We start from the raw sequence: 128541 nt of genomic DNA, 5'->3' as shown, positions 1-128541 counted from the left end.
TCTGCAATTTTTTCGTCTGATTCCTCAGGCAGTCATACTGCATGCGGTCACTGCAGCACGTGCAGTAATACCCTGTCCATTTCCTGCTGGTGCCACCCCAAGACCCATCGTAATTACCAATTGAGACAACATACTACTTGTGAGTCCTGTTGGGTCGTGTATGTCATCATTTGTCCCTGTGAACTCATTTATGTGGGCCGCACCAGCAGGAAAATTAGGACAAGATTAATTGAACATAAGAGCAGGATCCATACTGCAACAAGATCTGCTCCTCTTGTTCCTCACTGCCTTGAAAAGGGCCATGATTTTTTCGACCTGTCATGGTTTGTGCTGGAGCAGTTACCGCATGATTTTAGAGGGGATAAGATGTCTCATCTCACCCTCCGAGAACAGTCCTGGATTTTCCATCTACAGACAGTGCAACCATACGGATTAAATGACAGTATGGAGTGGCATACCATAGTATGACAGTTCCCGCCTCTCTCTTGCTGATTGGTGGGTTGTGCATGACGTTTCTGTTCTCGTCTTTTTAGCACCGGTGCGTTCCCCTCTGTTAGCTCCGCCCTCCCCCAGCTGGCTCGATGATCTGTAGCGATTTATGCTTCAACTATGGGTTCCTGAAGAAGGGGATTTTGGTTTCCCGAAACCAGGCTTGGTTGGACCTGGTATCTAGCAGTCCCTCATTGTGGGCAGCCGCTTCCGTGACAACTGTTTAAGAACATCTTCAGTTAAGTCGACTTTTTGATTTTGGGAGTTGTTTGGGAGAGGTTCTCTGAGTGGCTCCTTTATTGACCTCATCTGTGTTCACTGGTCTGGTGATTTATTTTTTCACTTTAAATTTTGATTTATTGCACACAAGGAGGTACTCTATGATGGTGTGGGGGCAGGGACTTGTTGGTCTCTGTCTCATATTGTAAAGCGCTGGAGAATTTCTCCCCTCGCTGCTCTGTCACACTGAGGGTACCCCAACACTAAATTTTATTATATCTTAAATTATTCACGCTATTTAGCGTGTGTGCACAGCTGGTTTGGTCATTAAGTTGCCACTCTTTGAACTGTGTGATCCATCTGCCTCTTGGTTGGTTTCTTTCTAATGCACATAAGGTGCATGCAATGGTGACTTTTATTGAGGACATCTCTAAAGTAGCCACCTGGTCCTCAGTTCCTACATTCACAATCCACTATTGTTCAGAAAATCTTTCCAGACAACGTTCTCCAAAATTTAATCTTCGATTATAAGTCAATTGCCTTCCAACCCTCATTCTTAGTTGGAGAGTCCCCACATGTGAGAATATGCTGTCTACTTGTCCTGGGATAAAACACAGTTACTTACCTGTTACAGGTGTTGTCCAGGGACAGCAGACAGATATTCTCACAACCCGCCCACCTCCCCTTCTTGGCTTCTTAGTTTTGTTACTGAACTGATGGTCCCATGAGCTGGCAGCGGGCAGGAAGGCGCCTGCGCGATACGGGCAGTCTCTTGATTGCTTAAAGTGACAGTTCACTTTAGACGGTCCATGCTGGGTTCTTTGCATGATGTCATCCACATGTGAGAATAGCTGCCTGCTGTCCCTGGATAACACCTGTTACAGGTAAGTAACTATATTTTATATGTGTCCTGTATATAACCTTTTCATAATCTGCTTTGGACCCTAGATTAGATTTTTACCTGAAGAATTGGAAGGTTAAGTGACTTGCCCAAGGCTACAAAGAACAGTAATAGGATTTGAAGCAGCCTTTTTGAGCTCTAACCATTCGGCTACTCCTCCTTGCCTGCTTTATATTCTGCTGCTTGTTTGTTTTGCAATTCAGGGGCAGGGGCAGAGCATAGTAGTGTCTTTGATTTTAACTCCGTTTACTGTAATAAATATATTTCCTCATTCCTATTACTGTTCAAGTGGCTGTAAGCTTTCCAGAGCAGGAGCTCTCTCTTACATAAGTCTGCTATGTCCAGGGGGTGGGTTGTTTTGCATGAGATTGGTTAAAAAAGTGCTAGGGCTACTTGCTTACAGCCGTTGGGTACAGGAGACCTGCCTCTCCCTTGGGATCTAATCCTTTAGGCTGGCTCAAGGAGACCTGTCTTCTGCTAAACTGCAGGGGTAGGGAACTCCGATCCTCGAGAGTCATATTCCAGTCAGGTTTTCAGGATTTCCCCCAATGAATATGCATTCACTGCTTTCAATGCATATTCATTGGGGAAATCCTGAAAACCCGACTGGAATACGGCTCTTGAGGACCGGAGTTCCCTACCCCTGTGCTAAAGCTATAATGCTACACCTGCATGAAGGAGACCTGCCTCTTTCTTGAGCAGTGAAGTGAGACTTGCTTTCTTCTCAGCCCATATTCCAACATCATTTGACAAATGCAATAAAACTGGCTCGGAGGAGGTTGTGCTTTCCCTTCCACTCCTGCTGCAACCCTGTTCCTAAATTCCCTAATTCTATATATGGGGGTTCATAATTGTGCACCCAATTTGTGTGTGCAATTGGATTTGCTTAATAAAACCAATTAGCATTGATAATTGGGTGCTAACAATCCATTTTTGGCACTAACTGAAATGTACACATGCATCTTTAGAGTTGCTGTTCTACAAAAGATGCGCGCATAAAGTTTTCCATGCAGATTTGAAAAGGGGTGTGGCCATGGGAGGGGTGGGGGGCGGGGCATTCCTGGATTTGCATGCAGTGTTACAAAATAAGGTCGATCTGTACCAGTTTTCACTTGGTGTAAATCCTCGTGCCTAAAATTTGGCATGGATCCCGCTGCCACATGCTATTCTATAAACGGTGCTCAACTTGGAGCACCCTTTATAGAACAGTTGCCATATACAGAATCTAGCCCAAAATGCAAAAGAAGTAATCTCCTGATGAAGGCACAGTGGAGACAAATCCAGATGGCATACAAAGAAGTCACTCCCACCTCTTGCCTACAGTCACTTGAAAGAAGAAATAGTGAATGCGTGCGTGTGTGCATGCCTTCAAGTTGACCGCCGACCCATGGCTGCATGCACAGTGAGGAATCTTCCCTGTGATGTGATTTGCCATTGTCTTCTCCCACACAGTGTGTGGCCCCCATCGGTTCATAGACAACGGCGCGAAAGACAAAGGCGCGCCCGGACAATTGAGCACAGCACGGAGGCGCGCGCTGCTCAAAATTACTGTTTTTAGGGGCTCCGACGGGGGTTTTTGTTGGGGAACCCCTCCACTTTACTTAATAGACATCGCGCCGGTGTTATGGGGGATTTGGGGGGTTGTAACCCTCCACATTTTACTGTAAACTTGACTTTTTCCCTAAAAACAGGGAAAAAGTGAAGTTTTCAGTACAATGTGGGGGGTTACAACCCCCCAAACTCCCCACAACGCCCCCACAACGCGGCGTGATGTCTAATAAGTAAAGTGGGGGGGTTCCCCCCCACACACCCCCGTCGGAGCCCTAAAAACAGTAATTTTGAGTGGCGCGCGCCTCCGCGCTGTGCTCAATTGTCTGGGCGCACCTTTGTCCCGGCGCGCTTTTGACCTGACACCCTGCCCATCATAGGACCCTGCACCACCTGATATTCCCTAGTGGTCCCCCATCTATGTACTAGCTAGGCCTGACCCGGCTTAGCTTCTGATAGCAAGAGCAGGCCTACCCAGGGCAGCCAGGCCATAGGTGAAACAGTGAATAAGAACATAAGAATAGCCTTACTGGGTCAGACCAATAGTCCATTAAGCCCAGTAGCCCAATCCAGGTCACTAGTACCTGGCCAAAACCCAAACAGTAGCATAGTAACATAGTAGATGACGGCAGATAAAGACCCGAACAGTCCATCCAGTCTGCCCAACCTGATTCAATTTATATTTTTCTAATTTTTCCTCTTAGCTATTTCTGGACAATAATCCAAAGCTCTACCCGGTACTGTGCCTGGGTTCCAACTGCCGAAATCTCCGTTAAAACCTACTCCAGCCCATTTACACCCTCCCAGCCATTGAAGCCCTCCCCAGCCCATCCTCCCCCAAACAGCCATATACAGACACAGACCATGCAAGTCTGCCCAGTACTGGCCTTAGTTCAATTTTTAATATTATTTTCTGATTCTAGATCCTCTGTGTTCATCCCACGCTTCTTTGAACTCAGTCACAGTTTTATTCTCCACCACCTCTCTCGGGAGCGCATTCCAGGCATCCACCACCCTCTCCGTAAAGTAGAATTTCCTAATATTGCCTTTGAATCTACCACCCCTCAACCTCAATTTATGTCCTCTGGTTTTACCATTTTCCTTTTGTCCTCTGGTTTTACCATTTTCCTTTCTCTGGAATATTCCATGCTACCGATCTAGGGCAGGCAGTGGCTTCCCCCCTGTCTTTCTCAATAACAGACTACGGACTTTTCCTCCAGGAACTTGTCCAAACCTTCCTTAAAACCAGCTACGCTATCCGCTCTTACCACAACCTCTGGCAATGCGTTCCAGAGCTTAACTATTCTCTGACTGAAAAAAACCTGTAGGTATTTTGCTTATGGAAGAAAGCACTGATGTGTCCTTATCAAAAAGGAGAAAAATAAAGCCAAATTAAATCAGTAGATATTAGAAGCTGGGAATATTGCTTTAAGATGTGGGGAAACTACAAGTCCCAGACGGCAGTGAAGCATTATTCTGTATATACTGGTGATTGTATTAATATCGACTTCATCCAGTGTATTACTGACCCCTGAGGCAGACGTATTTAACGCCGAAACACGATGCCGTGTCGGGTCGACAGTCTTGTGGATCCATATAATAATCTTTATGTGATTATAGATCCTTTTTTGGCTCTTCTTTATTTTGGAAAGACCTTTGTCCAATCCCACTTTTTCCGGATTTCTGTGGTTTGTTTTGTGGGATTTTGTCCTGTTGGACTTTTTTGGTTTCCATGGAGATAGGACTGACATTTATGAGGTCCAATTTATACGGTGACCTTGGCTGATTAAGTGCTGAATGTTGGCACTTAAGTGACAACTCTGTCCCTGGAACGTCCCCAAAATAGCTGGTTTTGCTTTAGGCGCTAACTGGTCATTTTCAGCAGCATTAACCAGTTAAGTACCACACAAAATGACTGGTTAGCCCTGAAAAAGCGATTTAACTGGCCAGGAGCTATTTCTGTCTGGTAACTTTGGTTTGGGTATTGACCCCCTATATGTAGAAGACTCTGAATAGAAGTTGTACGTTTTTTTTCCACATCCAAGTCAAATGGTTCTATAGGGGCCCTCATATGGCCACAGACCCTTTTCAAATCTACGCCTTAGAATTTTTGTGCACCACTTTATAAAATATGTTTAAAAAGTTGTGCGCACAAATTCTAATTGGTGCCGATTATTGCCAATAACCATTTGTTAGGGCTCCTTTAATCAAGCTGTGGTAGGCGGTTAACGCGCGGAATACCGCGCGTTCAACCGCCTGCCACGCTAGCCGCTAACCCCTCCATTGACGAGGCATTAGTTTTTTGGTGTGCCGCGGGGGGTTAGCGCGTGACGAAATGTCCTTGATAAAAGGAGCCCTTAGTGTCTAATTGCTGATTGCCTCATTAAACAAGTTGCGCACATTTGACCACATGGCCAAATCTGTGCATGCAACTTTAGTCGTCATATATAGACTCTGAGGGATAATGCTATACGTATACTGAATATATCTACAATGCCACTTTTTTAAACACTTAAATGTATAGCATGGCACCAAACATATGGTAATTACCTTTTGAATATTGACCTGGAATATGTATGATTGTAAGTGGATATAGCATTATTTATACATAGTAAGGGGGCAGGGGGATGGACCACCACAGGCATAAGAACATAAGAATCGCCACTGCTGAGTCAGACCAGTGGTCCATCATGCCCAGCAGTCCGCTCACGCGGCGGCCCTCTGGTCTAACACCAGCACCCTAACTGAGACTAGCCCTACCAGCACACGTTCTTGTTCAACAGAAACTTGTCTAACTTTGTCTTGAATCCTTGGAGGGTGTTTTCCCCTATAACAGCCTCTGGAAGGGCGTACCAGCTTTCTACCACTCTCTGGGTGAAGAAGAACTTTCTTACGTTTGTACGGAATCTATCCCCTTTCAACTTTAGAGAGTGCCCTCTTGTTCTCCCTACCTTGGAGAGGGTGAACAACCTGTCCTTATCTACTAAGTCTATCCCCTTCAGTACCTTGAATGTTTCGATCATGTCCCCTCTCAATCTCCTCTATTCGAGAGAGAAGAGGCCCAGTTTTGCTGTACGGCAGCTCCTCCAGCCCCTTAACCATCTTAGTTGCTCTTCTCTGGACCCTTTCAAGTAGTACCGCATCATCTTGGTGGGGACGCCAGCACCTCTTTGCACCCCCCCCTCGCCACGCTCACGCCCTCCCTTTCCTGCCCCCCTTACCTCTTTAAAATCTTTGCCAGCGCAGCTACTCTAGCCTGTTGCTTGTGCAGGCCTGGCTCCCTCTGAAATCACTTCCGGGTCGTGGGGCCAGGAGGTGATGTCAGAGGGAAAGCCAACACCAGTGCAAGCAGCAGGTCGGCGAAGCTGCTCACACGGGCAATGATTTAAAGAAGTACAGAGGTGAGAAGGGAGGACGTGAGTGTGGCGTGGTGCTCGGAAGGAGTGGGGGAGGGGCAGAGAGAAGGGGGGCAGTGGCTTAGTAAAGGGGGGGCAAGGGGGCAGTCCGCCCCAGACACCGTCTTCCTAAGGGTGCAGCACCCCTCCTCCACTCCTTGCCACACATGCGCCCCTTGCCTTCCCCCCCCCATGCATTTTTTAAAATTTCCCTGGCTCGAGGTTGCTGCCCGCGTCAGCACTGGCGCTCTCTCTCTAACATCCCTTCCAGGATCTGCACCTAGGCAGTGACATCAAATGGCGAGCCGACACCGAAGTGGGCATGCTGCTCACATCGAAGAAGTTAAAAAGGTATGGCAGGGGGCTGAGGGGTGCCGCTGACCCTTACTACACCACTGCGGTGGGGTTTGGGGGGGGGGGGGCTTTTGAGCAATGCTAGTATCCCGGAGGAAGCCTGAGATAGTGTAAGGTTCTTGTTCCAGAGCTTCAAGCCTCACACCTGCCAGTGCAAGATCCCGAAGTTGGCCCTCCCCCACTGCTAGCAGAAAGAGGAGATTTTCATCTGGGAACTGCAAGACTATAAAAATAAAGTACCTCGCTATTGTGTTTTCTCCAGGGGGTGGACTGAGGAAGGAGGTGGGGGGGGGGATCTCTGCAGTAAATGCTCATTTGCCTTTTTAGATCTTTTGTGCTGATCTGAGAGGGAGAAATGATGAGAGGTTGCATGCATGAGGTGGGAGGGCGAGAGAGCAAAGCGGATGAAGATCTATCTGCAGGGGAGAGAGGACGGAAAGCGGCTCTCGACAGACTCACAGGCAGGGGGGAGAGGGGATATACACAAGTGAAAGAGAGGGAGAGAAGATAGGAGGCGGACTGAGGCAGACAGGAAAACGTGGAGGGAGGGGCTGAAGTTCTTCCTGCTTTGGGAAGTGTGGGATGTCATCGGTGTCCTGTCCCTCATAGAAGGAGGCTCGACTTGGGACAAGAAGGATCATCCTTATGATTTCCTAGAGTAAGTCCTGCCTGGGAGGATGCGAGGTGAGCAAAAATGATCCACCCCCCCCCCCCCCATGTGTGTGTGTGGTTTTTTGTGTGGGGTTTTTTTTTTTTTTTTTTAAATTCCCGGATCTGCTTATTTTTGTGTATGAGAGTTCCATCACCCTGAAAGTAGGACAACATTAATCTGCAAAAGCAAGATAAAAAGTGAGAGAAGTGGCAAGAGGCAGCAAGCAGGCTGCAGTTCTTATCCAGCTGTGATACATTACTCAAGAATTCCGATGCTTGCTTTGCTTCTCATCTTATGTTTCCATTTTTAAATACGCCTTGCCTTTGACTTTGCAGTCTCTGTAACCTTTCTGTAGCCTCTGTCCCCTCCCCCCCCCTTTCCCAGTGCAAGTTTTACTGCCCCCCCCCTTAATCGTCATAGGTACAGCATACAGAGTACTAGTGCAAAATCCACTTGTTCATTAGTTATCCTAGGAAACCTGAAGGATGCACTCCTGCCCGCTCTGTTATACAGTGTTTTATTTTCTGACATGGTTTTTTTAGTTGAAAAGATCTCATTTCATCCAGTGGAGCTTTAAAGGTTAGGGATCAAAGGCATCAGAGAACCAGAACTAGGCTCTTAGAAATGGGACTTGAAAGGCTAGAGTGGGGGCAGGAACAAACCAAATGAAGGCGATGACTATCAAGAATGGTGCTGATGACCAAGGAAGGTGGTTTTTTTTTTTTTTTTTTTTTTTAAACTCTACCCAAAAATCCAGGTTCCAATCCCGTCTATGATGCCTGTTCTCATTGTCTGATCTTATGGGCAAAGGCTCAGAGCTGTGATAGCTTTGCTCAAAATTCAGTCCACACCAACTCTGTCCTAATAGGCAGGAACTGGTGTGCAAAGCTTACATTTTGGACACTTGTGTATAATGGCCCTGCTCTCTAGGCTTGCAATCAGATGAGATGGAGGGTTGGAGGGAGGGGCCTCAGCAGAAGGCAGAACTTCTGAAAGTAATAGCAGAACGGAAATACAGAGGCTCAGGTTATGTTTTGTTATTGACTTTTGTCAGAGGCATTTTAAGAAACATAAACCACAGAGTAAGGAAGAAAATAAGGCTTTGGGTGTGTTGTCAAATTCGGTCTTGGGAAATGTATAGTAATATACTGGGCTTTTTATTTTCTGTGCAGTTGGTGATTGTTGCTCAATTAGCTGTCCAGAATGTTGGTCATAGTGAGCCAGCAGGAAGAATTCACTGCTACTGTTATGTCTTGTCTGTATGCACAATGCCACAAGAGATGCTGATGTATCATGTTTCCCACTGTAAAGACTATAAGAGATGTGTCTAGGGTCAGAGAGCTCAAGATCCACTTAAGAGTTGGTGGCAGGAGTGGGATTAGAACCAGGTCTATGGTGTCAATGGTGTCTACTCTGCCCACAAAGCCCCACTAGTGAGAATTAATAATACCACTTCTGTGTTCTTGCCACAAAAAGCAGTGTCAGGGTGGTGGTGGTGATGGGACTGGAAGCTGAGTGCTATCCCCTACACTTCCAAGCATCAATGACCAGCAGAAACAGTAAGGCATGACCTGAGATGTGTGAAAGATGGCAAATGGAAGACAACAAATATGAAGGGGAAAAATAATGGAGAAAGGCAAGTGCAACACAGGGAGATGGAGGGGAAGAAAGAATGGGGGAAAAGAAGAAGGAAAGGAATGTGAGGGGAAAAGATCAAAGTGTCATCACTAACGACACATTGAAACCCTCTGCTCAGTGTGCAGTGACGGCTAAAAAGCAAATAGAATATTAGGAATGGAAAATAAAAATGAGAATGTTATAATGCCTTTGTATTGCTCCATGATAATGGAATTAGAAAAGGTACAGAGAAGGGCAACTAAGATAATAAAGGGGATGGGATGACTTCGCTAAAGGCTAAAGTTTGGAGAAGAAATGGCTCAGGGAAGATGATGGAGGTATATAAAATACTTAGTGGAGTGGAATGGGTAGTCGTGAATTGCTTGTTTACTTTTTCCAAAAATACTAGGTCTAGGGGGCATGCAATTAAATTACTAAATAGTAGATTTAAAAGAAACTGGAAAAATATTTCTTCACTCGTGTGTAATTTAAATTCTGGAATTGATTACCAGAGAATGTGGTGAAAGCAATTAACTTAGCGAGGTTTAAAAAAAGATTTGGATCATTTCCTAAATGAAAAGTCTTATGAGTCATTATTACTCTAAGATAGACTTGGGAAAATCCACTGCTTATTTCTAGGATAAGTACATAAAATCTGTTTTACTCTTGGGATCTTGCCAGGTACTTGTGATCTGGGTTGGCCATTGTTGGAAACAGGATACTGGGCTTCAGTCTGTCCCAGTATGGCAACTTATATATTCTTAAAGGGGACAACTTATATATTCTTAAATGGTTGAGAAATGAATAGACCATTTCTTCTCTTATTTTATTTATTTATTTAAAAGATTTCTCAACTGCCTATTCCTAGGCGGTTTTACAAAGAAAACTTACATAAAATTAAAAACATACAAAAAACAAACTTTATACAAACAAACATTTCAAATAGTTCAAAAAGAACACTTTTTTACAGCGTTCAATTGTATACCTATACAGAAACCATTATAATCTGGAATCATCATTCATCAAAATGCTTCCACAAAGAGTGTAGTCTTAAGCATTTTCTTAAACTTCTGAAGGTAGACAGAAGCCCCATCCACTATTTCCTTGGACACCCTAATGCAATTCTGCTATGCTTCTACCCAGAACCAGTGTTAGGGGTTGGCAAACAGGGCTTTGCCCTGGCGCCCATGTCATAGGGGGCCCCAAGCCTGCCTCTGGCTGAAGAAGTCATAGCCTGTAGGTAAGCATTGGAACTCCCTCCTCACTTGCTGCCTTGGGCCCTTGAAAGTTTATCATCAGCCCTGCTTTCTGCCTACCCCAACTAGAGACCTGTTTTTTTCCTGATGTTGACAGCAGAATCTGGGGGTAGGGGACAGAGAAGGGCTGGGCTGTCGTTAGCCATTTCCTGTGTGGTTTTCTCTCTGACTGCTTAGCATGGGGTGGGGTTATTATGAAAGTCAGTAGCTTGTGGCACCTCTTCCTCTCAACCTTGTGCATTTCACTGCTGACACGCTACATGCTTCCCTTTCACATACCACCTGCTGCTCTTCCCTTCACGTCGATTCAGAAGTTCCAACTGGTTTATCAGTGGGCTTTGCGGTTTAGTGCAGTGTTCAAAGCGCCCGCCTCCCTTTCCAGAGTACGGTAACGTGACAGATACAGGTGTGTCATTTTACAAGCTTGTATGATTTGTCAAAATGCATCCCAGGGTACGTTCGGCTCCTGTCTAACCTGTGTTTTGTTGCTGCTTCTGGCATGTTCATATCTTGCACTTGGTGTCTCTGCTGGAGTTTCCTCCAGTGTTTTCAGCTCTTGTGCTCTGAGCCAGACTAGAGACCTGCAGGGTTAATAACTCTTGAGCTGCACTTTTGTTCTGCTTTTCTTTGACTGTCTTTCCATAGCTGAGCTGCCATGGGGAGTGCCAGCGGGCATTCTCTGAGTGACAGGAGAGGGAGTGCATAAATAATTAAGATAATGAGAGAGAGAGAGAGCGAGAGAGACCAGGAAAAAGCACTCGGACTTTCCCTTCTATGGATATTTCCCATCTAAATCTGCCCTGAAGTAAACATGAACTCTGAGTAGCTGTATGTGCTGGATTTTAGTGTGTGTACCACTGTGTGTAGTAGGACTATCTGCATGATATTATTTATGTGTCCATATAGTGCGTTTCAGTAGTCAGTGAGGGCCAGATTCTGTAAAGGACAGTTAAAGTAGGCATCCAAAGTAATTATTTTCACTAGGCGAATAAATTCAATTGTGAGTTTTAACAAGCTCATAATTGAAAAATGGACACCTATCTTATTCTCTAAAACGTGGACGTCTAGGGCAGGATGCCTAACGGCGCCTAAGTGGGTGTGCTTATGAGTGGAACGAGAATCAGGCATTCTTGGGCGCGATTCACAACTGAACTTAGACGTCCGCAAAGTAGGCCAGTAAAACCTTGGCCTACTTTGTGGACGTCTTAAGTTTTTCTTAGGCGTCCTTAGCTGGGATTCTCTAAATGACATCTAAGTGTGATTGGCATATGAACGGCGCCATTTTTGTAGGTGGCTGCCGATTTAGGTGCCATTTACAGAATCCGGCTCTGAATGTAGTGTTTCTAAGATTATTGGTGGCAGCAGTGGGATCCCCACTGAGAAGCCAGTTGATAAAATACATTGGCATGCCTAGTGTTCTGCAGAGCCTGGAACATTTAAGAGGTGAGTTTAACATGTCCAGAGCAGAGGAAAGCTGAGTTACAGCCAGATGGAGCCAGCCCTTTATTCATGCCTAGAGGAAGACTCTGGGCTAACTGAAATAGTGTCCAGCACACTTAAGCATGGCAGTGTATGCCTAAATATCAGCCCGCTAAAGCTCCTCTGTGCTGCTATTCTATAACAGGCACCTCTATAGATTTGCCATCTTAGGGCCTGATATTCAGAAAATGCTGAGCTCATAAATTTGTGCTCCCTGACCGCCCCCCTCCCCACAGCAGGAGAGATGCCCACTCTCTCCTGCTGCACTATACTGTCTGCCGCGACCCGACCTGACCGCTCCTCCGCAGCGGGAGAGATGCCCACTCTCCCCCGCTTTGACGTGACCCCCCACTCCCTCATCTCCACTGCCCTCCTATGGGAGGGGCCTTAAACAACTTGGGCCAATCAGAGCTTCAAGCCCCTTTTGCATTAGGAAGGGTCCTTAAGCTCTGATTGGCCCAGACACCCCAAAAGAGAGGCCTTAGTCGTCCGGGCCAATCAGAGCCTTAGGACCCTTCCCGGTGCATCCGGGAAGGGGCTTGAGGCTCTGATTGGACCAGGTTGTATAAAGCCCCTCCCATGGGAGGGGCCTTAAACAATTTGGTCAAGTTAGAGCCTCAGGCCCCTCCCCGGTGCATCCCAAGAAGCACCGAGGAGGGGAAGGCCCATTTTAGATGATGCAACTGGGAGGAGGGTGTCCACGTCCCTCCGTATCTATTTCTGAGGTAAGGGGGAGGGGGGGTGGAGATGGGGGAGGGGGGTCACTTCAAAGTGGGGGAGAATGGATATCTCTCCCACTTTGGGGGTGGTGCGGTCGGGTCGTGGGGGGAGTTTAATGCAGCAGATGGGAGTGAGCATCTCTCCTGCTGCGGGGGAGGGGAGGGGGAGGTCACTGCTGGGATTTTAGGGCAGCAGGAGAGTGTGGGCATCTCTCCCGCTGTTGTGTTTTTGTTTTTTTGTTGATACCTTTTTTTCGCGCATGTGCACATTGCTATCGCCAGCAAATCTTTACTACTGTCTGCCGACCTCATGCGAATGTGTGATTTTTGGAGAATGTCTTTTTTTTTTTTTTAGATTCGCTATCAAAACGGCTGCGTTAGCAGACTGTCGCTTTTTAATGCGGGCTTTTAAAATCCTGCTCTAAGACTTCTGCCTGACAAATCTCCATAGTAAACAGTCTGCAAAATTTGAAAGAGGAACTTGGTTTAGTAAAGCAATGTTTGGAAATTTATGAAAATGTGTATAAAAACACTTTTGAAAATGTCAGAGCTTTACAGAAGCAGAAAGATTTAATTTGAGGGATCCCCTCGACCCTGCCTTTGTTGTCCTTCAAGGACAGGGCTGATGATTTACTCAGAGCGGCCAAAATAGGCTGATCTGGCCCTGGTTGTAACCATCTCAGAGCAAGCATTTCCCAGAAGAAAATAGAAACTATACGCCCATGTAAGCAATTTGTGAGGCAAAGCTGGGGCCAGAGAGCCAGTCTTGGGATGACAAAGACTCTCTCACGTTTGGTAAGTATCAGAACTGCTGCTCATATTATAACAACTCAATTCTAGTCACACTATTTCATTTCACAGCAATATTTTCTTTATCTTTAATGCAATATCGATGGGAGACTTTCAATATAACTACTTTCCTTAAAACAGATTTTATATTTCTCATGTCATTCTTTTTTCTGTTTTTGTTATTTGGATCTTCAGATGGCTGACAGGGTGTATGACTCCTGTTCTTCCAGCCTTTACCCTCATTGATCCATTTATCTTATTTTCTTATCATCTGCTAACATTTACTTTCTTTTTAACTGTTAATTAGTTTACTTATTGAAGCGACTTATCTTCACTCCTCCCACTCAGTCTTTCTTCAGAGTTGAGGTGAATTCCTTAAAGATTCACTGTTCCCAGCTTGAGACAGCCGCAGTGGAAATGAAATAGTGTGACTGGATTTGAGGTGTTTTGGGATTTCAGGATGGCCCTAATGCATATGCACGAGAAAGATCTGCATATAATGGAGGTGCCAGGCATGCAAATCTGCACCATGCATATTCATTAGGGCTCTCCTGAAAACCTGACTGGCCTGGGGGTCCTCCAGGACAGGGTTGGGAGCCACTGCAACAGTGGGATGGTAGAGGACTGTCTGGGTGTCCGGATGTCTTTCTAACCTGTGAGGAGTTTGTCCGGGTTTTCAGCTTGGGGCTGTGTCTGGGAGGGCCTCCGAGCATGGGCGGATGTGAGGTGATGACATCACGTGCATGCGTGTGACATCATTGCGTCACATCTGCATATGCTCAAAGTCCTTCCCAGACACAGCTGTGAGTTTAAGAGGAGGTTTGTGTGGGGGCGGGGCTGAGGTGGAATGGGGCGTTGCTGGGGGCGGGGCCCCGTGTCCAGGTTTTTACTTTGAGAAATCTGGTAACCCTAGTATTTTAACAAAACGTAAAGGTAGAATGAAAGTCCTGTGAAGGCTTGAAGAAGAGCAATACAGATCAAACCCGGACAGGCTGGTGATGTGGAGTTTTCTCCCTTGCCCTGGAAGGTTTTCCCTGTGACTAACGAGAAGTGCCATCTCTGTGCCCAGACTGAGCCGCCGTTTCCACAGAGCGACGCAGGTGAGAAGTGCCAGGAAGAGGCAAGGAGGAGGTGAAATGATGGGTCTATCAAAGTTGGAGAAAGGATGCACGGTGGATGAGCTTCTTGGGATGTGCCTGGAGGAGTTCGGTAAGGAGAGGCGAACGGGGCAACTCTGAGAGTGAGGGCAAAGGGTCATGTTGAATTAGGTCCAAGAAGGGGATGGGCGTGTCAAATGTGGGTCCGAGGACAAGGGCATGTGCTGGATGTGGGTGTGAAGCTGAGGAAGGTAGACTGAAAGTGGGTCTGAGCAGGCAGTGTGCTAACCAAATGTAAGTCTGAGTGATGGTCTGAGGTGGGGATAGGTAACTTGAATGTGGGTGTGAGGTGGTGGGGGGATGTGCTGAATGTGAGTGAAGTAGGGAGGGGTGTACCGTGGATCTGAGATAGGGAGGGGTACATTTAGTGTGGTCTTCAGGTTGGGGAAGGATTTGATAAACATGGTTCTGAGGTGAAGGCAGATGCATTTGAGATGAGGAATTGGGGTATAAAATAGGGACGGATAGGCTGAATATGACTTGATGTGGATTACGATGGCTAAGATGGGACAGGGCTTAGTTTGTAATACAGAGAGATGAGGGGGATGGGGACTGCTTGATTCTCTATTGTGCCTCGACTTCTTTATTGGTCCTAGATATGAAAGGGAAGGCGAAGGACCCTCAGCTGGTTCGGATGTTCCTGATGATGCACCCCTGGTACATACCGTCTTCCCAGCTGGCTGCCAAACTCCTCACCATATATCCTTTTGGGACATGGTCCTAGGGGAGGGAGAAGCAGATGGATGGGTGTCTTGAGGGAGTGCAGACAGCAGAAGCTGTATCTGCTTGTAGGTGAGTATTAGTTTGCTAGGAAAATCTTGCAAAAGAAATAGTTTGTGCTTGAACTCATTCTTTATGCGCAGGTAGCCATAAAAGGGCAAATTCTATAAGAAGCGCCCAAAAGTTAGGCGCCGACGTAGGCACTGTTCAGTGCGATTCAAGCAAAATTGGGCGCTGTTTAGTGAATCACGCTGAGCGGCCCCTATTTTGGAGTCGCCCAATATATAGGCCAGCTCTAGGCACAACTAAAAGTTAGGCACCTTTCTGAGCGCGTAAGAACACTTAAGAGCAGCGATTCTGCAATAAGGCGCCTAACACGTAGCCACGCCCACGCCTAACGTGCATAGCGCCTATTTTTTTGAAGGCCGCCTAAATTTTTAGAGGCACCTTGTTGCAGAATCGCTCTTTCTTGATAGGCGCTTAAGTTTCAATTAGTGCTGATTAGAAAGCTTAATTGAGCTTGTTAATCAATTTAGAGAGGCGCCTATCTAATTGGGCGTCTCCGAAATAGAAGCCTAACATTAGACGCCGATTACAGAATTTGGGCCACAGTGTTTGCTGGATGATTTAAATCAGTGGTCTCAAACTCAAACCCTTTGCAGGGCCACATTTTGGATTTGTAGGTACTTGGAGGGCCTCAGAAAAAATAGTTAATGTCTTATTAAAGAAATGACAATTTTGCATGACATAAAACTCTTTATAGTTTATAAATCTTTCCTTTTGGCTAAGTCTTCATAATAATATTGTCATTTATAGCTAAAGAGTCATATGATCAAGAACCTGCTTTATTTTACTTTTGTGATTATGATAAACATACCAAGGGCCTCAAAATAGTACCTGGTGGGCCGCATGTGGCCCCCGGGCTGCGTGTTTGAGACCATTGATTTAAATAGTGTGGCCCAGATTCTCTATACGACGCCGATTTCAGTTGCGGCCTAAAAAGCTTAAAAGCGTTCACCTCCGGGAAAGAGAGGCACCAGAAATGTAGGCCAGGGCTTTCCAGGCCTAGATTTCCGGCACCTTTCTTTGTTGTGAGCCACACTTACATAGGCGCATTTAGGCTGCCTAACGCCACTTCTGGTATCAGCCACGCCCACGGTGGTATTAGGCGTCCTAAAGCGCCTACGGAGGCACAATTCCAGCGCCTTGAAACTCGGTTAAAAATATTGTTTCAATGACATTTATTTATTTATTTTACTGAGTTTGGGCATCTTCTGGCACCTAAAAAACTTGCGCCGTTTAGAGAATTTGGGCCTGTGTCTAAAGTTTCAAGCTTATTTAGGTTTTGATATGCTGCTCATTATAGAATAATTTGGGGAAAAAAGAAGATAAATTATATAAAAAGCAGGAAAACATACATTATAATAATACTAGTCTTTAAGCCCGTTACATTAACGGGTGCTAGAATAGATGTGTGTCTTTCTTTCTTTCTCTCTCTCTCCTTGGCTGCTTTCTGTCTGTCTGTCTTTTTTTTTTTTTTTTGCTGTCTCTCTCCTTTGCCGCTGTCTGTCTGTCTTTTTTTCTGTGTGTCTCTGTCTCCTTATCCGCTGTCTGTTTTTGTGTTTTTCTTTCAATCTCTCTCCCTGGCCCCCTGTCCTTCAGTGTGTGTCTTTCACTCCCTCTTACCTGTCTTTCAGTGTGCGTGTCTCTATTTCTGTCAGTCTGTCAATGTCCTGTCTGGTTGGGGTTTTTTTTTTTCCTTTCAATCTCTCTCCCTGTCAATTATTGTGCCCCGTCCTACCTTTTTTTTTATCACGCGTTGTGTTGGGAAGGGTAACCGGCTGCTGGATTAGGTTAAACCGCCACTCGAAGTAAATCGTCATGCGCGCATGCGCCGAACGCACATGCGCCGCACGCTTTACAATTTCTCTACCGACCACGCGTGCTAAGGATATTATTATATGGGATACGTAAATACATAATAAAATTAGACATAAAAATATATTAGGATAAGTAAGCAATAGGAGCAGGGGATCTTGATAGGAAAGAAAGAAAGGGAATGTCACAAAAGGGAAGAAGGTGAGGGAATTATTTAAATTGATCTTGGATATATATATTTTATAGAGCTGTACCAAATAGCACATTGTCCAAATACGAATAATGGGCATTGAGCTTTAACATAACAAATATTAATAAAAGAAGCAACATGAAATCAGAGATCAAGTGATTATTTCAGTAGGATTTAGCACAATAGAGCCCCGAATTATTTGTATATTAAATTTAAGTCACTATTAGGTCGATACAAATAATGTATTCAGGGCTGGATCGAATCAAATACAAATATTCGGTACAGCCCTAGTTTCTTGTTAAGAAGGGTATTGTTTTGTTGTGAGAAAGTGCGAGAATTGTTTTCTATAGGGCAGTTTTGATTTTTCCACAAATATTAAAAACCCAAAAAAATAAAGAAGGAGGGGGTCAGTTTCGCATACCAATTGATTATAAAGACCTGCTCCTAGTTCTTTATATTCTTTCTTTGCACATGAAAACCTACTCATAGAATAAAGTTTAGTTAAATTTAAATTTAAATATACGGCCTGTTTTACAAAGCTGCGCGGCAACGGCCCTGAAGCCCTTTAAATCTCTATGGGCTTCGGGGCCATTAGAGCAGCGCAGCCGCTAGAGCAGCTTTGTAAAAGAGGCCGATAGTTTAAACAGGATGACTAATCAGTTCATGGGAACTTCCTTGTAATTTTGTAAGGAGTTCACCTGGGTATAGACCCAGTTAGTGAGCACAAGAGCGGCCTACAGGATTTTACCCACAAACATAGAATACAATAGTAAAGTGTCATGTGCAAATTCAGAATGAAAGATATCATCAGTGTTCAATAAAAATCGTTATGATGCAACAGTTCTTGTTAGTAGCACTTTCCTCTACTGTTTAAAATATAAAGGAAAACTTAGGACTCCTTTTACTAAACTGCGTTAGCGTTTTTAGCGCAAGCAGCATTTTAGCGCACGCTAAACTGGCGCTACGCGGCTAGAACTAACTCCAGCTCAATGCTGGCGTTAAAGTCTAGTGTGCGCCATTCCGCACGTTGAAGCCCTAACATGGCTTAGTAAAAGGAGGCCTTAGCTTTCATATATCCGCATGGAGTCCAAACCCTTTCTTTACGGGGTGCCTCCCACACGCCTGACATCCGCACAGTCACTTCCAAATTGTAAACCATCATAATCTCACTCAAAACATGTCTCCAACGTGCTCCCTCATGATTTAGATCAGGGGTAGGGAACTCCGGTCCTCGAGAGCCGTATTCCAGTCGGGTTTTCAGGATTTTCCCAATGAATATGCATGAGATCTATTTGCATGCACTGCTTTCAATGCATTTTCATTGGGGAAATCCTGAAAACCCGACTGGAATACGGCTCTCGAGGACCGGAGTTTCCTACCCCTGATTTAGATGAACTAAAAACGTCCCAAATATGAGTTTCTTGAGTCAATTAGAGATTTACGCTAACCCATCCTTCACAAGAGATTAATTGTAGCCCTATTGCAAGTCTTTAGCAAAGTAACATAAAATAAAATTAAGGCATTTAAGGGACTTTAAATTGAATTCAGAATACCCACTCTTTAAATAACTTTAACAACTCAACAACATTAACATGCAGAAAGCAGTCCGATGGCAGGATGGGGACAATCCAGTCTTTTGCACATGACAATGATATTGTGAAATAGTGTTATTATTTGTGGTGTTTTGTTTAACTTATTGGTGTTTACTGTACACCACCTCGACATTTGTGTTTGACAGTACAGTATATAAGTATTTTAAATAAAATAAAAATCTGCTGTTAGTGAGAGGTTGTTTATATGTAGAGAATGACACGGGGAAAAAAATTTATGTCTGTCCCTGCCCCATCCCCGCAAGCTCAGTCCCCGTCCCTGCCCTGCAAACTGTCATATCCCATCCACACAAGCCTCGAATAGTTATGATTTTATACTGAACTTATTTTATTAAAGTATAAAAAGAGACAATATTCTGTACAATTGTCATTTTATAAACACAAATAATACAGAGCAAGGATCAACAAAACCCCTGTCTCCCCTCCCTTTCACAAAAATCTCCACTCCACTATTGTGAAAACTTAAAACCAAATTACTACAGAATGCTACATAGAAAAATCAAGCTAACAGAATACTTCAGTCACACATGGCAGGAATAGTGTTAGGGGAGTGCAACTAGGGCAACTGCCCCCTGGTCAGATAGAGAGCCCTAAGCCTGATGGAAGCTAAAGAAGCACAGCCTGGGCTTTGCGGTCCCCAGTTATGTCTAATACCAGCTCTAGCAGGATACATATTTCAAATCTGAAATATTCTAATTACAAAATATAAAATAAATTAATTTTTTTCTACCTTTTGTTGTCTGGTAATTTTATTCTTCAAATCATATTGGTCTCAGGCTTTGGTTTTGGGTTCCTTCTGAATTCATCGTGGCATGGCTGGCTCCTGAAGGTAAAATAGGCCCAAGAGGAGCTGGGGAGGAGATGCCGAGTTTGACATGGGCAAAATTTTTTTTACCACAGGAGCAAGACTTTTCACCGCTCCCATGTGGCGGTGAAAGGTCTTGTCCCCATTCCTATGGTAAACCAGTTGCAAATTTCTCCATTCCTGCGGATTTGCTGCAGTGACCACAGTTTACCGCGGTAAATGGTCCCCGTGTCACTCTCTATTTGTATGTACATAGTACAAGGAGCTCTTTGCTTTCAGAGAATGAGTCTGATTGGGAGGCTAGAGTGGCAGAGCTAGAAGAACAGAGGCAGAGAGAGAGAGGTGCAGAGGAGAATTTTAGGGAAAAAGTAGAGTTACCTCATGTTTAGTCTGTCAGCCCCTATGATTTTTTTTGGGAAAAGCAAGGTTACCTGGAAGGAGAGTATCTCTTTTTGGTAGGAAGTGATTCTAGAGCTTGGCCATCAAATATATCTCTAGGAATGTGTGCCCAAGAGGGAACAGTTAGAACTGTTGTTATAATTAGAAACATAGAAACATGACAGCAGATAAAGGCCGAATGGCCCATCCAGAATGTCCCTCCACAGCATCCGCTATCTCCTCCTCTCCCTAAGAGATTCCACATGCCTATCCCATGCTATCTTGAATTCAGTTACAGTCTTTATCTCCACCAGGAGACTATTCCACGCATCTACCACCCTTTCTGTAAAGAAGTATTTTCTTACATTACTCCTAAGCTTACACCTCTTAACTAGAGGTCTGCACAGGAACGGGGATCGCTGGAATTCTGCGGGTCCCGCAGGAGTCCCGCAGGAATCCCCCCTAATCCACGGGACTCCCACGGGGACCCCCCCTCTAGCCAACGGGACTCCCACGGGGATGGAAGGCTTTGGAAGCAGGGTTCGTCCATATAATATAATGGGCACGTCAGCCTTAGTAAAAGAGGAGGTTTATAAGTTAATTACCTGAACAGAAAACAAAAAAAGGGTTCCACCAAAGAGATTCCACAAGGAAAACAGCAGCGCAAACACAAAAGAAACTGTGGAATTGATGATCCTGTCAGAAGTAATTGCTGCTTTTTATGGGGACGGGCGGGGATGGAGGTAATTCCTTGCGGGGATGGGTGGGGACGGAGAGGATCCTGGCGGGGACGGGTGGGGACGGAGAGGATCCTGATGGGGATGGGTGGGATGGGTGGGATTTCTGTCCCCACGCAACTCTCTACTCTTAATTTCATTCTCTGCCCTCTCCTTCCGGAATTTTCCTTCATTTGAAAAAGACTCATCTGCTATACATTAACGCCATGGGGATTTTTAAACATCTCTATCTTATCCCCTCGCTCCCATCTTGCTTCCAGAGTATACATAATAAGTTCTCTAAGTCTGTCCCCATATGATTAATTGGCAATTTGATTAAGAAAGTGGCTAGCTCTGTTTATTGTGGGCGTAAAGACCTCTTGGTAACTTGTCTGTTTGATGCAAAGGTGCCATAGTGGCATAGTAAGGGGGAGGGGGGCAACTCGCTCCAAGCGCTGTCTTGGTAGGGGCGCTGGTACCTGTCCTCCCTTCTCTCCGCCCCCACTGCTCTTTCCCTGCCCCATGCCTCCCTCCCTCCCATATCGCTAACTCTTTGCTGGCACGAGTAGAACCTCCAACCTGCTGCTTGCGCTGTTCTTGGCTCTCCTTCTGCAGTCACTTCCTGGACCAGGAAGTGATGTCGGAAGGAGAGCCGAGGCTCGTGCGGGCAGCAGGTTGGTGATGCTGCTTGCGCCAGCGAAGTTAGGGGCATGTGGGGGGGAGGGGGGAGAAGGGGTGCACATGTGTGGCGGTGGATGGGGAAGGAGCAGGGGCAGAGAAGAGGGCAGGGGGTGCCACCACCTCAGGCACCACCCACCTTCGCTACGCCATTGACCTTATCCATCACTTATATAGGTAAGTTTATAGAAAGTGCTGAGGAAGGAGTCAGCTGTTGTGGTAGGTGTGGATATTGGTGACAAGAAAAAGGTGTAGGAGGAAGATTTGAAAAACCAAATTTAGGATTTTAAAGGGAAATTGAAATCTAGAATAGAGAATGGCATGGAGATGAAATTTTCCCCGTGGGAACTCATTGTCCCATCCTGTCCCTGCGAGTTCTTTTCCTGTCCTTGCCCCATTCCTGCAAGTTCCATCTGACAATCGGCATTTTGAGATAAGTGAATTCTTTTGAATTTTTCTAAGTTATAGAAGCTAAAAGGTAAACATAAGTAAATAAAAGAATGAAATAGTTATGGTTAACTTGAAGCCGATAAGGAAGCTTGCAGCTATACGAGAAAGTTTATCGGGTGAATTTGTCCCATAAGAGAGCCGCTTCTGAGTGCTTCTCAGTATTGTAATATGGTAATGAATGAACTACAAGAGAGCAAGCCAGATGCATATGTTTTATGGAATAAGATATGTATAAGCTGAATTAGGTTTGGCATTATTGATAAGGATGCTATAGACACAATAGGCATCTTGAGACCTTGTGGAAGAAGATAATTAATGACAGATTGGGATACCATGGTACAAATTATTCTTTCCTTTTACAAAACTGTAGCGAGGTTTTTAGTGCTGGCCGCAGCAGTAAAAGCTCCAACACTCACAGAATCCTATGAGTGTCAACGCTGTTACCGCTGCAGCCAGCTCTCAAAACGCTAGCGCGGTTTTGTAGAAAAAAGGGGAGGGGGTTATATCAGAATGACAGAACAGTTGAAATGATCTAATAGGCTGCACTATCGTGTTAAGGATGAAACAGTGTCAAGCAGGATAACAGCCTTCAAGAAATAAAGGCCCATATTCTATAAACGGTGTCTTAACTTGGGCGCCTAAGTTAAGAGGGAAACGCTGTTTAAATCTAATCTAATCTAATCTAAACCTTAAGTTTATATACCGCATCATCTCCATGAGAATGGAGCTCGACACGGTTTACAAGAACTTAAAATAGTGGGTAGAGAAGAAGAAAAAGGATTACATGAATTTATGTGTAGAAGGGGGGAGAGAAAGGGGGGAAGGATAGAGCTACAATTTGCTGAAAAGCCAGGTTTTCAGTTGTTTGCGGAATAACTGAAGGGAGTTCAGGTTCCGCAGAGGGGTGGTGAGGTCGTTCTAAAGACCTGTGATTTTGAAGAGAAGGGATTTTCCCAGTTTGCCTGAATAATGGATGCCGCGTGGAGAGGGGAAGGCTAGTTTAAGCCTTTGGGCAGTTCTGGAGGAGTCGGGACTGGAGGAGTTGAAAGACAGTGGGATAAGAGGAGGCAGGATTCCGTGAATGATCTTGAAAGCCAGGCAGGAACATTTGAAATGGATTCTGGAGATTATTGGGAGCCAATGAAGTTTGGCAAGGAGTGGGGAGGCATGGTCAGACTTGCGTTTTGAGAAGATCAGTTTGGCTGCAGTATTCTGGATTAGCTGGAGTCTTAGAATACATTTTTTTTGATAGATTTAAGTAGATGTCAAGGCACCTAAAACAATGGCACCATAATGGCGCCTCTGGAAGTGCCTACTGGTGCCTAACATCGCTGTAGGCGTGGCTAACACCAGAAGCGGTGCCAGTAGACGCCTCCAGAGGCGCGATTCATTTTAAAGGTAGACGCCGGAAATGTAAGCCTTGAAAAACCTGGCTTACATTTCCGGTGCCTTGCTTTGCCAGAGGTGTGATCTCTAAACAATGCCGTCATGTAACGGTCACGCGATCGACAACGGCGCCATTTAGAAAATCCGGGCCAACATGCATTGTGGAATCTTTATGGATAAAATTTCCATGTATGAAGAAGACGAGTCCAGTACTCCCCCGATATTCGCAGGCGAATCTCGAAAAACCGCGAATACGGTTTTTCATTGGGGAGCCTGAAGAGGGCAGCAGGAAAGCAGCCGGAGCACTGCGAGTGCAGGAAATCACTCGTTCCGACCACCTCTTCCTGCACTAAGTCGGGCCTTATCCAATCAGGCTGAAACTTGTCACACTATTTATTTAATTTTCTATACTGTTCTCCCAAGTAGAGAATGACACGGGGACAAAATTTTCCCCATCCCTGTGGGAACTCATTTTCCCATCCTGTCCCTATAGGTTCTTTTCCTGTCCCTGCCCCATTCCTGCAAGCTCTGTCCTCATCTGCACAGATCTCAAACATTTTAAAATCAATAGTGTTTGAGGCTTGTGCTTTTAAGGCAGAGCTGGCAGGAATGGAGCAGGGATAAGGACAGTGACAAAACTCACGGGGAAATTGAGTTCCTGCGTGGATGTGGAAAAATTTGTCCCCGTGTCATTCTCTAGTTTTAATTGCCTTCCTGAAATTCAGTAGACCTTCTAATGAACTTATGTGGGTAGGTAGTTTGTTCCAGAGGCGCAATAAGTAGTGTGAGTGAGATCTTTTTTGAACGTTCTCAAGGTGGAGGATGCATCCTGAGGACGCGCATAATCACTTTTCAGAAGATATTTCACAGTTCCTAATGACATATTCCCCAGGAAATTAAAATGCCATAGAATAAAGAATAGTGCAAGCCAATAAAGAATAGTGCAAGCCAAACAACTGCATATGCTGTCACTTAATCACATGACTAAATCCAACCAACAGCATTATGTTTAAATGATTTTTATTATTCCAGCAGTAAGAAGCAAATACAAACAGTAGTACCATTCAGGAAATAACATTTTCAACAATATAATCAGTTCCCCTCCCATCCCCCCTCCCCTCCCCTCCCCAAGAATCCATGGCCAGTCCAACAGCTGAGAGTGGGAATAAAATCTTGAAGATTCAAAAGTCTACTGCGAGCACGCGGTGTGAGGTCCTGCCCGAAGTGCTCCCACACCTGACAAAAGTTGCGACCCGGGCCAAGAGTCAAGTCTCCCACCATGCGTCTCTCCAGTGTTGCGTGCACTATCATTAGGGAGCTCCATTGTGCATATGACGGGGGATCACGGGAGAGCCAGTTGGTGAGGATGGCTTTTTTTCCCATCAAAAGGGCTCTGGAGATAAATGCTGACATTCCTCAGGGTTTGGGCGAGGCTATATTATAAAATCCAAATAAGGCCCTTGGTTGCGGAAGCCATCGCCTTCCCCAAAGCGATGTATATAGGCCAAGATGTCTCCAAAACTGTTGGATTGCGGGGCAGGCCCAAAACATGTGACTCAAATATGCGTGAGCCTGATTGCATTTCGGGCAAGAATGCGACGCAGTAATCCCCATCCGAGCTGCACGTTTCGGTGGAATGTAAAGTCTAAGAACAATTTTCAATTGCATTTCCCAGTGAGTAATATTGGGTGACACCTTCTGCAACCAACAGCATTAAACTTATTTTCAAAACTATTTTTTTATTTTAAAAAAGTCTTCAGTGCATGCCAAGCCACCAGCCTAATTTCTACAGCTTGTTCAATGTATTGGCTTGTTTTTCTTCATCAGACCTTTTTTTTGTATTTAAAGTGCTCTGTGTAATTCATATACATATGGAACCATTTGCTAAAATTTATAAATACTTCAACAAGTGGGAGGGGGGGAGGGCTTGGGGGTTGGGTTGGTGGGGTGGGTTTGCTAGATTTTGTGTGAAACCTAGAGCTGCTTTGTTGTTCTTTGTACTTGTTTCTGATTGTTGTTTTTCTTGGTGCTCAATAAAATATATTTGACGATAAATACTTCAACACTTCATATATCTTCTTAGTTTAAATAAAAAAACATTAATTTGCAGTTAGCTTCGGCAGTAGGTTTATCCTGCTTTCAGCATCAATCTTTTAAATGTTGGATGGGACTTGTCAGCTCGATATATTTCGCCCAAAGAGGCTTTTTCAAGAATGAGTCCCCCCTTTTATTCTGCTCCGCAGCATCCCAACAGAATATCTTTTGACTAAAGATATTCTGTCGGGATATTTGGTTGGTGGTTTGACATGCACTGAAGACTTTTTTAAATATAAAAAATAGTTTTGAAAATACACTGGGGGTGGAAATGGGCCTGGAGTTTGTCAGCAGAATTTCCCAGACCATCTCTTCCTCTCAACACATTGACACTCTGCCACCACCACTAGGAACACCTCACTGGATAGGCCAGCAATGCTTATAAACTTTATAAAACACATTATTATATTTTCTTATACAGCACATATTTTAACTGAACTCTCTGACATCCTCAGCTTTGCCATTCACAAAAACAGAAGGAAGAAAAGTTCCCATTTCCTGCTGTCTCATGTCCCTGGCCTATACAATATTTTTCTTCTGCAGACCCTTCAAAAGTCTGACCAAATCCTCGTTTGACTTGCATTATAAAGTACTGAGGATGTTATCTCTCCCCATTCCCAGGTCCTAAAGTCTAAGACGGTAGCACAAACTAGTGCTGCCCGATTCAGCCTATGGAATTGGTTTTTCGATTCGATTTTCCTGCCCAATTGAGTGTTTTTTTCAAACATCCTGGTGGGTTTATTTTATAGCTTTTTCACCCCCTTTGGCTTCTTCTAACCACACTGGCGCTGTGGTATAAACAAAATAAAGAAACAAAAAGGACTTTTCTTCTCTGTTAAATCCTAGCTCACGTTTGCGGTCTAACACCAGCTCTGGCAGGATACACTTTTCAAATCTGACATATTGTCATCACAAAACAGAAAATAAAATTAGTTTTTCTACCTTTTGTTGTCTGGTCAATATTCAAATCTTGTTGGTCCCAGGCTCTGGTTGTCTTGCTTGCCAGGGTTGTTTTGCTTGCTGTTGGTTGGATTTAGTCATAGAATAAAAAATGTCTTGCGTATGTATGACTGAATGGTCTGTTCTCTCATTGGAAAAGAGGTAAAAAGTGGAATGCCTCAGGGGTCTGTAATAGACCCGATTGTGTTTTAACAGATTCATAAATGATTTGGAAAAGGGAACAATGAGTGAACTGATCAAATTTGCAGATGACCTAAAAATATTCAGGGTGGCAAGATACCAGCAGGAACTGGGGGACTGGTCTTCTAAGTGGCAGATGAAATCTACCCTCCCACCCCCTTTTTTACAAAAGCGCAGAAGAAGTTTTTAGCACCAGCCGGCACGCTGAATGCTTTGCGCTGCTCCGATGCTCATAGGAACTCTACGTCCATCAGAGCAGCTCAGAGCATTCAACGCACTGACAAGCGCTAAAAACCTTTTCTGCGCTCTTGTAAAAGGGGGGTGGGGTTAGGGTGGACAAGTGTAAAGTGATACAGATAGGGAGAATAGGCCAAAATGAAAGATTAAAATAAAACAGTAGATCAGAATAGAGGTCTAAAATAAAATCATTAAGTACATAGAAACATAGAAAAAAGCAGCAGAAAAGGGCTATAGCCCACCAAGTCTGCCCATTCCAAGTATCCCCTCCCCTGAATTTACTCCCTTAAAGATCTCACGTGAGTATCCCATTTTCTCTTAAAATCCGTCACGCTGCTGGCCTTTATCACCTGGAGTGGGAGTCTGTTCCAATGATCCACTACTCTTTCGGTGAAGAAGTACTTCCTGGAGTCGCCATGAAACTTCCCCCCCATAGATTTATGCCTAGTGTTTGTATAGGTACTTTTGCTTTGACAACTTGCACAGGTTCCCTTGGAAATTCAAAACTATGCATGTATGTGATGGTCAGTTTTCAAAAGCCCCATTTCTGTGCATGAAAATGCCTTTCTAATTGGTCTTTGTAGGGTACCTGGAAGTGGGGGGAGGGAATTGTTAGAGGTGCTGTCCCGTTGTCTCCTTAACTTCTCTCTGGCACTTCGCAAGAATCTACGGGTACAGATGCGAAAAGTCTGAGGATGAAGACGTGCCATCTGGTCAGGTAAGAGTCCTGCTCTGTTTTACAGCAGGGACGTTACAGGAATTTTATGGATGTTTAGGAGCCATTGGCTAAATTTCGTAAGGAATGATAGCTGATTTTATTTCATTGACCTGTAAACATACACATCCAGGGTGGGTGGGGGGTAGGGAGAAGGGAATTGCATTGGAATTTGATTCAGGGAATTTATGGATAGTTTCTTGAAGGTTTTATTTTATTTGAATATTAGGTAGGCGGGTGGGGGAAAATATAATTGTACATTAATGTCTGACAGTTTATTGTGCTTATCTTGTAATATTTTATGTACATGAATTACCGTATTTTCACGCAAATAACGCGCACCCGTATAAAACGCGCACACGGGTATAGCGCGCAGAAATCACGATGATATGCACAAAAACTTTGGTATACCGCGCTCACGGGTATACCGCACATGCTGCCCGACGCTCCTTTCGCCCGCCCTGACTTTCCGACTCTCCGTTCACCCCCCCTGACTTCCGTGCACTGTCCCCCCTTGAAGGTCTGTCCCCATCCTGAAAGCCTGATGCCCCCCCCGACGTCCGATACATCCCTCCCCCCGAAGGACCGCCGACTCCCCAACAATATCGGGCCAGGAGGGAGCCCAAATCCTCCTGGCCACGGCGACCCCCTAACCCCACCCCGCACTACATTACGGGCAGGAGGGATCCCAGGCCCTCCTGCCCTCGACGCAAACCCCCCTCCCCCCAACGACTGCCCCCCCCAAGAACCTCCGACCGCCCCCCCAGCCGACCCGCGACCTCCCCTGGCGACCCCCACGACCCCCCCACCCCCCTTCCCCGTACCTTTGGTAGTTGGGCCAGAAGGGAGCCCAAACCCTCCTGGCCACGGCGACCCCCTAACCCCCCCCCGCACTACATTACGGGCAGGAAGGATCCCAGGCCCTCCTGCCCTCGACGCAAACCCCCCTCCCCCCCAACGACCGCCCCCCCCCAAGAACCTCCGACCGCTCCCCCAGCCGACCCGCGACCCCCCTGGCGACCCCCACGACCCCCCCACCCCCCTTCCCCGTACCTTTGGTAGTTGGCCGGACAGACGGGAGCCAAACCCGCCTGTCCGGCAGGCAGCCAACGAAGGAATGAGGCCGGATTGGCCCATCCATCCTAAAGCTCCGCCTACTGGTGGGGCCTAAGGCGCGTGGGCCAATCAGAATAGGCCCTGGAGCCTTAGGTCCCACCTGGGGGCGCGGCCTGAGGCACATGGTCGGGTTGGGCCCATGTGCCTCAGGCCGCGCCCCCAGGTGGGACCTAAGGCTCCAGGGCCTATTCTGATTGGCCCACGCGCCTTAGGCCCCACCAGTAGGCGGAGCTTTAGGATGGATGGGCCAATCCGGCCTCATTCCTTCGTTGGCTGCCTGCCGGACAGGCGGGTTTGGCTCCCGTCTGTCCGGCCAACTACCAAAGGTACGGGGAAGGGGGGTGGGGGGTCGTGGGGGTCGCCAGGGGGATCGCGGGTCGGCTGGGGGGCGGTCGGAGGTTCTTGGGGGGGGGGCGGGCGTTGGGGGGGAGGGGGGGTTGCGTCGAGGGCAGGAGGGCCTGGGATCCCTCCTGCCCGTAATGTAGTGCGGGGTGGGGTTAGGGGGTCGCCGTGGCCAGGAGGGTTTGGGCTCCCTTCTGGCCCGATATTGTCGGGAAGTCGGCGGTCCTTCGGGGTGGGGGTGCGAGTGGTCCTGCCGGGGGGGGGGATGTATCGGACGTCGGGGAGTCGGCCGGGCAAGAGGGCTTGGGCTCCCTCTTGCTCCGATCGTGGATGCGAGTGCGGGTGGGAGCGCGTGCGAGCGGTCGTTCGGGGTGGGGGTGCGAGTGGTCCTGCAGGGGGGGGGATGTATCGGACGTCGGGGAGTCGGCCGGGCAAGAGGGCTTGGGCTCCCTCTTGCTCCGATCGTGGGTGCGGGTGCGGGTGGGAGCGCGTGCGAGCGGTCGTTCGGGGTGGGGGTGCGAGTGGTCCTGCCGGGGGGGGGGGATGTATCGGACGTCGGGGAGTCGGCCGGGCAAGAGGGCTTGGGCTCCCTCTTGCTCCGATCGTGGGTGCGGGTGGGAGCGCGTGCGAGCGGTCGTTCGGGGTGGGGGTGCGAGCGGTCCTGCTGGGGGGGGTGAATCGGGCGTCGGGCGGGGTGGGAACTATGTTTTAAAACTTTTGTATACCGCGCTCACGCATATAACGCGCGAGGGGTATGCGCGGTAGGTAAAAACGCGTATAATGCGCGCGTTATATGCGTGAAAATACGGTACTTGTTGCACAATTGTAGTTTGAAAATTCAATAAAGATATACAAAAAAAAAAAAAAAGAAGCTCATCTCCATCACCTCAGCTGAGTAGAAGGGGGGAAAATTGTCTAGAAAGTAGCCCCAGCCCTGTTTTTTAACATACCATGGCTAATACAGTGAACTCCCTCCTCCTTCTCTGACGCTTCCCCCAGGTACTGGATCTCACAGTTTCCAGCGGAGTTTGATCTGAATCCTGAACTTGCTGAGCAAATCAAGGAGTTGAAGGGCCTTCTGGACCGAGAAGGGAGCCGGCGACAAAGCAGCCTGATTGATATCGAGAGTGTGTATGTAACGGGGAATGGTGAACGGGAAAGGGAGGGGGTTTGAGATAAAGGGAAGGGAATATATGGAAGCAGACTATAAAGTATTACAGGGATGAGTACATATAGTTTATAGTTCATTATTTCTTTTTAATATGTATATAATATTTGTAATCTGCTTTGGATAAAAGCAGAATAGAAATAATAAAGTATAAACTATATCCTTGAACATGCATCTGTACACATGCAGCTCCTGTTCACTTCATATTCAGTGTGATCTCGGGTGTTGATCAGGGCCAGGTTGGCACTGCTATACAAAAGGTACCTGGCTCTGTGTCCTGAGGCTGGGTGTTGCTGTGAAGGCAGTGTTTGCAGCCCTGGCGTGAGGTGAGGCGGATATGAATTCAGGGTTTGATTCTAAAAATCCTGATTGTAGGTGGCAGTAGGCATCCTATCGCCGTCTAACGGACCAATCAAGATACACGTTAAAAAAAAAAAAAAAAATTGATGGGGCGAACGACGCCTACAATGTAGGCATTGTTCACGCGTGTACAGAAATGCCTAAGGCTGGCATAGGTGTGGTTTATGCCAGGAGTGGTCTTAGGCATCCATAGGCGTGCCTAAGTGCTTCTTGCAGGTTCGAGGCAGATGCCTTAAATGTAGGCCTGTAAAATGCTGGCCTAAGTTTAAGGTGTCTGTAGAAGAAAATAGACGTGATTCTGGAAACGGCGCCTACCGACAATTGGCACACAGTAGACACCTGTTTTGCAGATGCCTGCCGCAGCAGGTGCCGTTTCCAGAATCAGGCCTTCAGAGCCCATGGTAGTAGGGATTGGGTGGGATCTCGAGTGCATGACCTCATCCCAGGGTGGTCGCTGCAGTGATGCGGCACAGGGAACGCCCCGGCAGGAGAAGGCCGCGAAGCAGCCTGTTTAGAGTGTTGCTGACGCTGCTGTTTGGAGGGAGGTATGTCAGTCTTGCAGTGGGAGGGTCAGCAGGGTTCTGCTGCCCGGGGGAATATAGGAGTGAGGGAGATATAGAAAGATGCTGCGCAAGGGTTCTGCTGCATGGGGGTGGGAGGGAGGGATAGAAAGATGCTGCAGAGAGAAGGCACAAGGTGATGGGTGAGAGGGGAGGAAAGATACTGCACATGTGGGGGAGAGAAAGGAAAGAGGGCGAATTGGGGTGGAGGAGAGGATGCGAAAGTTGATCATTATACATGAAAAAATAAGACAGCCATGAAAATAAGCCCTAGTGCGATTTTTGGACCCAAAATTAATATAAGACACTGTCTTATTTTCAGGGAAACACGGTACCAGTGCATAAACATGTATCATGATTATATTTTATTTTATTTTTGTACACCATTCAGATCATGTCCAACATTGAACAGTGAATAAAAATAAATAACATACAGTACATACTTCTCCCTTTTATCCAATTCTAACCCAACATGGTATTGTGGGTCCCTTTGCCCCATTATCCAGTACTGATCCAAGGTTCCAGTAGAGTGCTATGGAATACTCTTCCTCCAGAGCCAGTGCTGAGCCGCTGAGCAAGTGTCGAACATGGTACTGGGGCCACTTTTCCTTCTCATCTCATACTAGCCTAGTTTGCTAGGTCCTCTAGTTATGCTGGTTTTCCTTTCTTGGTATTTCTTTTTATTTACCACAAAAACCTTTTGGTTCTAAACGGTTTACAAAAGAGGTAAGATTGACCACAGTCGGCGAACTACAGTATAAATTGGCGGGCAAAGAATTTACAATATGATAATAAGCAGCTCTATACAAAGAGGTAGAGATGACCAATGTCATTGAGCTACAATATTTTTTATTTTTATTTTATTTCGTTAAAATATTTTTATCCTGCGTATCCGACAATATTAAGCGGGTTCCAATCTTGCATACATAATAAAATAAAAACATACAATAAACACTGACATACCATAAAAAACCCACAACATTCAAGACCATAAAAAATATAAAATAACATAGGAATCTAAAATAACATATGTATAAAAGAAAAAATAAATCACACTGCCTTCTAAAATGAGGGAATTCAACAGCCCCCTTCACATTCAATTACATCACCTAATAAATCGCCGTTCAAATAAAGCTGTTTACAAACCCTTCCTGAACTGAATCAATGTAGGGGCCTGTCTCAATTCCACAGGGAGAGCGTTCCAGCAAACTGGACCCTGAACAGAGAACATAGGGCCTGTTTTACAAAGCCGTGCTAGTGGCTGCCGCACAGCAACAGCTCCGAAGCCCTTTAAATCTCTATGGGATTCGGGGCCATTACTGCGCTGCAGCCACTAGTGCGGCTTTGTAAAACAGGCCCATAGTTTTGCGAGGTACTGATAACTTCACAAAGCTCAGAGGTGGCACCATCAAACACATCCTGTCCATAGAATTCAATGTGCATGATGGTTGATAGGATTGTAAACTTCAAAAAATTGGTATTAATAGTGATGATCTGTCCTTAAATAACACTGGAGATGATATAGGAAAATGTGCTTCCCGAAATAAGAAAAAATTAGTAAAAACAAAATGAATGAAAGGACCAATCAGTACGGGCCCAGTGCCCTCGTAACAACCGTTGGCCCCGGGCAGGTGTTTATGGAGTGACAAGCACTTAGAAATAAATCTAAATAAACCCTGCCCCGTACATCATCTTATCCTTGTATGTGTGTGATTATAGAAAAAATATATATACATAATAAATAATCGGGAGCACAAACATCCCCAGATTAAAGCAAAAGGAGAGAAAATCACCCCAAAAGAGTTCTCCCTGAAACCTGGGGATGTTTGTGCTCCCGATTATTTATTATGTATATATATTTTTTCTATAATCACACACATACAAGGATAAGATGATGTACGGGGCAGGGTTTATTTAGATTTATTTCTAAGTGCTTGTCACTCCATAAACACCTGCCCGGGGCCAACGGTTGTTACGAGGGCACTGGGCCCATACTGATTGGTCCTTTCATTCATTTTGTTTTTCCTAATTTTTTCTTATTTCGGGAAGCACATTTTCCTATATCATCTCCAGTGTTATTTAAGGACAGATCATCACTATTAATACCAATTTTTTTAAGTTTGGATTATCGTTGTTATTGGTATTTATATTTTGGTTTCTTTTTGGCCATTTTTGATAGGATTGTAAGCCAGAAGGCAAAACAGTCGGACAGTTTCCTTGCTGCAGCCTAATAATTGTGCATAGAACCTTATAAATTGGAAGGAGCGATAATAATGGACATCATATCCTAGGAGTCCTAGGAGGGATTGCCGAATTTAGAGAAGAGGTGTGTTTTTAGGAGCCTTCTAAAGTGCATGTACGAGGTTGATGCTCTGACCAGTTGGTTTCATTTTGGATCTCTGGAAGCGGCTTGGTATGATAGGAGTCAGTTGCTGAATCTTTTCTGAGGGCAGCCTATGACTGAAGGGAAGGTGAAGAATGATTGATGGCGTGTGGATCGTCCAGGTCCGGCGAATAGGAACTGATTAGTAAGGTAGTTCGGCTTGTCATTCAGTGGAAGGGGCATGCTTTCCCTTTTAATTGGGGTGTCGTTAGGAGGGTACAGCCAGGGCAGTTGTCCTGGACCTCAAGCCTGCTGAAAGCTGAAGAAAACACAGACTTCTGGGGTGCTTTTGGATCCTTTCCCAAATGTCTGCCCTCATCCCCAGCAAGTTCAACGCTGGCCCAGCATATGATTCGTACCTATCTTTCCTCTCTCACTTTCCTGTTTCATGCTGCTGTGGCCCAAGGGCTTACATCTGTTTCCTGTGTTCAGAGTATTTAATTAGGGATATATTTGGACTATGTGTGTTTGTTTTTTTTCTGGTTTTTCTCTCTTTATACATGCATAAATACACACACATACATATATACTTCTCCTCTCTCTCTCATATAAAGATTATATACCGGTACATACATAAATATACATATACACACACACATATATATATATACTGTATGTGTATACGTATATTTATGTATGTTTATAATCTTTATACATGAAAAGAAAAAGGATCTCTACATTAATATTCATGTTTTTGCAATATCATGAATACAGTAATTCACATACACTCAGAATTGTGTAATCTGGCCAAGAGCCGAAGCTCCTATAGCCAGACCCACCGCCCAATCACTGTGTTTGGAATGGTGACAAACAATAAAGAGTATCTACAACAGGGCTGCCCAAGTCCGGTCCTCGAGATCTACTGGCAGGCCAGGTTTTCAGGATACCCACAATGAACATGCATGAGAGAGATTTGCCTACACTGCCTTCCTGGTATGCAAATCTCTCTCATGCATGTTCATTGTGGATATCCTGAAAACCTGGCCTGCCAGTAGATCTCGAGGACCGGACTTGGGCAGCCCTGATCTACAGTATATGGTAACTATTCAAAAATTATTATTTGTATCATTCAGAAAGTACGTGTAACTTAGCTTTTGGGGTGTGAACGGGTCCCTTTCATGGGCCACGTTTCGCAAATCTTTTTCAAGGAACCCAAAAGTGAAGGCAAGTTGCACAACATCTTATTGAACAGCTTCCCTACCCTTATTTTGTGACTTAGGGCTCCTTTTACTAAGGTGCGCTAGCGTTTTTAGCGCACGCACAAAATTACCGCACGCTAAACTGCGCAGTACGCTTCTAGAATAATGCCAACTCAATGCTGGCGTTAAGGTCTAGTGCGCGCTATTCCGCGCATTAAGGCCCTAACGCACCTTTGTAAAAGTAGCCCAATCTTTATAAATACATAAATATATTATATACATATACATATTACATATATACATAAATATACATACACACACACACATGCACACACACATATATATATATATCTAATATAATAAAGAGCTAGCCGCGCATGCGCACTCCTATTTGCGTGTTCTGTGCGCTATACTCATATACATGTGTGTATGTATATTTATGTATATATATAATCTTTATATGAGAGAGAGAGGAGAAGTATGTGATCCAGAAAAAACAGAGAAACAATTGCTTGTATTTTTCTCTCACTACCACAGTAGCAGCTGTTGACAGTAGATAAGGACTAAAGAGGGAAGTTATCAATGTGGACTACTGAAATACTTGGAATATTGCATTCAGTTTTGGAGGCCCTATCTGACTAAGGATATAAGAAGACATGAAGTGGTCCAGAGGAAGGTGACAAAAATAGTAGAGGGTTTGTGCCAAAAGATGTACGAGAAGAGACTGGAAGACCTGGATATGTATACTCGAGAGGAGTGGAGGGATAGGGGTGATATGATACAGATGTTTATATACTTCAAAGATATTAATAGAAAACCAAATCTTTTCCAGAGATGGGAAAAATGGTAAAACTAGAGGGCATAAATTGAGGTTGCAGGGTGGTAGACTTAGGAGTAATGTTAGGAAATTCTATTTTCATGGAGAGGGTGGTTGATGCCTGGAATACCCTTCTGAGAGGTGGTGGGGATGAAAACGGTATTGGAATTCGAAAAAGTGTAGGATGAACACAGAGGATATCTGATTAGAAAATGATTCTGTAGCAAGGACATAGGAGTCTGTATTCTAAGTGAATTACCTCTTGTGAGCTGCTTGCAGAAAGATTTCAATCACATCTTTCAGCTCCTCTTTTACCAGTGGAGTATGGTGCCCTCCTGAGTTTTCCTTCTGCACGCGAGCTGAGATGATGTGTTCTAATCTGCTTTTTTTGGTTGTATTGTTTTTGGGTATTTTTTATCCTTTTTGTGAGGCTTTAGTGCCTAGAGGATCCCTATTTGGGACAACTCTGCCTGGGAAAGGACACAGATTCTATAAGGGTGGTCTACAGCTCACAGGGCAACCCCCAGGTGTACCTGTTGAGCCTGCCTGCTTTGTGCATGTTGGAAGTTCAGGGACCATTCCCCTGGAAGCTAGCTGTGTTTTTAGCTCCCCCATCCCGAGGCGAGAATCTGTGGAGGTTGAGCTTACAGTTGATGCCAGAATGACTGGTACCCAAAGATCTCCACTTTGGATCACATCTGACAGGAATTGAGGCAGAAAGTCTTCTCTATACAGTCAGGCTGTAAAAAAAGTTGGCACAGGCAGGGGAAAATTGGGAGTGGGGGGGGAGGGGGGTCTGAAAATTTGGTTTTTAAAGATTTCTGGGGTCGGAGATAGGGTCTCCCACATCCAAACCCCTTTCCCTGAATTTTTTGAGCTTCAGGGAAGCCCCCATGGACTGTCTTTGGTGCGAATTTGCTGGCGGTAGCTATCTTGGATTTTAAATGATCTTTTTTTCTAAAGCTTCCATCTTCCTCAGAACTCCTCGATTTGGCTCAAAATCAATTGAGATGGACTCCTCAGGCTGTTCTACCATGCCAGTTTTATGCTGGATGTTTGGCTGAGGAACGTCTGTGTACCATGTACCATGGGGCATACAAGGAAGGAGCTACAGCCTCGGGCTTAGCGACCTCTGAGTCCTCTAGGGCTGGAGAACCACAGGGGTGGTAGGGAAGAAATCCCTCTTGGACACCCCATACAGTGAATACACGAAACGCAAGTGCGTGGAAGTGGCAGAGCCCAAGAGTAGCCATTAAAAGGTCGTGCAGGGGCCTATGGAGCCTCCTGTTCAGGGGTTTACCTTGGACTTTGTTAATCTCCTGTGGAAAGCTTCTTTGACAGGTCCAGGATGTTTTGTGCAGACTGTGGGTGCATCAGCATTGGACCAGGGAGAGATTACTCTCCAGCAGACCTCCTTGCCACTAAGGAATCTGGCTCCCAACCTGAGTAGCCAAGCGGACCAGAGCTGGGGGAATTGGAGATCGGTCTCCATACCTTTGCTGGGTATAGTTTCTTGCTGGGAGGCCTGTCCATCATTGCTACCTGGATGTCTAACTGCCATCTAAAATTGAATATGGCTAAAACAGAGCTGCTCATCTTCCTGCCTAAACCTCGTCCCTCGTTCTCCATCTCTATGGACAACACTCTCATCCTTCCTGTTTTGTCTGCTCGTAATCTCAGGGTCATCTTTGACTCCTCTCTCCTTCACCGCCCAGATACAACATATCGCTAAAACCTGCCGCTTCTTCCTCTATAATATTGCCAAAGTCTGACCCTTCCTCTCTGAGCACACTACCAAAACACTTATCCACGCCCTCACCTTGTACTTAGACTACTGAACTCGCTACTCTCGGGCTTTCTACTTAGCCATCTTGCTCCCCTCCAATCCGTCCAGAACTCCAAGGTGAAGAGAACGAGAGGGCACTCGCTAAAGTTAGAAGGGAAAAGATTCCATACAAATGTAAGGAAGTTCTTCTTCACCCAGAGAGTGGTAGAAATCTGGAATGCTCTTCCAGAGACTGTTATAGGGGAAAGCACCCTTCAGGGATTCAAGAAAAGGTTGGATAAGTTCCTACTGGAACAGAACATATGCAAGTAAGGCTAGACTCAAATAGGGCACTGGTCTTTTACCTAAGGGTCACCGCGTGAGCGGACTGCTGGGCACGATGGACCACTGGTCTGACCCAGCAGCGGCAATTCTTATGTTCCGTGAGAGCTGCTTTACTCATGTTACCCCTTTCCTAAAGTCACTTCATTGGCTTCCCATCCATTTCCAAATACAATTCAAACTCCTCTTACTGACATACAAATGCACTCAGCTGTCCCGCACTATCTCTCCACACTTATCTCTCCCTATAATTCCCCCCCATGAGCTCTGCTCAGCTTGTAAGTCCCTCCTTTCTGTGCCCTTTACTTTGGCTGCCAACTCCAGATTCCGTCCCTTCTGCCTTGCGCCATATGCTTGGAACAAGCTGTCCTAATCCCTTCGCCACGCCCTGTTTCTGGCAGTGTTCAAGGCCAGGTTAAAAGCCCACCTCTTTGAGAGTGCTTTTGTCTCTGAACTCCTCTCACCTTGGGTTCAGCATCCCCAACCCTATATGTCATGCTTGAGAAGAGGCCATCATGGTGCAGGCACAATGAGCAAATACTTTGTCAAAGCATGTGCTTGTTCTAACATACTCAGACACAAGAAGCAGTTGAAATCTGAAACAGTACTTTGGTAGTCATGACTTTTTCTTTTACAACTTGAGACAGAGTGAGTTGCATTTTCTCAGGAAAGGATTAGTAAGCTCAGGAACTGAAACAACATTCAATCCTTAACCCCTAAAATAGAACATTGCCATCTGGTGGTCTTATTTTAGAGCGCATCTTTAATATAGTAGGCTTTACCAGATGGCTGTTGTAGATCTCAGCACTCCCCACCCTTTGGCTCCTCTTCTCCCTTGCGGGCAGGAGAAGCAGCTGCAGAGAGGTAGTGTATATCATGGAGCCTATCTCCCTGCTGCTATCCTGCTGTTACCATTACCAGTCTGTTTGCCAGGGAGAAAGGAAAGCCAGACTTTTAATTATGGTGGTGCTGTTATGGCTTATATTAAAGGGATGTCCAATTTTCTGGAAATGCATTAATGGTCACCCTGTCCTTCTTTGCCCTTTACTTCATGGAGGTGTTTCATCTGTGTTGCAGGCCTTCCTATGAGTGGAAGCGGCAGGTCACCCAGAGGAACCCTGTGGCCCAGAAGAAACGGAAAATGTCACTGCTTTTTGACCATTTACAGTCATCTGAGCTGGCTGAACATCTCACCTATCTAGAGTACCGCTCATTCAACAAAATTCTAGTAGGTGGTCTCAGAGGAAGTGAGAATGGCTTAACCTATTCTTATTGATCTGGAATCATGTTGGGATGTCATGTAATAAAGCATGTACAGGATTGCTTTAACCTCTTCTTGGTGGTCTGGAGCCCTTGCAACAAGGCAGTAACCACAATATTAGCTCAGCCTGCCTTGGTGGTTTCCTCCAGTGATAGCTCACTCTGATAGAAAGTCTCAAGTAAAGTGGAGAATGAATGAGCGTTTGGGCATAATGTGGGTGCTTTCACTTAGGTGCTCCAGGGAGTGTGGATAGGGTTACCAGATGCCCGTGAAAACCTGGACATGGCTAATTTATCAAGGACTGTCTGGGTGCCCAGATGGTTTTTGAAAAATGGGGGAGTATGTCCAGATTTAGCTGACTCTCCTGACTCCCCCACCTGTTTCTCCAGTCCCCTACCCTCCCTCTGCCGACCTCCGATTCTGCTTCCCCTTACAATCTCCCAACTCCTTCTCCTACCTTCTCCCAGGCCAGCCACTGTAATTTAATCTTTGGGCAGCCTGCGGCAGCAGCAACAAGGTGAGCCTTCTACCGCCAGCCTACCCTTGAAGCCACCTCTCTGTAAGTCCCACCTATGCGGGAACAGGAACTCACTGCAGAGAGGCAGTTTCCGGAACAGGCTGGCGGTAGCAGGTTTACCTTGTTGTTGCTGCTGCCTGAATATTAAATTACAACGGCCAGCCTGGGAGGAAGTAGGTGAGGGAATCGGAAGATAGAGAGAATATGAGAGGAAGCAGCATCAGAGGTAAGAGGAGAGAGGGTAGGGGACTGGAGAAACAGGAGGAAGGGGGCTGTAGAAACAGCACGGAGGGAGGGAGGATGGAGAAACAGCATAGAGGAAGGGAGGGAGGGGGCTGGAGAAACAGCATGGATGGAGGGGAGCTGAGGAAACAGCATAGAGGGAGTGAAGGAGAGGGGCTGGAGAAACAGCATGGTGGGAGGGATGTCTGGAGAAGCATTATGGAAAGGAGAAAGTATAGAAAAGAGCATGGAATAGGGTAGTGCTGGATGGGAGAGGAGAAACAGAAACAGCAGGAAAGGAGGTTGGAAGGAGAGAGAGGTGTTGATGTTGGGGGGGAGGGTTGAAGGTTGGAAGGAGAGAAAGAAAGAAAGTACACACAGGAGAGGGGGGTTGGAAGGAGAGAAAGAGAGAGAGAGAAAGAAAGAAAGAAGCACCCTGTGGGGGGGGGGGGGGAAGGGTTGGAGCAAGGGAAAGAGAGAGAGAGAGAAGCACTAAAAGGGTAGAGAACATGGGAAGAAGGATCAAGGAAATGGGTGGAGTGTGGGCAGGGTCATGTGTCCTCTTTTTTTGTGTGTGTTCACGAATATGGCAACCCTGCGTGTGGAGAGAACCAATTTCATAATGGCATCTGAGCCAGCCATAGATCTGTTATAACTACAGTCGCATAAATGTGTCCGGGTTGTGCATAACCCACAGTATTCTGTAAGATATGCATATAAGTGGGAGACACGCCTGTGTCCCAGCAATGCTCCGTCCACATGTACACCCCTTGTGCTTGCATGCTGTGCCGCTTATCTGCACCCTTACAGAACAGTGCTTAGTTGCTTTCCTGCCACTAATGCGCGTAAGTATACACTTATCTGTGAAAGTGCTAGTAATCTGTAAATATACACTTGCAAGCAGGGCAGGATTAATTTGTCAAGGGTCCCTAGGTACACAAGTACACTGGGCCCCCTGCCCTGCCCCACCCCACCATGCGCCCAGCTGGAAACAGGAAGCTGCGTCAGAGGGAAGCTTTGGGCAAGCAGCACAGTTCCCATTGTCTTTCTTATCCGCGTTGCTTGCTTGTCTTACTTTCCGTCGATGGGAGGGGGCCGAGTTCCTGATCGGGGGGGGGGGGGGCCCGCATTGCCGATTGATGCTGGAGAGGCCCATCGCCGTTTGGAAAAAACAATGTTGATGCCGTCCTTCATCGGGTACCCCTGACTATTTCGGGCCCTAAGCACCTGCCTACTTGGCCTATTGGTTAATCCTGCCCTGCTTGCAAGGGGCATGTACACAGCGGTGTCAAGTTATGGAATTGTCCTGTTTGTGCCAGTGTGGTACTGATGGAGGGAGGGGACACTAGGGACCTAACACAGACCTCACAGTGCTGGTCTCCAGTTTCAGGACTATCACAGCTTCGTGATGCACGGCTGCACTGTGGATAACCCCATCCTGGAGCGCTTCATCACCCTCTTCAACAGCGTCTCGCAGTGGATTCAGCTCATGGTGCTCAGCAAACCCACCGCTCAACAGCGGGCCCAAGTCATCACTCAGTTCGTCAAAGTGGCGCAAGTGAGAGATCTCATCCCCCCCCCATCCCTTCTGGATTCTTTTTCCTTTGTCTGGCTTCTTGCCCCACTCTCTGGCGTTCTCTCTTCCTATTTCTTGGGTTGTTGATTGGTCTCTTTCTGTAGCTTCTGTCTATCTCTTTGCCTGTGTGTCTCAGTTTCTGTGGTCTGTCTTTTATCTCTTGCCTTAATGTATTACTGCCATTTTTTTCTCCCTTACTAACACTTTCTCATTCTTTCCACGGCATACTGTTGCATGCTGTGTTTTTAGATTATGTTATTAGATACGGCCTATAACCACTTTGGTTTTATTGGCTATGTATTCCATTTCCCATCTTAGAACACCAATCAGTCAAACCAGCCACATCGAGTATCATTTTTATTGTTTTCAACAAAATAACAATTAACATCAAAGAAAACACAATAAACCAATAATAAAATAAGGCAAGAAACCTCATCAAATTGGGACAGAATTAAATTGTGAATTGAACTGGACAAATGTACTGCGGTACTTCAGATATGCCTCTGTCCAGCAATCTGTTTAGATCCTACAGGATCATGAATTAAATATGCTGTTGCAAAGTATTGAGTCTTTAGACTAGATTTAGATTTCTTATGCTAGATTTCCAATTGCAGGTCCTGAAGTACAGTCCGTTCTCATTATTCGCACATTCCTGATGCATGATTCTGCATATCTGCGGTTGCATCCATTTTGATTGCTATTCGCCATTCACACCATGTGTTTGCGTATTTGTGAACTTGCTCTTCCATAATCAGCTTTCTTTGCTTTTGCTTTCACTTTGTGGTCTGCTGTTTGCTTCCAGATATGGCTCCCAAGCCTCCAGAGTGTGAATTACAGGCATCTACTGATACTCCAAGTGCTGTCCAATGCAGGAATCTAAACTTATTTCCCCAATAGGTTCCTTTATTCACTTACTGCGATTTTGAGATGCAATGTGTACAGCTGGAATCTAACCTTTATTTTGCGGATTGCAAACATTTTCATGAACCATACTACCACGAATAACGAGAACGGACTGTAGTCTATTCCTTAAGCAACTACTGCAAAGGCTGAGTGCCTATTCAATCAAAGTTCATCATCTCATATGAGGGGATCACAACGAGATTTGTTGTGACTACTTGAATGCACGTGCTGGGACATAAGAGATTGACAAACCAGCAAGAAAAAGAAAGGGAGACCAGTGTAAGAAACTTGTTGAGTTAAGATGATTTTAAAACAAATTCTAAGTGATATAGGGAGACAGGGTTTGGCTTTAAGTAAAGGAGTTATATGACCATATTACTTGGATCCAGAAATAAGCGTAATAGCAAAACACAAGTGTACTGCATATCTAACTCAGTCAGTTTCTCTATTTTTCTATGGCCTGTGTACATGACTGCTTGTTTTATGGCTTATGCGCCATCTCTCTCCCATTTTGACTGTCTCCCTTCTCTCCCAGAAACTTCTGCATCTGCAGAACTTCAACACGCTTATGGCTGTGGTGGGGGGTTTGAGTCACAGCTCTATTTCTCGCCTAAAGGAAACACAGAGTTTTGTAAGCCCAGAGACCACTAAGGTAGGTTGAACCTTAATCTCTCTTATTCTCCCTCTGTCTCTGCCTTTTCAATGTCTGCTCTTCTGACACAGTCTCTCTCTTTTCAACCATGAGAGATCTTCGAAGGCCTGACAGAGCTGGTGACCTCCTGTGGGAACTATAGCCAGTATCGTAAACGCTTCTCTGAGTGTACCAGCTTCCGCTTCCCTATCTTGGGTGTGCATTTGAAGGACCTGATTGCCGTTCACGTGGCATTACCGGACTGGCTGGATAAGGCCAAGACCCAGGTCAATGGAGTGAAGATGCAGCAGTTATACACTATCCTAAATGAACTGGTGTTCATTCAGACCCTCAAACCTCCTTTTGAAGCCAACATGGACCTTATCAACCTTCTGACGGTATGATAGAGGGGTGGAAAGGCAGAGAGAACTAGACCTCAACTGATCACCCAATATAGGTTGGGATTAGAACCTCTTTCTCTGCCCTCATTAACCCTAATAATGCATCCTCTCCCACCAGGTCTCTCTTGACCAATACCGGTCTGAGGAAGAAATCTACCAGCTTTCTCTACAGCGGGAACCACGGAATAAATCTATGGTAAGAAAGAGCACAACCTGCCATATTTAACTCAGAGGCCCATCTGGACCAGGGGTTCTCAACCCAGTTCTCGAGACACACCAAGCCAGTTTGATTTTCAAGATATCCACAATGAAAATGCATGAGATAAATTTGCATGCACTGGCTCCACTATATGCAAATCTATCTCATACATGTTCATTCATTCATTTATTTAACAATTTATATCCCGCCTATCCCTAGGCTGGTTTCAAAATAAGCATACATACATTGTGGGTATCCTGAAAACCTGATTGGCTAGGTATGTCCCAGGGATTAGGTTGAGAACCCCTGGTCTAGATTGTCTACTAAATGTTGCAGTTGAGCATTGGTGTGTGGATTATTGCAAAGCATTTGTTTTCAGATGTGGGGTTGCCCTTTTCAGTTCCTTTAAGCTCTTTGCCCCCTGGCTGACCTCAGTTGATAGTAATTCATTGGCATTCTGTGAGACTTTTTCTTATCACAAATGCTGATAACACTGTTGTAGCAACAGATTCTCTGAGCCCTGGCAGCCATTAGACTGTCTGTTGAAGGATCCAGGATTGCTTCTTTTTTCAGGCTGCTGGGTTTGGTTTGCAGTTGTTCCTCTTTTTCAATTTTTATCAGTGTGAGGAGTCTGCCACCATCATCGACTATTTCATGATTTTTAACTGGTCCTCCAATTATTTCTTGGTAGATCATTGAAGGTCCTGAGGCCAAGACCCATGCATAGGGCTTTTTCTGAAACTTTACTGAATATCAGGGGCTATCAATTCAGCCACTGGTATCACTGCTAGCAGTGGCGTGCAGACAGGGCCTTCAGGGGATTCACCCCACCCTCTACGGGTCCTGAGGGCACTGCCCTGAATTTGATTGGTTGAGCAGGCAACAGGCAGGTGCTGCTCAACCAGTCAAATTCAGATCAGTAAACCCAGGGATACTTTTAAAGAAACTTTTGAAGACACAGTTATTTATCAATGTATTTATGTGAACGAAATGCGCATGTCCGTAGGGGAGAATGTAGGAGAGTCTATGAGTGTATGTTGTATTGTTATTTATTTTGTATGTTGTTTTGTAAATTGCCTAGCTTTTAGGCGGTATATACATTTTTAAAAATAAATAAATAATAAATAATACTGTCAGGCCCTTCAGGGGGTTTGGAGAATCTCCAGCCCAGAGCCCTTCTTGTTTTTTTTTTTTAATTTTGTTTACTTTTATGTTTGATGCAGTTTGATTGGTTGAGCATGCTGCCTACTTAACAAATCAAACTGCATCAAGCAAAAAGTAAACAAAAACAAAAAAAAGAAGAAAAAAAACAATGTGGTAGAGCTGGGGATTCACTGAATCCCCTGAAAACCCTCACCACATGCCACTGACTGCCAGTGAAGGACCTAATCCCCTCTTAATTGCATTGAACAATTTCCTTGTAACATCTTCAGCTCCAGCTGTGCCAGGTCCTGACTTGGGGATTAAACCAGAAACCTTTGTTCAGATGGGGGTTTACGTCAAGGAATTGTTTTCTGCGTGGGAACGTCTGGAAGGAGTGGAAATGTGGTAGGCAAAACTGAAAAGAGCGACTGTAAGGGCGACAAACCTTTTTGTGAGGCAAATAAGTAAAAGTAAGAGGAAAAGAAGGCCGCTTTGGTTCTCAAAAGTAGTAGCTGAGAAGGTAAGGAATAAGAAGTTAGCTTTCATAAACTACAAAAGATAGCAGAAAGAGGAAGACAGGCAAAAATATCTGGGAAAGTTAAGAGAGGCTGATCATGTAGGAAAGCAAAGATGCAAATGGAAGAAAAAATAGTTGACATGGTAAAACGAGGAGACATTTTTTAGATATATTAGTGATAGGAAGAAGTATAAAAGTGGCATTGGGCATTGGGCAAAGGTGAAGGGGAGGAATATGTAGAAGCTGATAAAGAAAAGGCCGAATTGCTTAACAAATATTTCTGTTCTGTGTTCACGGCTGAAGCACCGGGAGCGGGACCGCAGAAGACAAATGTGAATAAGGATGGAGGAGTAATAGACCCTGATCGATTTTCAGAGGGTTGTGTTCGTGAGGAGCTACCTAAAATAAAGGTAGACAAAGCGATGGGGCCAGATGGTGTACATTCGGGGGTGCTGAAGGAACATAGGGAAGTTTTGGTAGCTCCTCTGACTGACCTTTTCAACGAGTCTCTAGAGTCGAGAGTGGTACCGGAGGACTGGAGAAGGATGGATGTGGTCTCTCTCCACAAAAGTGGAAGTAAGGAAGAAGTAGGGAATTACAGGCCGGCAAGTCTGACTTCTGTGGTAAGTAAATTAATGGAAACGCTTTTAAAACAGAGAATGGTCAAGTTTCTGGAATCCTATGGATTACAAGACCAGAGGCAACATGGATTCACTAGAGGTAGGGATTGTCAGACAAATCTGATCAATTTCTTTGACTGGGTGACCAGAGAATTAGATAGAGGGAGTGTGCTAGATGTGGTATATTTAGATTTTAGCAAAGTCTTTGACAGTGTTCCACACAGACGTCTAATAAATAAGCTGAGTGCCCTTGGGATGAGTCCCAAAGTGACGGGCTGGGTCAAGAACTGGTTAAGTGGAAGGCGACAGAGGGTAGTGATCAATGGAGATCGCTCTGAGGAAAGGGATGTTACCAGTGGTGTGCTTCAAGTTCTTGGGCCTGTTCTTTTTAATATTTTTATAAATGGTATTGCTGAAGGGTTGGGTAAGATTTGCCTCTTTGTGGATGATCCCAAAATCTGCAGTAGAGTAGACATGCTAGATGGTGTGAATAACATGAAGAAAGACCTGGTGAAACTTGAAGAATGGTCTGAAATTTGGCAGCTAAAATTTAATGCTAAGAAATGCAAGATCATGCATTTGGGCTGCAAAAACCCAAGGGAACCGTACAGTTTAGGGGGTGAAGAACTTATGTGCATGACAGAAGAGTGGGAATTGGGTGTGATTGTATGTGATGATCTTAAGGTGGCCAAACAAGTTGAAAAGGTGACGGCGAAAGCTAGGGAGAGGTATGGCCAGTAGGAAAAAGGAGGTGTTGATGCCCCTGTTTAAGACTCTGGTGAGACCTCATTTAGAATATTGTTTACAATTCTGGAGGCCGCACCTTCAAAAAGATATAAAAAGGATGGAGTCAGTCCAAAGGAAGGCTACTAAAATGGTGCTTGGTCTTCGTGATAAGGCGTATGGGGACAGATTTAAAGATATCAATCTGTATACTTTGGAGGAAAGGCAGGAGAGGGGAGATATGATAGAGGCGTTTAAATACGTACATAATGAGTCGAGTCTCTCATTTGAAAGGAAACTCTGCAATGTGAGGGCATAGGATGAAGTTAAGAAGTGATAGGCTCCGGAGTAATCTGAGGAAATACTTTTTTACAGAAATGGTGGTAGATGAGTGGAACAGTCTCCTGGAAGAGGTGGTGGAAATGGAGACTGTGTCTGAATTCAAGAGGGCCTGGGATAGGCACGTGGGATCTCTGAGAGAGAGAAAGAGATAATGGTTACTGCGGATGGGCAGCTAGATGGGCCATTTGGCCTTTATCGGCCATCATGTTTCTATGTATTGCGTAGTAATTATTTTATTTATTTGTAAAAATGTTTAGCCTATACTATTTGCCATTCCAGGCTGGTAAAAATAAACTAAACCAAAGATTCATCACAGAGTACAACAACAAGAAAGTGACATCATTCAAATCTTATCCCATTAAAAAAAAAAAAAAAAAAAAAATCATTCATGTCTTCAAAAGAAACATTAAAAACTCCTGTAGCAGGAAAATAACAAGAACAAACATCAGGAAAAATCAGCAGCAATGAAGCAGAAAATATTAAACAAAAGGCTGCCATTGGTTCATTCAGGATGGTCTGAGCTGGGATGGGGGGGCTTCTTTATAACCAAAATTGATTATTGTTGGATTCTGTTTATATGGCTTTTGTTTTGTTTCTCTTTTGTCATTGTTCCACAATAAAAATAGCTTTGAACATAAATAAAAGGCTGCCATTGAGCTATCAGACTGGCCCAATGCATATCTGTTATTCTCACCCGCCCCCCAGCAACAATTTTCTACCTCTTCTTGGCTTACAGGTCTCCAGTCCCACCTCTCCCACACCTCCTGCTCTTATTGACGAGTGGGCCTCAGCTGTGAAACCAAAGCCAGATCAGGCCATTATCATTAAGCACATTGAGAAGATGGTGGAGGTAAGCAGGGGCCCATTTTGAAACTCTTGTCTAAAACCCATTTGGTGCTTGATGCGCATTTTCTCACCTCCTATTCTCTGCCCATTTCCGCTTTCCGTTACGTAGTCTGTATTTCGGAATTTTGATGTGGACGGTGATGGACACATTTCCCAGGAGGAGTTCAAGAGCATCCGGAACAATTTCCCTTACCTGTGCAGTTTTGGGGATCTCGATGAAAACCAGTGAGTATTTCCAGAGCCCTCACATAGGCCCAAAATGGTCCTGCCCTTTCTCATTACTGATTTGAGCTTTAAGGCCCTGATTCAATAAACTGTGGCTAGGCGTTGCTAGGCATGGCTGTCAATCAACCTTTTGGTGTCGTTTATAAAATTGCATCTATCAACGCCTAACTCAACGTAGGCGTCATAATGTTAGATGCCAGTATATTAGGCCAGGGTTTTCTTGGTCTAATTTACTGGCGCCTAAGGCAAACCACACCCAAACTCTGCTCCTAACCATACCTACTTTTTAGGTAGGTGCAGGTAGGAGCTGGTAGGCTCCTCGGTGTAGATGCCTACCCAAAAATTATTCTTTTAATTATTTTCTAAATTATTTTTTAATGGCTCTGTACAATTAACAGTACTAATTGATCCAATTACAAATATTAATTTAGTCGCCTATGTAAGTAGGTGTCCCAATTGAGGTGCCTATCAGTAGTCACCATTTATAGAATCAGGGCCTAAATCCCTTACTCCGGAGATAGGCTGGAACCAAGTCCTGGAGCAGAGTCTTAGGGGTCCTTTCCTGCACCCATAAAGCAGTGATATGAATGCGCTGGGCTTCCTAGAAATCATGGGATAACCCAGAGATAGCTTGCGAGGGGTGCAGAGACTCATTGTGGGGACTCATTTACATAAGTCAGTAGGGGCTGAAACTTAGGAACATGTGTGAAAAACACAGTTGCCCCTTGGTAGAACATCCATAGAATGTACCAAACAGCACTGGTATAAGGCTTGTTGTAGTTTTCCGGGTCTTGCGGCGTCTGGTCAGGTTGACATTTCAGCCATCATGCTGTGGCTTTCTTCAGAGTATGCTGTGAGGTCTACAGTTTGTCTTTATATGTAGTGGGTCCTCAAACCCAATTGGTTGAGGTTGAAGACAGGAAAGTCCGTTGGTCACCAATTGGAACTTTGGGTGGGAAAATCAGTTGGACTCTTTTCCTGTAGAATGAAAAATTCTCTGGTGAGTTTAAACGTCAAATTGGTGACCAACAGACTTAACTCCTCATTCACATCAAGCCCCACCCAGTCAAGTTTGAGGACCCACTATATTTAAAGACAAAATGTAGTCCTCACAGGCAGGGCAGGATTAATTCTTTGTACACTGGGCCCCCTAGCCCTGCCCCACCCATGCCCTGCCCCAACCCCGCCCCATTAATTTACCTGTTTTCTTATTTACTTCTTTATTTCCACCTGTATTTCTTTTTTTCTAAAATTCAAAACAAACAACAAAGATTACCATACTAGTGCTAGTGTAGTTTTAGTTCTATGCAAGCCACAAACATATCTGAACAAATCCCCCTTTCCTTCTCTTCCCTTGCTCAATACTTTAACTGAACCCTTTCCATACATATATAAAAGTGTTCATGTTCATTGTACAGCAGTAATACTATCCGAAACATAAGTCTATATTAACAAAGTTTGCAACTCCTCTCAACTGCCTATGTCGTTCAACTGTAACCCATATGTATGTATAAAGAACCAAATCTGTAACTCCTCTAGTACATTCTACTCCATGTATGTTAATTTGCAACAAAACAACAAGTGGTTAATACCCCTAGAGATCTTGAGCTGCTTTACCACAGAGAAGGGAGGTTCACTGGAGCCAACATGAGGTAGAAACAGGAAAAAGAAAAGGACGAAAACTTAGCACCGATCCAAGCAATACACACCTATGATGTGGATTGCAAAACTCCTAGCCCATCGAGGGAGAGCTGAGCCGCGATGCTACTGGTCAGACTTTACGGTAGATATCCTGCAAACAATGGGATGGTTGGATAGGCTGGAGTGAGTTTGGATGCCAACTTCAGCAACTGAAACCTAGGACAATACCAGACTTTACAGTCTACGGCCCAGAAATATCAAAGAAGAGACAAGTTAATCTAATCATGTATTTTTTAATTGGTGTAACTTATGGGCAGACTGGATGGACCGTTCAGGTCTTTATCTGCCGTCATTTACTATGCCGGACACCTCCCCCCAACAGGTCAGCTGATGCCCTATAAATCCGGGCCTTCTGCGGCGCACGCCGCAGAGGCGCGCGCATAAGGAGCAGGACCTGCTCCTTTGTGCACTCCTTTGTGCGCAAAAAGAGGGCGCGATAAATAATAGACAGTACTCTCCTTACAATAAGGCTATTACATACCAAAAATTTGAGCTCCTAATTTTATTATTGCTTAGGAACTCTATTTTCCAACTTGGCCCATCTACCTCAGCTCAATATGATAAGTAAAACACCTGCGAATAATATCCCAGTTTTTTGGGTTCATCGCCCCATAAACTACAAAGAAATTACTTCACATCACTCTTCTTTAATAAAAGTCCCCACTTCTACCCACTTGTGTAATAACATTAGAAGCAACAATACTCATCGTCTGAGAATTGGACTCATTAACGCCAGATCCATTAAGAATAAATATCACCTCATTAAGGATGACATCATCCACAATAACTTACATGCTCTATTTATTACAGAAACCTGGCTCACTGAAGGCGATGAAGCCTATTTATCATATTGCTGTCCCCCCAATTATGACTATTTATTTAATCATCGCCATAACCGAAAAGGTGGAGGATTAGCAATCATATATAAACACAATTCCTTTATTTTACTAGACTCTTCGCCGAAGGCTTCTACTATCGAATACCTCCACCTTAAATGCACCTTAAATAACCAACTTAACTTCCTATTACTTTATGTTCCCCCCCCCCCCCTATTGGACAAAATAAACTTTCGCTCCTTCAAGAGATTATATTCGATTTCTGTTCCAGAACAACTACGGTACTCCAATTATTTTAGGAGACTTCAATATACACTTTGATGACTCTTCCAGTCCACACACCATAGATTTATTAAATACTTTGAAACCTCTCGACATTCATCCAAAAATAGCTGAACTCACGCACATAGCAAACCATACATTAGACATGATTTTTGTCCCATCATCTCATCATCTTATTTTCACTGGCTTGTCAGTACTTCCAGTCCCCTGTTCAGATCACTATTTTATATCTTTTTCACTTGATTTGTATAAGCATAGCAAACCACAACTCTTACCAAAAACTAAAACTATTATTGCTCGAGACTATAATAAATTGGATGACACTGATATAAATTCTTTTCTAGATCGAACAATCCTAACATCTTTTACAGATTCAATCGAAAATCAATTATCGGCTTGGAATACATCTCTTCTGTCTCTTCTAGATAATAAATCTCCACTAATAACTAAAACTGTCCCTATCCGTAAAATTGCAAACCCTTGGTACACGGCTGAACTCCGCTTAATAAAACAACAATTGCATTCCTTAGAACAAAAATGGTGAAAAAAAAAACAATAACTAACCTTCAACGTCATATTATACAAAACAAAAATTAATCAAGCAAAAACAATATATTACTCGAAAAAAATAGATAAAGCTAAAAATCCTTCCACATTATATAATACCTTAAAAACAATAGATTCAAAAAATAATATAAACAACACTGCCCAAAAATCTACATTAAAAGCCCAAGAATTAGCAGATGCTTTTAATCAAAAGATCATTAAAATTCGTAATTCTTTTGTCTCCACTATAACAAATAACTCTTTATGTTCTGATCAGGCCAAATCCATATCAACAGCACGTTGTTCCAACTTTAAAATACCGACAATTCATGATATAGAGTCACTCTTTAAACAAGTTAATTTAAAAGGCTCACGTTCCGATAACATCCCTCCTTTCTATCTAAAAAAATTTTTTTCACATTTCGGACCTTTTATTCACTCTCTCATTCAGACTAGCTTAAATACAGCTACAGTCCCATCACAATGGAAGACTGCAATTATTACCCCAATTCTTAAAAACCACAAAATTAGTATCAACGAACTAACTAATTATCGTCCAATAGCTAATTTACCATTTTTAGCCAAATTAACAGAAAAATTAGTTTTCAATCAATTGTCTGATTTTACGGAAAACACGAATGCTCTACATCCTAACCAAACAGGGTTCCGTAAATTCCACAGCACTGAGTATTCTTTGATAGGCCTAACATCTAACATTCAATATTTTCTAGACCATCAAAAATCCGTCATTCTTTTCTCCTTAGATATTTCTGCTGCCTTTGACACAATAGATCATAATCTGCTCTTAAACAGGTTAGAAGAAATTGGCATAAAAGAAAATGTACTTTCATGGTTTACTTCATACCTTGCAAACTGTAATTCTTTGATAAGGTTCAATGACGAATCCACGATTTACTCTTCCTCTTTCGGAATCCCTCAAGGTTCCATATTATCTCCTTTACTGTTTAACATCTTTCTCTCTCCCCTACCAATCTATAGGTTTTATTCCTTTTTCGTATGCAGATGATATACAACTCATTCATCCCTTGGATCCAGGAAATACCTCAGAAATTGCATCCATAAATCACAAACTGGAAATAGTACAAACCTGGCTTAACACAAATAAACTAGCGTTAAACATAAATAAAACAAAAACATTGTTATTTGCCTGGAAAAATAGTCTGACTCTGTCAAACCCTTTCACTCTTAATAATACCCCTCTTAACTTAGTTTCCTCAGTCAAAATTCTTGGAGTAACAATTGATGACAAAATGATTTACCACGAGCATATTTCCCTTATAGTAAAAAACTGTTTCTACAAATTACGACTAATCCGTTCGATTGCAAAGTTTCTTAGCCAGACTTCAATTAAGATTCTTATACATTCTTTAGTAATTTCTAAACTCGATTACTGTAACGCTCTGCTTCTCAATATCACCCAAAAAGGATAAAGGAGATTACAATTAATACAAAATACGGCCATTAAACTGATATATAACGCAAAAAATACGATCACGTTACACCTTTACTAATAGATGCACATTGGCTACCAATTAGTCATAGAATCTCTTTTAAAATAATTCTACTCATTTTTAAAACATTAACATCAGGCGAACCATCTTTCATATTTAGATACTTAACCCCATATAATACTCAACGTTCACTCCGTTCTTCCGGACAAAATCTCCTATCGGTACCCTCTTTAAAAATTATTGGAACTCGAAGATCAGATATGTTTACAGTCATGGGGCCTCAATGGTGGAATGCCCTACCACAATACATTAGAACAGAAAAAGACATTATTAAATTAAAAAAACTTTTGAAGTCATACTTATTTGATGATGCGTTCAATACTTGAAATCCTTAGATCTCTGAGAAATTTACTGCTTTATACTTGAAATTTTCTATTTTTCGGTGATGCTCATAATAATGTTATGGCTTTTATAACCCTTTTCCTTTTGTTTTTACCTCTGTTTTTCTACCAACAACTTAAAATGTAACTTTATCCTTTTTCCCTCTCAAGTCATGTTTGTAAATATGTATCAATTTTGTTAAATGTTAGCCTGCTTTTATTAATTGTATTAGATTATGTACATCGCTTAGTAATTTTAATAGGCGATCAATCAAATGCACTAATAAACTTGTAAACTTGTTAAACACAACGTCCCCGTCCACCACCCCCCTCTGCAGCCATCGTTCCTCAGACAGGAGGAGCACCTACCTGCCTGCAGCTCCCGCCCTCCCCGGATCCTGTGACACGATCCCCGGGCAGAGTCTCGTTTACCTACAGCTCGCCTTGATCTCCGGGCTGTAACCAGCCAAAGGCACTACTGCGGGATTCACTTTATAATCTAGTCCTCCCCAGAGCAGCCCATGGAACTGCGCCCTGTGCCACTTCCAGCCACCGCCTCCTTCTCCTTCTCCTGCCCCGCACGGCAGCCACTGCCACAGCCCCCCTTCTCGCTGCTGCCGCTCAATGGTATTACTATTTATTATTTTTAATTAGTAGCACAGAGCGAGAGAAGGGAGACGCTGATGTCACAAGTCATTTTTTTTTCCAAGGGAAAAAGCAAAACCCCAGCACAGTGGTGTACCTAGCATATGTGACACCCGGGGCCCATAATTTTTTGACACCCCCCTCATCTATATGATTTTTAGTAACAATCCACATATCACACAAGAGTGTACTTAGGAAAAGGCAGCATCTTACATACTGCAGTGAGCAGTACAACATCAATACACCCATTGTAAAACTAAACAAGCCAGACTAGTACAGATCAATCCTGCACAGTCTATCTTAACAAAAAACCATGTCTTTCAAACACACAGAACACAGAAAACACCGTCGCCTAGAATGGAATATGTAATCACAAACTAACCCCTCCCCCTTTTACAAAACTGTAGTGCGGTTTTTAGCCACGGTGGTAACAGCTCAGACGCTGATAGAATTCTGAGCACCAGAGCTGTTACTACCACAGCGTTTGAAAAAATACTCTACAGTTTTGTAAAAGGGGAGATAAAATAGAAATATGTAGACAAATGTTAAACTGAACCACCAAGAAGCTGGACTCTGCATACAATGCAACACCAAAGAAATAGTGATGCATGTCCCCTAAAGAAAAAAAAATATAATTTTTTTTTTCTACTTTTGTCTTCTCTGGTTTCTGCTTTCCTCATCTTCTTGTCACTCTCTTCCTTTCATCCACTGTCTGCCCTTTCTATATGGCATCTTCTTTCCTTCTGTGCCACTTCCAGAAACTGTATGCCTCCAGAGGAAGGCTACTAAAATGGTGCATGGTCTTCATCATAAGGGGACAGATTTAAAGATCTCAATCTGTATACTTTGGAGGAGAGGGTAGATATGATAAGACATTTAAATACCTACTTGGTGTAAATGCGCATGAGTCAAGTCTCATTTGAAAGGATGCTCTGGAATGAGAGAGCATAGGATGAAGTTAAGAGGTGATAGAATTAGGAGTAATCTAAGGAAATACTTTTTTTTACAGAAGTTTGGTAGATGTGCGGAACAGTCTCCTGGAAGAGGTGGTGGAGATAGAGACTGTGTCTGAATTCAAGAAAGCGTAGGATAGGCACGTGGGTTCTCTTGGAGAGAGGAAGAGATAATGGTTACTGCGGATGGGCAGACTGGATAGGCCATTTGACCTTTATCTACCACCATGTTTCTGTACTCTGAAAAAGCCACAGCATGATGGCTGAAACGTTGTTTCTACCTGACCAGATGCGGCAAGACCCAGAAAATTGCAACAAGCAAAACGCCAGCCACAGAAGCCTAAGAGAGCATAGCGCTGATATAATTTTGAGAGTTTGGGTGAGGGTCATGGGGAAGGGAGAGATGATGTCAGGTTCCATATGAAAGTTTGTGTTTGCATATATTTTTTAAAAATGTTTTTATTTATATACCAATTATATCCTAAGTGGTTTTACATTCAGGTACTTTATCATATTTTCCTATCTGTCCCAAAGGGCTCAAACTCTATCTAGTGTACCTGGGGTAATGGGGGGATTAAGTGACTTGCCAAGGGTCACAAGGAGCAGTGAGGGATTTGAACCCACAACCTCAGGGTGCTGAGGCTGTAGCTCTAACCACTGCGCCACACATTCAAGAGGGACAAATTCTTGCTGAACAAACTGGATGGGTGATTCCTGCTACCATTTTCGACCTTACCAAATAACGCTGTTTGAACATAGAGGGCTCATTTCCTCTTATGCCCTGGTCAATTAGTGCTTTGAGAGAGACCTGGACGCTGTCATGCTTCCAGGACAGGGACAGAGCTGGTACAGCAAGGAGCATGGGAGATCTGTCACTGCAGTGACTGACATTCCTCCCAGAGGCCTCTGTCTCCTTAGTCTGAAGAGGTGATGGCTTTGGCTACAGTGATGTTTTTGGTTTTTATTTTCTCACAGGGACGGGAGGATCAGCAAAGAAGAGATGATTTCATATTTCATGAAAGCTAGCTCTGTGTTCAACTGCAAGATGGGCTTCATCCACAACTTCTATGAGACAACCTACTTGCGTCCAACTTCCTGTGAACACTGCAGGAATTTTGTAAGTGCCATACGAAGAGGGAAAGGGGATATCCCTCATCTCTTTAATACCCCCCTGCAACCCTGCAAAGCATTTTACCTTTAACCTTTCATCTTGCACACCCAATCAGCAGTTGGAACTCTTGAGCTGGCCTTGTGGCAAGCACTGCACACCGCTATGTGGAGGACTTGGTTTTAATTATCAGATCAGGATTTTGCTGCCTGGGACACTCAGGGCTGGATATTTTGTACAATTAGCATGCATGGTCCCTGGGAAACGGGGAGAGCGTCTTGGTTGTCATTTGTGTGCACATTCCTAGAGAGATCCACTGCCAGAATTTAACCCCCCCCAACCTAATCCTTCATCTCCGCATCCAAAACGGGGCTGGTGTTAGACAAAAAGGTGCCCAGGATAGAAAATATACTTCTCCCTCCGTATTCGCGGTTTCAGCTCTCGCGGTTTCGCTTATTTGTGATTTGTCATGCTGACTCCGCCCCCCCAAATGACATCATGATTAAAGTTCTTTTTCTTTTACTGACTGATAAAAAAAGTGTAGCTTACCAACATTCACTCTAAAAATCGCTGCTTCCATGCTTTCTCCCACAAAATCGATGATTCAAATCTTTCACCCTGAAAATCGCTGCGTCCCAACTTCCCAGTGTGCACAGAGAAAAACATTGCTTCCCAGCATCCATAGAGAGAAACGCTGCTTCCAAGCATGCATGGAGAAAATCGCTAGGGATCTTTGGGATTCGCCTGCTAAAAGCCCTAACAGCTTTGTGAATCGCTGCTTGCCTGCCATAAGCCCTAACAGCTTTGTGAATCGTGTTTTCAATATTAAAAATGCTGGCTGTTTCCTAAAACCGTGAATAACATATAAAAAGTTATTCACGGTTTTTCCATATTTGCGGCTATGTTCCGCCCGCATCCACCGCAAATACAGAGGGAGAAGTGTAGGCTTTGGGTTAGCAAAGGGGCTAGGTTGCAACTCCCCCTAAGCACAGACACTAGTGAGTACTTAAGTGTTGGAAGTTAAAGCCCTAATTAGCACTGGCAGCCAGTCCTATTTGTACAATTTGACCTAGCTGCATAGGGAGGGAGAGAGAATTGTTGGACATGGTGGTGGGAGAGGAGTGAGGCAGAGACACATGGGGAAGAGTGAGATGAAAGGGAGAAATGTTGGATGTGGTGGAGGAAGGGAGGGAGCGAGAGATGGGGCATGGGGCTGGAGAAGAGAAATGTTGGGCATGGGACTGGTGGAGAGGGGGCAAAAAATGCTCACGTGGTAGGGGGAGGGAGAAACATTGGATGTAGCAGTAGAGGGGTGAAAGAACAAGATGGAAATTTGTTAGGAAGCTGAAAAGTGAAAATGAGAAGGGAGAAAGGTGGTGAAATCTGAGTGGACCGAGGTAGAAAACAAAAAAAGAGAGGAACAAGCTAGATGGAAAGGTTAATATGTCAGAGGACTGTTTAGATTGTAAGCTCTTTGGGCAGGGACTGTTTTCTTGTGACTTTGTGCAGCACTGCGTGCGTCTGGTAGCGCTATAGAAATAATTAATTGTAGTAGTAGTAGAGGCAGTTGTAGTGAGGGAGTGGAACAAGTCCAAAGAGCGAAGAGACCAATGGACAGCAACTGCTTTGAAGAAGAATTTGCAGAAGAAAAAAAAGAAACGGGAACCAACTTGTCTTGTCTTAGAATCTTCATCCTAACCCTTAATGCTGAGTCCTCAACCTTAACTCTTTCTTTGTAATACTCAACCCTCAAGCCCTCCATAGCTCAGAGATTGCGCCTTCACAGCTCCTTCCTCATCAGCACTGGAGAAATAAAAATAGAAATGCATTTCCTTTTCTGCTGAACACAATACAACCGAGCAAAAAAAGGAGTACAGAATTACTTTTAATAAATATGCTCTTAAAAATTTGATTATCAAAACACCAGCCTAAATCTTCAAATATTCAATAGTGTCCACAAATATAACATTAAAAGAAATTTTAAATTATAGTGTGAAAAGTGCTCAGCGTCCTTTGTCTCCTGCACAGACGGTGCCGCTAAGAGAACAAGTTTGGGACCATCATAACACTCTTCCGTCCCAATACAAACAAGTTATTACAACGGCTACTTATGGAGATGGAAAAGGTAGTACCTTCTATAATCACAGTTACTCTTTATAAGTATAATTATATATTGTTATATATTGTGGAAATCTCAGACCCAAAAACCCGTGAATGGTGATATCACCATAATGAGGTTCAATTAGGGGACCATCATAGATTTTCACCGTCCCCACAACCATCCAAGTAAGAAATATGTGAAAAACAGAATAAACAAACAAATTAAACAAAACTTATCTGTGGATAGCATGGTATGATATCGATATTGAGCCTCATCGGTGATTGAATGATTCTAGTGCTTGTGACATGTTAAAAACAATCGTTGCAATTCCTTCATACTCCCCTTGGGAGGGACAAGCATATAGTATGAAGGAATTGCAACGATTGTTTTTAACATGTCACAAGCACTAGAATCATTCAATCACCGATGAGGCTCAATATCGATATCATACCATGCTATCCACAGATAAGTTTTGTTTAATTTGTTTGTTTATTCTGTTTTTCACATATTTCTTACTTGGATGGTTGTGGGGACGGTGAAAATCTATGATGGTCCCCTAATTGAACCTCATTATGGTGATATCACCATTCACGGGTTTTTGGGTCTGAGATTTCCACAATATATAACAATATATAATTATACTTATAAAGAGTAACTGTGATTATAGAAGGTATTGTCCAAACACATTATCACAGGATATTTTATAGATTACTCTCCATATTAAAAGTGTCGATGGAAAAGGTAGCACTTATCTTATATTGGAGGTAACTGATCTTGCTCCTTCATCATAACCAAACAGTGGCCCGGCAGGAATTTTTCTTTGTTATTGTGCTTTAAAGTGACTGGTGCATGCTCATAAAGTTGTCCATAAAATGACTGCAAAGAAAACTTCCTGCCGAGCCGCTATTTGGTTATGATGAAGGAGCAAGATCAGTTACCTCCAATATAAGATAAGTGCTACCTTTTCCATCTCCATAAGTAGCCGTTGTAATAACTTGTTTGCATTGGGACGGAAGAGTGTTATGATGGTCCCAAACTTGTTCTCTTAGCGGCACCGTCTTAGCAGGAGACAAAGGACGCTGAGCACTTTTCACATTATAATTAAAAAAATTTTTAAATGTTATATTTATGGACACTATTGAATATGTGAAGATATGTGCTGGTATTTTTGAACACAATAGAGCAACATATACTAGAAACATTTCCCAAAACTAACGTATTTCAGTCAATAAATTGTATTTATTTATTTTAGTATTTATACACCGCTTATAGCTTAAGCGGTTTATATTCAAGTACGCAAGTAATTCCTTTTTTTTTTTTTTTGAGATTCATTTTCCCCTCAAGTTGGTTCCCGTTTCTTTTTTCTCTTCTGCAAATTCTTCTTCAAAGTAGTTGCTGTCCATTGGTCTCTTCTCTCTTTGGACTTGTTCCATTCCCTCACTACAACTGCCTCTACTACTACTACAATTAATTATAGCGCTACCAGACGCACACAGTGCTGTACAAAGTCACAAGAAAACAGTCCCTGCCCAAAAGAGCTTACAATCTAAACAGTCCTCTGACATATTAACCTTTCCATTTAGCTCTTTCCTCTCTTTTTTCTTTCTACCTCGGTCCACTCAGATTTCACCCCCTTTTTCCCTTCTCATTTTCACTTTACAGCTTCCTAACAAATTTCCATCTTGTTCTTTCACCCCTCTACTGCCACATCCAATGTTTCTCCCTCCCCTACCAAGTGCAACATCTTTTGCCCCTCTCCACCAGTCCCATGCCCAATATTTCTCCTATCACCCCTCTCCAGCCCCATGCCCCATCTCTCGCTCCCTCCCCTCCTCCACCTCATCCAACATTTCTCCCTTTCATCTCACTCTTCTCCATGTGTCTCTGCCTCACTCCTCTCCCATCACCATGTCCAACAATTCTCTCTCCCTCCCTATGTAACTAGGTCAAAATGTACAAGTAGGACTGGCTGCCAGTGCTAATTAGGGCTTTAACTTTCAATACTAAAGTACTCACTAGTGTCTTTGCTTAAATCCTTTTCTAAAGTCTGACTGAAATTTATGTGATACATCCTGCATTTAAAGATATTCTGTCACGTATTTAGCAATCATGCCCTCCATTAACTTTACAAAGAATGGGAGAGAGGTTACTGGGAAATAGTTTGAAATCAAAGATAACTTTCCTTGTGGATTTTTTGGGATAGGGGTGAGCACTGTGGGCTCCTTTTACGAAGATACGCTAGGGCCCTAACCCACGGACTAGCGTGCGTTAAATTTCTCCGCGCGTTAGCCACTACCGCCTCCTTTTGAGCAGGCGGTAGATTTTCGGCTAGCACGCACTAATCCGGTTGCGTACGCTAAAACCGCTAGCGCACCTTCTTAAAAGGAGCCCTGTGTGTCCTAAATACTGTGGGAGCAGATCCAAGGAGAAATTTAACTCCAGTCCCTTCATTAAGCACAAGCAGCAAAAATCAACCATTCCATCTCCAATCTTATGACAATATCAGACAACTTCAAAACATTCAGAAAAGAAATCAAAACCCTGCTTTTCAAAAAATTCATCCAAATATCTTAACCCCTCCTCTTTTACCTCCAGAAGATTCACCTACCTTCAGATAACCTTCCCCCAAATTACCCACCTTAACCCTTTCAGGACCAAGGGACATATTTGTCCCATAACTTTAAAATCCTATAAATTTTGATTGGGATAGTCTACAGTTCTAAATTTGATATGTACGGATTCCATATGATACTGCCTTTATGTAAACAAACTGGTTCCGACATTCATTCATTAGCGTCGTTGCTAGATTGACGAGAAGATTCACTTGCCACACTGTCCATAAGCCAGAAGTGTGATTTTTTTAAATAAAAATAATGATATTTCACAAAAATAATCAATTTTTTGGCATCTGCAAGCCCTTTTTACCATAAAAATGTCATCAAAACCACAAAAATTGGCCTACGATCCTTATGGTCCTGAAAGGGTTAACACCTTCCAATTAAACAAATACCATAAATAGATTGTAACCTACCCTCTCTAACTGCATTCCATATGTATTTTTCATACAGTTCTTCACTGTCAGTTTAATTTCCATCCTATAAATTCACATAGAATTTTTCTTTTTTCAACCATCTTTATTTTCTCTTCTTTATTAATTTCCAGGTACTTTAGTTAGATTGTGAGCCTTCGGGTCAGTAAGGGAATTTTTTAAGTACCTTCTTACTTCTCATTTATAATCTTAATGTATATTTTCTTCAAACCGCTTAGAACCTAACGGATGTAGCGGTATATAAGAAATAAATTACATTACATTACATTACATTAACCGACTGCTTTGTCACCTCTTTGTCTCCAACTACCACTGAAATGCTTTCTTCTTTCCCTTAAATATACTGATTTTGCCAGCATTTGCTTCTTTCTGACTTGAGGAAAAAGGGGTTACCTTCGAAAGCTAATCATAAACTACACTAAATTAGTCCAATTAAAAAGGTATTATGTGGCACAGTGGTTAAAGCTACAGCCTCAGCACCCTGAGGTTGTGGGTTCAAACCCACGCTGCTCCTTCTGACCCCGGGCAAGTCACTTAATCCCCCCACTGCCTCAGGTGCTTTAGATAGATTATGAGCCCACTAGGACAGACGGGAAAATGCTTGCGTATCTGAATAAATTAGTGTAAAACCAAAGGAAAATGGTAAAACCAGAGGACATAATTTGAGGTTGAGGGGTGGTAGATTCAGGGGCAATGTTAGGAAATTCTACTTTACGGAGAGGGTGGTGGATGCCTGGAATGTGCTCCCGAGAGAGGTGGTGGAGAGTAAAACTGTGACTGAGTTCAAAGAAGCGTGGGATGAACACAGAAGATCTAGAATCAGAAAATAATATTAAAAATTGAACTAGGCCAGTTACTGGGCAGACTTGTATGGTCTGTGTCTGTGAATGGCCGTTTGGAGGAGGATGGGCAGGGGAGGGCTTCAATGGCTGGGAGGGTGTAGATGGGCTGGAGTAGGTTTTAACGGAGATTTTGGCAGTTGGAACCCAAGCACAGTACCGGGTAAAGCTTTGGATACTCGCCCAGAAATAGCTATGAAGAAAAAAAAAAAAATAATAATAATTTAAATTGAATCGGATTGGGCAGACTGGATGGACCATTCGGGTCTTTATCTGCCGTCATCTACTATGTTACTATGGTATAGAAAATTGAATAAGTAAATAAATAAGATGTTAATCAACATAAAAATTCCATTAGGAGGGTTTATTTTACATGTGTGCAGTGAGATGTAAAATATAATTTTTTTAAATAATTAAGGCCCTCTTTTCTGAAGCCACGGCTGGATTAGCTCTTACGCTCATAGAATTCCTATGAGCGTCAGAGCTAATACCGCCTTGGCCAGTGATAAAAAAAAAAGCTTAACACGGCTTCGTAAAAGAGGGTGGTAAATTTTTATTGAAAAGTTTTTACATTTTTCCAAAACACCTAAAACAATGCAGGAAGCAAAACTTCAACAAACAGCTAAAGAAATACCCTCCCCTACCTACCAATGGAGATGTAGAATATTTAACCATATCTACAAGCTCATCTAGCTTAATCCTTGGAAAAAAACACTCCATATCCTGCCTGCAGGAACACAACCCACAGATCATTTGTCTGAATTAGCCAGTTAGATGTTGCAATAGATGACCTATGTTTTTCAATTTTCCTTTCAAAAATAATGTTAACTCTTGAGCATTTGGTCTAATATCATCACTAGATAGTATTAACCCTGTAGGCTGAAGGAAATTGTTTCTGATTCCAAAAAGGATTCTTTGATTAATGTCTGCTTTACTAATCAAGGCTGAGTAATAGCTCTTTTTCATTCTGTGTATTCAGGTATAGTCCCTTTACCAGGGGTGGGCAACTCCGTCCCTCGAGGCCCAGAATCCAGTCAGGTTTTTAGGATTTCCCCAATGACTATGCATGAGATCTATTTGTATGCACTGCTTTCAATGCATAGTCATTGGGGAAATCCTGAAAACCCGACTGGATTTCGGCCCTCGAGGACTGGAGTTGCCCACCCCTACCCTATACAGTATATTTCCTCCAAACTAATATGTTCACATTTAATCTATCCTTCTGCCAAACTTGCTGCAGGCATCTAAAGTCATTTCTGCTGGAAAAAGATTTTATTAAACCAAGGAAGAAATCCTACTACTTTTATTTTTTTAAGTTTGGAAGGGGGGCTGTGTCCCAACATGCCCCCTCCCTCCATTCTGACTGTGTCTCAAGTTTGTGCCCCCTTCCCTCCCTTCCATTTTCTTCTGACTGGCTCTAAGATATCCAAGAAGGCCTCTTCCTTCCTTCCAGCTGGACTTGCTTCTTCACAAAGCTGTGGGCAACATGTAGGAACCACTGCCCGTGGCTTTGTGAAGAAAAACTTGCGGCTGGAAGAAAGGAGGTGGAGGCCTACTTGGACATCTGAGCCAGAAGCCAGGTACACCGCGGAAGCCCTGCAAGAAGTGCTTCCATTCCTCAGGGATTCCTGTGGACCTTGGGGGGAACTTTCTGGGATTCCTGTCGGCCCCGTTCCCGTGCAGCTCTCTAGTATGGAGCCACCGGTAACTGTGCGTGTGTTGTGGACCTTTATGTCAGTGCACACAACATGCACACAACAACTGCGCCCTTTTTAGGGAACCCCCCCCACCAAGCCCATAGCTGAGCCGGCAGTCCCTGCTCTCCCTCTACAGGCTCAGCTGATTGCTGTTCCGGAGCCACGATCAGCTGAACCAGCAAGGGAAGCAGCAATCAGCTGAGCAAGTTCTTGGAGGAAAAGTCATGGGGGAAGCCACTGCTTGCCCTGGATCGGTTGGATGGAATGCTGCTACTATTTGGATTTTTGCCAGGTGCTTGTGACTTGGATTGGCCTCCTTGAAGATGGGATACTGGTCTGATCCAGTAAGGCTATTCTTATGCCTTATGTGCCTTTCTCTCCTTTGCATTTTCTCGTTCTCTCCCCTCTTTTTCTAGTTCTTTTCCTCTTTGCTTCTTGCATTTTTCTTTTTCTTTTGCTCTCTCCCTTTCTGAACTTCCCTTCTTCTGCTTTCTGTCCCCACTTTCCCGCCTCTTTCTCAAACAACTTCCTTTTTTTCTTCCCAACAGATCCTTGGAATCTACAAGAAGGGGCTCAAATGCCGTGGTAAGTCACCTCTTTCCTTCTTGCCCATTGTGACCACTTGAGTCTAATTTCAATCCTGCACTGGCCTGGGAGGGGCTTAGTTGTAATGTTTTAATCCTCTCTGCCTGGTCCCAGGTTGTGGAATCCAAGCAAAAATTTTGTTCAGCTAGATCAGACCATGCAAGCAGCAGGGGCTCAGAAAGAGAGCTCATGCTGAGTTGTCCATACCTTTGTTACGTTCTTCCAGTACTGTGGAGTCATAATTTAGGGATGCCCTAAGCCCGAGGTAATCTCCCATATTGTTCTGTTAAATAATCTGCCCTTGATCAGTCTTCTGCTGTGGCATAGCTAGACCTGCCATTTTGGATGGACCCACAAGATGGGTGGGCCTTCCAAACTGCCTCCCCCACTTTGTTCTGCACCTCTAATCCTCTCCTCTGTCACTGGATTTGGCAGTTGACCCTGTCTGTGGCCCAGCAATTCCCACCTCCCAGGTTTACCTCAGCACCTTTGCTGACAGCAGCAGTGACACTGAGTTTTCGTTCACTGAGTTAGCCTCACAGGCTTTCCTCTGCCTTGTCCCACCAGAGAGGAAACAGAAAGTGACGTGCCTCACCCTTGCTGATGACAGAGGGAAACCTGTGCCAACAATGATTGTGTGTTGCTACTCCCACCCGCAAAAGTGTGAGGTATGGGAGGAGGGGGATTCAAAGGGGGAGGGAATTGCCAGGCCATGGGAGGGGTGTGTGCAAATGCTGGATCCAGGGGTAGAAGAGAGGGAGCAAAGTGGCCACTGCTGAACTGTTTTGTTTTGGGTTTTTTTTTGGGAGGGGCATTAAGCATCTGAGCCAATCAGGGCCTCAGTGTGAGGAGGCAGCAAAGGGAGACAAGGCTCCAACGCTTAACAGAGTCAGGTGAGGGTAATATACCTACACCCGCACACCATCATAGGGCACCCGAAGTGTGCAATAAATCAAAAGTGCTAAACCACAACTCAATATGTAATGAAACCAATTAAAGTGTATATCAAGTGAAAAACCACTGAGCGACCACTCGCTGAACCCCCCAGCCAACTCCCCAACAGCAATGAAAAGCAGACTTAACTGAAGGATAGAAACTAGTTTACAAGGCATTTTAATATTAATTAGCTTATTTGCATGGTCAGATCGGGGAATGAGTGATCATGCATAAAACCAGGTGGTGAGCCGCTTTCTGCATCAGGTTGGCAAATGCGATTGTCGCTAAAGCTGTTAAAACAGGTTTAGTGACGATCGCTGACTTTAGTGCATCTGGGCCTGTGTCTCTATTCAGTTCCTAGATTGCTATTAACACTGGAATCCTGGGGAGGGGATGGAAGGGCAAAGATTAATGGGTTACAGGAGATTGCCCCCTCACTCTATAACTTACTGCCATCTTTCTTTTTGCAGCCTGTGGAATCACCTGTCATAAGCAGTGCAAAGACCTCCTCTCAGTAGAGTGCCGGAAACGAGCCCGCAGCTTCTGTGCAGAGAGTCCCTCTTCTCACCAGACACGCTCTTTCAGCTTCTCCATTCCTAGTCCAGTCCAGAAGTCTGTGCAGCACACAGGTACCACATAATATACTGGCAAGGGGAGAGAGTAGTGACAGTAAAGCCAGATAATCCATTTTGACATGAAATTCTGACCTCAATGCTGACTTTTCAAACTCCCATGTTTGGAGAAAGGGCAACTTGTTTAAGAGCAGGGAAGAGATGGAAGGACTGTAGGATCCCAGAATGCTCTGCAAAATAAGACTATCTGGCCAACAGCTGTGAATGCTCAACTGTCATCAACTGAATCCAGGTCATATCAGGGACAAGCTAAACCATTCCTGGTTTTATTCCATTGCATACATGAATGTAGTTCAAGTTTTACTTAATAATAATAATAATAATAATATAATAATATATATATATTAATAATAATAATAATAATAATATATATATATTACTACAAGATCCAGCATGCAATGGGGTAAAAATGCAAGCTAGGATTAATGGGACAGTGGGAAAGGAGAGGCACTGGATCCATCTTCTTTTAATAAAGAATCTGCTCACACTGTTCTGGCTCATCCTATAGCAGCGATGGCGAACCTATGGCATGCGTGCCAACTGTGGCACGCGAAGGCCTTGCAGCTGGCACGCGCAGGGCCGCCATCAGGGCAGTACTACCAGGGGGTGCACAGGAGAGAGAGCTGAACGGGGACGATGGGGGACCCGCGGGGTTAAATATAACTCGAGCCGCAAGGCTCGTCTTCTACTCCGACTGCCCTGCGCTCACACAGCCGATCGGAAATCTTCCCCGACGTCAGCGCTGACGTCGGAGGGAGGGCTTAAGCAAAGCCCGCCCTCCGACGTCAGCGCTGAAGTCGGGGAAGATTTCCGATCGGCTATGTGTGCGCGGCGGGACAGGCAGGAAATAGAAGACAAGCCTACGCGGCTCGAGCTACATTTTGCTGAGAAAGTTGCTAAGATGGGCTGGGAGGCAAACGGGGAACACAAAAGGGGGAGGGAGTGCGTTTTGGACACAAGGCATGAACTTGGGAGAAAGGAAGGGAGGGAAAGAGATGCTGAGGTGGGGGAGGGAATGGGTTTTTGGACACAGAAGGCATGAACTTGGGAGAGAGGAAGGGAGGGAAAGAGATGCTGAGGTGGGGGATGGAATGGGTTTTTGGACACAAGGCATGAACTTGGGAGAGAGGAAGGGAGGGAAAGAGATGCTGAGGTGGGGGAGGGAATGGGTTTTTGGACACAGAAGGCATGAACTTGGGAGAGAGGAAGGGAGGGAAAGAGATGCTGAGGTGGGGTATGGAATGGGTTTTTGGACACAAGGCATGAACTTGGGAGAGAGGAAGGGAGGGAAAGATGCTGAGGTGGGGGAGGGAATGGGTTTTTGGACACAAGGCATGGACTTGGGAGAGAGGAAGGGAGGGAAATAGATGCTGAGGTGGGGGAGGGAATGTGTTTTTGGACACAGAAGGCATGGACTTGGGAGAGAGGAAGGGAGGGAAAGAGATGCTGAGGTGGGGGATGGAATGGGTTTTTGGACACAAGGCGTGAATTTGGGAGAGAGGAAGGGAGGGAAAGAGATGCTGAGGTGGGGGAGGGAATGGGTTTTTGGACACAAGGCATGGACTTGGGAGAGAGGAAGGGAGGGAAATAGATGCTGAGGTGGGGGAGGGAATGTGTTTTTGGACACAGAAGGCATGGACTTGGGAGAGAGGAAGGGAGGGAAAGAGATGCTGAGGTGGGGGAGGGAATGTGTTTTTGGACACAGAAGGCAAGGACTTGGGAGAGAGGTAGGGAGGGAAAGAGATGGTTGTGTACACGGGGAATAGAAGAAAGGAGAATTTTTGGTCATAGGGAGGGAGTGAGGAACAGACAGTGGCATAACAAGGTGGGGGTGGGGGCGGTCTGCCCCGGTTTTACGCCCCAAGGGGGTGCACAGCTGGCCACCCTCCAGTGTTCTCCCTAGGCTGGCAAACTGCGTCTCTTTAGCCACTTGAGTGCCACCGCCGCCATTGGGAACAGGCCGGTGCCAAGTTCTCCCTGCTTTTCCCTGTGGGGCCGACCAACTCTCGCCACCCGCGTCAATTCTGATGTCGGAGAGAACGTTCTGGGCCAGCCAATCGCTGCCTGGCTGGCCCAGAACGTCCTCTCCGATGTTAGAATTGGCGTCGAGTGGCGAGAGTTGGTTGGCCCCGTGGGGAAGAGAAGCAGGGCGAACTCGGCGCCGGCCTGTTCCCGATAGCGGCAGTGGCAGCCTATTCCCCAGTGGCGGTGGCAGCATTTTCCCAATGGTGGTGGCATAGGGGAGGGCAAGGAGAAAGAAAGAAAGGGGGGGACAGGGAGCCAAAAAAAAAAAAAGAAAGAGGGCTGGGTGAAACAAAGAAAAATGGGGCACGGAGAGAGAGAAAGACAGACATACAGAATGAAAGGGGGTATGGAGAGAGAGAAAAAGAAAGAAGGGGGCAGGGTGAAACAAAGAAAAAGTTTGGGGAGGGAATGAGGTCTGGAGGAGAGAAAGCATACAGGAGGCTGAAAAAAGGGAAGAAATATTGGATGCACAGTCAGAAGAATAAAGTGCAACCAGAGACTGATGAAATTACCAAAGGTAGGAAAATGATTTTATTTTCAATTTAGTGATCAAAATGTGTCCGTTTTGAGAATTTATATATGCTGTCTATATTTTGCACTATGGCCCCCTTTTACTAAATCGCAATAGCGTTTTTTAGCGCAGGGAGCCTATGAGCTTCAAGAGCAGCGTGGGGCATTCAGCGCAGGTCCCTGCGCTAAAAACCACTATCGCGGTTTAGTAAAAAGGGAGGGGGAATATTTGTCTATTTTTGTATAGTTGTTACTGAGGAGACATTGCATAAAGTCATCTGCCTTGACCTCTTTGAAAACCCGCGGAATATAAATGATAATTAACATTTTCTCTGCGTACAGCGTGCTTTGTGTTTTTAAAATTTAATTGTTGGTAGATCATTTTGACTTGGCCACAAAGGTAAGGGGGAGGGAGGGGAGCTGCTGAAAGAGTCTACCTTGACGTGGTTGCAGGCTTACAAATCTTTTGGTCAAAGAGTGCGGCGACAGAGAAAAGTATGTGTGTATTCGGCCCATGAATGAAATCATTAAAACATTATAAATTGCCAATAAATTGAAATGAAAACCAAAGGATTGTGAATCAAATTGATTCTCTGACAATACAAAGATTCCAACCTTTAAAAATGATGTTACATAGTTCAGGCAACTTTATAAAGAGCTTTTAGATACTAAAATCTTGTTATTAAGGTTTAATTGACGTGCTGGCACTTTGAGGAAATTCTTTGGTTTTGTGCGGCAGTTTGGGCACTCGGGCTCAAAAAGGTTAGCCATCACTGTCCTATAGGTTCCACAGGGACTTGAGACATCTACACCATCCTCCTTACCTGTACGCCTGCCTTCTTCCCAGATACAATACACCACAGGTACTTATAATCCACAATAGTCCAGAATACTGTTCAGTGCGGATTACAATACAGAAGGCTAGACATTACTAGGAATGATATAAAACATCTAAAGCACAAAATATCATAATTGCATTTTTAAAAATTTCTGTAATTAAAAATATTTCATATTTTGGGGAAATGTAAATACTGCAAAAGTGGAATTCATTTCTCCAAACTTTTTTTTTTGGCTTTTCCCTCCAATGCCCCTTTTCCTGGAGTATGTCTGCCTGCCTATTCATCTCACTGTACCCGTAGGAGTGCATTTTTGAAGCCTTCTCATGCCCCCTCCCTATGTCCCTTTTCTTGTTTGTGCGGTACAGACAAAGAGCAGGGCTTCCACCCTCTCTTCCGCCTGCTCCTTAATCTTGCTTCCTGCCCTCACCCCTGGTAGCTGTATCCAGCTACAACAGATAGCCCAGGCGGTTTCCTGTTTGTGTAAGAATGAACCAGGGAGGGGGAGAGGAGAGAGGGATGGAGAAAGGAAAAATGCTGGCAGGAAGAGTAGAGAGAGGGCAACAAGGGGACAAAGGGGAGAGGGTAGAAGATGAGACTAAGGACAAATTTATGATTATCCCAGGACAAGCAGGCAGCATATTCTCACATGTGGGTGACGTCATCTACGGAGCCCCAGTGCGGACAGCTTTTCAAGCAAACTTGATTGAAGTTTCAAGCTTGCTATGCTGCACCACGCATGTGCATGCCTTCTCCCTCCACTAAAGGGCGCATCCCTACCTCGTGGTCCTCAGTTCTGTTTCTTCCGCGGAGCCAGAAGCCCTGTTCGTTTTGTGCTCCGTGCCTTTTTGCCTTCTGCCACCGCGGCTGCTTGATTTTTCTCGGTCGCTGTGCTTTGTTTGTTATTTTCTTAGTTCGCGTGTTTGATATTCGTTATCCGCAGAAATCTACGCCGGCGTTCTCCAGGCCTCCCTCCCGGCGTCCGCCTCAGCAGGCCAGGGCGCAGCACCAGAAGCCTCCAGCGCAAGGGGCGTCTAAGCCGGCGCCGTCTTTTTGACGTGATGAGCGGATGGGGGCATCTCAGTGCTATTGCTGCTTTCCATCGGCATCTCGAGGGTCGGTCTCTCTCTCTTCATCCTCTGGTTACTCGTTTCATGAGGGGTCTTTTGAATGTGCATCCTCCTCTGAAACTTCCTCCGGTAGTTTGGGATCTTAATGTGGTTTTGGCTCAGCTGATGAAGCCTCCTTTTGAGCCTATTGACAAATCTCATCTTAAGTTTCTCACTTGGAAAGTGATCTTTTTGCTTGCGCTCACGTCCGCTCGTCGGATTAGTGAGCTGCAGGCTTTGGTTGCGAACCCGCCTTTTACTGTGTTCCATCATGACAAGGTGGTTCTTCGCACTCATCCTAAATTTTTACCTAAAGTTGTGTCTGATTTCCACCTCAATCAGTCCATTGTTCTTCTGGTGTTTTTTCCGAAGCCCCACTCTCATCCTGGCGAGGTGGCGCTTCACATGCTTGACTGTAAGAGGGCGTTGGCGTTTTATCTTCAACGCACTAAGTCTCATCGGAGGGTTCCTCAATTATTTTTGTCCTTCGACCCTAATCGGTTGGGACGTCCTGTTTCCAAGCGCACCTTGTCCAACTGGTTGGCTGCTTGTATTTCTTTTTGCTACGCTCAGGCTGGTCTCACGCTCCATGGTCGAGTCACGGGGCATAAGGTTCGAGCTATGGCAGCTTTGGTTGCTTTCCTCCGGTCTACTCCGGTGGAGGACATCTGCAAGGCTGCCACTTGGTCTTCGGTTCATACTTTCACCTCCCATTATTGTCTGGATACGTTGTCCAGAAGCGACGGCCGGTTTGGCCAGTCAGTTTTGCGTAACCTGTTTTCCTAAATTGCCATCCTCCCACCTGCCCTTTTTTGGTTGGCTTGGAGGTCACCCACATGTGAGAATATGCTGCCTGCTTGTCCTGGGATAAAGCACAGTTACTTACTGTAACAGGTGTTATCCAGGGACAGCAGGCAGATATTCTGACAACCCGCCCTCCTCCCCAGGGATGGCTTCTTTGCTGGCTATGGAACTGAGGACCACGAGGTGGGGATGCGCCCTCTAGTGGAGGGAGAAGGCATGCACATGCGTGGTGCAGCATAGCAAGCTTGAAACTTCATAAGTTTGCTTGAAAAGCTGTCCGCGCTGGGGCTCCGTAGATGACATCATCCACATGTGAGAATATCTGCCTGCTGTCCCTGGATAACACCTGTTACGGTAAGTACCTGTGCTTTTCAGGGCTCATAGATGGAACTGGAAGGTAAGGCCAGGGATCCTTTCTTGAAGCATAGACAGAGATGGGAAATGGGAAAACAGGGCTGGGGGTGTTGGGCCTCCACTGAAGGAGTGGAAGAGTAGCCTGATGATTAATTCAGAGGACTAAGAACCTGGGGAACCGAGTTCATTTCCTTCCACTCTTCTCTCTGAGGGGGGGGGGGGGGGTGCTGTTTCACTATCACATTTTCGATAGTAAGGGACAGACAATCTCTACAAGACTCCTGGGAACCTGCCTGTCCCAAACTATTGAAAACAGTATTGAAGCACTACCTCCCACTGGTAGAAATGTATTGGAGGTCTCCCACTCATCTTAAAGGGAACAGTAATTCACACTGTATAGTTCTTGTGACCTTGGACAAGTCACTTAACCCTCCATTGACTGTGAGATCATTGGGACAAAGAAACTACCTGCATATAATGTATGTAAACCACTTTGGTTGTACCATAGAAAAGTGGTACACTTCCCCCTCAAATCATGACCCTTACCTTTAAGTTGGAATCAGACTCCTTTTTGGCTAGATTATGGGCACCTTCAGCATTTGGCTCTCTAGGCAGTTGCCTATGTTGCTTATGCTAAAACCTGAGCCTGGATAAGACTGGAGGGAAGAGGACAGGGCACAGGAGAAGGGAGAGGTGGGAGGACATAGAAGGAAAAGAAGAGACAGGGTTAGGAGGGTGGGAGGTGGGAGATGGGAGAGAAGGAAAAATGTGAAAAATAGGGGCGAGAGACTAGAAAGGGTTAAGGGGGGTGACAGATGGACGTCGAGGGTGTGTGGAAGAAGAGGGAAAGGAGTATTTGTCAGCATGACATTGTTCTGTTCAGGGCCTAACCTGAAAATTAGCCTAACTGAGGATTGAGGGCCTACCCAAAAAGCTAGCCAAAGGCCTTTGGGAGATACATAGAATGAACTCTGATCCCCTGGTGATGTCAGTGTAGGTAGACAGGATGTCTTCCTACTTGACTGGAGTAGTTGGCCTGATGGGATTTAGAAACCAGACAGGCTATTTCTGAGAAGTGGGCCTTTAAAGGAATACATAATTCCTTGTCAATCAGGAGACATCAGATCAAACAAAACCAAATTATGACACAGGAAGGTGCTGGCAAAGGTACATAAACGCAGACAAGACAGACTTTCTCTTTTAGATGAACAGACAGACCTGAAGATGTAATGTTTGTTTTTGTCTTGTTCGAAGTGGTTTTGGGTCCACTTCTCAGAGGCAGTGGGGTTACAGCACAATAAAAGAACAGGTGTGTGTGGTGCAGAAAAAGGTAATTTATATAGAAATAGGCTTATTTCAAATGTACCATACTTAGAACAGAAAGTTGTTACAAGGCTGCTTCTGTGTGTGAATGTCCCGTGTGTCTTAATGGTATGTGCAGTGACGTAGTAAGAGAGGGGGTGGGGGTGGGGGCAGTCTGCCCCTGGCGCGGTCTTGCTATGGGCGCAAGCACCCATCCTTCTCTTCTGACCCTCGCTCCTTCCCAGCAACCCCTGCTGCACGCGTTCGCCCCTTTCCTCCCCTCCCCTCGTACCTCTTTAATTTTTCCTGTGCGAGCAGCATCATAAACTTGCTGCCTGTGTCGGTGTCGCCTCTCTCTGATGTCATTTCCGGGCCCTGCACCTAGGAAGTGATGTCAGAAGGATAGCCGACACGACGCGGGCAGCAGTTTGTGATGTTACTCACGCCTGGAAAATTAAAAAGGTACGGGGGCAGGGAAGGGGGGCACCACCCACCCTCACTACGCCACTGGTTGTGTGTGTGTGTGTGTGTGTGTGTGTGGTGGTGGTGGTGGTGGTGGGGGGGGGGGTTCTCAAAAGAGAGTCCAAGAAAGTGAGTGAAATAGTATGTGTGTGTTTATATACCTGATTTATCGTTTTCAGCACTTTCCTGTGTCATAATTTGGTTTGTTTGATTTGATGTCTCCTGATTTGAAGGCCCAATTCTCAGAGATAGCCTCTCTGGTTTCTAATCCCATCAGGCCAACTAATCCAGTCAGCTAGGAAGACATCCTATCCACCTACACTGACATTACCAGGGATCAGAGCTCTTCTGTGTATCTCCCAGAGGCCTTTGGCTAACTCTCTGTGTAGGCCCTGAAACCTCAGCTAGGTTAACTTTAGGCCCTGAACAGAACAATGTCATGCTGACAGTAGTGAGATGTTAGTTATTGATTTATTTATTTACAACTTTTATATAACATCCTTGTTGGCCATAGGTCATTAAAAGCAGTTTGCAGTAGTACAATAAAATTGAAAAAAAAAATAGACACTATCTCAGTCTACAAACAAACATCCCTTCTAGCATCCCAACCAACAACAATTCTCTGTGCTGAACCATCCAACTCCCTGTACCACCATCTATCTCCTGCTTCCTTCTGTTCTTACTTCATGCCAGGAAATGTAAGGTGGTCTTATTCAATTTGATAATCCATCATAAATTTTTTTTATTGTAATCCACTTTGAACTAGTATTTGGTAATGGTGAAAGAAAAATAATGAAATTAATTGCAGATTCCCTGGTAGCATAGTCCACAAAATTAGAGCAGCCATTGAAAAAGTCTTTCTTTGTATTGCTGTCTTCCTCACTGCATTCGCTGATGGAATCACTGTCTACCCTCACTAGCTTCATTGAAGCGGTCTCGTGTGGAAAGGCAGGAGAGCTCTAGGTCCCTACAAACCTGCTGATCTAGAGCTGGTCTTAAATTCTCATCCCAGTGCATTATGGATCTCATGTGTCATATGTGAGTTTTGTATGGAACTACAGGTTCCATAATGCTAAAATGGCAATTCAAAACCAGGACTGGCTCAGCCTGTCCACAATGACCTGCATTCATCTGGTACTGGACGAGTAGCCTACTGGTTAAAGCAGTGGGCTGTGATCTTGGAGAAGTTTCTTAACTCTCCATAGCCTCTGGTAAAAAAAAAAAAGTTTATCTGAATTCAAGGAAGTTTGGGACAAGTATGTTGGATCTCTAAAAGAGAAGAGGGGAAGAGTAGATGGCATGATAAGCCATATGGTCCTTATCTGCCTTGGTAGAGTGTGACGTAGTGGTTAGAGCTCCAGTCTCAGCAACCAGGGGTTGTGGGTTCAAACCCTACACTGCTCCTTGTGATCCTGGGCAAGTCACTTAATCCTTCACTGCCCCTTATTGAATACACTGGGAAGGCCCACCATTTTAAAGAGGCGGGCCTGCCGGCAGGAGGGAATGAGCATCCCTCCTGTTGGTCTTCATTAGAAGGTACAGTGGGGTCCAAACAGCAGCGGCCAAGGTAGGAGGAAGTGGGCATCTCTTCTGCCGATCCTACAGGGGGCGTGTCAGGGGGTCCTGGCATGACCTTTTTTTTTTTTAATGGTCACAGATGTAATACATGGGCATGTGTAATATATCCACAACATATGTGCCTAGTAAAACAACAAAAAAAATGCTGCTCTTCCTGCCCCGAACAGCTGAGTGACAGGGGAAGCCCCAAAGCATTGGCAGCTTTGGGAGTCCTGCGGCTCAGTTGATTGGGGCACGGAGAGAAACTTGAAAGGAGGGAAGAACTGTGCCTGGCAATTGCTCTTCTGAGTAAGTGAAAGGCACAGCTCCTCCACCCTTTTACCAGTGATTCTCCGCACAAATGGCATACGTATAATTTGCACGCTATTGTGCTGAGCATCGCTAGCAAAAGAAAAATCACTTCCATTATGGTATTTTTTACCGTAGTGGCAGAGCTTTGTGCATCTTAGTCTAGCTTGGGATGTCTAAATAGCGTACTGGACATCTTGGGAAATGTTTATCGCCACAAGATGTCCACGTACTAAGCACACCCAAATTCCACCCATAGCACACCTCCAACACGCTCCCTTGAACTTTGGATGCACTGCGGACAAAAAAGCCTAGCAGGACGTCTAGGAAGTCGGTTTTGAAAATCGGCACTTGGACATGTTGTCGATTAAAACATCCAAGTGCCAGTTTATGCCATTTTCTGGACATCTTTCTTTCTTTTTTTTTTTTTTTTAAATAAGCCCCTTGGTTTTCACTCCGTGCTCAAGGACTGTCAACAGGACAGGTTTTCTGGAGATCCCTAATGAATAGGCATGAGGGAGATTTGGAAGCCGTTACCTCTACTATATGCAAATCTCTCTCATGCCTATTCATTAGGGGTATCCTAAAAAGCTGGGAACCCTTGAGGACTAGGAGTGAAGACCCAGGCCCTAGAGAGAAACGCTTCTCTTATTCAGGGCATCCCATTACAGTCAGAGGGGTTTCCTGGATATCTGCAATGAATATTCATTAAATAAATTAGCTTATAGTGGAGGCAGTGCATGCTAATCCTATTTGGGCCTTCATAGGTTACAGACCTAGTGTGGGTGGGCCTCCCTGTGATGACAGAGTCTGGGTTTTCTCACTGGTGTAGTGAGGGGGGGCAGACTGTCCCCAGCGCCCGTATTGGTGGAGGCGCCAGCATCAGTCCTCCTCTCTGCCCCCCCCCCCCCCCGCTCCTCCCCCACTGTACCTGTAGCTCATCGGGGCGTAAGCAGCAGCTCTAACCTGCTTCTCGTGCCGACCTCGGCGCCCCCCTCTGACATCACTTCCAGATCCTGCGACTAGGAAGTGACATCGGGAGAGCTGGTGCAGGCAGCAAGTTAGAGATGCTGCTTGCATCGGGGAAGCTAACCAAGTATGGGGAAAATAAAGGGGAGTGTGCGTGGTAGGAGGAGCAGGGGGGAGGAGGGGCACCTCCCATCCTAGCTACGTCACAGGCAGGGAGTCTAGGAATCTTTCAGTTACAGGTCTGGGTAGGGGGTGGCCCTCCTTTTGGCTGCAGGGAGGATGGGCTTATTCCAGTTCTCTAGCTGCAGGTCTCAGAGGGAGGGTCAGGAAGGGACAGGTCTCCTGCTGGCAGAGAGTATGGGCCTTCTCTGATTCTAGGCCTTGCATATGGAAAGGGTCTTGGTGGGGGGGAAGAGATGTTCTTTTTGATGGCACAGTACCGTATTTCCCCGCACATAGGCCGTCCCAGTGTATAGGCCACAAAAAAATTCTGGTAGATAAGCCGCCCCATTGTATTAGCTGTGGCTTATCTACAAGTAACTGGGGCAGCCTATACAATAAAAAAATAAAAATCATCCCCCCCCCCCTTTACCTCCCTCGCTGGACTCACTGCTCCTAAAATCGTGGCGTTGCAGGACAGGAGAGATCTTTTCAATCTTCAGCCCGGCCCCGCTGCTTCCTGTGTGCCTTTAGCCGTCAGTTCTCGCGGGACTCATGAGTCTCGATGTCAAAGGCACACAAGAAGCAGCGCGGGGCCAGGCTGGAGATCAAAAGGATCTCTCCTGCCCTGCACTGCCGCAATTTGAGGAGCAGTGAGTCCAGCGAGGGAGGTAAGGGGGGGATGATTTTTTAAAATTGTATAGTCCGCCCCAGTTTTGCAAGCTGCACCCACTGTGCTGGCTTGCAAAACCCATATATAGGCCGTGGCCTATATATGGGGAAACATGGTATGTGTCTCCTCTCATTACTTGTCTTGTATGCGGGGAGAGGGCACCTGGATTAAGTGCCATTTCCCTATTAACACCTTGTTATGTTGCCTATCTGTGATGAAAACAATTTTTAAAAAAGCTCTTGGGTAATATGTAAAAGAAGTACTACAACAAGTTGATATTTAGAAGTTTACCTTCTAGGAGGAAAAGATCTCAGATTTTACCACATAGGGAACATATATGTTTTCTCCCTATAAATTTGTGGCATATGGTTTCTTTCATTGATCAAATACCTCCTCTATTAAAGATTTAAATTTTTTATTTCGTGAATTTTTTATAATTTTTTATCTTTTTATAATAGTGGAATGAAACTTATTAGTAACTATAATTTTTCTAAAAAACTTTATAAAGTGCAGAGAAAGTTACTTATCTGCCTCTTTGCATATGTAGAAGCATCTTGTGAAAGTGCTGAGTGCTTTTGATGAAAGTGCTTCAATTAAAGGTGCTTCAAAGTAAGGTGCTGAATGCCTGAATAGAAAAATATTGCACATTAGAAAAACATAAAGTGCAAATGCTTAAAGCTGCCACAGTATTTCACATCAAACTGGCAAAAAACGGCACTTATCTCAAGAAGCTAACAAGCTGGTAAAGCTGGTAAAGTGCAGCGTGCTCTTGAAGTCACTCCAACAAACTAAAAGCTGGAAACAGCACTCGTACAGCAACAATTCACTATCTATTCATCTATTCAACGGGCCCCGTTTCACCCTAAGGGGGCTTCATCAGGAAACACGTTTGTGTCTGCTGTACGAGTGCTGTTTCCAGCTTTTAGTTTGTTGGAGTGACTTCAAGAGCACTCTGTTTTATCGCCATCTAGTGCTCAGTCTGAGCAGTGCATGGGCTGATAATTAAAGTGTGCCCTGTGGAATATCTGAGCTCTTGTGTGTTCACTGAGCAAATAAGGTTAAAAAAAAATAAGCAGGGCAAAAAGGAGAGACAGACTACAGGGTCCAGAAAGGGGGAGGCGGGGGAAATAGACCCAGCTTGTTGCTCTGCTGAAGATATTAGGTTGTGATATTTCTTTCCCTGTGTTTCATTTTCATGCTGTAGATGAGGTTCTGCAGGTGGTGGAAGACGGAGTGTTTGATGTTCACCTATAAGCCATACTTACCCCAGGCGCCTGGCCCTTGTCTCTGCCAAAGGAGCCTCAGTTTTCACCACCGATGCTTGTCTTGTGTCCACAGGACCCTGCCCTGCGATGATCCCTTGAGGATTTATGACCAGGTCCAGGCCAGCTTGTATCTCAGCATAGTGACATCCACTTTTCAAGTGCCCATACAAGGGCAGGATGGAGAGGGGAGCTTAAGTGCTTAAAAGGTTTGAATTACTACCCCTTTGCAGGTGTGTGGCCTTACAGCTCCTTCCCCTCTCACAGACAAACACACACACAGACCATACAAACAGATCATTTTCCCAATAAAGGATTAATTTCTGTGTAATTTGGCAGTTTGTGATTGGTTATGCATTCCCATCATTAATTTATCTATGGAGAGCAAAGTGCCATGCTAGAGGATATACTTTCAGGAGACAGCCCCTGCGCTTAGATGAGAATACAGCACAGATTCAAACATCCCAAACAATGAGCATAATACTAGTTTGCACAAAACAGAAAATACAGCACAGACATCTGAAAAGCCTTTCTTCATCAAAGCCCCACGAAAGCGTTATTCTGAATGAAGCACCGACAGCTGAGTGTCAATTTCACTAGAGCTCTACACAGGAATCTCACTGATATATTGGAACTAAAGGAGGAAAAGAGAACAGACAGTCGAAGGGCAGATCTTCATGAAGGCCATAGTACGAACACAGCACGGAGAGCTGAAGAGCAGATCTTCATGAAAGCCCCATGTAGATTTCACATGAATAAAGCACAGACAGCTGAAGAGTGGAGTCAGGGGGAAAAGAGATTTGAAAAAGGTTGTGGGGGGGGGGAGGGCAGCCTTAATAACTTGTGTGTATCTTTTTCTATTTTACCAGCTGAAGGAGCCTGTCAAACATGATGGGCAAAAAAGAGGTTTCAGTTACGCACTTGCGGTTCCACGCACACTATCTGTAGTGTGACACTTGCAGGCAATCTTTAACATGAAAATGAAAATTCCTTGGGAAAACACCTTCTGAGAGAACTGTGGTCAGCTATGAGAAGATGGGTTATCTTGCAACTTCCAATGCAAAGTCACATTTCTTCCAGCAGCCCCAAGTACAATGTATTATATCAAAGAAATGCTACATTTCCTTACCAGAACCCCCCCCCTCCCAAAACTCAGAACATGCAGTCCTAACAAAACTGCAGGACAATGTACATTTTCACTGCGGGCTCTGTTGGTTTGCTTTGTTTTGCTTTTGTCCTAACAAAACTATCATTGGATTACAGGGTAAAAGAAACCCACTACAATTCTGTACCAGTATATTGCTCTTACTGGACAAATGTACCACCTATCAGATACACTCAGTCCCCTTCCCTGCAGTTAACTGGCATTAGAGCAGTCCTCTCACGGAAGCAAGCCTTGTCAGTCACGTTTTCAGGATCACCACAATGAATATGCATGAGATGGTACACTGCCAAATGCGTGCAGGACAAATGCGTCCCGACAATTGCACGCACGGACAAGTGCACACACGAGAATTGCGGCCTGTCGGATTTGTCAGTGTACCAACTGGAAGGCTCTGATTTGATCAGACTCCTCAGGCCCCGTCCCTTGGGAGGGGCTTGAGGCACCTCAAGCCCCTCCCAAGGGTCGGGGCCTAAGGAGTCTGAGCAAATCAGGGCCTTCCAGATATCCACTAAAAGGGTTCCCATAATCATGATTAAAACCTAACCCTAACACTAGATAGGAAGTGAATGTTTTGAGTGTAGTGTGTGTGTGTGTGGGGGTGACCCCCACCCCCTCAAAAAAAGAAGGTTACTTCATAACCCTTAAAATGACAAAGTAGTATCCTAATTGTCAGATCACCTCCCACTCAGTGTGCGCATTGGTCCGTGTGTGCAATTGGGGCAATTGTCACAAAATTGTCCTACGCGCATTTGACAGGTCACCACATGACATAGATTCATTGGCATAGCGAGGGTGGGAGGCACCCCCTACCCTCTTTTCCTCCTCCACTCCTTCACCCCCGCCACATGTGCACATACCTTCACCCATACCTCTAACTTCACTGGCCCGAGCAGCACCTCCTACCTCCTGTCCGCATCAGCCTCGGCTCTCCTGATGTCACTTCCTGGTCCTGTGATCAGGAAACAACTTCAGAGGGAGAGCTGAGGCTGGCATGAGCAGCAGTTTGGAGGTGTTGCTTGTGCTAGAGAAGAGTTAAGAGGTGTTGGGGGAGAAGGGAAGATGCGTACGGGGTGGGGGAGGAGCGGGGGGATGGAAAAGAGGAGAGGAAGCAGCGCCCAGTGGTGTAGCAAGGGTGAGTGGTGCCCCTCCCCCGCCCTCTTCTCCATCCCCCTGCTCCTTCTCGATCCCCTTGCCATGCGCACAGCCCCTTCCCCCCTAACCTCTTTAATTTTCCAGGCGCGAGCAACATCATGAACTTGCTGCCCACGTTGTGTCGGCTCTCCCTCTGATGCCACTTCCTAGGCGTGGGACCCAGATGTGATGTCAGAGAGAGCGACGCCAACGCAGGCAGCAAGTTCGTGATACTACTCGCTCTGGGAAAATGAAAGAGGTACGAGGGAAGAGGTGCACACCCGCAGCAGGGGGGTCAGAGGATGGGTGACATTGTCCAGGAAGGACCACCTCCCTGCCCTCCCCTTTGCCATTGTCAGTGCCCTTAACAAGATGGCACCCAGTGCAGCCCCCCTCCCCCCCTTACTATACCATTGCATAGATTTCCATATAAATGGAATTTGATATATGTAAAATTATCTCATGCACATTCTATGACTGGGCACCTAGCGTGTTTCCCCGAAAATAAGATCTACCCCGAAAATAAGCCCTAGCATGATTTTCGGGGTAGATCTTAATATAAGCCCTACCCCTGAAAATAAGCCCTAGTCACCGGCAGCAGTGTTTCCCCCTGCTCCCACCCCCCATGTGCCCCCCCCCCCCCCACCGACCCATCTCCCTCCCATACGAACCCCGACCGCGAGCCGAAATACCTGGAAACAAACGGCAGCGTCAGCAGCACAGGCTGGTTCGCGGCCTGCCCTTCTCATGCCAAGCCATTCTGTGACGCGTTGCTGATGACATCATCAGTGATGCTGACTAAGTCAAAACTACACAGGAGGAAAATAACTTCAAAAATCAAACAGCGTGAAAAAATTCAAGAAAATAAAAAACACGCTAGTGTAATTGCTGTAACTTCTTAAAAGTCCTCTTGAAACTCCATATTCCTTATACTTTAATCAGTGGATAGATTGTGCTCAGAGACATGGAGGAAAAAGGGGACAGAAAGTCCCCAAAAGACCTCACCACCCAATCATTGCAAAACTTCCACCTTAACACACTTTTATATGTGCATGACTTGAAAGATTGTGTTATTAAAAAGCACTTATCTTTTATGTATAGTTCTTTGGCCTTGACGTGCCACGTTTCAAAATATCTTCAGGAAGCCAAATGGTAACAGTGAAAAACTCTTAAGTCTTCCAAAATGGGTGTCAGTCTCTGGTTTAGCTTGCAATTCAGCTTTCAGTGAACTTCCGATATCTGCTGGCAAGATATCGGAAGTTCACTGAAAGCTGAATTGCAAGCTAAACCTACGGGCCCCGTTTCGCCAACTCATCGGCTTCTTCAGGGGTCTGAAAGTTAAACTACAAACAGAAAATACATTAAAATACAATCCACTGCTTTATATATCCAACAATTAACTCTATAAACCCACGGTTACTCACTGTGCAGCCTTGCTTAGTTATGCAGCAAAAAATGGTGCTGTACTCCCACGAATCTCGGGGGAGTATTGTACATTCTGATTTCATTAACAGACAAACATTATCATACACTAGATTAGGGGACTGAAATACAATAATAGATTGGATAGAGAGGCGTAGATGGTAAAACCAATAGGGAAGGAGAGATTTCATTGTGTAGTAAGGGGTAATTAGGGAATTATAAATCGAATCCATCTTTAAATAAGAAGGTTTAAAATTTGATTTCCAGTGAAGGAGTCATTGCAAGGCCCACACACTATCTGGAGCCCCCTGCCTTTCCCCCCACCCCTATCTTCATTGCAAAGCCCGTGCACCTATCTGGAGTCCCCTGCCAACCCCCTCCCATCTTCATTGCAAGGCCTGCGCATCTATCTGGAGTCCCCCCCAGCCCCCCCCCCCCCCCAGCGAGATCCAATGCTTGCTCACCGTTCTCTCAGCGGTGTTGCTCTAAATCTTTGGCCATTTGCAGCGTGAGTGAAGTAAACACTGTCTTCTGCTACTGCTTCCTGTCCCGAAATAGATGGGAGATAGTAGCAGAGAGAAAGCTTCTGGGTCACTGGAGGCAGTGAGTTTACTTTACTCACGCTGCCTGTGGTCCAAAGAGTTAGAGTAGTGCCATTGTGAAGAACGGTGAGCATATACCAGATCCTGCGGTAGAGGTGGGGAGAAATAGCATAGGGAGGGTAAGAGGTGCTGGACTGCGGGGATGGGGAGGAAAGGGAAGGAAAGATGCCAGACCTCCAGGGGAAGAAAGGGAAGGGGCAGATAGCGATACCAGACCATGGGGGGGGGGGAGGGGGAAGATAAATCTTAAGACCAGTGGATGGGGAAGGGGGGCAGGAGAAGAGAGAGATGTCAGACCAGGGAAAGGAAGGAGAAGGGAGAGGTTCCAGACTAAAGCAGGGGGAGGGGAAGGGAAAGACAGAAAGATTCCAGACCAGAAAGGGGGGAGGATGGAAAAGAAGTAGGGGCGAGAGATGCCATACTGAGGAAAGGAGAGGATAAAGATCCCAGACCATAGGAGGGAGAAAGGGGGAAGACAGATGTCAGACCACAGGAGAGGGAAAGAAAGGGAGGAGATGGTACACAGGGATGGAGGGGAAGGGGAGAGATAGGGAGGACATTTTGAACAGAGATGGGATGGGTTGGGAAGGAGAAGGGGAGAGCAAGGGAGGAGCTGGTGCATAGTGATGGGAGGAGCAGGGAAGGGAAGAAAATTGAAAAAATGCTGTTTATGGATAGATGGGAATAGGGGAGAAAAAGAGGGAGGAGATGGCACACATAGATGGTAGGGAAGGGCAGAGAGAGGGAGGAGATAGTGCACATAGATAGATGGGAAGGGAAGACATGGAAAAGTAGATAGATTTGAGGAGGAAGCAGAAAAATGGAAGAAAGTTGAATGTTAAAAGTTAATGCTAAAGATGGATTTAGGGCAAAAAGTAAAGGAGAGAAAAACAGCAAACGGATAAGGCGGCAATGAAAATAGAGTTTAGAGCACAGACAGAAGGAAGTGCATCCAGAAACTGAGAAAAGGTGAATAGAAAAATAAAATCACCAGACAATGAAGGTAGGAAAAGTGATTTTATTTTCAATGTAGTAATTGAAATGTGTTAGTTTTCAGAATCTACATCTGTTGTCTATATTTTGCACTGTTAAAGAAGAAATATTTCTATTTCTCTGGTGTTGTACTGCATGCAGAGTCTGGGTTTTGTTTGTGTGTATTAGGACTTTTTGTTTGTGGTCCTGTATTTGCATAGGGTTTATCTTTGTTCTGCACCTGTGACAAAAGCCAGGTGTTCTGGCAGGAATGAATGTTGTGAAACATTATTGGTATCATGTCCCCAAGTAGGAACATATTTGTTAGCAGTTGCATCTGGAGGGCCTCTGTGCATGCATGGATATTGACATGACATCACATGCATGTCGTCATGTCGATGTCCATGCATGTGTGGCGGTTCGGGAAAGGAGACATAAGGTTCATATGAGGGCAGGGCTGGGGAATCTGGCTGAGAAGTCTGGTAACCCTTTGCAGTGCTGGAAGAATTTGTGGGGTGACAATGTTCTATCATGGAAGAATTTGCAGGGTGATGGTGTAGCTCCCCTCTTCCCCCTGTTGGGTCTGTTGCCACTGTACCTCCTCCCAGGCCCAAAGCTTTTAGATGACTGAGCACAGCATTTAGCCTCTAACCCTAGGCCCCTGCTCAAGCACTGCCACGTTCTATTTTCCTTTAACAAGAAGTCTGTGTTGGAAGGAGCAGGACATGGCCACACTTGAGCAGGGGCCTATGCTTAAAAGCTCCATGCAGAGTTTTGGGTCTGCAAGGAGATAGGGTAGTAGCAGCTCAGCCCCAGAATTGAAGGGAGGATACTAGATATGGGAATGGGAGTATGAAAAGGGAGATGAAATGCTGAACTAGGAGTATGGTCCTTTTCGAGGACATGTCTGGGGGTCCAGACGGCTTTTCAAAACTTGGTATTCTTCATATTCCCATAGTCTGACTGACAGGAAAAATCTTAGCAGTGTAGCTGACTGCTACGCTTGAGTCAGAAAGCAGACGCATCAAATAATTGCTGAGCATACCATCCCTATTGCACTGGAAAAATGATTAGTAGGCAGGGATGGTATGCGGAATGATAGGGATGTACTTAAGCAGGCTTCAAACAAGGATGGGAGAGATGAGCCCGCTCGTAGTACCGAGGACCCGAAAGCAGCATCCTGTTGTGCTGCTATGTCCACCCTATAGAATTTGGTGAAAGGGAAGACCAGGTCGCTGATCTACAAATCTCCTCAGAAGGAATTGCCCTTGCTTCTACCCAAGAAGAGGCCACTCTTCTTGTTGAATTTGTGATATCATTCTGTGACTCCATCTAGAGATGGTGGCCTTGGAAGTGGGTCTACGTCATCTAGCCTGATTGGTTAACATGAAAAAATGATCTGAGAGACAAAACTCATTGGTCACCTCCAGGTAACCCAATAGGAGTCTTCTGATGTCCAAAACCTTCAAGTCTTGTCTTTTTTCTTGGATCCTGTGAAGTGAAATGCTGGCAGTCTAACTTCTTGGTTGACATGAAACAACGAAACGACCTTCAGCAAAAAGGAACCATCCGCAAAGTCAGTCCCGCTTCCATGAAACCAGAAAAATTGCTCTCTGCACGACAAGGCCTGCAATTCTGCAGGAGCCCGAGTCGCCTGGAGGAACTGGTTCTATGACTTGGATATCTAGTAATCTCTAAACTAAACCTTAAGTTTATATACCGCATCCTCTCCATGGAAGTGGAGCTCGGCACGGTTTACAAGAACTTAAAATATAAGAAGAGAAAGGAAAAGGTTTACATGAGCTTATATATAGAATGGAAGAGTAAGGGGGAAAATAGAATTACATGTTAGAGAAGAGCCAAATTTTCAGTTGCTTGCAGAATAGTTGGAGAGAGCCCAGATTCCGCAACGGGATAGTAAGGTCGTTCCAGAGACCTGTGATTTTGAAGAGAAGAGATTTTCCCTTAATTTCGCCTTAATGTTGTTCTGATTCTTTGTGCTTTTTCTGGCCAGCCTGCCAGCGAATCCACAAACCAGTCGGAAAGAGGATGCGCAAACTATCTTATAACCCTCTCTGAGAATGTCCAGGACCCTGTGGTGGGTTATCTGTTCCCAAGCCTCCAGATAGTCCAATAGCTGACCTTCAATCTTCAAAGGAGTGGCAGGAGGGCTGGCATCATTGTGTCTTTTTGCCTGGCACGCCTCAGCAGGAACCTGAACCCTGGTTCCTCTGGAACCCAAAGAATTTCTCTCTGGGGTTTGGAAAGACTCACTGGTTAGAGGCTCCTGTGGAATACTGGTGAGAGTGCCTAGAGTCATGAAAGGAACCCTAGCTCTGGCCTCTAGCTGCTCAGGGTCTGCTGTCTGGCAAAGACTTTGGCTGGTGATCTTGCACACAGGCCATAGGATCATCCAGACCCTCGCCAAACTGCATCTGTCCCCTGAAAGGAAGTCTGCTCAGAGTCACTTTAGAAAACAAATCACCCCTCCATTGCCTGATCTAGAGCATACGCCATGTGATGGTCGAAAATGCTGAGATTTTCCCCATGACCCTGATAATGTCACAGAGTGCATCCGCCACATATCCAGCAGGGGCTCAGGGTCCGGGAGGCTATGGCTTCTGAGCCCAGAATAGCAGGTGTGTGCCACAAAAGGAGGCCACAGCTGCAGCCTTTACTCCTAAGTCTAAAGCCTCAAACTGCCTGCGGAGGACCATATCCACTCTGCGGTCATGCAAAACCTTTAAAATTGCTCTTCTTTCACTTGGCAGGGAGATGCGTTGGTCACCTGGGCTTGCAGGGAGTCCACCTTTGGCATAGCAGACATTTGCTGGAAATCCTGATCCATGGCATACAGTTTCGCCATGGTTTTAACCACCTTCAGGGAGCCTTCAGGGCTCTCTGTGACTAGGATCCTCAGGTCCGGGTGCCACAGAAAAGATGTGGGCGGAGCCCAGACCCCACTCAAGAGAACATTGGAAAGATGGTGTTTGCAGAGGGTCTATTTTCAATTCTCTGAGGGACTCGGTAATACTAGTAAAGCAGAGGACTTAAAATGTCAGTGAATGGAGGGATCCTCTCCCTGATCTATAGCCGATATCTCCTGGTCCTCTGATTGGGAAGCCATTTTTCCAAGCAGGGAGACTTCACTTTGAGACAGTAAAGAGATCAAATACGACCTCTCATCCTCCAAGTCCCTGTCCGATGGAGCATCATAGTCCATTATATCCTCCGTTTTCAGGGAGGACTGCATGCTGGTCCGCTCATGCAAAACAGTCAAAACACTGTTTTTCAGATTCCTCCCCCCCCCTGATTTTCCCATAGGCTGTCATAGCCTGTAATCCCAGACCATGTGCTGGAGAAAAGGTGCTGCAGCCTATTTCAGCTCCCTGAAAGAGTAGCTGGATCTGGAGGGATTTTCTGCCTCAATCTGCCAGTCAGCTGTCATGCCGAGATCTTCGGGCTGCCAGTCGGACCTTAGTCGGACTGAGCCTCTACCCCTGGGTTGCAACATGTTAAAATAAGGAGGGGGCTGAAACTGCACCGTGAGCATGACGCTTAATAGCCTGTGCTCAGGCTCCTGACCAAGTCAAGGAAGCGAGCAAATGCTGAGGGCCAGAAATTCTTCTGAGCTCCACAAATCTTCAGCAGGTTGGCTGCACAGGTCCTCAAAGGATTCACCCGCCAGCTGCAGACTCAAGAAATCTGCTCCTCTCTGAACAGGCACAGCAGTTGCTTGAGCTGCATTAAAAAAACAATGAATGGCCGAAAAAAACCTGAAAAACACCACGAAATAATATAGAAATAAAGGGAGCAGCTCAGCACTACACCTTCATGCTGGCCTTCAGAAGGAAGAGCTTAAGGGGGCAACAAATAGAGTAACGTGGGGACAAAAATTCATCCCTGTCGCCTCAGTCTTAATTTTCTTCCCCGGGTCTCCCTGCTCAAAGCAGAAACATGATTTTATGAGCCAAGGCATTGCAAATTAACATTTTAAGCATATATATATATATATATATATATATATATATATACACACACACACACACAGTATATATGCATATATTTAACACTTATAGGGAAGTTGGAAAGAATGCCATACTCTGCATGCTTTGTCTAATTATTCACATGTAAAGTACAATCTCTTATATCCAGAGTTGCATTTTTTAAAAACTTTATTTAGGGCAACTTGAAACAATGTAAATCAATGAACAACAGACACTGCACAAGCATATCAGCAACATCAATAACAAAACCCAGCAAAACATTGATATGGCACGAAATGATTGCAAAACCAGAACACTAAAAGATGTTCTAAAGCATTATGTCGCACTGTACTGGAAAGAAAAATACTCAGTCATTTTTTTTCTGGGCTGCATTTTGATACTATAACACCGGCACGCCACACGCCTTGTCTATTATAGCCGAACAAAACAGCTAAAAGCGGCTCTGGGGACCAAATTGTTTGTCCGTTAAATGCGAAAGTCCGTTATATGCGAGTCTGCTATATGCGGTGATTATCTACATGTTCATAAAGGTGCATGGCAGGGACCAGCAGACCTCGTCCGCTATAGACGATATTCTATTATTAGCGAGTCCGTTATTTTTTTTTATATTATTTATTTATAAGATTTTCCATTTTAATACAAGCATTACTTTATACAATGCAAGAGATCCAGTAACAATATTCAACAAAACTTATAAAGAAAAAACATAATATCTTATTTAGTCCACAATTAAAAGATCAAGAAAGGAAATAAACTTCTAAACAGTAGTAACAAATCAACTAATCAAGGTCACGGCATTAGATTCCCAAATTACAGCCAGCTGGCAGGTCATACATTACTAGGCATGGTTACCAATTTCTCTTTTGATCCAATAAATTCCAAAAGTTGTTTGGGCTCAAAAAAAATAAAATTCTTAGCTTGAAAAGATACATAACACTTTGCAGGAAATTTAACAAGAAAAGTAGCCCCCAGAGCCAGGGTTCTTGACCTCAAGGACAAGAACTCCTTCCTACGTCTCTGGGTCCTCTGAGCTAAATCTGAAAAAACTCGAACATTAGAACCCAAAAACTTATCATTTATATGACGAAAATACATACGAAGAATAAATTCCCCGTCACTCTCCAAGGCTAAAGTCAACAACATGGTAGTTCTTTGGGTGACAACCTCAAGGGAATTTTCCAGAAATGAAGACAAATTCAAATCCACTACTTTATCCACTGGGGTTTCTATAGGTGTGGATTCCCCTTGTGTTGTCTTTAAATTCAAGTAGTAAGCTCTAACAATTGGAGGTAGATTTTCTGATGGGATGGCTAAAGTCTCTCGGAAATATTTCCTAGCCATCTCAACTGGTGAAATAATAGGACACTTAGGAAAGTTCAAAAATCTTAAATTATTTTTCCTCAGTTGATTTTCAAAGTTTTCCATCTTACGGGAAACATAAGATCTCTCTTTAACCAATTCCACTTGAACCTTCTTTACTTCATTCAAACTATTTTCCTGTTTCTCCAACCTTTCATTAACATTAGTAAGAAGTACCCCTTGTTATTCTACCTTGGAGAAAACAGTTCCATAATCTGTTTTAATTGTAGATAAAGTCAATTTGAGATTGGAATCCATGACTGATATGGCCTGCCATAGCGCCTCCATATCTATCTTATCTGGTTTCTTCATCTCCCCAAAACTGATAGTATTCCCTCCCGAGGCACCTCTCACCTCTTCTTCCAAAGTGCAGGGGAATTCTTGATGGTTCCCATCTCTTCCTTCCAATGAAAGGCTTGATAGGGATGTCCCTCCAATGCTGGAATCACTCTCTCCCTCTCGGGGCTGTCGGCTTCCAAGCAGTCCCTGCACTTGTGCACTTCCGGGCTGGGGAGGAACCAGCCTCTGGTCCGGACTCAAAGTAGTCCGACTCTCTGCGCTGAGGTTCACCGAAAGATCCGGGTTCCCTCCCGAAGTAACTGGGGTCGCCTCACCCATGCGAGCAAAAGCGCTCGTTATAGTAGACTGAATCAGCCGTTGAAGGGGTTCAACCGCTGGAGGAACAACGCGGGAAACTCCCTTCCTCTTCCCCATATCGCCACTGGGGAAGAGACACCAACGCGGACTCAGGTACTAACGAGCAGAGAGCTCGCTCAGGCATCCGCTCCCGACGCCATCTTGATCGTAATCTAGCGAGTCCGTTATAACGGGATTATACTGTAGTTTATAGCTACTCTGAATAAAATTCAGATACTCGATGTTTAGTGCAGCTTAAAAAGAATACTGCTCCTCCTGTATGAACACCATTCTTTTTTTTTTTTTAAATTCTTTATTGATTTTTAATCAAAAACAGTGTCATACAAATGAAAGAACAAAAGATATTTCACATATTCCACTATTATCACTATTAGCATCATTCTTTAAAAACATCCACGAGTCACATAACAAGGACCTACTTAGGAAACTACAGCACCAAACACTACAATGTGTTCTAGAATATCAATAAACCTATTTTGAAAATTAAAGAAGCCAGATTAGTACATATCCATCCTGTACAGCTAATGCTAGCAGAAAACCATGTCTCAAATTCATATGTGCAGAACATAGATCACAAAATAATATAGTATAGAATAACTAACCACAAATTAAAAATAGAAACACACAGAAAAATATTTAATTGAATCCCCAAGAAGCCACAATGCAACACTAGAGAAGGAGAAAAAGTGATATCCCCCTGTACTGTGCAAAATATAAAGATAGTACGTCCTCCTCCGTATTCACAGTTTCACCAATCGTGGTTTCGGTTATTCGTGGTTTTTCGTTTTCAGGCTCCGCCCCCCCCAAATTACATCAGAGAAAATCGCTGCTCCCACCGTTGTACAGAGAAAATTGCTGTACTTTCTTTACAGGAACAGGTCAGGCTATTTGCGGTTTTATCATATTCTCTAGGCTTCTTAACCACAAATAATATACAAAAAGTTATTCGCAGTTTTTCTGTATTCGCTGACTTGTTATTCCCCTTTCACCGCGAATACGGAGGGGGAAGTGTAGATGTAAATTTCAAAAACCGACATTAGAATCACTACATTAAAAGTTAACACCTGTTGTAGTTCTCTCCCTCCCTCTCATATACTCCCATGTCCAACATCTCACTCTCTCTCCGTCCCGTGCACCTTTTTTTTTTTTTGGAATTTCTGCTGCTGGGTCAGACCAGTGGTCTATTGTGCCCAGCAGTCCGCTCATGCAGCGGCCCTCTGGTCAAAGACCAGCCGCCCTAATTGAGACTAGACCTACCTGCGTACGTTCTGGTTCAGCAGGAACTTGCCTAACTTTGTCTTGAATCCCTGGAGGGTGTTTTCCCCTATGACAAACTCTGGAAGAGTGTTCCAGTTTTCTACCACTCTCTTACGTTCGTACGGAATCTATCCCCTTTCAACTTTAGAGAGTGCCCTCTCGTTCTCCCTACCTTGGAGAGGGTGAACAACCTGTCCTTATCTATTCCCTGCCTATTCCCTTCAGTACCTTGAATGTTTTGATCATGTCCCCTCTCAATCTCCTCTGTTTGAGGGAGAAGAGGCCCAGTTTCTCTAATCTCTCACTGTACGGCAACTCCTCCAGCCCCTTAACCATTTTAGTCGCTCTTCTCTGGACCCTTTCGAGCAGTACCGTGTCCTTCTTCATGTATGGCGACCGGTGCTGGACGCAGTACTCCAGGTGAGGGCGCACCATGGCCCAGTACAGCGGTAGCATTTATCCGAGTAGCTTTTTGAATATTGACTCATACTTTTGTAGCGGAAGCATTGGAGGGTTAAGTGATTTGTCCAAGATCACAAGGAGCAGCGATGGGTTTTGGACTTCACTTCCGTAGTTCATAGCTTATTAGAGTATTATTAGAGTATTAGACTACTCCTTCATGAAAGAAAGCAGACTCAGGTAATCCCTGTCCATCTCCGAATACAGTTTAAACTCCTCTTGCTGACTTACAAGTAAGTTCGCTCTGAAGCTCCCCCATATCTCTCTTCACTTATCTCCCCTTCTGCTCCTCCCTGTGATCTCCGTTTGTCGGGCAAGCCCCTCTTACCTGTCTCTTCTCTTACACTGCCAACTCCAGACTCTATCCTTCTTTCTTGCGGTGCCATATACCTGGAACAGGCTGCTTGAATCAATATGTCGTGCTCCCTCCCTAGCAGCGTTCAAATCCAAGCTAAAAGCCCATTTGAAAAAAAATCTGTTTTCAACTCCTAACTCCCATTCATGGCTGTCAGATACCTATACCTACTGTATCATTTCCTGTCTAAATTAGATTGTAAGCTCTTCTGAGCAAGGTCCGTATATTGTACGTTAAAATGTACAATGCTATGTACACCTTTCAGTGCTTTAGAAATAATAAATAGTAGTAATCACGGGGAAAAAAAAATATATATATATATATTTTTTTTTACAGAAAAGGTAGTAGAGAAGGGTGTGCATAGCCAAAACAAAGCTCAGTTTGTGCTTGTTTAAAATGATTGTTTTTTCTTTATTGTCAGTCATTTTTCACAGCAATTTGACGTATTTGTTTTGTTTACATGCACACAGACTTAACTAACTTAACTTAACTTCCATACACTGACCACTGGGGGTCAGTGTCACTTTAGAAATGTTGGATGTAGACTGAGCACACACTTTTGATCAGTGAAAAGAAAGGATGTCCTGCAGCGCTCCATCCTGGTCACCATGCACCAGAAGGCCTCTTGCCCCCTAGAACAGGGATTTTCAACTCAGCCAGTCTGGCTTTCAGGATTTACACATGGAACATTCATGAGAGAGATTTGTATATACTGTAAGAACATAAGAATAGCCTTACTGGGTCAGACCATCGGCCCATTAAGCCCAGTAGCCAATCCAGGTCACTAGTACCTGACCAAAACCCAAGGAGTAGCAACATTCTATGCTACCGATCCAGGGCAAGCAGTGACTTCCCCGTGTCTTGCCTCCAGGAACTTGTCCAAACCTTTCTCCGAGGTAGAAAGGGACGCCGCGACTGCAGGAGACCGGGGAGATACAGGCACTAAGGTGTAATTACCTGTTGGACTTACTATTTGCTTAGGACTGCAGCGCTTTAACATCATCTAAGCTGGGACCGGGTTGCTGAATCCCTGCAGGCATCTGCGGAGACAGACGCCCGACGTCACGCGGGTCCTTTCTCCGAGGTAGAAAGGGACGCCGCGACTGCAGGAGACCGGGGAGATACAGGCACTAAGGTGTAATTACCTGCTGGACTTACTATTTGCTCAGGACTGCAGCGCTTTAACATCATCTAAGCTGGGACCCGGGTTGCTGAATCCCTGCAGGCATCTGCGGAGACAGACGCCCGACGTCACGCGGGTCCTTTCTCCGAGGTAGAAAGGGACGCCGCGACTGCAGGAGACCGGGGAGACACAGGCACTAAGGTGTAATTACCTGCTGGACTTACTATTTGCTCAGGACTGCAGCGCTTTAACATCATCTAAGCTGGGACCGGGTTGCTGAATCCCTGCAGGCATCTGCGGAGACAGACGCCCGACGTCACGCGGGTCCTTTCTCCGAGGTAGAAAGGGACGCCGCGACTGCGGCGCGCGGCCGCAGGGCGCGGCCGCAGGGCGTGGCCAAAGGGGCGTGCCCTAAGGGGCACGTTTTGCCCCTTGGGAGCCCCTTGGAGACACTGGGAGAAACGGGAGAAACGTATGTAACTTTAACTTTAACTACAATATGGGGAAAAGAAAAGGGAAAGCAAAAGTGTCTACGCCTATCTTAATGGGTCCCATAGATAGACATTTAGTTCCATCCAGTGTACTCAGCCATAGCCAAGGAGCGAGTTCACTATCAGGAGCATCTCTGAGTCCTCCAGGTAGAACTCCACCACCTCCACCAGGTATTCCTGGTGAATTGGAGCCAAATCCGGGCTCCATTTTTCAGCCAGAGGAAATCTCTGAGCAACAGACATCACCCTTATTGTCTTATGGGGTGATGCCGAAAGCCTTATCTTTTCAAGATGAGGCTTTGGCTCCTAGAGATCCTAAGGCTGAACCTCAGGAAGTTACTTTAAAAGATGTTTGGTTAATTAATACTCGAATGGAGGGGTTATTAAGATCTGTGGTGACACAGAATGAAAAATTTTCAAAGGAAGTGATTGATAAGTTTGTGAATGTTGATTCAAACTTAAAGATTATAGAAAAATCTATTAGGTCAACAGAGTCCCAAATGTTTACTTTACAAGCAGTCTCCTCATCAGCTGTTAAGGATTTTCATATTACTCATTTGAAATTTGAAAAAATGGAGAACTTGCAGAGGGCAAAAAATCTACGTCTAGTCAATTTTCCCAAAACTCATTTGATTTCTCCTGAAATATTGGTTAAGAAATATTTTAAGGAAGTTCTGGGAATGGCTGACATAGAAAATTTGCCTTTAACTAATCTATATTATATTCCTCAGAAGAAAAAAGTTTCCATAGAACCGGGTATAGATCAGTTGGAACAGATTGATTTTGATTTAACTGGTTTCTTAGAGGACTCACAGGATATAATCCAAACTAGATCTACACTCTTAATAACATGTACGAGAGAAATAGATAAATCCTTAATAATGAAAGCTTATTTTCAGAATAAACAAACAAAATTTTGTGGAGACAATGTATTAATATTTCCAGATGTGGCCCAAGCAACACAATTAAGAAGAAAATCTTTTTTGGTTTTGAAATCTAGGGTATTAGCTTTAGGAGCCACATTTTATTTAAAATTTCCCTGTAAATGTTTGATTAAATTTCAGGAAAATGAATATGTTTATTGGGACTCAATGCAGTTAGAACAATTTTTACAACGTCATGAAACAAGTTTACCTTCTTCTCTCACCACATAATTAATAATTTGGAGTTTTTGATTTGTATTTATACACCAGAATGATTGATCTTTATTGATCAGGATTATATTTAAATATGTCTGTTTCATTTACCTGTTTTCTCTCTCAAATTATGTGGACTAGAGGAAATTATATAGAAGAACCTTTAGTAGGTTATAACATTTGTATTTATGTTTCTGTAAAATTCCTTTTCTTTTCTTATTATTTGTATAAATGATAATGTAAAATCTTGAAAAAAAAAAAAAAACCAGCTTGCTATCCACTCTTACCACATCCTCTGGCAACGCGTACCAAAGCTTAACTATTCTCTGAGTTTCAAGTTTCAAGTTTATTTAAAACATTTTTATACCGCTTAATTTCTAGGTGGTGTACAGTAATAATAAAAAAAAAAATCTTAAAAGGAACAAAACAAGTTGAAGTTAAAATACTATACAGAACCGTGTTAGGTTAGTAGACACATACAAAAACATATATACTAACTGCACACTTAGGGGTAAAACAGTAGGTGAGTGAAAACAAATTTCCTCCTATTGGTTTTAACAGTGTACAGTATTTCCCTGTAACTTCTTTGAGTGTCCCCTAATCTTTGTAATTTTTGACGGAGTGAAAAATCAATCCACTTGTACCCGTTCTACTCCACTCAGGATTTTGTAGACTTCAATCATATCTCCCCCCTCAGCTGTCTCTTTTCCAAGCTGAAGAGCCCTAATCTTTATATTATGCAGTGCAATAGCCTCTGGGTAGTGTGCGGCATAATCTAAAATGACTTGTTTCCATCGGTGGTACATTCCAGTGGCTCCATGAAGTCCATGGCCACCCAGACAAATAGGGCATCAACAAAAGGAATGGGAATAAGAGGGGCAGGTAGAACCCTTACAGGGCTACTCAGCTGGTAGGTCGGGCAGGACTTGTTTAAACACACCAGGCCGAAAAAACTGGGCCAGAATCTGTTCCCGGGATTTCACTTCCCCCAAGTGATTCCCTAATGGGTGGCTTAGGGTTAATTGCATGACTGCCAGAGCTACGTTGGTCACCCTAAAGAGTAGATTTTCTTTACTACAAGATATGTTAGCAGCATGGAATTTTGCTTCTTTTTGGGATTCTGTCAGATATGTGTGACCTAGATAAGCTACTCTTAGAAGCATGATACTGGGATGGTTGGACCTTAAGCCTGACCCAGGATGAAGACTCTTACGTTCTCTTCAGGGACAGTGTGGAGAGATGGGCTTTCTCACCCTGTGCTCCTAATCTATATTCCTGCACCTTTACTGGTACCTCTGCCCTGTGGCACAGACATGCATCCTTCTTCGATGCCCATCAGCAGCAAGGGCTCTAACATCAGGGACAGCCTACACCGCCGATCTCCTGAAAAAGCAGTTTTGAAGCACCCGGTGCACTAGGAAAGGCAGTAGAGCAGTGGTCTCAAACTCAAACCCTTTGCAGGGCCACATTTTGGTTTTGAAGGTACTTGGAGAGCCTCAGAAAAAAATAGTAAATGTCTTATAAAAGAAATGACAATTTTGCATGAGGTAAAACTCTTTCTAGTTTATAAATCTTTCCTTTTGATTAAGTCTTAATAATAATATTGTAATTTATAGCTAAAGAAACATATGATCAAGAAACTTTTATTTTACTTTTGTGATCATGATAAACATACTGAAGGCCTCAAAATAGTACCTGGCGGGCCGCATGTGGCCCCTGGGCCACGAGTTTGAGACCACTGCAGTAGAGAGTGACATGATAACCATTACCGTGGGAATTCCATGGTTACTGCGGTAATTCTCATGGTACTGGGAACCCAAGAGAGATGTTGAACATGGGAGTGTATGAGAGGGAGGAAGAGATCCACGACAGGTGAACTTTTAAAATAGTGATTCTAATATGTCAGTTTTTGAAATTTACACCTACTATCTTTATATTTTGCACAGTACAGGGGGATATCACTTTTTCCCTTTCTCTGGTGTTGCATTGTGGCTTCTTGAGGATTCAATTTAATATTTTTCTGTGTGTTTCTATTTTTAATTTGTGTGAGGGTCTGTCTGTGTTCTGCACATATGAATCTGAGACATGGTTTTCTGATGGCATTAACTGTGCAGGTCGGATCTGGACTAATCTGGCTTCTTTAATTTTCCAATAGGTTTATTGATGTTCCAGTACGCATTGTAATGTTTGATGCTGTGTTTTCCTAAGTAGGTCCTTGTTAACGTGACTCGTGGATGTTACTGTAATTGTGGAATGGTAGAATTGCTCTTCAGGTCCTGGGTGACATTTGTAGTACTCTGTATTACTTTGCTAGACGCTAACTCCTCCATTGAACTGGCGTTAGTTTTTCCGCGTAGCGAATAGGTTAGCGCAAGCTTATCTGCAGCGTGCACTAAAAACGCTACCACAGCTTAGTAAAAGGAGCCCTAAGGTTTATGGTTGCTAGTCACCTCAGGATTTTATGTTGGTGCTGCCGAAAAATCACTGTTTACAGGGCCAACAGGAAGATCTTGGACTGGCAAGCTAAGCATTAAAATACCCCATATATTTCCAGAATACTGCAAATATTATTCTATTCAATATGTTTTTTTGCTTTTTGCTTTTTTACATACCGCATTTCCCCACATATAGGCCGCTGAAAATGCCTATGCAAGTTTTAAAACTGGTAGATAAGCCGCCCCATTGTATTAGCCGTGGCTTATCTACCAGTAACTGGAGCGGCCTGTACTGTTTTAAAAAAAATCATCCCCTTCCCCCTTACCTCCCTCACTGGACAGCGGTGCAGGGCAAGAGCGAACTTTTTGATCTCCAGCCTGGCCCCGTGCTGCTTTTTGCGTGGCTTTGCCGTCAGTTCTTGCAGGGAAACACGGTAATTTCCTGGAGTGCATAAAGTGTGCATAAAACAATCAGTAACAAAAGTTTTTAAAGGGTGGTGCTTATACAGGGGGGAGGAACAGTATTCTTCTTTTTGTTTAAAGTTTTTATTGAAAATTTTTTCATAGTACAAACATACACCCCAAACTGAACAGCAATACAAAATACAACAGCGGACAACGCTAGGACAGCCGTGTTGATCCTTCACGGATACCTATAGGACCTCAAACGCCCCACCCCAGTGTCAAAAGTTCAGAAGAGAACTTCTAGCTCGATGGGACAGACCCTCCCAAACAGGGGCCCAGATTCTCCTAAATTTCCGCCAGGGAACAGGGCCACCCCTACGTACATCCAAATATTCAAATTTTAATAATGTAAACAGTTCATTTCTCCACATAACAGTGGGCACCTCAGCTTGACGCCACAGTACAAGGATACATTTTTTAGCCAATAAAGAAGCTTTGTGTAGCAGCAAATTACACTTCGCCTCCGTATTTGCAGTTTCAGCATTCGCGGTTTCGATTATTCACGGTTTTTAGCTTGCTGGCTCCTCCCCCAAAATTATAACAGCTTGCATAGAGAAATCGCTGATTTCAAGCGTTTACAGAGAAAATTGCTGATTCCCAGCCCTTTCTTCACTGTGTTTTGCCTCTCCTTCAGGAACAGGCCAGGTCTCCCACCATGTTATTCGCGGTTTCACTATATTCACGATGGTTTTTAATAGAAAACAGCGAATAACATATGAAAAAGTTATTTGCGGTTCTGTTAATCCCCTATCACAGCGAATACGGAGGGAGAAGTATACTCCCTCTAGTTAAGCCCAATTTAGTAACTTGGGAAAAAAGCAGAATATTCGCCCGCAGAGGAATTGGCTTACTCAATACAGTTTGTAAATACAGTGAAACAAAGGACCAAAAGGTTTGAAGTCGGTCACAAAACCAAAACATGTGAACCAAGCTGGCTGGGGTGGACTGACAGAACACCGAGCATGAGATGCAAACCCAGAAACATAGGCCCGGTAGGGAGACACATGCAACCGCAGGAGAAACTTGTACTGCTGGAACGAGTCAGCCGAGGTAGATGTTTCATAAGAAGATGAAGTCCGTCCCCTGTGACTTGCTCAGAGGGAAACAGATCCTGCTTCCACACTGCTGCTATCCTGGTCAGGCAGGATAGAATCAAGGTCTCACTCACCATATCTGCCATATATTCATTCAAAGTAGCAGCATCCAGAGAAAGCAGGTAATGAGACATTTGACGGTAATAAAGCCAATCAGTGGCCTCCAGGAAACCGTCCGCCAGCGCAGTATTCTTTTTAAGCTGCACTATACATCCAGCATCAGAATAAACTACATGCAAATAAGTAGGGAAAGCATGCAGAGTAAGGCATTCTTTCCAACTTCCTGCAAGTGTTTATATATATACAATGGCGTACCTAGCATATGTGACACCCGGGGCCCATCATTTTTTGACACCCCCTCCATCTATATGAAAAATATGATTTTTAGTAACAATCTACATATCGCACAACAAGAGTGTACCTAGGAAAAGGCAGCATCTTAAGCACTGCAGTGAGCACTAGAACACCAACACATACATTGTAAAACTAAACAAACCATATCCTGCACAGTCAATTGATCCTGTACAGTCGATGCTATCAGAAAGCCATGCCCCTTTTATACACACAGACAGATACACCCTCGCCCAATATGGAATAATCACAAACTAAAAATAGAAATATGTAGACAAAATTTAAACTGAACTGCCAAGAAACCAGACTTTGCATACAATGCAACACCACAACACCACAAAAACAGTAATACATGTCCTCTAATACTGTGCAAAATATAAAGACAGTAGATGTAAATTTTAAAAAAACTGATACATAACAATCACCACTTTACAAATTAACAAATAAAAATAAAACAAATAATGAGAAATAAGAAAATACCATTTTATTGGACTAATCCCTGTAAGCTTGGTCCCCATCCCCGCAAACCACCTGATTCCATCCACATAAGCCTTGAATTGTTTTATATTGAACTTATTATATTAAAGTATAAAAAGAAACAATATTCTGTACAATTGTCAATTTATAAATCATCGTCTTCTCCCCACTCTCTCTTCCCCATTTCCCTTCAGCATCCTCAGCCCACTCTCTCTCCACTTTCCTTCAGCGCACGCACATAAAAAAAAGCAAGTAATTTTATATCATTTTCATTCTATTCATTCATAGAAATTAAAGTCTAAATAATGCCAGTCACATAACAAAACATGATTTTACAAAAATAATTCCCTGCACAGTCAAGCCTGCAAGGATTATTAGATGTCTTTCAGCAGCTCCCCTCTCTCCCTCCCCCTTACCTTCGTGGCCAAGTCAAAATGATCTACCAACAATAAAATTTTAAAAACACAAAGCACACTGTACGCAGAGAAAATGTTATTATCATTTATATTCTGTGGGTTTTCAAAGAGGTCAAGGCAAATGACTTTATGCAATGTCACCTCAGTAACAACTATACAAAAATAGATAAATATACCCCCTCCCTTTTTACTAAACCGCAATAGCGTTTTTTAGTGCAGGGAGCTGCGCTGAATGCCCCACGCTGCTCTCAACGCACATAGGCTCCCTGCGCTAAAAACTGCTATTACGGTTTAGTAAAAGGGGCCCATAGTGCAAAATATAGACAGCATATATAAATTCTCAAAACGGACACATTTTGATCACTAAATTGAAAATAAAATAATTTTTCCTACCTTTGTTTGGTAATTTCATCAGTCTCTGGTTGCACTTTATTCTTCTGACTGTGCATCCAATATTTCTTCCCTTCTTTCAGCCTCCTGTATGCTTCCTCTTCTCCAGACTTCATTCCCTCCCCCAACTTTTTCTTTGTTTCCAGTGGCGTACCAAGGGGGGGGGGACAGGCCGCCCCAGGTGCAAGGCCCGAGGGGGTGGTCAGCTGGCCACTTACCGGGCAATAGACTGCTGCCGGGGAAAGGCTGCCATTGCCGTCAACAGAAAGCCGTTCTGGGCCAGCCAATCGCTGCCTGGATGGCCCGGAACGTCCTCCGGAGGTTGGGGATTGTGCCCGGAGCTTGGCGGCGGCGCTGCTTCCTGTGGCCCATACTTGTCGAGCTCCTCGTAGAGCTGGTAGTCGTCGGTGAAGCGGGTGCACGTTGCGGTAGTGGCTATGTTAGGACTGCGAGATCTGCTCGAGCATGGGCATGGTAGAAGGAGGAGACGGCGGGGCAGGGCGGCTGCTGCTGCTAATGGTGCTGCTCTCGTGCGGCTCTTCCCTCCCTCTCTCGGCTCTCTCTGTGCACAGTCACCGCGGGGTGGGGAGGGAGGGAGGAGGGCGGCCAGCACGTCGAGCAGCCAGAGTTGGTCGGCCTGCGGGAAAAAAAGGAGGGTGAATTCGGCACCTGCCTGTTTCCGATGGCCAGTGCAGCCTTTCCCCGGCAGTGGTGGCAGCATGGTGTTGGTTGCGGCAGTGGCATGGGGGAGGGAAGCCAGAAAGAAAGCAAGGGGGGGACAGGGATCCAGAAAGAAAGAAAGGGGGCAGGGTGAAAGAAAGAAAAAAAAAAAATGGGGCATGGGGAAAGAGAGAGAAAGACAGACATAGAGAAAGAAATGGGGCATGGAGAGAGAAAGAAAGAAGGGGACAGGAGGAAACAAAGAAAAATTTGGGGGAAAGAATGAAGTCTGGAGGAGAGGAAGCATGCAGGAGGCTGAAAGAAGGGAAGAAATATTGGATGCACACTCAGAAGAATAAAGTGCAACCAGAGATTGATGAAATTACCAAAGGTAGGAAAAATTATTTTATTTTCAATTTAGTGATCAAAATGTGTCCGTTTTGAGAATTTATATATGCTGTCTATATTTTGCACTATGGGCCCCTTTTACTAAACCGTAATAACAGTTTTTAGCGCAGTGAGCCTATGTGCGTTGAGAGCAGCGTGGGGCATTCAGCGCAGCTCCCTGCACTAAAAAACACTATTATATATACTAGTTTTTTAGCACGTTACATTAACGGGTGCTAGTAAAGCCTCCTTCCCTCACATGTCCTCTATGGAATTGGCAATGGAGGAGAAGGGTAAATCTAAGAGTAGCTTATCTGAAGAACGGAATATGCTCCGTGTGCTGGCAAACATTTAAAGAGGTATGCAGAGAGGAGAAGAGGTGCTGGCGCTCCCCACGAAGACCCCCCCCTGCCTGCTGTTTGTCTGGCTCTTTGTTTTGATCTGCGCAAAGGTTTCAACCCGGTTTGTCTGCATATGGGTCTTTTTTTTTTTTTAAACCAGTCACTTTTTCGGTGGGTAGAATAAAACCGAAGTTGGTGACCTGATGTAGCTATTTTGACATTTATAGATGGTTCCTGCTCCAAAGAGCTTACAATCTAACTTAGAAATACAGACATGATATATAAGGTTGGGGATGCACCATATGCATACTTGTAGCACCTCATCTCCATATGCAACTTCCCCATCCAGCTAGCTACTTTCCACCTGCTAGCTCTCATTAGCCAGGAAGAGGGAGGTAGTCATTCCCCAATCCCTGCTCCTACTCCTATGTAGGCATCAAAATACACGATATCTTCATTAACAGAGGAGCACAGCTGAAAGAACTGGAAACTGGCCTGAAATATGTATCTAAAAATGACTTTCCCATTGGAGGCTTATTTAGGATCTGTTTAACCCCCTTCCCCACCCCTACTGTTTTTCTTACTCAATCATCCTTGCCTTCCCCTCCCCCACAACAAAATCCGCCGCAAAACACTTCTGCTCTCCCTCCGCGCCGAACTACCTGCTTCTGCTGGTTCTCCGCAGTCAGGTTGGTGTTATAATCCCAGCTGACGGACACGCTCTTGAACATGATAATTTTGGCCGTGCTGTTGTAGTCGCTGGCAAATTCCTGGGCAGGGGCCGTCTCGACGGCAGGACTCTGCGATCGCTCCCTCCGCCGCCATCTGCATCTTCTTCAGACCGTCCTAGCCCGGAGTCTGCCCTCCGCCGACAGCCGCCTCGCCTCGAAGCCCTCCTCCCAGCAACCGCGCCAGCACCTCTCCTTTGAGCCCTCCTCCTGTAGCACATGCGCACTCTTGCAGCCACATCCTGACAGATCAGGGATCAGGGAACATGAGGTGCGAGTGTGCATGCGCGCTTAGTGTTTTATTATTATAGATATATAGGCTTAAAATGTTTATTTGCAAAGCCCTATGCCAGGGGTAGGCAATTCCGGTCCTCGAGAGCCACAGGCAGGTCAGGTTTTCAGGATATCCACAATGAATATGTATGAGATGAATTTGCATGCACTGTGTGCTTGAGATGCAAATCTATCTTGAAAACCTGACCTGCCTATGGCTCTCGAGGACCGGAATTGCCTTCCTTGGCCTAGGCTCATAAAATTGCATACAATCATGTTTCTGCTTTGATTGGGAAGAACATGGGTAAGAAAATTAAGACAGCGGGGAAGGGGAGGGGATGAAAAATGCACTTCAATGTGGGGACAGGGAGAGGAGGTGGATGAATTTTTGTCCCCGCGTCACTCTTTAAAAAATGGTCCATAGGTACCCTAGAGTTAGGGTTAACAGATGTCCAGATTTCCTGGGGGTCCGGACAGCTTTTCAAAACCTGGCACTTTATCCGGGTTTTGAAAAGCTTCCCGTCAAAATCGCATCAGGAAGGGGCATCCGTGCATGTTATAGATCAACTGCTTTCGCCCACTACTTATGAGGAATTCAGAAAACGTCTAAAAACTCAACTGTTCCTAAAGTATCTAGACAACTGACCCACTCATCTTTCTCCTCCATAGTGATTCCTCTGTCCTATTAATCTCTTTCTCTTTAACAACGCATTTCCGGTCCTATTAACTCTCCTCTTCCTCCCTCTTAAATTCAATCAATTTGTACCTCGCTTAATCTATTGTAAACCGCATAGAACTTAACGGTATTGCGGTATATAAACTGTTATTATTATTATTTATTATTATCATTGCGTCGTGTCCGCGCATGCATGGATGCCATCTGGGGGCGGGGCGGGGGGGTGGCAGAACGGGGCATGACACAGGCAGAATGGAGCGGGCCTGGGGGCGTGGCCATGGTCCGGTTTTCCTTCGGGAAAATCTGGTAACCCTACCTAGAGTGCCAACCGGTTTAGCAGAACCTTGGTCCATGGAGCTGGGTATCATGTCCTACAACATGGCCTGGCCCTCATTATTAGCATTTGACCTTCTCCTTTTACTTTCACAGGTGACAAAGGTTACCTTTGCTTCCTTCCTTCACCTGCTTCTGCACTCCCCTGATGTATATCTGTACATCTTTCAGGAACTGCACACAGTCACCTCTGGTTGCAGTAGTCACTGAGCCAGCAGAGCTATGGTTCAAAAGCTTATCCACCCCATTTTCTTCTAAGGCTCAAAAAGGCTCCTGCCTTAAGGTGGTCATTCTGGGATCAGAGCATCATCCTGACACCAGGAAAGCTCAGTTAAAATCCCTTTCCTGTTCTTCATTAGGTTGTACATGATATTTAAAATCCAATTACCTCAGGTACAAACTGACCAATGCTGCTTTTGGCCATAAAAAAGGTGTTTTTTCCCATCAAGAATTAACCCCCCCCTCAGAATTTCACTAATAATAATTTTTATTTTGTCCTTTTTCTTGGTGAAATATACTTGAGTACTTAAAAAATCAAGGTAAATAATATATAAATGCTTCTTTTTTTTAATCTTTATTAATTTTCAAAACTTCAATAGTGCAATATAACATATGCAATGTATAATTATACAATAAAAGCACATTCAACTTATTCATGTTCATAATCAACCATTTGCCCCCCTCCCAATGATTATTCAATAAAACACAAAAACATATATTACCACAAAAACCTTACCTATTCTAAATACTGATATCTTCCCACCCACCCCAAGTGTAAATATTTAAAAACCAATTTATGACAGAACACCCCCCCATTCCCACCCTTCCCTGGATATGTATCAAAATAACAAAAACTGACTCACAGTCAACAATCAATTATAATGAGGTAACATAGGATGTCAATGGGCCCCATATCAATTTAAATATATTACCAAAGAAGAATTTCTGAGGGAGCAAGGCCATTCATAGATTAAAACAGACTCTCTTCTTTCTGCCTTACTCAAAAACATACTCATTTTTCTCCCTAGTTAAATAGTTTCTGTGGTCTCTGTCATAGCTTGGTAGAAGTCAGTAAAATGTCTGCAGATACGCAAAGGTGACAGGCCTCATCATTGATTACCATGTTATTATCAAAACACTGGAATTTATCCTGGCTCTAGCCAGGCTTACTATCGTAAATTCTCTTCAAGGCTAGTTTTTTCAGTGCAGGAGGGGGTGGGGGGAACAAAAGGGTCCTCATGTCTCAGATAAACATTTTGCTATAATGAAAACCTCTAGGCCAGGGGTGCCCAAAACGTCGATCGCGATCTACCGTTTGATCGCAAAGGCAACACCGGTAGATCGCAGAGCCAATGTTCTCCCTAGCATTCCCCTGGTCACTGTCTCACCTTTAAAGTAGTGGAATTATGGCAGCCTGCAGAGCGAACGTAGCAGATTGCCGTCAGCCTCTGTAGCACGTTCCCTCTGCTGCTGTCCCGCTCCCGACGTCAGAGGAGGTGCGGGACCACGGCAGAGGAAATGTGCTACAGAAGCCGATGGCAGCCTGCTACATTCGCTCTGAAGTCTGCCGTAATGAACTTTCAACTGTGGTAGGCCCAGAGGGAAGAACGGAGGTGAGAGATCCAGTCTAAGGGAAGCAGCTCGATGATTCAGTCTGATGGAAGCAGCAGAGGTGAGGGAAGCAGCGGAGATAGGGCCCTGCACGTCGGGGTAAAATTGTGCGTGTCGCGAGGGCCCCGGCGGGAGGGGGATTGCCTTAGAGACGCTGGATCGGGGAGAGAAGAGACAAAAGGACCTTGAGGAGGGGCGGGAAAGCAGCCTTGAACCAAAAGAGAGTGGGAAGACAAGGCAGATAAGGCAGATCTTGGACTACTAGAGGGGTTAGAGAGATTGAAACACTCTGAACTGAGAGGAGAGAGAGAGATGGCAGGCCCTGGGGAGAGGGAAGACAAAGAGAGTGCGAGAGACAAAGAACTGGACCAAAGGTGAGCGGACTCAAAATGTTAGCAGAAGGAATACAGAGAGAAGGAGAAACCTGAAACAAAGGGGAGGCAGAAGAGGGGGGGCAGATGTTGGACTATGGAAGGTGCAGACAGAAGAGACAGTGGGGAGAGACCCTGAGGAAGAACAGAGAGATGCAAGATCAGAACAGAGGAGGGAGACATGTTGCCAACAGGGGTGGAGGAAAGAGGAAGAAAAAACTGGACTCCTAGAAGGACAGAGGTCTGGAGGACAGAAGAGGTGCACTCAGTATATATATAAATAAATATGGGGGGTCTTTCACTAAGACGTGCTAGCCGATTTAGCGCGCACTAAATGCTAACGTGTCCATAGAATATAGTGGACGCATTAGCACTTAGCACATGCTAAATCGGCTAGCACACCATAGTAAAAGAGGGGGGTATATGTTTAGTATTTTGACTTGGTCATTTTAAAAGTAGCTCGCAAGCCAAAAAAGTGTGGGCATCCCTGCTCTAGGCTACGAACAAATCTCACCTGGCCCTTTTTGGAGAGTCCACAATACTATATATATATATATATATATTTTTTTTTTTAATTTTCACTCATTCCCTTTTTTGGACACTCAGAAAAACATAGTACAGGTTTCAAACTTATACATCTGTTAAGTACATGTCACCTACTTTTATCCCCTCATTCAAATCTATTCCAGAGAAGAGAAAATGGTAAAACTAGAGGGCATAATTTGAGGTTAAGAACATAAGAAGTTGCCACCATTGGGTCAGACTAGAGGTCCATCGCGCCCAGCGGTCCGCTCCCGCGGCGGCCCATCAGGTCTGTGACCTGTGAAGTGGTTCCTGACCATTTCTGTAACCTACCTCTACATCTATCTGTAACCCTCAATCCCCTCATCCTTTAGGAACCTATCTAAACCTTCCTTGAACCCCTGTAGTGTGCTCTGGCCTATCACAGCCTCCGGAAGCGCGTTCCATGCGTCCACCACCCTCTGGGTAAAAAAGAACTTCCTCGCTTTTGTTCTAAACCTGTCCCCTCTCAATTTCTCCGAGTGACCCCTTGTACTTGTGGTTCCCAACAGTCTGAAGAATCTGTTCCTGTCCACCTTCTCTATGCCCCTCAGGATTTTGAAGGTTTCTATCATGTCTCTTCTAAGTCTCCGCTGGTTGCAGGGAGGAAGACTCAGGAGCAATGTTAGGAAATTATTTTTCACGGAGAGGGTGGTAGATGCCTGGAATTCCTTCCCAAGGGAAGTGGTGGCGAGGAAAACGGTGATGGAATCCAAAAAAGCGTGGGATAAATATAGGAGGACCTCTAATTAGAAAACGAAGGATGTATATTAAAGAGCTAAGGCTAGTACTGGACAGACTTGCACGGTGATTTGGTGTAGAATGGACTGGGGAGGGCATAAGAACATAAGAACTGCCATCTCCGGATCAGACCTTCGGTCCATCAAGTCCGGCGATCTGTACACGCGGAGGCCCAGCCAGGTGTACACCTGGCGTAATTTTAGCCACCCATATCCCTCTATGCCTCTCGTAAGGAGATGTGCATCTAGTTTGCTTTTAAATCCTAGAACGGTGGATTCCGCAATAACCTCCTCTGGGAGAGCATTCCAGGTGTCCACCACTCGTTGCGTGAAGCAGAACTTCCTGATATTTGTCCTGGACTTGTCCCCCCTTAGCTTCAGTCCATGTCCGTGTCACATTGGACATTGTAAATAATTTTTTTTCCTGCTCTATTTTGTCGATTCCTTTCAGTATTTGGAAAGTCTCGATCATATCCCCTCGCAGTCTCCTTTTCTCAAGGGAGAACAATCCCAGTCTCTTAAGTCGTTCCTCGTATTCCAAGTTCTCCATACCTTTTATTAGCTTGGTTGCTCATCTCTGCACCCTCTCTAGCAGTTTTATATCAATGGGAACTCCACTAACTTGGAACAAGAGGATGTTACTGGCCAGACTTTATGGTAGATATCCTGCAAACAGGATGGCTGGATAGGCTGGAGTGAGCTTAAACTTCAACTGCAGCATTTGGAACCTAGTGCAATACCAGGTGGACTTTACAGTCTATGACCCAGATATATCAAAGAAGAGACAAGTTAATTTAATCATGTATTTTTAATGAGTATAACTAATGGGCAGACTGGATGGACCATTCAAGTTTACCTGTCGTCATTTACTATGTTACTAAATGTTACCCAGAGAAAACCTAAGAATTAAGAAAAATTATAAGAGATCTACATAACCTAATCCAGAAACTTCCATCTTTGGATGAGGAAAGTGGTTATGCTTTCTTCTGAGGTAGCATCTGTTGAATTAGCAACTTCTCACATCAGCAAGTGATACCTTCTTTATCTTCTTGGGTCAGCTGGACAGCAAGGAAAACAAGGAGAGAGTGTCTCTTGAAGTGAATAAAATAAGGAACAGACATAAGAATTAAATCAGGATGGATATATACATTTCCCTAAAGTTACATCCATTTAAAACACATATCTCCTTCAACTGGCCTCTCTCTTTCTTTCAAATTTCACAAACTTAGAACTAATTCTAGCAATACATACAAGAAAATATTTAATATAGAAAAGGAAAAAATTCCTAATGTAATACTGATTATAACTAGCCAATGCGTTGCCAGAGGATATAGTAAGAGCAGTTAATGTAGCTGGTTTTAAAAAAGGGTTGGACAAGTTCCTGGAGGAAAAGTCCTTAGTCTGCTGTTGAGACAGACATGGGGGAAGCAACTGCTTGTCCTGGATCGGTGGCATGGAATGAATAGCCCCTTGAGAATGGGCTATTGGGCTTGATGGACCATTGGTCTGACCCAATAAGGCTATTCTTATGTTCTTATGTAAATTAGGAAAAGTCCTTAGTTTTAAACTCTAAAGCTTTTGCTGTTCAGTCTCTTAAAAACTTTGCTGCAGTTGTAGGCAGGCAATCTTGATGACATGAGTCTGTAACACTCTCGCAGCTCCCTCTGGTGGCAGACGGAGAAAGAATCCTGACGCTGTATCATGTGGATCTATGTTAGGCCACGCAGCTTGGTCTTTTTCCCCTGGAAAGACTATGAATGAAAGGCTTCAACAAACATTAATTTAAGATTCTGCGTACAATAAAATAAAAAGTCAGTTAAAACGTGGGCCATATATTTGTTTAAGCCACAGTTCAGTCAGTCTCTGATAATATTAATAATAGCAAAGCTTGCTTGATTTTATCTTCTTTTAGTGCCCCTATTGACCATTATACCAGCTCAATTCCTTTAAAAATCCCACTTGCTTAATATTTTTTTCTTTTTTTCCAGATCTTTATGCCTTACATAGCTCTTTTTCATAATCACATGCAATTCACAGGATATGAAAGTTTCATTTCCTGACTGTTATCAGAAATAAAATCCTTTGCAATTCTTGTCTATTCTGAAAGCGCATATCACATATTTCATTAAGTGTCAATTTGCAGAAACAGAATTCTATGTTTTGACATTGTTTCAGATCATTGATTGAACCATATCCACGTCATTCTCTTCTTGGTTTGACTGAGAACTTTTCAGCACCCCTGGTATATACTGTGTATATATATATACTAGTCATTAAGCCCGTTACATTAACGGGTGCTAGAATATGTCTATCTGTCTTTCTTTCTTTCTGTGTCTCTCCCTGCCCCTGTCTCTTTCTTCGTCTCTCTCCCTCCCACTGTCTGTCTTTCTTTTTGTCTGTCTCTCTCCCTGGCCCCCTTTGTCTGTCTGTGTTTCTTTCTTTCTGTCTCTCTTCCTGCCTGCTGTCTTTCTGTGTGTCTGTTTTTCATTCTCGTGCGCTGCCTGCCTATCTTTCTGTCTCTCTCCATGTCCCCCTTTTTTCTCCCCCCAAAGCAAACCAAGATTGCTCCCTGGCCCCCTTTCCCCCCTCCCCCACTTCCCTGTGCAGCAACAGCAGCATTCCCCCCTTCTCTGTGTAGCAGCAACAGCATTCCCCCTTCCCTGTACAGCAGCATTCCCCCACACTTCCCTGTACAGCAGCAGCATTCCCTCCTTCCCTGTGCAGCAGCATTTCCCTTTTCCCTGTGTAGCAGCAGCATTCCCCCCCACTTCCCTGTGCAGCAGCAGCATCCCCCCCTTCCCTGTGCACCCACCCTTTGCCTGCTCCCCCTGTTCCCTTCCTTTTCCATCCCCCCCCCGTCCAGCAGCATTCCTTTCCTGCTCCCCCTGTGCATATGACCCACAGAAATCTACTTGCCTCACAGAAAAGCGCTGCACTGCGCTGTTGCTGGCCTCGGTGTCTTCTCTACACTGCGGCCAACCCTAGCGGAAACAGGAAGTTGTGAGAGGACGGGCCGCAGTGGAGAGAAGATTGTGAGGCCAGTGGCAGCACAGCAGCAGCGCTTTTCAGTTAAAAGCTGTGAGCAGGCGAGAAGGAGTAGGAGGAAAAATAGATGCCGGCAGGGGTGTTTGGAGGTCAGGGCGCGTGCGGCAAGCTGCCGCTCGCGCCTAAAGATTTTAAAAGAGCGCTTGGCATTGGGGCGTGTGCAGCAAGCTGCTGCTCGCGCCTGAAGATTTTATGGTAATTGTCGGATGGCTCGGTGTGGTCCCTATGCAGCAGGAGCTGAAAGCAGCGCTGGGGGCTTGTGAGAGGAGCCGCCGCTGCTGGCGACCAAGGTAGGTTCTGGGAAGAAGGCTAGGGACTCGCGCATGCGCACTCCTGCGACCACAGACCTACAGCGCACGGAACATGCGCGAGTTAGCCTTTTATTATATAGGATACATCTCAAAACCTCTCAATTATAAAACCATACCACATAACACTTAAATATTTAATTCTTTTTACCAAATATCCTCTATTATTTGTAAGTGCAGCAATTTGAGATACTATCTGACAAATAACATTGAGAAACTAACTTTTAGTGCAAGTCCTGTTTCGCTGTTTGATTAGATTGTAAGCTCTTCCGACCAGCAGGGCGGCAGAAATGACAAACAGCATTAGTAGCAGTAATTTTGACAGGAACCATTTCAACCCTCTTGAAATACAGACAGATGAACCCTAACATATACCTGTATCCATGATGTCTAATTTGCATATCTGTAATCATTTAATCAATGCTAGGTGTCCACCATATAAGTGTGATTCGATTAATAAGGATAATAGCATACAAATACTGTGAGACAGTGGCGTAGCGAGGGTGAGAGGTGCCCGGGGCGGTGGTGCCCCTCCTCCGCCCTTTTCTCCTTCCCCACTCCCCCACCACACGCGTGCATCCCTTCCCTGCCCCGTATCTCTTTTTAACCTCCCTGGCATGAGCAGCATCACCTACTAGCTCCCTGCATTGGCGCTGGCTCTTCCTCCGACATCACTTCCTGGGCGCGGGACCTTGAAGTGATGTCACAGAGAGAGCTGGCACTGGTGCGAGAAGCAGGTTGGAGCTGCTGCTCGTGCCAGTAATGAGACAGAGGTATGGTGAGGGGGGGGAGTGAAGTGCACAGCGGGGTAAGGAGTGGGAAGGAGCAGGGGGAGGGTCCAAGAGAGGAGGGGTGCAGGCACCCTCAGCAAGAAAGTACCTGGGGTGAACCCTCCCCCCCCTTACTACACCATTGATATGAGACATCATTTTAAAGCACACTTAGGTCTCCTTTTACGAAACTGCAATAGTGGTTTCTAGCGCGGGGAGCAGCGCTGAATGGCCCACGCTGCTTCCGACACTCATTGAGTTCCTGTGAGCGTTGGAAGCAGCGCGAGCCATTTAGCGCGGCTCCCCGCACTAGAAACTGCTATCGTAAAAGAGGGGACTAGTAATATATTAGGTACTATTTAACTCAATTATATCCAAAATATTTCCCACCAATTTTAACATTATCTTGCAGTTTACTGTTCCACAAATATAATTAAAATAAAGTCAACCTTAATAGCATTAAAAGATATTGAGTCTCTTTTTTATACAAGGATGGAATAAATTCAAAACTCTATAAATCATAATGTAAAACTTCCTTATTCATAAAACTTTAGGATTTTTAAGATGCACAAACACAAAAAAGTGAGGACGAAAGGATAGACCTTCTTTAGGAATACACAAACTTTATTGGAGAATCACATAGGACAAATTACTGCTCAGCTCAACATGGCCAGTGTTTTGACACCTAAATAATGTGTCTTCATCAGGAGTCTATACAGGTGTATCTTACAGATTTTTGGCTGCTTATCATGAAAATTACGTTTAAGATTAGGTATCATGTACTGTTTATAGTACATTTATACTTTCAGGCTAATGCAATTAATTATTTGCCTAATTCATAATATAGGCCTATTGCTCACATTATACCTTGCTGGATATAGTGTGGGCATGTCCAGGCGTACACTGAGGGCAGGTTGAATAACGTCCATGGAAATGATACAGTCTGGGCATGCTTGTACATAGGCTTGGTGGATGCTGCCTGAAAAGGCTATATAAAAACATGTAACTTCTGTTAAAGCATATCCAGTACACAAAGTACAACTGCGGTGATCTTAAAATAGTAGCTCTGCTACTTGGAATGCAGCTTGGATATACCAAGTACTGTTGTATTATTTGTGAATGGGTCAGCCATGCTAAGGAGTTGCTTTACATTCAAAAGAACTGGCCATTTCATAAGAATTTGGTTCCAGGATAGAAAAATGTGGTACATGAACCACTTGTTGACCCGACAAAGATATTGTTGCCTCCTCTTCACATAAAACTTGGACTGATGATAAATTTCATAAAAGCGATGAACAAGGAAGGCAAATGTTTTCTTTATTTAAGACAGATGTTTCCAAGAAAAACTGAAGCCAAGATTAAGGAAGGCATTTTTGTTGGTCCACAGAACAGACACGCCATCAATGATGAGAGATTTAAAAATCTGTTAGTTGAGCCAGAGAAAATTGCCTGGCAAGCATTCAAGGATGTCGTTGAGAATTTTCTTGGCAGTTACAGAGCACCAAACTATATTCAACTGGTTTGCAAACTTCTTAGAACATACAAAACCATGAAGTGCAAATTGTCACTGAAGATGCACTTTCTACATTGGAGTTCTACCTTGTAAATCATGATACAGTCAGCAATGAACATAGTGAATGGTTTCACCGGGACGTTGCCACTATGGAAAAAAGATATCAGGGCAACTGGAATCCATCAATGCTGGCTGCTACTGTTGGACACTGCAACGAGATGCACCGGACACTGAGTACAAACGAAAATCAGCAGGAAAACACTTTGAGCCTCGGCAAACTATCACAGCGTATCCATGTTGCCGTATACACTCGAATATAAAACGGGATTTTTGGACCAAATATGGTCTTACGTTAGGAGCAGCGCAGAGCATTTAGCGTGCTGGCCTGCACTAAAAAACACTATTGTGGTTTTGTAAAAAAAGTGTGTGTGGGGGGGGGGAGGGGTTAATCCTCCACTGCCCTAGGTACATTAAACGAATTGTGTGCCCACCAGGACAGATAGTTTCTTGAAGAACTTGTAAGTAAATTGCTTTGAATGTGGTTGTACAACTGCAAAAAGGTGGTTTACAAATCCCTTTCCCTAAAAAACACAAATAAATTGCATTATACATAAATGCCTTCATATTTACAAAGAACTCACTCTGCCGACTCTGCTTACTCTGTTGACAGAAAAAGTAAACTTATCAGTGTTTTTTTGATAACAGCTCTACTGAAACAGTTAACTCCCCCCCCCCCTTTTACAAAACTGCTCAAGTGATTTTTAGCGCAGGTTGGCACGCCGAATGCTCTGTGTTGCTCCCGACATTGAGAACAGCAGATCCTGGGTCTCAACTCATGGGGCCCTGTCACACTAACACAAGCTGAAGGGCAGACATGTTTCCAAAGACACACCGCCTGTGCTACTTCCCACACCCCTTCAGATAGAGAACATATCAGACCGTAGGGCAGGGGTGTCCAACCTTTTGGCTTCCCTGGGCCACATTGGCCGAAAAAAAAAATGTTTCTGGGGCCGCACAAACGTGCAAACGCTGCAGCAAGACAGAGGAGGGAGCCAGCAAGATGGTAAACACCTAGGGGCAGCAGAGGAAAACACTGCATTGCCCTCGACCGGGGCAGCACAAAATACTTCACGGGGCCTGACTTATTTGGTCACACTATTCTCCATGGGGCTCTTGCCCCAGACTGATCTTCTCCACTCTCAGTACCCCTGAAGTTCATTTCCACACAGATTCCTTCCAACGTTCCAGTTGAGGTCAACTTTCCTAGTATTACAATTCCTACCTCCTAGATTGTTAGACTCCATGGCTGTCTCTGACAATGCTCCATTATTTTTATGTTAAATACATTTTTATTGCTGATAATACAACGTTATACAGCAATATATTATGCGAGTTACAAGAATATATCATGACACATATGCCAAATACTAACAGCATCAGTTTTCTAGAACATAAGAACCCAAAACAACTAATCCATAAGCCCCAATCCCACCCTCAACACCACCCTTATAGTGTCAACACCTAACGTCCCTTATTCCCCAGAGCCATGTGTTCATAAAGACCCTGGGAAGTCCCCCAAACCCTCCTCCTCATTCAAGCTAACTGTAAAGAGGTATCCATCAATGAAAACACAGAATAAGACCCAGCATTGTATGGTGAGATATAAGATCATAAATTAGCATGGTTCAGAACTAGACTGCACATAAGGGCCGGCAAGGCTCAGATATATACCTCCCACACAGCCAAAAACCTCTGCCTAAGTTTATGCTCCATCATTTTTAAAGTGGACTACCAGCTGAACTGTCAAACATTTAACAAACCTATTCCACTGGATCCCAGCCAGGTCAACATCTTTACTAAAGCTCAACTTGTGGTAATGCCTGCTTCTAGATCATCTTTTTTATGGAGCATATGTCTAGTCTTTTCCCCACTTGATAAATCTTAACCAATTGTTAGTGTAGTCCTTATTCACTTCTCTCTAAATCACTAACTATTCTCTGTACTCTTTTTAAATCTCTAATATTGTAAAGCTATATGGTGCCTGTTTATATATTGCGGCCCCATATACACTGTAAAGAGATTATTGGTCTAATACTAACATATACTTCATAATATATGTATATGTATATATATATTAATTCTTTATTTTTTCATTTGTATGGACCTTCGGATATCAATTGGACTATGAATAATGCCCAGCAATCTCTTGTCTTCATCAGTCCACTTTATTGTTTATTTACTCAAAACTCTAAAATTCATTTAGTTTCATACTTATTCTTAATTTCATAATTCCATAACTATTTCTTCATTGTATTTCATTTTAGTTTCCTTCATTTCCTTACTTAATGTCTTTTTGTTCTAATTTAATCTTATTACTTAGCTTCGAGGTTAGCTCTCAAATGTTCATCAATGCCACCTCTCCCGACATGCATGTTTCAAACAATGTTTTTCTTCAGGGTCGAGGGGAACAATCAAGTGTGTGCAGTCTTTTTTCATGGACAAAATGTCGAGTTTTGAAGGAGGAAATCCAAACGTCTGGTAACCCTAACTGTACTTAAATTCAAGAACAAATGGGTTCAGCAAAGAGGATCTCTAAAGAGAGAGTAAGGACAGGGCAAGATTAACCAATAGGCCAAGTAGGCATGTGCCTAGGGCCCGAAATGGTCAGGGAGGCCCGATGAAGGAGGGCATCAACATTGTTTTTTCCAAACGGCAATGGGCCCCTCCAGCATCAATCGGCAACGTGGCCCCCCCCAACGACGGAAAGTAAGACAAGCAAGCAACGGGAACTGTAATTTTTTGCAAATGGTGCTGCTTGCCCAAAGCTTCCCTCTGACGCAGCTTCCTGTTTCTGCCTGGGCGCATGGTGGGGTGGGGCAGGGCATGGGACCCAGTGTACTTGTGTGCCTAGGGGCCCTCTACGAATTAATCCTGCCCTAAGCAAGGGATTGTAGAGTTTATTGGTCAGTACGGATGGGCATACTGGATAGACCGTCTACTCTTTATCTGCCATTGTCTTGTTTCTATATCACCCACCAGCACCATTCGGGTTTTCTTTGTGGAAAGGAAGAACATTATGTACACTCAGCTACTGCAGAAAGGAACCGGATACGTAAGTGTAGCATGTGTTTTGCTCAGCTGATATAATCAGAGAGAAGATGAAGGCAAATGTCTGCTTGTGAAACTCATCTGAACACATGCTGCTCCTGTTCCAGATCAGCCCTTCAGGATGCTTACCCATCAGGTTATTGGGTGTCAAAGATTTATATAACCTTAGTAAAACAAAAGAAGAAATAAACAAAGGGGTTACTGTTTGACTGCAAACTGAGGAAAGGCGGGAGATAAGTGCTTGACTTTTCATCTTTCGAAGCTGCTATGTCAAACAGGGCTTAAAAAGAAACAATAATACAGTTGTATTGATTTTCACCTGAGATGGGCTATTTATCAAACCCCCTGTCCTTATGCCAAAGTCTCAGTCACTGTTGTCCAGAAAGATAGGAGATTTAACATAGCCTGCCCTTCCCAAGCTGTGTTTACTCTCCCGTCTTAACTGGCAGACCAAGAAAAACTGACAGTATTTTCTCTAAATATCAGAAGATTGTCAGGATAAAACCACAGCCCTGTAATTTCAGATTCCCCCAGAACAGGGGTAGGCAATTCCGGTCCTCAAGAGCCGGAGCCAGGTTAGGTTTTCAGAATATCTACAATAAATATGCATGAGATAGATTTGCATCTCAAGGAGGCATTGCATACATATTCATTGTGGATATCCTAAAAACCTGACCTGGCTCCGGCTCTCGAGGACCGGAATTGCCTACCCCTGACCCAGAAGAAGGTACAGCAGGGAGTGGTCTGGGAGCGTTGGCTAAAACGGGAGCTCAAAGCTTCTGCAATTCCAGTCTCTCCCAAGAGGGGGTACTCTAGGGACTGGTACAAGAGCACAAGCTTTGGGGAAGCCCAGTGCTACTGCCATCCCAGCCTCTCTTAGCGGAAAATGCTGTAGGCAGTGTTTCTCAACTCGGTCCTGGAGTACCCCCTTGCCAGTCCGGTTTCCAAGATATCCACAGTGAATAGGCATAAACTCGATTTGCATGCACTGCTTCTGTTATATGCAAATTTCTTTCATGCATAATCATTGTGGATATCCTGAAAACCTGACTGGCAAGGGGGTACTCCAGGACCGAGTTGAGAAACACTGCTGTAGGGAATGGTGCAGGAGCACTTACTACATGGGAATTCCTGGCTCCTGCAGTCCTAGCTTTTCCCAGGGGGAAGCACTGCATATTCCTGAAGAACTCGCGGGGGTGCACAGAAATCTGCTCTCTAGCCACCTCTCCATTTGTCTTGCTGCCAGAGCCCCACTCACCACCCTCCTCGCCATGTCTCTCAAGTGTGCCTGGCTCTTATCCTGTCCACATCTTTTCTCCCTCTCCTGTCCTTGTGCCCAGCAGTGACAGGTGTTGGCTGTCTGCCTGCCACCTGTTCTTGCGCTGAGGCGAGGATCCGGATCGATGGAGCTGTCTTCCTTTCCTACAGTGAAGGGAGGGAATCTCATTAAGAGGCTCATGGCTCCCAGGGGTTGAGCCTCAAAATGTTCCCTCTCATCTTTCCGAATGGTGGTGCAAGGATCAAATGCACTGGTCTTTCCCTCTGTGTTTTCTCAACTTGTGCTAGCCTAGTGTCTTGGCATCCAGTACAGTGGGCAGAGGAGTGTCATAGTAGCAGGGCTGCTTCTCCCATGTAAGGAACAGCCACGGACAGCTGGAGGTTGTTCTTTCTATATTCCTGCAGCTGCACACTTCCTTTGTAATCAGGACGCAGAGAATGAAGAGAGAGAACCACAGATCCATAGAAGTTGTTTATTCTGTATTCCTACCACTGCCCACTTTCTATCCCTGCCACAGCTCTAACTGCCAGGCTGTGGGGAAAGGGGGGGGGGGATGGAACCAGAAGGTTTGCCTTTTAAACACAGTAATACTTGATATGGCTTTTGCCAAGAGCAGGGGTAGGCAATTCCGGTCCTCGAGAGCCAGAGCCAGGTCAGGTTTTCAGGATATCCACAATAAATATTCATGAGATAGATTTGCGTCTCAAGGAGGCAGTGCATACAAATCCATCTCATACATATTCATAGTGGAGATCCTGAAAACCTGACCTGGCTCCGGCTCTCGAAGTCCGGAATTACCTACCCCTGGCCAAGAGGATGTTTTTCTAGAGCAGTGGTTCCCAACCCTGTCCTGGAGGACCACCAGGCCAATCAGGTTTCAGGCTAGCCCTAATGAATATGCATGAGAGAGATTTGCATATAATGGAAGTGAGAGGCATGTAAATCTGCTCCATGCATATTCATTAGGGCTAGCCTGAAAACCCGATTGGCCTGATGGTCCTCCAGGACAGGGTTGGAAACCACTGTTCTAGAGTCTGCAGTGGTCACTCTCTAGAAATCAGTGGTTCCCAAACCCTGTCCTCGGGGACCTCCAGCCAGTCGGGTTTTCAAGATATCCCTAATGAATATGCACGAGAGAGATTTGCATATAATGGAAGCGACAGGTATGCAAATCTCTCTCATGCATATTCATTAGGGATATCTTGAAAACCCGACTGGCTGGGGGTCCTCCAGGACAGGGTTTGGGAACCACTGCTCTAGATCAACTAAAGTAAGTCACCTGCTGTATTTTCAAACAATTGTTCAATTCTAAGTCTTCTTAGGATCTTATCTACAGCAAATCCACTAAACTGTTGTGGATCATTTATTTTATTTTTTTATATTTTTTTGTATGGACCTTCTGACTGCAACCGGGCACCACACCACCTCAGTTGCTATATTCTTCGTCAATCCAATCTTTATTAATCTTTATTCATTGTTTTTAACTTTTTCTTTATATGTATAAAAAAATCTTCATTTCTTTTAAGTCATCGTATTTATATTAATTCTATTAGAAAGAGGAACCTCACTTAGCTTAATAGTGATCAGTTCTTCTTTATACCTCTCTAGATCAGACATGGGCAACTCCTGTCCTTGCAGGATTTCCCCAATAAATATGCATTGAAATCAATGCATGCAAATAGATCTCATGCATATTCATTGGGGAAATCCTGAAAACCTGATTGGATTATGGCCCTCCAGGACCGGAGTTGCCTATGTCTGCTCTAGATGGTATGCAAAGGAGCAATGGATGCATATACCAAATGAATTTATCTCGTTAAGTCCAAAGCCATGGGACCAGATCAATTGCACCCCAGAGTGCTTAGGGAATTGAGAGACGTTCTGGCAGAACCGTTAACCGCGCTCTTCAATCTTTCCCTGAGCACGGGAAAAGTTCCATTAGACTGGAAAACAGCTAATGTCATTCCGCTTCACAAAAAGGGATGCAGGTCAGAGACTGCAAATTACAGGCCGGTAAGTCTTACATCAATAGTGTGTAAACTCATGGAAACGTTGATTAAATACAAATTATATATGGTTCTGGACGATGAGAGGCTGAGGGATCCCCACCAGCATGGATTTACAAAGGGAAGGTCCTGCCAATCCAATCTAATGAGCTTCTTTGACTGGGTAAAAAAATAATTAGATAAGGGAAAGTCCCTGGATGTAGTGTATCTGGTCTTCAATAAGGCTTTTGATAGTGTCCCACACCGTAGATTATTGAACAAGATGAGCTCGCTGGGACTAGGAGAAACATTAACTACATTGGTTAAAGACTGGCTCAGTGGCAGACTTCAAAGGGTGGTGGTAAACGGCACTCTCTCCGAAACGTCGGAGGTGTTCAGTGGAGTACCGCAGAGCTCGGTCCTGGGTCCAATCCTATTTAATATCTTCGTAAGGGATCTACCTCAGGGACTTCAGGGTAAAATTGCATTATTTGCCGATGACGCTAAATTATGTAATGTAGTGGGCGGAGGTACTGTACCCGACAGTATGACACAGGACCTACTTTTACTGGAGAAATGGTCTACTATTTGGCAGCTGACCTTTAATGCCAAGAAGTGTAAAGTTATGCACCTTAGTAAAGGAAACCCTTGCAGAACCTACACTCTGAACGGTGAGACCTTAACTAGAACTGTTACAGAACGGGACCTGGGAGTAATCATTAGTGAAGTTATGAAGGCTGCCAATCAAGTGGAGAAAGCTTCATCCAAGGCTAGACAAATGCTGGGTTGCATCCAGAGAAGCTTTGTCAGCCGAAAGCCCAAAGTGATAATGTCACTTTACAGGTCCATGGTGAGACAACATCTGGAATACTGTGTTCAATTTTGGAGGCCACATTATCAAAAGGATGTGCTGAGAATGGAGTCGGTTCAGAGATTGGCCACTAGGATGTCTCAGGACTCAAGGATCTCCCATATGAAGAACGTATAGGTAGGTTGCAGCTATACTCTCTCGAGGAATGCAGAGAGAGGGGAGACATAAGAACATAAGCAATGCCTCTGCTGGGTCAGACCAGAGGTCCATCGCGCCCCTCAGTCCGCTCATGCAGCGGCCCATCAGGTTCAGGACCTGTATGTTAATCCTCTACCTCAACCCTTCTATTCCCTTTTCCTTCAGGAAATCATCTAATCCCTTCTTAAAACCCAATAGCGTACTCTGTCCTCTCACATCCTCTGGAAGCGCATTCCAGGTGTCCACCACCCTTTGGGTGAAGAAGAACTTCCTAGCATTGGTTCTGAATCTGTCCCCTCTCAATTTTTCCGAATGCCTTCTCGTTCTTGTAGTTTTCGAAAGTTTGAAGAATCTGTCCCTCTCCACCCTCTCCATGCCCCTCATGATCTTGTAAGTCTCTATCATGTCCCCTCTAAGTCTCCGTTTTTCTAGGGAAAAGAGCCCTAGCATTTCCAATCTTTCAGCGTATGAAAGGTTTTCCATACCTTTTATCAAGCGCGTTACTCTTTTCTGAACCCTCTCGAGCATCGCCATATCCTTCTTAAGGTACGGTGACCAATATTGGACGCAGTACTCCAGATGTGGGCACACCATCGCCCGATACAATGGCAGGATAACGTCCTTCGTTCTGGTTGTAATACCTTTCTTGATAATACCTAGCATTCTATTCGCCTTCTTAGAGGCTGCTGCACACTGTGCCGATGGCTTCATTGTTTTGTCCACAAGTATCCCTAAGTCCTTCTCTTGGCTACTTTCACCCATTACCAGTCCTCTCATCGTATAGCTGTACATCGGGTTTCAATTTTCCTACATGTAAGACTTTACATTTCTCTACATTAAACTTCATCTGCCATGATAGATACGTTCAAATATGTTACTGGCTGTATGGAGATGGAAGAAGACATCTTTTTCCTTACAGGACCTATGGCGACAAGAGGGCATCCGCTAAAAATCAGGGGTGAGAGATTTCATGGGAACATTAGAAAGCATTTCTTCACCGAAAGGGTGGTTGATCGTTGGAATGATCTTCCACTTCAGGTAGTAGAGGCCAACAACGTGCTCGCTTTTAAGAATAAATGGGATAAACATGTGGGTTCACTTCGAGGAAGTGCTTAGGGGGTGGGTTATCCGAGTGGGCAGACTTGTTGGGCCGTCGGCCCTTTTCTGCCGTCATACTCTATGTTAATGTACAGATTTGAGACTTTTGTGCCAGCCATCTGCTCACTCTGTCACCTCTGAAGTTCCAATGCTCAGCCTCGGCTTAGTAACTCATGAGTTTTCAGGGGAGGAAGTGGCTCTGTCTCCTCTCCAGTACCAGGGGGTGCTGAAAAGTTCGCAGCCCAATCAACTTTCTAAATTCCGAGCATTATTTTGCCACTATAGCTGAAAAGAGTGTTGTTTTAGTTTGCGACGTGCCAATTTGCAGAATCGTAATGCTGTGTTTTGACATTGTTTCAGCTCATTGATTGAACCATGTCAACGAAAGGTATGGAATTTTCCAGTGTGGAACTCCGAGTAGTCATGAAGTTCCTATTGCTGCAGAAGAAAACTCCATATGGTCATGAATGTATGATGCAAACACTGAGTGACAAATGCCCAACATACTTCACAGTGAAGAAATAGTGTGCAAACCTTCAGCGTGGAGATTTTAAGACCGAAGATGCAGCAAGGTCTGGGAGGCCTCAACCAGTGTCAACTCCTGAAATTGTTGACCATGTCCATGACCTGATTTCAGCAGATCGGCAAATATTGGCTAAAACAATTGCTGAGACACTACAGATATCCAGGGAACATGCTGGGTGTATAATCCACAAGCAGCTGGGTTTGCAGAAGCTGTCAGCCAAGTGAGTGCCCAAATGTTTGAATGCTGACAAGAAACAACATCAAGTGAACACTTCTAAGTTGGTTTTGTAGCATTTTCAGCAAGCTGGTGCCAACTTTTTGGAATGACTAGTTACTGTTGATGAAACATGGTTACACTACTTTGATCCTGAGACAAAACAACAGTCCATGCAATGGCAGCACTCAGGTTCTCTAAGGCCAAGGAAATTCAAGACCCAAAAGTCAGCAGGAAAGGTCGTGGCCACGGTGTTTTGGAATCAGGAAGGTAAAGACTGACTATTTTCCAAGGGGCAAAACAATTATTGCAGAATACTACTGTAACTTCCTGTGCCGATTACAGGAGGACTTGAAAGAAAAAAACAGAGGGAAGCTGCGGAAAGGAGTTCTCTTTTTGCAAGACATTGTACCTGCTCACAAAGATGACGAAATGGTGGATGTTTGACGGGGTTTCAGTGCATAGACATTCCACCCTTCTCGCCAGATCTTGCTCCATCTATTTCAGTGGTCTCAAACTCAAACCCTTTGCAGGGCCACATTTTGGATTTGTAGGTACTGTACTTGGAGGGCCTCAGAAAAAATAGTTAATGTTTTATTAAAGAAATGACAATTTTGCATGAGGTAAAAACTCTTTCTAGTTTATAAATCTTTCCTTTTGGCTTCGTCTTAATAATAATATTGTCATTTATAGCTAAAGAAACATATGATCAAGAAACTGTTTCATTTTACTTTTGTGATTATGATAAACATACCGAGGGCCTCAAAATAGTACCTGACGGGCCGCGAGTTTGAGACCACTGATCTATTTGCTATTTCCAAACCTTATACAGAGTTTGAAAGGGTGTCAATTTTTGAGTGATTCAGAGGTGATTGCTGTAGTAGAGCAGACAACAGAGTATGTTTTGGAAGGGTTACAGAAACTTCAGACACAATAGGCCAAGTGTGTTGAACTTAGGGGTGAATAGATGGAATAACTTGTAAGATTCATGGATCCACTTCATTCTCTTCTTGGTTGGGCTGAGAACTTTTCAGCACCCTCTCGTACAGTACCATGTGTGCTTATGGAATTGAATATCTGACCTCTATTACTGTATGAAGCTGTCCTCATCCTGCAATTTTAGCAGAGAACCAGGAGTCTATAGGAATGGCATCTCCTAAACACAGCTGAAGATTGTCTGAAGGCATTTGGGGATTTGGATTCTGGGTCGTAACTCTCTGTCCGCGCCTGTGGTGAGTCCTTTTATCTCCCTGTGCCTCAAGTCTAATCCCTGTCTCTTTGTGTGTGACCACTGAGCGAGACCCTTTATCCCCTTGTGCCTCAGGATTAATCCCCGGCACTGTCGCTGTCTTTTTTGTGTGTGACCTCTGAGTGAGTCCCTTTATCCCCTTTTCAGTTCTAATCCCCAGCTTTGCCACTGACTCCTTGAGTTATGGATTGGCTAGGTATAACTAAGATAAAGCTACACCTTCTCTCCTCTTTTCTGGACGCTGGAAACCCCAGACACCCGCTGTCCTGTACATCCCAGTGGTTGCAGCGCATCTCGTACATGACCGTTGCGATGTGTGCCTGATAAGATCCAGATGCATGGTTGCTGTTCTCTACTGCTAATGCTAAAGCTAGAAGGGTTGAAGACGCGGAGGGCCATTTTCAATAGGATGTCTAAGTCTGACTTTGGACGTTTCTGGCATGATGTCCAAAAGTCGGGACGGGAAGACATCCATTTTTGAAACCGCTAGACGGCCAAATCTTTTTAAAAAAATGACCTACTTGGACATCTTGGCCATCAGAATATTCAACTTTTTTCACTATTTTTGAGAACAAAAATGTCTAAGTTCACAACATCCAAATCCAGACCATTTGGACATGAGAGGGACCAGCATTGTAATGGACTGGCCACACAGTAGGGCATCTTAGAAGACACTGCTGTGAACTTCACATAAAGGGTGCCAGGTGTACAGTTCACAATAATCCCCTTATCATTTATGCTGAACCTTCCAACCCCACTCTCCTCCAAAAAACTACTATACCCACCTGTCTACCATCCCAGTAGCCCTTATGGCTGCAAGTGGCACCGATATGGCAGCATAGAAGGGGTTTGGTGGCCTCAAACTTTCCACCATAAATGTAGTGGTTAGAGCCTGGGTCTCCCTCTCTATGGTTCACTATACCAGAGTTTCTCATCATGTGGTAGGCATACCCCAGGGGGTACATGAGACCTGCACAGGGGGTACGCGCCACCTGTCGCTGGCAGCAGCGAAACTGCCAGCACCTGCGCCTCTCTCTCTCTCCCCTATACATCTGTTTGCCAGTGGCGGCTGTCTTCTTTGTCAAGGCAGTGCATGGAGGAGATGGTCTGAGGGCGCATGGCTGCACATGCGGTGAAGAGGATTGAAGGCCCAACTGGCATGATTGTAATGTGCACCAGTAATAGGCACACACGGGAGCATGCTGAACAGGCCTGGGGCTGGGAGGAGCATAGGAATGGGGGGAGGGGAGGCTGAAGAGAGCCACCAGGGCCTAACCCAGTAGCGGCCAGGTTCTGGGTCAGGTAGGCTGCAGAGGCCTTGGTTAAGCTGGGGCAGTTGGGGGCCTGGTAGAGGTGCTGCTGGATAGAGGAGGAGGGAAATGGAAGGGAGAAGAGGTACTGCTGGACCTGGCAGAAGGGAAGGGAAAGGTGCTGCTGGACTTGAAGAAGAGGAGGGAAGGAAAGGAAGAGGTGCTGCACGCTGGAGGAGAGGGTTCACTATTTAAACCCTCCAATGGACATCTGCTCAGTTTGGGTACCTTTTTGGCACTTAGAAGCTATTAAAACAGGTCTAACTCCAGACGTCTAAGTTCCGTCCTGGATGTCTTGGGAAAGATTTGCTTATCGCTGCAAGCCCGCCCATAATGCGCCGCCTCGAATTTTGGATGCACAGTGGATAAGAAGCTTAACAAGACATCTAGAAAGTCGGTTTCGAAAATCGGCACTTGGATGTCTTGTCCAATAAGATGTTCACGTGCCAGTTTATGCTGTTTTCTGGATGTCTGCATTTTTTTTTAAATGAGCTCCTTAGCTTCTAAGATTTCCTTTTATCATTATTTTTAATTATTTTCATCTATTTTATTTTTTAGGAAAGAGCTTTCTCCAACCTCTGCATAGGAGGAAGTACATTTAATTATGAAAACTATTGATTAAGAATATTTGGATTGGGCTAGATGTGAGCTGCCTGCTATGACCATGACACCAGATAAACAGAAGGATGGATGGAAGATTAAGAGGATTAGATGGGGATGGGAGCATATGCACAGATCAGTTGACTTAAGTCCCCCATTCTTTCTTACCCCATAATCTCATACACTTTGACTTATCTCTCTATGCCTCATCCCGTCACACCGTGGAAATCCTAAGGAAAGGGGTGGAAAGATGTGAGATGGGAAAGGATAGTCACAGGAGAGATGTGAAAGGGGAGAGGGGAAGGAAGAAGGGAAATAGAACTAGGGAAGAAGGAAGAAAAGGAGAGAGGAGAGGAGGAGGGAAAGAACCAATGAACTGAAAGATAAATAGACAAGAGGAGAAAGCCAGCTGCTAGTTCTCATTTGCAAATGGACCTGGGTTAGGCTTTTAGGGCTCACAGCCTCTGCCATAGACATTGGGAACATATTCACTGTGCAAGAGTAACACCTAGTGGCTGGATTTAGAACTCCATGATTGTAGGGCCCTGATTAGAGAATGACATAGTGGCTGTTACCTGCAGCTAGCCGCAGGTAACCTGCCAAAACAGTGGGAGAAAAAAAGTGGTCGCCGCGGGTACCGAGACAAGGGCATTCACCGCCCCGTGGAGTGGTGAATGGCCTTGTCTCCACACTTAAGGGAGGGAACTTGCTTGGTCACCGTGTGGTCCAGCAGCCCCCCCTCCTTCCTAACGATCGCTGCCGTCCAAGTATTTCCCTTCCTTCTTTCCCCTTACTTTCGCTGGTGATTTTTAAATTTTCTCTGAACAAGCAGCTGGAAACAGGAAGTTGCGTCAGAGGAGAACTTTCTGGCAGCCACACACAACTTCAAGGCTCCGGCTGCTTGTTCAGAGAAAATTAAAATTTGCCAGTGAAGGTAAGGGGAAGGGAGGGAGATGCTCAGATCACGGTGAGCAGGAGGGAGGGGGCTGCTGGATCACGCGAAGGGTGCTGAAGGGGGGAGGAGAGAGGGGGTGGTGGAGAGGAACAGATGCTGTAGAGAAATGGGGAGAAGAATGAAATGGGGAAGAGAGAGTGGGAAGAAGATGCTGAAGGGAAATGGGGAAGAGAGAGTGGGAAGAAGATGCTGAAGGGAAATGGGGAAGAGAAAGAGGGGAGAAGACGCTGAAGGGAAATGGGGGAGAGAGGAACCGACACTGAAGGGAACTGGAAGGAGGAGATAAAGAAAAAAAAAAAAAGGGCATATGCTGGACTGGGGAGACAGATACCAGATCTGAGGAAGGAAAGATGTAAGAAGACAGAGATGCCACACTATGGGGGGAGCAGAGGGAAGAAGATAGGTGCTAGACCAATGGGGAAGGGGGGTGGAGGGAGAGATGGAAGGAATAGGCACAGTAACAGAGCAAATGGAAGAGGCAGAGAGAAGGCAGACAGTGGATGGCAGGAATTGAATGAGAAGATGAGGAAAGCAGAAACCAGGCAACAAAGGTAGAAAAAACCCCTCTATTTTTTTGCATTAGGATAAAGTAGTATATTAGTTGTGTTGATAAACATTTATAAACAAAGCCCTGCCAGCTGAAGATCTCTTTCTCTAGTTCAGCAGCCAGAACTTTGATTTATAAAATGACAATTGTACAGAATATTGTTTCTTTTTAAACTTTAATAAAATAAGTTCAGTATAAAGCTATTCAAGGCTTGTGTAGATGGGATCAGATGATTTGCTGGGACGGGGGCCAAGCTCACGGGGATGGGGCGGAGACGGGAACAAATTTTTCCCCCATGCCATTCTCTAGTCCTGATGCAGAAAAAAACAAGGTACATGGAAATGGGGGTGGGGATGGGAGAAGGAAGAGGATAAGATAGAAGGGAGAGAGAAGAGGCTATGACTAAGGGGAAGGGGTGGGAGAAAGCTCAAGTAAAAATTCTGAACTTTTACCATATCTGTATGGTACAGAAAGGAAACAGACTTTCTGAATCAGGATGTCAACACTTTGCTTTCAGGAAAAGAACATATCCTGCCTGCATTTGACAGTTCCATTCTGCTGTGCAGTAAAGGGAAGAAATACTGCATCAAAACAAGTGAAGAATGCACTATAAAGCACTAAATTGAGTCTCATATGAACTGGGAGTTCTAGAGAAGAGACTCTTCAGGGATGATTTTCCTACTGTTTCCCCCTAAATCAGAAAGTGTTAATCCTTGGAGTAGAAGGAATTTTTCTCAGTGTGCATGTGAGTGTTTGTCTGCATATAGTTTATACAAGGGTGTGTCTATGCTATGGGGTGGGTGGGTGTCTCAAGTGTATGAGTGCACAGCATAGGAGACTGTATACTACCTGTTTGTGTATCTGTGTAAGTTTATGTTTATTTAAAAGATTTGATATACCGCTCACCCTTGTCGGATCAGAGCGGTGTAAAGGGAAGGGTATATATGAAATATGCATTTATCTATACAGGAGCAGTGTGTATAAAACGTGTGTCTATGTAGACAGAATAATTCTTGTATGTGTGAATGTGTGTGTACAGTGTATCACAACCAAGAAAAATGGGGAGACTCAATGATCCACAGTGAAAACAATCCACTGATGAAAACAAAACCAAAAACTGTGGATACAGATGTTCTGGAGATAATTTATTAAACACTGACATATAAAACCATGAAAATTCAATTTAAAAAGTACAATGATAAAAAATACTGTGATAAAAATCCAACCGAACCCTACACGCTCCGTGTTTCGGCGAACACGCCTTCCTCAGGGGTCCAATGGTTTGCAACCTCACATATAACGAATTGGACTGAAAACAGTCTATTGTCTTTAAACATGTGAGCAAAGAACACCGCAGACAAGCTGAAGTAGCAAAAAAAATTGCTAAGAATGTATGTCAGTGTGAACAGGTGTGCCAAATGGATGTGTGCATAGGGGCAGTCTACATGTATATACCATCTCCATGCGCACCCATGTGTCTGTGTGTACCTGATTTTAGCTCCCTCATGCGTATTGTGTGTGAGAGACTGACAGGCGAGGTGGCTTCACGGGGAGCAGATTAGACATTCCTTCCCTTTCCTCTCTCCTATCTGATTTCTTTTTCCGCATGGCTTGCTAAATGTTGTTCCCTGTCGCTCGTGTGCGCGTAGCACGTCAGAGTCAATCTTGGATGCTGCTCAGCTTTAAAGATGCCTCTCTCAGAAGCTGGCTCCAGTTCAGTTCCCTCCTGGCCAGTCCATCTTATTAAAGTCACAACCCAGGTAAATGCTGGGTTAAGTGCTTTGTGCTGATGGGAGGAGGGGGGGGGGGGCGGAGATGAACGGAGAAAGTGTAGTTACTTACCTGTAACGTAGGTTCTCCGTGGACAGCAGGATAATCAGCCAATTCTGAGTGCTGGATAGCAGGGGATCATGTGTGAGGTGCATTCATTGGTGATTGGGGGGAGGGGGTACAGCTAGGATACTGGCACAACTCTATGAGGAGGGGGAGGGTCTCAGAGTGCACCGTGTGTGGTGTGCTGTGGCAGCTGGAGTAAAGGAGAGTGTGAGAGAGCTTTGCCTGCGAGTGCTGGCCTGCAGCCCCTCATACATATCTTTTGGCTGCTCCCAAGCCTCTCGACCAGCTGCTACTGAAGGAGTGCAGTGTTGATGCTCCATTAACATCTTGGAGCGTGACCTGCCCACCTGTTCAGAGACTCTCCGAGGGCCTCCTGCGCAGTCTCCCCTACACAGGGCAAAATGAGAGAGAAAGAGGAGCGATTCTGCCCTGCAGCTTCCACAAGACGGTTTGTCTTCCTTATCATAACCTTTTTACTTTGTATTACACAGTCTTTTTACAGCATTCTTAACAGCGCCTCCTGCTGAGAGAGGCTGAGAACACAGGAACTGAGATCTCAATAGTCACCACTATGGTACCGTTGTACAGGGCCATGGTGAGACCTCATCTGGAGTACTGTGTGCAATTCTGGAGGCCACATTACAGTAAAGATGTGCGCAGAATTGAATCGGTTCAACGGACGGCCACCAGGATGATCTCGGGGCTCAAGGGTCTCTCGTACGAAGAGAGACTGAACAAATTGCAGCTCTACACTCTTGAGGAACGTAGGAAGAGGGGAGACATGATCAAAACATTTAAGTACCTCACGGGACGTGTCGAAGTGGAAGATGATATTTTCTTTCTCAAGGGACCCTCGGCCACAAGAGGGCACCCGCTCAAACTCAGGGGCGGAAAATTTCATGGCGACACCAGAAAGTATTTCTTCACAGAGAGAGTGGTTGATCATTGGAACAAGCTTCCAG

General features: G+C 44.7%; 1 protein-coding gene across 5 annotated transcripts; it reads left to right on the top strand.

The window, feature by feature from the left end:
* Window positions 1–7390: 7390 nt before the first annotated feature.
* Window positions 7391–78114, top strand: RASGRP2 (RAS guanyl releasing protein 2). Of its 5 annotated transcripts, XR_004540433.1 has the most exons (17): window positions 7391–7590; window positions 14446–14627; window positions 15172–15274; window positions 27513–27575; window positions 30030–30161; window positions 38642–38792; window positions 40949–41122; window positions 42579–42695; window positions 42791–43072; window positions 43194–43271; window positions 47356–47469; window positions 47575–47690; window positions 55481–55622; window positions 63848–63884; window positions 64452–64552; window positions 65291–65449; window positions 77726–78114. XR_004540433.1 is itself a non-coding variant. In XM_033956308.1 (16 exons), exons 2-16 carry the CDS (start codon window positions 14555–14557, stop codon window positions 77773–77775), a joined length of 1791 nt encoding a protein of 596 aa, XP_033812199.1. In that variant the 5' UTR covers window positions 7394–7564; window positions 14446–14554; the 3' UTR covers window positions 77776–78114. The 5 variants fall into 5 exon arrangements, 4 of the variants coding, with proteins under 4 accessions (XP_033812199.1, XP_033812197.1, XP_033812201.1 ...); XM_033956308.1 differs by lacking the exon at window positions 64452–64552 and having other exon boundaries at window positions 7394–7564; XM_033956306.1 differs by lacking the exon at window positions 64452–64552 and having other exon boundaries at window positions 7394–7590.
* Window positions 78115–128541: the final 50427 nt, after the last annotated feature.

The sequence above is a fragment of the Geotrypetes seraphini genome, chromosome 8, assembly GCF_902459505.1.
Source record: "Geotrypetes seraphini chromosome 8, aGeoSer1.1, whole genome shotgun sequence".
In the NCBI taxonomy this organism is placed as follows: domain Eukaryota; kingdom Metazoa; phylum Chordata; class Amphibia; order Gymnophiona; family Dermophiidae; genus Geotrypetes; species Geotrypetes seraphini.
This window is presented reverse-complemented; position numbering and strand designations above follow the sequence as displayed.

Excerpts from the sequence above, each read along its gene's own strand:
- RASGRP2 (XM_033956308.1), top strand. The coding sequence starts at position 14,555 with ATGATGGGTCTATCAAAGTTGGAGAAAGGATGCACGGTGGATGAGCTT. Across the intron at positions 14,628-15,171 it reads GATGTGCCTGGAGGAGTTCG|ATATGAAAGGGAAGGCGAAG; the intron begins GTAAGGAGAGGC and ends TATTGGTCCTAG. Across the intron at positions 43,073-43,193 it reads ACCTTATCAACCTTCTGACG|GTCTCTCTTGACCAATACCG; the intron begins GTATGATAGAGG and ends CTCTCCCACCAG.